A 131,082-nucleotide genomic window follows, 5' to 3' on the forward strand; every position below is an offset into this window, starting at 1 on the left:
ACTTTGGGATGGAGTCTGCATACATATATCACATGACTGTATCGTGACTTGGAAACGAACGACATGCTGCCTTCCATGGATGATTTGGAATTGCTTGAGTTCGTGAGATCGCTTGACCTAGCTCAAACTTTGATGGCTGACGTATACAGCGGTATTGAACCAGGAGAAGTACTGTCGTTGTTGATGTATAAGCAGGAGCGCTGCGAATTGGCGGTTCCACCCGGAGTCGCGTTGAACTCAGTGTCGGTGTCCGGATATCTGTGGCAACCCCTGGACTGGCAAGAAATGGCCAAATCATACGATGTATGAGAACAGGAACGGGTCGAGTCAGCGCTGGTGACAGGTACGCTGTCGTATGTACCTCGCACAAGCCATCACACCATAGTTGGCTGGTCGGTGAGGAAGACAGTACTGTAGCACCAAGTACCGGACTGTTACGTACAGCTGCGGCTCACATTGATGAGAGGATGCAGAACGTGGAGTGGAGGTGAGTCCTGGTTGTTTGCACCCCGTAATCTTGATCTTGATCTGCCCTTGCAAAGATCAGATGAGATGTGCTGCGATCCGAAAAGGCGGAATCTCCAAAAGAAAAGCAGAAAGTTAAAATGCCGAAGTATCCATAGTTCCTGTCATTCTGTCATCGATCCTCGTGGGTGAGGGCGGAACCGACGGGAACCTGGAAGTGAACTGGCGCCAGAAGGCTGGTGGAAGACTCCAAGAAGGATTCGCTTGTGGGGACAGGGCAGGTCCTTGCGGGGCGTCAGACCTACAGATCGACTATGCCGGAGTCGGATCTAGCGTGAAAAATCGAAAGGCGTCTCCGGTTGGCTGGAGGAGGAGGAGCAGTAGGAACTCTCACGAATCGTGTTCGTTGCAGAAGTGAGTAGTGGGAACGAGAGCAGGATCGTGAGGTGATGCGAAGATGACAGAGGTCAAGCCATTCTCACCGTCTCTCCTTGCAAGTGCCGAGCGCAGGTGTTTCCATACTGGATTGTGCTATGCTGCGCTGCAGGCCGACCATCGTGAGCTGTTGTGCAATGGAGAAGCAGAAGAGCGGAGTGGAGAGGAATTGGTGGCGCGTTTTGTTATGCTTACAATTTGAATGAGGATGGCAATTATCGAGTGATTAAGTGATTGATTTGTCGAGAGGCAAAGGCAAATACAAATGCCGAATGAGGAGAATCCAGATTTCGGGATATCCTGGCATGGAAACAAACAGCCCTCCACGACCGTGTTGCGAAACTTCTCACCAGTGTCTTGAGGATTTTAAGGGGGTGGGCACCCTCTCACTTATGGACAAGGAACGATCTCATGGCTGAAATACATCATCAATGCGAAGTAACAAGCTGGAATGGGAAGTCGAGAGAGGTACAGCAGCCCGCCCAGCAGGCAAGCTTTCAGCCTACTCGATTCAATGGGGCTGCTGACACAACGAGGCAAGGCGAAGCAGGCAAGCAAGGTACGGTGCAGTTGGTCTGCTACGTTACGTTTACAGGCTGACTCGATTTCCCAGATCAGACAATAACGAGATACCTATCGTGTGAGGTAGTCGTGATGCTGTTGGCCACATATGATGCCAAATTGTTCAGTCCACTTTTACAGGATTAATAAACCACGTACCGTACGTACGAAATTTGACTGCCGGATATTAATACCGGGGCAGTTACTCGTAAATTACAGTGCTTGTTTTCTGGGGCAGACAGAAATATTTTTCAGCGGGTTCTTCCAGTTTACAGGCCTGTCCTCGGGGGTCGGCACTCTGAGGACACACTGTCACTGAAATTTGGTGGTGGTTGAATCAGCGCATCGGCTGTCTTACAAGCCGTTGAGTCGTTAGTGTTCGTCGATTGTTCTATGATCGACTGGTTCCATGGTTCGACACTTGATGGTGCTCCCGCCAGTAGTCACCGTCTGACCACTGCCTCGGTGCCCTAGGAGGAAAGGAAAGGAAAGATTCTTGTACAAAACAGTAAATTACATATATGCATTGTCAGATCAGGGATATCCAGGAATATGGTAACGGAATATGGAATATGAAGGATAGGTAAATTATATTTGAAGTGCCAACGGTACTATTCGGACATGTCCTCAGTTTTGATTTGCTGCTATTGTCATGATTAATTACTATCGATGGCTGTAATGACCGGTGGCTCAGCGCTCACTGTCAGTGGTCAGCCCAGTGCAGGTGCAAAATGCTCTAACCTTGAATCACCTCGTCCGCTGGCCTCACTGGCCTGGTCGGTGGTCACTGGTCAGGCACGCCGCACGCGTGCTTCTCAGTGGTGCAGGTCTTGGCGATTCTTCATAGTCAGTCCCGACTCCCGTCTCTTGTCTCTGCCCTTCCCTTCCTCTTCCCTCGAGCGATCCATCCCTCCCTTCCCTTCTCTCCCAGCGTCCCGTTCCCTCCAACAGTCGATCCACATTTTGTTTTCAACCTCTTCCCTCCAGCCCTTCATCAACTCTCCTTAAACACCACTAACCAACAATATATCCTCTCTTTTCCACGCTGCTCGCATCACAGCTTACCTTACCCCGAAACATCTCTGCGCCCGTCCCTGGTAGCAGTGGCCCAATAACACAGCCCTGCTCGCTCCTATTTCTTAACCCCCGCACTTCTGGAAATGAGCGTCCCGTCTCCGCCATTTCTTCATATACGGACCGAATAACTCCAGACTCCACGCAGAACAGCCTTCGCCCACTCCACTACTACCCCATACTCAGAACTGTACTGGACGTCGAAGCAGATCAACCTTTAATCGTTCCAGTGCCACTGGTCCGTCGTCGGTATCATCTCGCCTTGCTGCTAGACAACGTTCCGTTGCGTTGAGTCGAGTTGAGTCGAGTCAAGTCCATCGTTCAGGCCGAAGGGTTCACCCGCGACGATTCTCGACCCTGCCTATCCATCGCCCGCCATGTCTACCTCGGTCAAGCGGGCTTGCGACGCTTGCCATCGTCGAAAGGTCAAATGTGATGGCATCAATCCGTGTCGCAACTGTTCCTCAGCCCAACTATCGTGTACCTACCACGCCATCCCGCAGAAGAAAGGACCCAAAGGATCGCGAGCCAAGGTCATCAGCGAACTACGAGAAACACAACGACAGAGCACCCTCTCCTCGAAAGTAGCAAACCGAATGAATGGAATCAACAGTCCGCCATGTAGTCCGACACTCACTCCTACACCAGGTCTTCTCACCAACGACATGATCAAGGAATGCATCGAATTTTTCTTCGCCAATATGTATCCTACCCTCCCCATACTACACCGCGGTCGACTAGAACAACAAGCAATGTACGCGGACCAGAACGTCGATACATACTGTCTTTTGACATCGCTATGTGCCTTCATGATGATACAACCAGGAATGGGAATACCAGGCGATCCACTCGGACTCGACAGCCTCCCTGGCGCCAACCTCGTATCAGGCAACCTGTTGATGGAGGAAACATTGAGAGTTAGGAAATCTTATGATCATCTCGAGACTCCGACATTAAATAGTCTAGTCACCAGTTTCTTCCTGTTCGGATGCTATTTTGGTCTGGATTTGCACAATAAGGCTTGGTTCCATCTCAGAGAGGCGACGACTCTGTCACATATTTTGAACATGCAGAAGGAAGATACCTATGTTCAATTCGATGTTGTCGAGTCGTCAAGAAGACGAAGGCTTTATTGGCTACTCTTCGTCACGGAAAGGTAGGATCATTGGTCTGGAACATTAACAAAATGCTAACCTTGAACAGAGCTTATGCACTTCAAAGACATCGCCCTCTTTCATTACAAGCAACTATCACCCTTCCGACACAAAGCGATGATCCAACTGACGCTCAGGCTCATCACTTGAATGGATTTATTCATCTCGTCAATCTGTTCCGACCTTTCGACGAAGGATTTGTTGCTCTGTGGAACAAGACCCGAACGGACTGCTCTCCAGCTTATCTGTCTGCTCTTCAGAAGCAATTGAACGATGCACTCCCTACGTATCTCAACTCTACAGAGAACCAGACGGCCGACTTGAGAACTAGTCAGCAATGGCTACGAACAATGGTTTGGCAATTGAGCATCCAGAATGGATGTTTGAGCTCCGGCAATGGTGACCCAAGCATGACCTTCCAATATCCTGTTGATATTGCTCGGGATCTTGTCGGAATGACATCTCAATTCTCCCAACAGAGCATGGAAGTTCACGGCATCGGACTTGTAAGTTCTAAGGCTAAATATCCTTGTATCTCTACTGACAGGCACAGATCGAGAAGCTTTTTGATGTCGCTTGCTCTCTTACCGACGTTCTTTCCCTTCTTCCACCAAATCCAGATCCATTCCAACTTGGACCTCGTGATTATCTTCACGATTTCATGACTCTCCTCTCCGTTCTTCGCAATGGCGATCACCGTTTCCTTCCTCTTCTCCTCGCCAAGGTCAACGATGTTCTGCCAAAGCTCGTTAATCCAATGCTTCAGACTGTACCCGATACTCCAGCGAATATCTGTGCCGATGTCGATATCTTTGATGGCTTCGGCAACGCTGGCATCGGTGTTGCATCCAACTTCCCAGGATACAATGGCAATGGCACCAGTGGAGGCGAATTCAAGATGGAGCCTGATACCGATTTCAATGGTAACGCAATCTCAGGCATGCCACAATATGACAGGAGGGTCGAAGAGCTTGGTTCGCCTATCAACGATAGCAGCGATAACAGTACCTCCTTCACAAGTCCTTCCGTCATGCAAAGTCCTATGGAATATGCCGGCCTGGGAGACTATGGAGGATTTCCAGACATGAATGCCCCTAGGATGACGAATAACGTAGGCGTCCACAATCACACAAGAAATTTCGGGGAAGGCGTTGGTGGCGGCGGTAGAGCTCTTGACTTCAAAAGGGAGTTTGAGGGGACTATGGGATTGCTCAGTCAACATCGACAGCCTATGATGGCAAATGGTATGGAGGCGGTCAGACGACCACCTTTACGACAAAACAGTGGTAGCAATTTCGGTATGCAGATACCGCGAAGTGTGCCGGACCAGTTTCGGCATTTGCAGAGGGCGAATAGTGGCGGAAGTGTAGACATGGTTGGAGGTGGTGGTGAAATGCCCTTTCGATGAAACTGTTGAGTACGGAATGGTTACCAACCATTGCTGAAGGTGGGCCAAGTTCAAATGTCTCGAGTTAACTCACTCGGTGAATACTACTTCGGGCCGTCCACTATCGACAGCTCCCCAACCATAGAACGATCAATCTCTTCTGGAACGCTCACAACCATGTGTTTAATGTCACACAGCAGACACAAATGCCCGGCCACGGGAACAACAAACAGTATTACGTTTCAGCGTACCACTTTCGGCGTAAAATTCGGGCATCCAAGGACACGGATCGGAGGGAAATCAATGGAAAGGATTGGGAAAGAGAATCTAATCGGCGTTCGGAGTGGCTCAAGTAGCATATGACGGTTTCTTTGTCGTCAGCTTTTCGATCTGATCGATCATCTGCGCTAATGTTGTGCATCATGTCAGCTTGCATGTTTGACAGGTAGAGGAATGGAAAGTGCAGAAGTATATATGTTGGACTGGATCATATAACCTTACTTATCTATTATTTGTCTCAGCTGTGTAGGCTTACTTTCTACCTCTCTAAAGGAGTTGATCGTGGCAGGTTGGTGTTCCTCAATAGCTTCAAGTGAAGTTGGCCGTGGCAATTTTCTTTCTTCTAGCTTACGCACTCCAATCTTGCTCAACATGTGTATTATTTCAGACAGCGTCTGTGCGGAATACATCTACCTACTTTCACTCATTGTACCGGCCATTCCTCGCCTCTTCCTATTCCTCGCTGGCCAACTCAACGTGCATACAGTATCTCCACTCCTCTCCTCAATCTCCCAACCTCCCTCCCCTTCCATCTGTTTGCCAACATACTGATACTGGGAGAACAGGGCAACCCATCCCATCTCCCACTCATCTTAACCTTCAACTATTGCCAACACACAAACGAACACCCTACCGCGAACATACCTACTGCCAACACAAAAAAAAGAATGAAGTAAGCGCTGCGCTAGTCGCGCATATTCTCTCTTTTATAGCTGCTTAACTTATCTCGCCAAAATAATTTTTTTTCTTTCACTCATTCTTTTCACGTCCCCACTACAGTATATATATCTCCGTCCTGCTATACCCAATGTCCCTAGTCATCTCGCCTCTCGCCTTGCCCGTTAACACACGCTATAGTTGTTGTTGTTATTGTCGCAGCTACAAGGTGTATCCTTTTCTTGGAACGGGCGTGCGATGGTGGTTAAGCGAAGTTCGGAGGAGGCGAAGGGAAGTTTAGAATTTTCAGGGGGTGAGTGGAAGAGTGGAAAGGGGTTTATGCTTGCTTGGTTTGGAGCAGCTGCGATGTGTGTGTGTGCATGTGGGTGTCTGTATCGCGTCCCAGCTTCCAGTGATCGGAAGTGACGGGATGTTTTGAATGCATGAATTGGAATAATTGCACGGAAGCGAAGCGAGAGTGGCTTATTAAGTGGTTATGGGATTGCGTTTCGACTTTCAACGGTATTGCGTTTCTCCGAGTATTTCGGATCTTCTGCTTCAAGAGGACTGAGTGTTTCTCTCACCGCAATTTACTGATGATTGAGATTTGGCGAGGTTGGTAGATGGAGATGGAGACGGAAACTTAATGGTGTTGTTATAGATGGGGAACGCCACGTCAATAATTCCCGGGAGCTCAAGAATGGGAGGGATCGAATTAATGATCGAGGACTTCGGATTGCGCCATCGCTCGGTCTCACAGCGCTCAGATGGGGAAGGAAGGGGACTGATCTTGAGCTTGTGTCTGTCGATGGTTGGGGCGTTATTGTTAGTGTTGTGTGGATCTTATGAAGTGACGAACGACACTTGGGAGAAGATGAAAACACCTACGCTACGCACACGACGATCGATGGTCCAAATCGTCTACTTCCTCTCCCCTTCCATGACTCTCGAGTTTGAAAGTACGGACATTCCCCAAGTCCATCACGCCCGCCGGCCATCTGATACTCCGGTTTCCCTCACCTACCTACCTACCTACCCGCCAGTGCCGTGTGCAGAGGCAAAGCGTTCGGTTTCCAATGCTGCCATCTGATCTTCTTTGAACTTTGCGACATCATGCAGAGCCTCAACTGGGACCTTCCCGTCACTTGAGAACGCGGTGAGTATGGGCTTGAGAGATCTGAAGCCGGGTGCTCTTGTCGGGCCGGTCGTTTCCTTCAACGCCCGCAAGACAGCTTATCCCGTCCATGCAATATCAAACAGAAGCCGAAAATCACCCTTTCTTCCATCATGGATGGATGGATAGTTTCATGAAGCCTAAGTACAGTAGTATTCGAGAAGGCGGCTGGCGCGATCTACAAAAATTTCAAGCGGTGTATCATCATAGCTCCACTCTCCACAACAAAGGTACAAGGCGTTTGCATGGAGAAGCATCAAAAATAAGACTAAAAGAGAAGGGATGAGGCGCAAGGAAAGAAGACTTTGGAAGTCTGTATTGTGGGTATAGCCCGTCTTGATGCAGGGACTGGCATGGTGAGACAGGACCCCGGATCTGCGCGTGAAACCAAACTTAGAGACTAGTGATGTCATTCGTCTCTTCTTTTCCCTTTTGATAGATAGAGGCTGTGTAGGTATTCCGCGGTAGGTAGTGATCGATTGCGCCAAAAGTGGAGAGGAGAAACGGTCTGAAGCCCTTGTTCTGTTCTATTTTTTCGGATGGTTCGCTTCGCTTATTGAGGGGTGCTCCTTGTTGTTGTTGTTGTTGGAGAGAGGAGGGGGGTGGCTGTGGTGGGTTGGTCATGGAGGGATGGGGGGGGAGGCGAATGACATCGGTGGAGGGGTAGATGCTGGTGAGGTGTTCGAGGAGGGGTCGGTGTGCGGTGTGGTGATTGTGTTTAAGTATAAGACGCTCCTGTCAGTCGTTCGTGGCGTGGGAAGGCTTGAATTTCCCGACCTTTGATATTTGGTGTTTGAACATTTGATCAGACGACTTTGACCCAAGAAGTCAAAAGCGGAAGCAACGAAAGATAGGAGACGTTAAACGAATACATATCTACGAGTCTTGTTGCATTGGAGAAGAAGATTGGACAGAGGCTTGGGAGGAAGAGAATATCCGCAATTTATTGCCACCTCAACTGGAATATCCTATCCACTGCCCCAATCGTATCAAGTCATTTCTGAGAACACAATCAACATATAGCCAAAAATGGCAGCCGTCGTAGCAGCTCCTTTTCAACCACCAACAGTCAACACCGCACCAACCTCCCCAGCATCATCAACATCCACCAACGAACCCGCTCCACGGCCCGTCCAGCTCTCACCATCCGGAATCTGGAAGCCAAATCCAACACTCAAAAGCACAAAAAGTGCTCAGAACTTCTCACTTCCAACGGCTTTACCCACACCTCCTACTTCAGCTCCTATAACGCCATCAACAACTACAACTGTAGTCGCTACACCAAAGTCGACAGTGACTCCTACCTCAGCTAGACTCTCCAGTCTGACAAAACCAGCAGTAACACTCACTCCAGCCACACCGCGCTCAATCCTCAAGCCAGGCGATGTTCATCCTGCCAACAGATTACCTGCCCACTCGCCCACCTCATCCACATCCTCTAGCTCCCTCAACTACACTTCAAAATACAAATTCAAATCCAAAGCCCAACTCCAATCCCCACCAAACGCAAGCAACAACAAACGGCGTTCACGCGGTAAATCTATCAAAGAAGGCGCTTTCTTCGCATTCGTCCTACTCCCGCTCAGCTGTTGGTATACCCGGGGCGGGAAACGGCTAGGTGGTGGTGCCAGCGGGCCACCTCCTCCGCAAGAGGTAGAATATGGATATGGGAATGGGGGAAAGAGAGGCGTGATTGAGTGGGATGCTGATGAGGAGTATGATGACGAGGAGGTTCTCGCCGCGGAGTATGAAAGAAGGGGCAGGCCAGCTACAAATACATTTGCTCCATCAGCGTTGCCGGAACTGAGAAAGCCGGGTTCTAGGCTGGGGAGGAAATATAGTTTTGGGCAGATTGGTGGTGGTGGTGGTGCTGCTGCTGCTGCTGGTGGGATGAAAAGCCAGGTTATTACAAGGAGGGAGAGTTTTAGCACGCCGGTGCCACAGGGTGTTAGTGTTGGACGGGGGAATGGAAATGGGAGGAGTAATAGTTTTACGAGTGCTGGGATGCGTGGAAGGTGGGATGGAATGGGAGCGGGTATAGGCGTACCGAGGAGAGAATTTGCGGATTATGGTGTTGATAAAGGACCTGCTGCCGCGGAAGGGAATGAGTGGGATTTGGAAAAGGAGAGGGAATCGGAAAGATTGAGGCTGAGCAGGGCGAAGAGTCGGACGGGAAGTCCGGTGCCATTGAGGAGGAGGAGAAGTGAGGTTTGAATTCTAGACTGAGTTTTGCTGAGCGCCACTTTGCGAGCTTGCAATGATTTTGGAGGGTGCAAATAAAATGGGTTAGAGGCGTAATGTTTGCCTGAGAGCAAGCCGTATACATAGACGATACTTGCAAGATTCTTGCCAAAAGGAAAAATTTGGAATCGCGGCGTAACCGTTGCAAGGTTTAGGTAAAAGAATTGATCGAAACATCATTGGCAGTCTACTTTTCAAAGTATCTGCTGTAATATCCAGCATATATGTCATGATCACCACCACTTTTCACTCAACACTCTTCTCTCATCCATACCCTCCGCTTTCCCAGCCAATTCCACAAACCGATCCGTCATCTCTGGTACTCCACAAACATAAACCACCGTGCCTTCTCTATTCCCTACATCACTTAATGCATCCTGCAAATCACCCTCATCAATCCTCCTCCTTTTTACCTCTAATCCCTCAGATCCATGCACTACGCCTCCTTCGTCGCCCGTAACAAACAACCTCAGCTCTCCCTCTTCGCCCAATGTCTTGAAAATCTCGCGTAATCGAGAAAGGAACAGAATCTCCTCATTCCGTCCCTCACTGTCAACAGAGTTTCTGACCGAATACAAAAACCGTACAGTGAAATCCAAATTTCCTCCCTCATTACCAGCTCTCTCTTTCTGCTCAGCAATAACGCTAAGCATACTGATCAAGGGATTGATTCCCACGCCACCAGCTATGAAAACAACTCTTTTCAAGCTTGGAAGCGGGAGAGGGGGAGGCCATGTGAATGAGCCCCCGATACGGATCTTAAGTTGTGCATTGAGAATTTGGGAAGGGGGCTGCCAGATCCAGTGAGCGGGTGTAGGCGGAGTAGCATTAGGAGGAGAACATTGTATGGCGAGTTCGAGATAGTTGGGCGAGAGCGAGGGTGGTGAGGTTAGGGTGAAGCCGCCTGGGGAGGGAAGGGAGGGTATGTGTAGGTCGACCCATTGACCTGGTTGGAACTGCAATGTACATTAACGGCTGTCCGTTGATCATAAGCTGTGAAAAGTATCGGACGAGGAAGTACAAAACATTTGGCTTAGAGATCAAACCCCGCCATCCGGAAATGGATGGGTTTACAGACCACGTACCTTTATGGGCTCTTTCTCAACAGGTGTCAAGCGCAGAAGTCGAATCGACGAGTTTATCTGAGATACTTGAGACAGTATTACGGGGTGGAGTTTCTGTATTCTTGTTATTTCAAGCTCACTCCGTTGGAGACCGTCATCAGTCATATACATTATCCCGTGGTTCCGTGGCAGTTCGTTCGATATGTGGAACTGATGACTTCTCTTGAGTGGCCATGGCTCGGAAGAAATAGCGGTATACAGAGCGGTACGTCGGAACGAGAGACTTTGTTGATAGAAACATGGGCGGTGGATGATGATGGCTGAAAGTCAAGGAGGTGAGGAGGTCCTTTCGATCTTAAGCGAAAAGGCTAATTCTTCTGCCGAAAGATCTAAGGAGCATCGAAATAGGGGTTCTATAATGAGATTCGTTTTGAAAAGGAATATTTAGTATGAGCGGGCAATATCAGCTCATTCAAACAAGTGGGAGTAGGTAGGTCGAAACAGAGAGCGCGGAGATGTCCAAATCACGTGATCAGGTACATCTTTCCATTCCATTGTTTTGTATCTGTCGATGTCGCACAAGTTCAAGCGAGGCATCATCTGCCTTGACTGCGAGATCTTGAATAATCCTAGGAATGTCTATGTTGTAATCGAACGCCTCCTTGGTGAAAGTATTCCTTCCCCGCTGCATGCCCACTCTGTCGATACCCAATTTTACTTTACTTTAACTTTCGCTTCCTTCTCCCATCCCAATTAGGGGACCAGCGAATGTGTCGGTTGATGCATGTTTATCAGGGTTTCTTTTAGATGTATGCATCTCTTTTCGTAGCCCATGACTCGCGCAAATGCTTTACCGACTGGATGTACAAACGAATGAAATCACATCTAAATACAGCACTGTTGCTCGGAGACCTTGCGTGTGACTTACTTTGCCTATACGACATATCTCTTCCATGATGTCTCCATAGAACTAAGTTGCTTTTGAATGTTCTCAGATGACACAATGAGAAAGTTTGTCTTAGAACTTCTTAGGATACGAAAGTCTTAGAAGAATTGAACACATCTTCTACCTTATGTTTACACCTGTAAGATACTAGGGCCCTTAAGCCTAGTTATATCACGTAGTTATTACCTCAGTTCATTTCCTCCTGTTCTACAATATTTTACTTTGTGAGGCTCTCGCTTTCATAAGGGCTTGCGCTTATCCACAGGACGGAGCGATAGGGCTTCGAGCCGAAGCCAACAAAGAGAAGGGGATGAAAAAGATTGTTCGCCCGCAGATGACAACAAGTGCACAAATAATTTTCTGCATACTTTTGAAGGAGGGAATATCTAGATTTCAACGTTCTATCCCGCTGCTTTTATCAATTTTGATGAATATTATCTTAGGAACAAGATTGTCAGGAAAGCGTTAAGACTCGTATTCTTAAGTTCATCTACCAAGTCTGAGTGCATAAAGGTATCTTTGACAGAGAGTTCAACATGATAGAGTATGCATACATAACTGGAATAGTTCTGCGTGACCAGCAATTATAACGTTAAATAACAGTCGCACCTCGGACTTCAGACGCGAGAATTCTCACAAAACTTTCACGTCATTCAGCGTTGGTGCAGCTTAGAACACTCTCCAACACTAGAACATCTCTAATCAGCCCATGTTATTGTAATAATCACTAGCACGCTTAGGTGACTTCAAGGCACAAGGGATCAACAAAGAATAGCTAAAGGCCAGCTAGTGATACTGAATTGAACAGAAGCTAATTGCTAAGGAGAGAAGAGCCTGTAACACTCAGGCTACCCTTTTGTAGGGCCCGATTACGTATACTACGCTAATCCACGTGCATTACAGTTACCTCCAAACCCAGGAGCAAGAGGCAGGATTAATCCAACTCTTCTTCTAACCTTTCAGCTTCCGCTCTCTGATTGGAACTTCAGACTTCCCAGAAGCCTGTTCAGCCTAGACACAGTTAAGCTCAATTTTCATTGATTTGGCACGAAAAGCATACCTCCAAGCTCTCGATGAGCTCCAAGACCTCGTCTGTGCCCTTTGGGTCGTCATCTCTGAAGGTATCTTCGATCACTGCTTTCAAAGAATGCCTCTCTTCGAATGACAGGCTCTCTTTGCCCGCGAACAGTTTTCGCTCGAGTCGATGCATATGGGAATCCCACTCTAGACGTCTCCATGCTTCGTCGGAGTGAATTACCAGTTTTCCTACCCAAATGTTTTCATACGACACGCGTGAAGTATAAAGCTCATCTCCCTTCTGCAACTCTTGATACAGGTCCAGCCAAACTGTTCTACCTCCCGCACATCCTATGTTGAGATCTGCCCCAGCCTTAATCATTTCAATCGTGACTTTCCTCCACGTCTCGAACATAGGGGAACGATGAGAGCCTTTTCTATATACTGTATGAAGAAAAGTCACCCAGTATTGCCAGATTGAATAACCATGGAAGACCTCGTTGGGATTTGCGGAAAAAGACAACACGACTTGCACAGTCTTGTCAAGTCCTTCCCTGTTGACGAACATGGGATTTATTGAGAGAAGAATATGAGCAAGTAATGGAACTTCCAACTTTGACACCAACGAAGGATCATTTTCTAATAGGTGTTTGACACAAAACCAGAGTTGACATTCCGCTGCTAAATGCACGAAGCCTTGCCGAGGTAGTGCTGGCTGCTGTATACATTCTGACCAGTGGCTGAGCTTCCTTTGAAACTTTTCGGTGTAACGTTGAGCCCAACACCCCAGAAGCGCGAAATCTGCAGCAGCTTTATCGAAATTGTTAAGTATGAGTGTGCCATCTTCATAAGATACCGGACCGTCGTCTAAGATATCATCTATGTGGTCCATGAGTTGACACCAGTGACGCTCAACATAGTTTACTGATTGCTCCATAGATTCAGGTCCAGGCCAAATGCTGTTTCTCAAGCACAGAATACTTGATTTTAGCAAACGTGTCTGGGGATCCCAGCTGGACTTTGATGTATGACTCAAAATCCCACTCCATATTTCAGGAGTGGCTAGATATTCTTCGACACTGCGGTGAATATAGGTGAGTTCTCCTGTTCTCCAAGAACGATCCGGGTCATCCAGGAATATCTCAATCAACCCACCGCAACAAGCTTGCAGATAGATACTCATTTCCTCAACTATTGAGTCAAACTGAACATGCTGCGCCTCGTCAACTGTCTGCCTTGAGACAACAGGCTTTGTGCTCAGCACTTCTGCCACTTCTCTGCTTGACGCAAAATATATCAATTCTAGGTCCTTGTTGACACCACATACCTCGAAAAGTTGAAATAGCTCTGATCCTTTCTTCATATCATGAGAGTCTATCATAGAAAGCATGTGACTGTACAACTTCTCGAGATCAGGTGGCATAGAACCCAATCTCTTCTCAAGTGTTTCCAGGTCATTCTTGTGGCTGAGTCCTTTTAACAATGATTTGACGACCGGTGTGACCCAAAGAAACACTCCTTCGGCTTTCCATACCAGGCTTTGGACAAACCATGCTGCTCTTTCTGGCTCTCTCTGCCTCAGTAACACCATCCTAGAATTGCCATTGATCTTGTCGTTGACAAATCGTCTGATATCATCACATGTCAAGTCCTGTAGTCTGAGTCCAGGGTGATTGCGGAAAGTATCTTGAAAAGCTGGCCATGGGCGACTCGACAAGCACAATTTGACATTTGGAGTGCAAGATAGCTGAGCAAAAAATGCTGCAAGTTCTTCGTGGTCGCCTTCATATTCGTCCAGACCATCAATGAAGAAGCATACGCGAATGGTCTTGCAAACTACTAGACGGGCAAAAGCCTTTTGCAATTTTGTCAAACTCCATGGGTCGAGTGTGGATGAGACGCTGTGTGACGCCAGTTCAGAATTTCTAGTCCACACATCGGGGAACACGATAGGAACGAGCGCTGGGTATTTTCGCAGAATGTCATAGAGAAGTGATCGTAGCAGGCCTCCTTGCGACCGTTGATCCTTGTGTCCATTTTTCCAAAAGAAAAATGTCGGGGTCTCTACGCTTTTACCTGGAGCCCAAGCACCAAGCAATTCGCTAGTCTTCTCATGATCCACGATGAATTTCATCAGGGTTGACTTGCCAGATCCAACCTTTCCATTGATCCAGTAAATTCCATCTCCAGTTTCCAGCCATTGTGCAAAATTGCTCCAGGGCTTTCCATCGTCAATAGGGTCCCGGAATATCCATTCGAAAGTTTGTTTGTGCGCTTCAGGTATGTTGTCGTGGCGTACAGTTCTTGTTGGGAAGTGCAAGCTCTCAATGATTGAGTGACAAACATGGTCATCGAGCTGAGTCCTTATATGATCCATGAAGGCCGCACGAGTTTTGCCGTGCTCAAGGTGTTCGATTCGTAGAAGATGCTGAAATTGATTGTCCATGTCCTGGCGGACAGTCCTTGGTAGATCCAGTAAAGCCTCCATTATTTGTTTTGTGGCAGTATCCAAGGAACTGAACCGAGTGTCTTGTTGGATAGAAACAGTCATTATGCTGTCTCTGAAGGTGACAAGATTAGTGATGGGCTTCAACATAAATCAATGAACTGTCTTTACCTTATGTTAAGGGTAACGTGTGTCATCAGCTCTCCCCTCAAGCTATCGAGCTTCTGTTTTGTCTCCTTGATTTCCTGCCTCGACCATACGCTTTTGAGCGCCTGCCGAAAACTCTTCCACCGCTTACGAGGTTGTGCAGCAGGCACCTGAAGACTTGCAAGGCGTGTAGTTACATCTCTAGAAATCCTCACACCTAGAGAAAGTTAGAACGTGAACACTTTCCTGAATACAGTGTTTGTCAATGTCTCAGTGCCTAGTGGGAGTCTAAATGTTTCTCACTTAACCTCCACTTTACGAAGCTCACAATCGTAGCGATATGATACGGGATTTCCCAAGTATTCCTTTCAAACCTAAGAATGAACATTACTCACAAGATTCACAAATGGCAACAAGTGCGGGATCTTCCTCCGAAGTCTGCAGCGTTTCCGTCAAACCCTGCAGTCTCCTCGAAGCTTCTTCCATCTCTGTATTCTCGATCAGAGCTCCATTCTTAGAATGATAGAGCTGCTGGCCCTTCGAGATAAGCTTGCTACTGAAGTCCAAAAACTGTACGACGGCAGCTGCAACGCCTAATGCTGCGAGTGCTTCCATGCTTGCCGGATGGGAACAGCCAAGGCGGCTGCCAGGTATTGTTCTGTACGACGAGTATCCCAAGATTTGAAGACGTGTGAAGTGTTGTTGATGCTGTCATCAGAAGGGAAATTCAGATTCTGGAGGTTGAGGGTTGAGGTGTCGACACTGAATTGGGCGAACGCGAGGCTGGATACTGATGTATGCGCCCTCATGCAGAGCAGGGCGTGCTGGGCCAATGGAAAGGTCGCGCCAGCCATGTCCGTGACAGGATCGTTCACTTCAATAAGCAGTGTCGGAACATTGATAACAATCTACAGGCCATCAATGAAAGAGGTCCAGAAGTTCGAGATCATATATCTCGATCTTTCCTCGCTTAGCATTATATCTAAAATGTCAAGTGAAAAGCGGTACCGTCATTGGCAATCACTGTACATAGAAATCAATCAATACATGAGCATCTGAGAACCTCAAAGAAAGGTCGTCGCATCATACCTATGCTATTCCAAGCTCACTCCAAACGCCTGCCAGTATTCCGTTTGCTTTCCATTCCCCCGCTTAGATATGCAGGCATTTTAAGCCCAAGTGTCCGATATGTCCCTTAGAATTTTCTATGCATCAAGCGCTCTGGCTCGGCCCCCTTCAACAATGATCTGCTCATCGATCCGCTTCCCAGTATCACCATACTCAACACGCTTCCAAGTCCGAATTCTAGCTTCATTTAGATCGACGTCGAACAGTCTGATTCGGCGATGATATCCGCCGTAGCCTCCGTAGCCGCCAAATCCAGCTCCTCCAGCATAGCACATCCACATAGCTGGGGTCTTTGCTTCGTTACTCGTCAATGCGCAGTATTCGTTTGCGTGGTCGTGACCACAAGATACCATTACAACGCCCTCTTCAACTAAAGCATCTCTGAAACCAGAGTTGAATGCTGGTGCTGTGACACCTTCTCTCCATTCTCCCTTCCGAGGAAGGGTGTCATCTCGGTACTCGGGAAGTGGGATATGGATGAATGCTAAATCCATGTGGATATGAGTATAGCCAGCATGCTCCTTCTTCAGCCCTTGAGCAGTGGCTTTGAACCAGTCTATCTGGTTCTTCTTGAGCCAATCATATCCTTTGAAGTTATGCTCATCGGGCGAATAGGCATGTGTATCCAATAGGTATATTGTAAGTGCGGAGTGTTTGGAACTTCCTCGTGCAAGAACCTCCACGTAGTAGTTTCCAACCCCGTCGATGTCTTCAGGGCCAGCGGCCGAAAGAGAGTATGGCAGAGACTCGATCAAGGCCATCTGACCAGCGCGAGGAAGTGAACCTTCATCGTCATGATTACCAAAGATGGTAGCATAAGGAATTTTGCGCTTGATAAAGAGCTCGGCGTATTTGAATATCGCCTAGTAAAGTTAGCCTTGGAGAAGTGATGTATATACGAATCACTTACGCTTTGAGCATCTGGAGCGGTCTCTCCGTTCACTTGGTCTCCGCTCAGCACCACTAAATCCGGCTTCTCTTCATCTAGAAGCCTCCCCACGAACTCCAACGTCCTGGGATCCGCTTCGCATTTCCCACCATTATGACCAACTGGCATCTCATCTCTGCAAGCTCCCGTACCAGTGCTCAAGTGCAAATCCGCAACCTGCATGATCTTGAACTTTCCATTCTCATTTATCCTGGGCACTGGCCTAGAGTGTGGTGCCTCCTTGCCTCTCCTCACACTCAACCTAGCCTCATGACCCTCTCCACTTGTATCCAGTAGCATGGGCGTCCCGACCATCTGCCATCCATCTCGCGGATCCACCGCATCTGCTCCAAACAAGACATCCACGGATGTGATAGCTTGGTGCGAATCGCTCGCATGACGTTGTGCTGACCGTTTCAACCATAATCCTGCAGGCCTTGACTCCCACCTCTCATCACCCTCCCCTTTCACCGTGGTACTGGGATCCAACCTCCCTACTTTTACATCCACAATCACTTTGTCCTCTGCTAAAAGTTCCTCCTCCTTCTTTCGCTTGATATGTACGAATGCGCTACTAACCCAGCCCTCCCCCAGGTATAAGTCCTTCTCTATTCGATGCCATACTTCAGAGTCGAGTTTACAGGACGAGAAAACATTTATGCGCGAGCAAGAGGTCACCGTTATGTCGGTGATCACCAGGCCAGGATGATGCGCAGGAAGTGCATTGTGGATCGCGGAGGGTAGGACTCGAAATTTGTTGTCCAAGAAGAAGATGACTACGATAGTCAGGACAGCTAGAGCCCCAAGCTGGCTTACTGTGCGAACCTATGCGCTCGAAAGTCAGTATTGTTAATTCACAGATTGTCCCAGAGAGGTTCCTACAATCCGTCTCGTCATGATGCAGTAGCTGATGATGATGAGCTAGCTGCCGCCACATTCAATAGCTGAGCTGAATGGAATCCGGGGGCAAGGGCGATCTTTTCCATCCGTAATTATGTCAAGCGCACATCGCGACTATTCCATTGTTGACAACGAAGTACTTACATTCGAGACTGGCCGGTCAAAGAAAGGGGAAGCTCGAGTTCGTGTCCATAATTTCAGGTCCTTTGAGACGAAATCTGGGGTCGCTAGCCTGGAAAGCTAATAATCCCTGTCACCAGACCATCATATTTGGTCGGAGTCTCGTGACACTATGAGCTTGTGAAAATGAATATTCTTGAGAAATTGGGAAATCTTAGATGCATTTCATACAGCATAGTTCCATATTATACATCTAAAGTCCAGACTATTGTGAGAAGGGAGTAATTCTACGCCATAAACCCACGAATCCTCCTCCCGAGACTCTGCCCCCAACCTTTGGTCTACAAACCATTTCTCCCCCATCGTTAGGTGTCTCTGATACCTTGAGGCCTTCTGCATCATCAACAACTGGGTTTTGCTTCTCTCCCAACTCGTTCTTTGCAGCTCTTGGGGTCACTAAGCGGACATCCCATTCTCTTCCACCAACGGCACCACCAATCTCAATGACTTTCTCCAAAAAGAAAGGCAAGTTCTTTTGCTTCGTAAGCAAAACACAAGCGTTGATCTGTGTAATACTTGGGCAGAAGCCTATCAAAGTCCCATTTGCCTTCATTGCTTTGCTCACGACTTCGAAGTACTTGTGCGTCGCTGGGAGATCTAGGATTGCATGGTCCAAAAAAGGGTCTTCAGATTCCGCTAATCTCCCAGAGAGATAATCTTCGATCGTACCAGTGTGGAAATCCACATTTAGGAAGTAGAGTCCGTTTCGGAAATTCTTTACAACCTGTGCAGCATGCTTTGAGTGGGTAGCATTGATGTCAAGAGTGTGTATCACTGCTCTTCGAGCTTCTCGCCATGCTTTGTCAACTGCCAAATTCCGATCAATCTGAACGGCGTTGTCTTCACCTGGTTCGATCGATTCTGGTACTGGAGCTGGGGAGTTTTCAGCATGGATTGCTCTCGCAAGATGTAGAGTCAAAGCTCCATGGCCCGTTCCAGCTTCGAAAATCTCCAATCGGTCTTCATTTGTGTCATTCGGCAGGGGTGGACTGGGATGTAAGTCGAGGAGAGAGACGATTAGATTCGCATCTTGAGAGTAGATCTACTATCGTGCGCTTAGAATTGTAGATCCAACGATCCGATGAAACAGAGGTCCTACCGGCGTAACTATTCGAGGCGAGCAATCTGTGTATTCTGCGAGAGTAGGTTCAAGGATTCGATAATGCACCCCCTTCCTGGAAGTGACTACCTCCCGCAGTTCCTTTCCAATGATTTGATCATTCTCAATCGCGTCTCGCCAGTTTGAAGTAGCAGATAGAGTAGTTTTCCGTCCGGAGCGTAGCTTGCCAGTGACTATTGGCGCACTCGGATTGTTTCGATGCTTGAGCAGGACGATATCATTTTCTGCGGACAGTTAGTGCTCTGAAGCAAGAGAAAAACGGTAGAGCTTCTTCCCTTTCACAATCTTTTTAGAATAGCACCGATAGCTGCTATAGAGAGGCGAGAAACCTCTTGTCCCAGACAAGATACGACTCGTTCCTGGAGAAAGGCGCTGCAGAGTTGTCATCTGGAAGTTGGATTTGTCGAAGATAAAGCTCCTGTAAAAATAAGGTCAACTCACGCGGCCGCCTCGGCACGAGACCCCTGCTGACGATCAGGGACCTCGTCGTTGGACCTTCTCAAGCTCTTTGCGAAGCTATCATAGAGATTCAGCTATACCTTTCAAGCTTCCGACTATTTGTTCTCAAATTCAGCTTTACATAGACTAAATACCCTTCTTCTGCCGATCTGACCGAAACGCACTTCTTGAGAACCTAACACGTTTCCCAAGCTGCCCCGCTTGAAACAGTCAAGATGCCTACCCAAGTTGAAGGAATTCATCAGGTTGGCAATGTTTCCCTCTATACCAAGACTTGGAAGGTATGTAACCTACGGATCTATGTCTCAAAACTCTATGTTTCGAAATTATAGAATTAATCAAAACTAATACTACTTTATAGCCAGATGGAGCTCCAAAAGCCAAGCTTGTCTTCATCCATGGGTTCAATGACCATTGTGATCGGTACTATGAGCTTTTCCCTACCCTCGCAAGCAAAGGAATCGAAACAGCTGCATTCGATCAACGTGGCTGGGGCCGGTCTGTAAAGAAGCCAGCTGAGCAAGGTCTGACCGGGCCTACACCTCAAGTCATTTCTGACATTGTGTCCTTCATCAAATCGCAAATGCCTTGCTCTGTTCCCTTGTTCGTTATGGGTCACTCCATGGGTGGTGGCGAGGCCTTAATCTTGGCTTCTGATCCCCAGTATTCAGAAATTACGAAGGAGATCAGGGGATGGCTGTTGGAGAGCCCGTTCATTGGCTTTCCCAAAGGTTTCGAACCGATGTGGATTACAGTCGCCGCTGGAAAACTGGCTGGCAGGCTGCTCCCCCACAAACAACGATACTCCGCCCTTCCTCCGGTGAACTTGACTCGGGACCCAGATGTGGTCAAGTCTCTCTCTGAGGACAAGCTCCTGTACGGAAATGGCACGTTGGAGGGATTGGCCGGCATGCTGGACAGAACCACATCACTAAACCAGGCCAAAGTCAAATTGAACCCAAATGTGAAGAGCGTCTGGCTTGCACATGGTACTGAAGATAAAGGCACTAGCTATGAGGAGAGTAAGAAGTGGTTTGAGAGACAGACTGGATTAGAAGACAAGGAATTCAAGACATACGAGGGCTGGTCCCATCAGTTACATGCAGACTTGCCAGACAACAGGAAGGTCTTCGCAAATGATGTTGCAGACTGGATTCTTGCTAGGCTTGGAGGCGAAGGAAGGGACTCAAAACTGTGAATGCATGGATTTCGTTAGCATTTGGACGCCATGCCTTGGTGTCTGTATGCAGTAACGACGGTATTGCCTTGTATGACTAGAACCAGATTGTTCAAGCATCGATTGATTCTATGTGTCGTTCTCTCCCTCTTTCTTCTTCTCTTCGCCCTCAACCCTCCTCTGCAGGATTTCATCCACAATACCCATTTCTAAAGCCTCTTCGGCACTCAAGAACCGGTCCCTCTCCATCAGTCGCTCCACTTCCTCCAGAGTATGTGGCTTGGTCAAATGCTTGATGAATATCTCGTTCAGCTTCCTCCGCACTCTCAATATCTCCTGTGCATGGATAGCAATATCACTTGCTTGTCCAAAGTATCCTCCGCTCGGCTGGTGCACCATAACACTGCTATGTGGCAGACAGAACCGCTTTCCCTTCTCGCCACCGCAGAGTAGTAAACTTCCCATTGATGCAGCTTGTCCGACGCAGACTGTCGAAACCGGCGAGCGAATGTATGTCATGGTATCGTAAATCGCAAGGCCAGCCGTAACGGATCCACCTGGTGAATTTATGTAGAGAGTAATAGCCTTTTCCGGCGCATCGGACTCGAGATATAAAAGCTGGGCAACGACAGCTGCAGAGAGAACATCATTCACTTCACCGTTGAGGCATATGATCCGTTCTTGCAGTAATTTCGAGAAGATGTCTGATTGCCGATAGCCACCTCCCTGTACTGTCAGCAAACATCTCGAGTCTGCAAGCAATTGACTTACAATTGTCTCTGTAATAAGCGGCATGGGAGTCCATGACTTGGGAGGCTCTGCTCGGGAAGGTATGGAGGAAAAGCTTCGCAGACTTTGTTGGAATACATTACGAGCTGGCGCCCGCAGTAATCTGGTTGCGAACATTGTGGATGAGGTTGAATTGGTCAGGTGCAGCCAGCTCATGAGTATGCCTGGCGACTGAAGCTGGGAGACGCGATGGATGCGGAAAAGAAGCGCGATCGCCTGACAGGGATGCCGAGCTTCAGCTCAATTTATTTCTCAATTCACATTTGATGTGCCAACATCATCAGCAATATTGAGCAACAGAGAATGTGGCATGAACAGATGTACGGTCTCCTCCGGTAGCAGCACTGCAAAGTTGCTTGCGACAGCAACTCGATCTCACTGTATACGAACATCATGCTCCCCTGAGCCTCCGACACGCTGGACGCTCGTCAGAGCTTTCCAAACCCGAGATTTGTCCAGCACAAGCAAACAAGCATCACATTTCCAAACTCTGGAAGGCAATGATGGACACATTGCCGGGTTTGCCACTGGGTCAGTGGAACCCATCGGAAAGACAGCTGCAGTACAAAATGGTGCGCCGGGAACAGGGACGTCTGAAGCTTTGGATTCATCGTCTGAAATCAATTTCCACTTGACGTCAATTTCCAATACCGCTCAAGCAGAAACGTCAATCAGTATCCCACATGAATCATCTAAGCCAGCTGTCAAACGGCGTCTCCTCCCCCTCTCGCCGCTCATGAATCCATCATTTCTTGAAGCAAGAGAGAAACACCGTGCTCCTAAGACTCTGCCGAGCAAGAACCCGACACCATTCCAACAGCAGCTATCAAAGAACCCATATGCTCTAGCTCTCGCCACACCTGTCCGCAGATGTGCAATCAGCGGTACGAAGTTACCCTCCTTCTTTCTTCAAGGGTTTCGAGTAATGTCGGATCCAACAAGTGGAGAGCCGTGGTATGTGCCAGCAAATCTAGCAAATAAACATCTCCCTATCAAAGAAAGAGAGGCTCTGAATGAGGCGGAAGAAGCCCAAGACTTGCAACAGCTAGGTGATTTAGACAATGGCAGAGAGAAAGATGTTTCCGACGAAATGCCAGATTTGAGAACGTCAAAAGGGCTTGAGAGCGGTATCAAATCAGACGACAAATCGAGATCGTCCAAGATGGGGTACCAGGCCTACACGCTCAATGGCAGAGTCTTACTTGGTGACATGGTTGACACATCGGCACCCTCACGAGCCAACAAAGGGAGAGCAGGACAAGCCAAGTTCATTCCTGGTGGTTGGCGACAGGTGAGGCCTGCGATGCAGTCTTATGGCAAAGCTGGTTGGAGGCCAGACATGGACAAATTTATCACTACATTAATGGGTCGGCGCATTGCGGAAGCATTTGTCCATCTATCTGGGATGAAGCGAGGATACATGGTGGGCTGTACTGACTGGAATGACGCCTTGAAAAAGCCTCAAGTCGCTGCAATTTTCTGGACGGGAAGTGTGAATGGTGACCGTGACGTATCAACAGGACCGGCGGATTTTGCAACCCTCGAGGTTGGAAGTCAGGAGTTCGGTGATGTCGCGTCGCAACCTGGAAAGAAGAAAAGGAAGGTTCCTGTTTATAACCTTCTGACGCTTCTGGGGAAAGATAAGATGGATGAAGTGCGAGGTTTGGTTCCGAACAGCGTCTTTGAGCGGGAGGTTGTGGTGCTGAAAAACAAGAATGCTACGGTTGAAGTACAATCTCTACTATGGAAACTTCAGGGATATGTGGCAGAGTATCACGACAAACAAGCAATCCAACCAGAAAGTCACTCTCGAGAGTTGTAGATAACGGATTTGTCTGAGGATTTGGGAACTGCCTCATTAGAACACCGAATCGAACCAGGATCTTCGTATTTCACCGGCATTGGATTTTCTATCATGCGAAGCAGTCGACCACACCAGTCAACGTCGTCGGCGTGAGTTTTGAATCAAGGAACCGACGTTGACGATGGTAATGCCAATATTTTCTCGGAACCACGTGCTCATGCCTATCCTAAGTATTACTTCCTGCAATCGCACTGCTTGACCTTTTCAAGCTTTTGAATATGGACCTGTCAGGTTCTTCGCCCAGTGATGAGAGATTCCGTGACTGCTCAAATAATCTGGGTCACTTTTCCTGTCTGTTAATGGACAATTACGAGTCGTTTCTGTTTATTTTTGTGTGATTCAAGTCATGTTTCTGATGCTTACCGTCTCTATTCTGGAAGAATCACAACTGAGGCGCGATGGGCAGGTGCTTCTAGGTAGTGCCTGCAAGTCCAAATTCGCGTGTAGAATGCCATGCAGAAAACATGCCATTGTAAGCATGATCCAGTTTCCTGCAGTAGCACATCAACATGCGCTGGGAGGCTGGCTCGATGGACGAACATTCGGGGAAGTCGGGGAGAGACAAACTCCAAGAAATGATCAGCACGGTCTGACCCAAAGGAACTCTATGCCACTTCTAAATCCCACCAGTCAAATTCCTGTTGAGGTAAATAACCTGCTTCGTGCACACGCAGAGTTGGAGGCCAAGCTGGGGAATCCGGGGGAAATATTCTGGAGCTAGCGGCTCACAGTGTCATTGCCAAGGTTATATCCACTTGCTCGATGCGCACCAATCAAGTGAATGGAGTTCGACCATTATATGGATCAGATAGAAGTAGGCGGGGTCTGGGGAAAAGGGTTCGGAGAGGCGATAGCTTCAGCTGAGAAGTGGGGGATGTTGGTACAGATGGACACGACGCTGGGTCAAGTTCTGGGAATAAGGCGCGGTTGTGGAGAACATGTTGGGGTTATATAAAGGGACTCTGTGTCAGGAAGATCTGGACCTGACATTCGAAAAGATCATCTTCATTCCTTCTTTCTTCACGACGCAAACGTCATGGCTGACTACAAGACTACAGTCCCTGCAGTGGACGAGAAGGAGAATGTCAGAGCTTACGGGCTCAAAATAAATCTCAACCCTATTGCTGTTGCAATCGAGATTGCCGAAGAAGTCGATAGCAGCAAGTACTCGCCATGGACATGGTCGATGTTGCGACTCTATGGGGTTCTATTCGTGGCATACTGCTGTGGTTGTTTGAACGGATATGATGGCTCGCTTATGGGCGGTCTCAATGGAATGACCTCGTATCAGAAGACTTTCGATATGTAAGTTAATGAAGCCAATGTCTGGATCTCTGCGACAATGAAACTGATCAGAGCAGGAAAACATCGGGATCATCCACGGGTATTGTCTTCATGATCTACAACGCTGGCAGTCTTGCAGCTGCCCCACTAGTGCCATTTGCAACTGACAGACTTGGTCGCCGTGTCGGTATGTTTATTGGTGCCGTTGTGATTATTATCGGAACCTGCGTGCAGTAAGTATACAAAGATCACTAGAATACTGATGTACCCTTCTCAAGTTCAACGCTAATCGAGATTGCAGAGCAACGAGCAAAGCCATCCCTCAATTCCTGGGTGGACGGTTTCTTCTTGGCTTTGGTGTCTCATACTGCTGCATTGCTGCACCGACCTACGTCAGCGAGATGGCTCATCCAAAGGTAAGCTGTGGCACTAGACTCACCTTTCTAGTTCTTCCAAGGGCTACAAGTTATACTGGGGCATGACTGACAGTGATAGTGGCGTGGGACTCTTACTGGCTTCTACAATTGCATGTGGCCGCTTGGGGCTATCATTGCAGGGTGGGTTGTCTACGGCAGCTCTTACATCAAAGGCAACGGTGGTTGGAGGCTGCCGGTGTGGATGCAATTGGGAACATCTGGCATCGTCGCTATCTTCGTATTCTTTCTACCTGAATCTGTAAGTACTTAATTTTCACATAAGCTCGCACTGTGCTAACCGACCTCGCAGCCCCGATGGCTCATGCAGCACGACAGACATGACGAAGCAGCTGCAATTCTTGCCCAGCTCCACGGCGAGGGCTCTGTTGATCACCCTATCGTCCAGCTCCAGTTAAAGGAAATGATGGCACAGCTTTCGACTGAGCCTGCTGACAAGAGATGGTGGGATTATCGTCAATTGTGGAATACGCACAGTGACCGTCGTCGACTCATCTGTGTGCTTGGTATGGCTTTTATGGGACAGGTAATCATTATCCGCACATTACTGAGATTACTTACTGACACATGATAGGCTTCTGGTAACTCTCTATCAAGCTATTATCTGGTTACCATGATGAACACTGCCGGAATTGTCGAACAGAAGAAAGTCCTGGCTCTGAATGCCGTAAACTCTATGCTTGGCTTCTTAGGTTCGCTTCTCGGTGCTCGTCTCACAGATCGTGTTGGCCGTCGCCCGCTCCTGATTTACAGCATTCTTTGCTGTTCAGTAATCTTCGCTGTCATTACCGGGACTTCGAAGATGGCCGTTGATGACCCATCTAATCATCATGCGGCAAACACAACCATCGCCTTTGTGTTCCTCTTTGGTGTTGTCTTCTCCATTGGATGGACCGCTCAGCAGTCTATGTACATTGCCGAGACTCTCACGACGTACAATCGAGCCAAAGGAACAGCGCTTGGGAACTTCATGTCTAGCGGTATATCTATCGTTCTGGCATATTCCTCTGGACCCGCATTCGAGAAGATCGGCTACTACTTCTACCTGGTGTTTGTGTTCTGGGATATCATCGAGGCAATATTCATCTGGAAATTCTTCCCTGAGACGAAGGATCGTACTCTTGAAGAGCTGGCGGAGGTGTTCGAGGCTCCAAATCCAGTCAAGAAGTCTCTAGAACCGAGAAATGCGGAGACTGTCATGGCTACGATGCATTTGCCTGTTGAGAAATTGGCTGATGTGTAGTGAGTTGTCTGGGGTGTAGGAAGTTAGCCGAGCGGGAATTGTAAAACTTTTTCAGTCGGCTCTAGAGAGATCAGTTCAGCTATACTTCGTGCTTCACTGGGTATCTCATGATCAAACACTCGTTATCTGATGCTTATGACAGGTTCAAGCCCGTGGCTCATCATGATGAGAAGTCTCTAGGAACTTTTGGGGAGTATGTGCAAGTATCAGATGAATATTGACGTCAGAGTACATATACCTACCAGTGTTCAGGATCGTCTTGCAAGCTGGATGAGTTCAGCAAGGCCATTCTCCTGTTCAGCTAGCCAGGTGTGTGCCCCGTGTGCTCCTAAATCCAATAATATGGCTTGAAGCTGGACAGCTCTAACTTCAGATGGCAGGCCCCGCGAGCTAGTGAGATCTTCCCGCGACCCCGCGGTTCCGTATCTTACTTGGTCCACGGGAAAGCTGAATTCATAGAGTCTGCATTTCAGAACCTGGAGTTTTGGTCTGGCGATGGCGGTGCTGAGTATTATGCATCTAAACATCGTGCTAGTCTTGGCTACATCGGGTGCTCCACATATGCGTGATCGTACTTGACGTATGTGATTGATAACTATGTAGTTATCATCCACATTTTTATCTTATGTGCTCCTTTCGCTTTCAACCTTTTTCAGCTTCTCAGTTGTCTTCGGCCTTTGAAGCAATCATGATGGTCAAACATAGCATGCTGTTAGGACTTTCCGTCGCAGCACTCTACACTCTTTCGGCAGCTCAAGCAGCTCTCCCTGTTGTCGACCTCGGGTATGCCGTGCATCGAGCAACTTTAAATGTAAGTTATGAAGCACGCCAGTTACCTCGAGATATTCACATGGATCAGTCATCCGGTTCAGGATACTTCAACTTCTCCAATATACGCTTTGGCCAACCTCCTGTCGGTCATCTTCGATTCTCGCCGCCACTTGCTCCTAGCGGTCGGAACACCACCGTAAACGATGGTCAAAATAGTGTTATATGCCCTCAGGCTGCACCAGGTATATTATCACTGCTCAGATCCGCATGAGTTGGTATTAAACTGAAGTTTGTCAGCATGGAGCTCTGAAGCCGCAGAATTCATCCCTGACCTCTTGACTGGTCAAAATATCAGCAACTATACACATCCTTCCAGTATGCAAGTGCCGACCAACACCAATATTTCTTCTCTCCTGACGCCCGGTCCTGGAGTCTCCGAGGACTGTCTGTTCCTCGATGTTATTGTACCGGAGAAAGTCTTCAATATCACGAAGACTAATGGGACAAGCGGTTATCACGAGGTACAATGCGAACCTGACCAACCGTGCAAAGTCCCATCCGGAGCTCCTGTCCTCGTTTGGATCTACGGAGGTGGATATACATTTGGTAGCAAGACGTCTTACGGGAACCCTACTAGCTTGATATCTCGCAGTCTAGAGAACAACGGCGAAGGCCTTGTGTATGTGGCTATGAATTACCGCCTTGGTCTTTTTGTGAGTTGCAATATCAACTCACGTAAGTGATTAAGTTACTGATATACGTAGGGCTGGTTATCTGGATCCGACGATGTTACTGCAAATGTTGGTCTACTTGACCAAAGACTTGCGCTCGATTGGGTCCAACAAAACATCCACCTTTTCGGAGGTGATCCATCACGTGTAACCGTTATGGGTGAATCTGCTGGTGGTGGATCGATCATGCATCATATCATGTCCTATGGTGGACTGGGATCAGTCCCTTTCCAACGAGCAATACCTCAAAGCCCGGCTTTCCAAATATTTGTTCCATCTCAATCGCAACAAATTTTCGCTAACGCTCTGAAAAACGCTTCGGCTGTCACAAACTTGACCATTAGCTCAGCTAGCGAGCTTCGTGCCCTACCATTCAAGGCATTATATGCAGTCAACATAATTATGACAGGTCTATCGAACTATGGATCCTTCACTTTCGGTCCAGTTGTCGATCCTTCGCCTAACTCCTATGTGCCTGACCTTCCTCTGCGCCTGGTCGCAAACGGGTCATACCACAATGTCAGCGTGCTGGTAAGCCATACATCGGATGAAGGCCTCCTATTCACGCCACCATTCGTCCAAACTCAAGACGACTATAAGGCGGCAATCTCTCAGCTTTTCTATTCAGCAAATGTAACTTCTGTGAATACCATCACAACGGAGCTTTACCCACCCGTCTTCAGCGGAAGATATGGCTACAAGACATCCATCCAGCGGAATGCTCTCTCAATTTCCAACTTTCTCGTGACTTGCAATGTCAAATACCTCGCTTCCAAGCTTTCGGGATATGCCTACGTGTTCTGGGTTCCGCCAGGGCTTCATGGCCAAGATAACGCTTACACATTTTTCAACGGCGATACTTCCTCGCTTAATGCAGGGGTTCGTGTTAATGCCACTGTCGCAGCTACACTTCAAAGATATTTGACGTCATTTGCAATGACAGGGAAACCGACCGCGCAAGGCTTTCAGAGTATGGTTCCGTATGGCAAAGCTTTTACCGTGTCGAGCATTAGTTCGAAGGGCTTGTTCCAACCAGCGTTGGGCATGCTGCTTCCGGATCCTGGCGCTGCGAAACAATGTAGTTTCTGGGCGGAGGCTCCTTACTACACGCCTAATTAAGCTTATGTAATTAGGAGGAGTGGTTGTACATGTATTTCAAGATTGAAATACCATGATAACTAAATTAGCTGAGAGAATCCTTGACAATGGAATATGAACTCTCTGGACAATCAGACGACAAAATGACACAGCGTTTATAAATTCGCCTCTCCCACCAAATAATCTTGCGGCTAGGAGTTCTCCATCATCCATTCGTAAACCCGGCGCTCTCACAATTCACATATATTTACCTCGTCATATTTTGATCTTTTGATTTCCCTCCACTTATCGCTCAACCACCCTGGCATCACTAACGCATCGCACTCATGACTCATTGCAATTGCAACCCGAGAACGAGGCAAATTTTCAATACCAATTTTGATGAAATATTGAAGGTATAGATAAGGCTTTGACTAAACTGAGCTCGGAAATAAATCGAGATGCTGTAGTGTAACCGCTTGTTTACTCTCGGCTACTGCGCCAAGCAAACAGGGGCACAAATTAATTCCATCACAGTGTCCAATGGCTTGATCTTCACCTGTTACTTTGTGCAACAACCCATGGAAAGCACTCACCTGACAGAATTTTCATTCTCCGTCGCTAAGTTCAAGTAACAAAACCACCCAAAAAATCATCAGTGACCAAAAAGCACAGATCGCCTGGGTTGTTCTCGATACCTGTGAACCAAGGGTTTGGGAGGGACCCTGGCCCGTATTCCAACATACCCATCAGATTATAATCAGGCACAAATTCTTGTTGTGGATCGCTGCCGTCTGTAGGGCTCATAGTTTCCAAGATCCCTTCCTTGATCTCTGTGATGCAAGGCCAAACAATCTCAACAACAGTCATGGCCTCTAAGATCTGTCCAAGAGGTTTCGATATGTCCTTGTCCGCCCACGACGACTTCTCCAAGTATCTCTTCATCAATAACACACCTGCAGCAGCTGATAGCGTGTGTACAAAGTCCAACGGTAAGGTTTCAAAGCGGTAGTGTTTGCTGTAAACTCGCATGAGACGTAAGACTGCACCCAAAGACTCATAACAAACTTCGACATCATCTCCTCTGACCACCGCTTCGTCGTCAAGATGTTGACGGGAAGGTCTATGCAGTATAATCATTCCAGTGTGGAAGACCATGTGAAGGTGTAGGACATAAGGAGGGACCTGCTCAACTGTCCATTGGTTCCAATGCAATTTCTGTGGCAGCATAGCAAGCCACTTGGTGAGAGAAGTGTGAACCCTCTATTCCACTGGTTAGCAATGCTCTCGAATCTCCATAGTACGTTGAATTCTCCTCTGGATACCCGCTTCATAGGGATATGGGCAAAAAAATGAAATATTTGCGCACCTGTGCTGTTGCTGCAGCGATTGTGATGTCTATTTGACGATGTCGGTTCTCGAAGATATCGACAATCATGGTATGAAAGATTTTGGATAGCTCGACTCGATGCGTGAAGCACGCAACAAGTGACAAGCCGTCCTCGAAATTATCTGCGGAATTTCCCTGAGACACGTACGTATTAAGAAGGCTTTCCCACTCAGGTGGATATGGAATTCTGATTGTGTTGCGAACATCAGCTCCATGGGGATAAAGAGCCGGGGGCCGGCCGAAGTAGAGGCTTAGCTGCTTGTCCACGATGAATGCAGCCCAATATACTCGACGTAATACTTCTCGATCAATTGATGAGTCAGCTGCAATATTCCAGTTGTTTGGATCGAGGTGTAACCCCATTTCGTGCGTCAGACGACAGGCCATGCCACAGAAGAGCCAGCCTTTTGATCCTTTTCCCTGACCAATCTCCAGTTGCCCTAAGATAAGAAGCGATTGGAGTGTAGTGAGTTCTGGGAGCTCTAATGATTCATAGAGTAATTTGGTAGCTTGTTTTGCGAACATAGGAGTTAGTGCTTTGAGGGAAGTATCTGGTGAGACAAGAGCTGCAGTTGCGCAGATAGAATACAGCAGCATGTCAGAGTAATAAGGTCCTGAGCCCGCGGCGTAATCTCTCAAGAAGTATTCGCGGTAGATACACATGTTGTACTGGTAGACATTTTGGAAGAATATTGGCAGCGATTGCCGACAGATGTGGCCATGAGGCTCGAACATGCTACTATCATATTCAAAGATAGGAGGAGAATGATGGACAACCTGACCAGGAGAAATGGATGGAGCAGCATTGCTACGCGAGAAAGCTTTGTTCGAGGTTCCCGACAGCTGGATCTCGAACAGACTTGTACCTCCGAAGAACTGTGTGGCCTTTCTGGAGCTGAGTTTCCTCATCCTGCCCTCACGAGCTCGGCCAAGGAACAATTCACCAGTCGATGATGCTGATGGTGAAGGAGACACAAGATTTGATTGCGGATGGATACTGTCGTCCTGATTTTCGGAAGAGACTGCCGTGGCAAGAATCTCATTTCGTGAGGACTCATCTGCAGCAGCGAGCTTCTGGACTAAAGTTTCCAAAGATGCGATTTGATTCTGCAGAGCTTGGACATGTTTCTTCGATGCTGGCCTGTGCAACGTCGTGAGACTGGCCGTTCAAACATAGCAGAATTCATACGGTCCACATACCGTTGTCTTTCTCCGCCGCCAGGAAAGGAGCATTCGACTTCAGCTTTCGTGCATTTCGAACATGGAATACGCCGGTCGCATTTGATCTGGAGTTGCCGTGAGCAATATTCTTGCTATATCTACCAGCAAAAATCACTGACTTTGCGTCTACGGCATCTCTCGCACCTGCGAATGGTAAGCAGAGGCAAGTGGATTCGCAACTCCGTGTCCGGATGTCTTACGATATGCTACAACTGTTTGCATCTGGGGCCGGGTTTCCAGTTCCACGCTGCATGTTCAGATCTCGAGATGAAGTGGGGAAAGGGATGGACAGCCACGCTCGACGGGAATCAACTCCCAGGCTCCACAATGACTTCTGGTTGACTAGCGAGGTCAGATATGCTCTTTAAACCCAGGCAAGATTGAGGACCAGAGGTAGTTTTTCTTCTCTTTTCCCTAAAACAGTTTCTATGCAGGATCTTCTGGTCAAGCAAAACAGGATCGTCTGCCTTGTCAGACCTTGCACATGATGGTGAGGGCCAATTGCTAAGAAGTCCTCGACAGACTGATCTTGATGACCCAAACCTCGAAATTTATGTATAAAATATGGAGAAAATCAACTCACTGTTTTCAGTCACTACCTGCTGCCCTAATTTGGCAATACTAAGTTGAATGCATGTAAATGCAGAACCTCTTGTGGTCAGAATTGTACGAGATGGAACCGCGTCCAAGAGTGGGGATATCTGGTATTTGGACAAGGATGGGCTTCAGAACCATTTTAAACCGTAAATACGGACTTGATGCTGCAATTCAATGTCGCTCAATACAAAACAAGAATGCTCCGACTTCTCCTCAACAACACCTGTTAGGTGTGCCGACGTCTTGAATCTGTATCTCGGCGGCGGACTTCCACCTCCGCATTCCTACGCTAACCGAAGCCACCACGATAGGGGCATGACTCCCTGATCACTGGCTCCCCTGAAAAAGGTTTGCTAAGCACAATCTGGTCAGGTTAACTATGATGATATCTGATTGTACCCCAGATTGTCGGCATTTACAACAGACGGGCTTGAATGTCCGGTCGTGTTTCCCGGCGTGTCCAAGGAACGCCTCTTTCTGGTATCAATGCTCAGCTGAGATACCATGTCCTGATCTATGGCACCATCCTTCTATAAAGATGGCAGAGAAGACAGCAGCTGATAGGCAGTCCGCGTCGAGGCACGTTTGTTCTATCACATAAATCTACCAGTTGTATCAATCTCAATGTCTTCAAATGCCGCCGAGACATATATTGCTCCAATCGAGCCAACCAAGACCGAGCCTAAGGAGAAGGTCTCTGGCAAAGATGATGAGACAAGCGAGGAATTGGTAGAAGTCTACATCGACCCTGTTCTACAAACTAGGATCTTGAGAAAGCTCGATACACGCCTAGCACCCCTTTTCTGTGCCCTCTATTTCCTCTCATACTTGGATCGCAGCAACATTGGCAATGCCGCCGTTGCTGGAATGACAGAGCAGTAAGTACAGGTTTCCACTCCGGACACATGCCTACCATATTTCCCGTACTTCTCTCGATGCAAAGCTGATCATTTTTTCCTCCTCAGGCTCAACCTGAGTGGTGCTCAGTATAGCACAGCAGTGAGCGTTTTCTTTGCGACATATGTCACCTTCATCTTCCCCCTGGTCCTCGCCCTGAAGAAAATCAAGACTCACCGCGGAATCACCTTCATGGCGGCTGCTTGGGCTATCGTCACTATTGGCACAGCATTTGTGAAGTCCTATGGCTCCCTCGTTGCTTGCCGACTGGTTCTGGGACTTTGTGAAGCGGGTTTCTTTCCCTGCATCAGTCTGTACATCACCATGGTTTACAACCGCAAGGAACAGGGCCTCCGATTTGCCTATCTATTTGCAGCCACCTCCTTCTCCGGCATGTTCGGCGGACTTATCGCAACTGGAATCACCAAGATCGGTGAAGCTGGTGGACTTCGGGCTTGGAGCTGGCTGTATATCGTGGAGGGGCTCGTTTCTCTGCTCATCGTGCCATTCGTGTGGTATGGACTACCTGAAAAGCCAGCTGATGCCAAGTGGTGGACACCAGAGGAGCGTGAAGCGATGCTTATCCGAGAGCAACTTCGTCTTGAATACATGGGCCGCGAGAAGTTTGACTGGAAGCAGGTCAGGTCGGCGCTCAAGGAGTGGAGAGTTTACACAGGGTATGTACCTCTTCTCATGATTTCTAGGACTACTGCTAACGATTTAAGTGCTCTGATTCAGTTCTTCCAGGACATTATTCTGTATGGCTTCAGTACGTTCCTCCCCTCAATCCTTCGCAACGGTCTCGGATACAGCCGAATGGAAGCGCAATACCTGAGCGTCCCCGTTTACCTACTCGGTGGAATCTCCTTCTTCGTAGCTGCCACTATCGGCGACAAGTACGGACTCCGAGGCTCCGTTCTGCTATTCCTCGATGTGTTTGCTGTCATCGGATATGCACTTTTGGTTGCTTTAGAGAACAATGCTGTCAAATATGCAGCTTGCTACCTCATTGCCATACCGCTATACTGCGGTCCAGGACTGAATGAAACTTGGATTGTCAATAATACGGCGCCACACTATCGACGTGCAACAGCACTTGGTCTTTCACAAGCTATTGGCAACATTGCCGGTGTTGTTGCACCTCAAGTCTATCGCAAGTCGCCATATATGCTAGGACACTGGAGCTCGCTTGGATCGGCACTGATCTGTATGGCTCTGATCTCGATTCAGCTCGTTTACTACAAGATACAGAACATGAAGAAAGATAAGATCGTACGAGGCGAGAGAGAAGATGACAGGAAGGGGACTACTGGCGAAGACAATTTGGACTTCAAATATTTGTACTGAAGTTGTTGGTGTAAGCTGGAGGTCGAGACAGTGGGCTTATTGTGTTACGAGGTTTGATGTCAATCGGGGTGGTTCGGAGATGAGGCAAGAGCTGAAAAGTTCTATATCAAAATGTCCATCTGCATCTGAGAATTGTTAATTCGGTGCATGTAGCAGTCATTATTTCTTTTCCGCACCCAGATGAATATGTAGACATCATAACAGGGCTGAGATCCTTTGTTTCAATCTATCGCCTTTCGTCCCTCTGAACGATATTATGCGATTGCAAGTGTATTGCAACACATAAATAATCAAGTAAGAGTCAATCATTAATCGCCTTACAATATTTCAACATAGTGCGATATACACTAAACGAGCAATCTGAGTAGAGCATTTCGGACCTGGAAGTCTGAGATACAAATGGTTTTTGCAGCTCATACTTGAGAGAGCGGAAAATCTAAATTGGCATAAAAATCTATATTCACAACGAACCTGAAGCCTCGATCACTTCAAGACCTCTTCTTCCAAGCAGTCCAATACTAGCATGTGTCCCGGCGCATGTGCCATCACAACTCCCTCTAACGAAGCCCTCATAACCGCCTCCTGAGGAGTGACACCACACCCCCAAAACAGTGGTACATTGTCCTCATCCCCATACATATCGCTTAGCGGCCGTCCATCCATGGTCAAAGGCGCATGACCCCACTGCGGCAGATCAATATTCTTGATCCCGAGTTTCTCAACTGCTTCCCAGCCCCACGCAACACATTCACCGTGAGTGGGAAGGTAGCGCCTGGTAATCGCACGGATGACTTCGATATCTTTTTTCTTGTATGGTCGCATTGATACTACGTAAGTACCGCCCGTGAAAGCGCCAGCTGGGTTCAGAGGAATGTTCGTCCGGTACATGGGAACATTCCGGTCCAACAGGGTATGTCTGGATGGGAAACCAGCTCGCGCCAGTGCTGACTCGAAACTGTAGCTGCATCCGATGAGAAAGGCTACATGATCAGATGTCCATTGTGAAATGATATCTGGTACGCCTTCTTTTACGAGCTGCGAGTCTCGGTAGACATTGAATCGGGGACAATCCGTGCGGAGATCAAGCGAAGATGCGATCTTGGAGTCCGGTATGCTTGGTAGGTAAGACTTAAGGATTGAGAAGTCTCCTGGGACACTTGATTCAGCGATCAAAGGACATGGTACTGGATTTCGTGCGCAGAGATCCCGGAAGTCGGCTGCGTATTTGGAGGGGAGAATGATGAGGTTCGCTTGGACATGAGAAGGTGCGAGTCCAGAGGTTGATTTTGTGTGTTGGTTATTCCTGGAAGCCAGACGTGCTGAAATCCCAGTTGAGAGTGTTGACAGAGACAAAACCTCGTTTGTCCGAGTGATAGTGGTGGTTGTAGACATGATCCGAGCCCAAGGTACAGTAAAAAAAAGATTGGGAATCGCGAGAGCAGATGCTTAAAGCCTCATATGACACAGCTCGAAAACTTGAACCGCCTGACACTTGACCCTCCCAACATCTTATCTATTGAGTTCGGTAAGAGCAAAGAGTAGTTGTGTTGGGCCGAGTGACGATTCTTGTGGACACTGGATGAGGAGGCGCGGGGTGGAGGCGGACTTCCAGCACCGTCTTGTGGATCAGCTTGTGGATCGGCTTGACGGACAAGCACCTCCGCTTCTCGGTTTCACCACCACCACCAAATTACAACACCAACAACGCTTGACAGATTATACATTAAATAGACAGGGCGCATGTGTCTCAAAATGATATGAAATATCTCATAACTTCGACAAAATGGGAGACTACCAGACAGAAACCTCCGGTTCCGCTGGATCCGGCATCAAGATTTCGATAGACAGAGGTGGGACATTTACAGATGTGCATGCCTCAGTGCCAGGCAAAGACGACATTATTCTCAAAGTTCTTTCTGTTGACCCTGCGAACTACAGCGATGCACCTACAGAGGGTGTTCGACGGATTCTGGAACTAGTCACGGGGAAGCCGCACCCACGCGGTGAACCTCTTGATACCAATCTAATCGAGAGAATTCGCATGGGCACTACTGTCGGAACGAATGCTTTACTTGAGAGAAAGGGGGCTCGCTCGGCTCTGTTGATTACCAAGGGTTTCAAGTAAGTCCATACGTTTTGAAGTGCCCTGCATCTATCATCGAGCAGCCGGTTCTTACAGAGTCCTAAAACCATTATGTCCTTCACAAACACTATCCAGCCCGTCAATTGTACCAAAACTTAAACTAACCATATTCTTTCCGGCATAGGGATCTCTTGAAGATTAGCAACCAGTCTCGGCCAAAGATCTTTGATCTGACCGTCGCCCGACCAGAGCTCCTCTACCAATCTGTCATCGAAGTAGATGAGCGAATTACTTTAGAGGGCTATGCTGAAGACCCCTCGCCAGTGGTAATCGACACATCTAACGACGAGACTCTTCATGTTGGTCTCACCGGCGAGATCATTCGGGTGCTGAAATCACCTGATCTGAGTGTTGTGAAAGAATCTTTGAAGAAGCTCTGGGATGAAGGGTACAGGTCTTTATCTGTGGTTCTAATACATTCATATGTGTACCCTGAACATGAACGTCAAATTGGGGCTCTTGCTCGAGAAATGGGATTCTCCGTCGTCGAATCTGCCGCCCTGCAGCCCATGATCAAGGCTGTTCCGCGAGGAATGTCTGCGACAGCAGATGCCTACCTCACGCCAATCATTAAATCCTACATTCAGTCCATATCCGACAGCTTCAAAGGTGGCCTCGCTTCGTCAGACCTTCGTTGCGAATTTATGCAGTCTGATGGAGGACTGGTGGACTTCCGAGGATTCGGCGGCTTGAGAAGTATTTTGTCTGGACCTGCAGGAGGCGTTGTTGGCTACGCTCAGACATCTTGGGATGCCGAGCAGCGGAAACCAGTTATCGGCTTCGATATGGGTGGAACATCGACAGATTGTTCGCGATTTGCTGGCATCTATGAGCATGTTTTTGAGACTGTCACAGCTGGTATTACCATCCAGTCGCCGCAGCTGGATATCATAACGTAAGTTCTGAACTGGCTATGATTACGCTGTGAATATTATAATGACTCCACAGTGTTGCTGCGGGTGGTGGATCTATGCTCTTCTGGCGTAATGGCCTGTTTGCAGTCGGCCCCGAATCAGCCGGTGCTCATCCAGGACCAGCTTGTTATCGAAAGGGTGGTCCTTTGACTATCACAGACGCAAATCTGTTCCTCGGAAGAATCGTGCCAGAGTATTTCCCCAAGATCTTCGGACCCAATGAGGATCAACCACTAGGAACAGAGATTGTTATGAAATTGTTCAATGAGCTGACCGAGGAAATCAACAATGACAACCGCGCAGCAGGGCGAGCCGAGTTTTCACCTGAAGAGGTTGCACTAGGGTTCCTGCGTGTTGCGTCAGAAGTTATGGCACGCCCAATACGTGCTTTGACTGAGGCCCGTGGCCATGATACTTCAGACCATATACTATCTTGTTTCGGGGGTGCTGGAGGTCAGCATGCTTGTGATGTTGCTGCCGCCTTGTCTATCTCTCAAGTCGTCATCCACAAGTACTCATCAATTCTCAGTGCCTATGGCCTCTCCTTGGCGGATGTTGTGCATGAATTGCAGAGACCAGCTGCAATGGCCTTTGCACCATCAAAATTTACAGAGATTGCAGCAACACTCAACGAGTTATCTGAGACGGCCACAGAACATCTGAGAAACCAGAAGCTCGGTGACGATTTCATTCGCCTCGAACTATACCTCAATATGCGATACGAAGGTTCCAACTCTTCTTTCATGATCATGCAGGAGCCACACCAGAAGATCCAGAACTTCCAAAAGACATTTGAAGAGAGGCATTCCCGGGAATTTGGGTTCGTATTTCCCGAGAAGAAAATCCTTATCGACGATTTCCGTGTCCGTGCAATCGGATCATCAGCTAAGATTGCTGGGGAGAGCCCATACCAACAGCTGAAGAGAGTTTCAGAAAAGGTTTTAGCTGTTCCAGAGCCAGAGACGCAGACGCTCATATGTTTTGACGCCAAGTCGGGACATATCAGCACTGGTGTCCATCTACTTGGACATCTAGAGCCAGGGACAAGACTTTCAGGTCCTGCGTTAATTCTTGACAAGACTCAGACGATATTGGTATCTCCCGGATGTCTTGCAACAGTACTGGATAGCACGGTCATGATCGATCTTGCTGAGCCAGAAAGGAAAGCCACCGATGCAGTCGCTACTGCTGATAATGTCAACCCCATCAAATTATCCATCTTTGGCCACAGGTAAGAGCTTACCAATGTCACTATTATTATACAGTGCTGTCAACTGACTTTACAGATTCATGTCCATTGCCGAACAGATGGGGCGAACTCTCCAGAAGACTTCTGTATCGACCAATATCAAAGAAAGGCTGGACTTCTCGTGTGCCCTGTTCTCGCCTGATGGTGGTCTTGTGGCTAACGCTCCTCATGTCCCGGTCCATCTGGGTAGCATGCAGTTTTGTGTCAGGCATCTCCACCATATGTGGATGGGCAAGCTTGAAGAGGGGGACGTGTTACTCTCAAACCACCCAGCAAGTGGTGGTACCCATTTACCGGATCTTACTGTTGTGACGCCGATATTCGACAATGGCGAAATCGTTTTCTACGTTGCGTCCCGGGGCCATCATGCCGATATTGGGGGAAGTAGACCAGGATCAATGCCACCGGACTCTAAATGGCTGTATGAGGAAGGCGCTGCTATCTTTGGCGACAAGATTGTAAGCCATGGACGTTTCAATGAAGAGAGAGTTGTTGAGATGCTGCTGCACGAGCCTGCGAAGTACTCAGGGATTTCTGGAACACGAGCACTGAGTGACAACCTGTCAGATCTCAAAGCCCAAATAGCGGCAAACAAACAGGGCATCAATCTTATTCAAGCCTTGATCGAGGAACACACTTTGAAACAGGTCCACAAATACATGTTCGCTATCCAAGATAACGCCGAGGAGGCAGTTCGAAATCTTCTCAAGAAAATGAACACGTCCGGAGCGGCACTGCAGGCGGTGGATTTTATGGATGACGGGACCCCAATCGCTCTCAAGATAACCATAGATGAGAATACCGGCTCGGCAACTTTCGATTTCAGCGGCACTGGTTCACAAGTCTATGGAAACACGAATGCCCCGATTGCCATAACCCACTCCGCAATCATATACTGCCTGCGGGCACTTATCGCTTCCGACATCCCTCTCAATCAAGGTTGTCTCAAGCCAATCGACATTCGGATCCCCGAGCAATCGATCCTGACGCCCGCAGCGGGTGCTTCAGTAGTCGGTGGAAACGTTCTCACATCCCAACGCATCACAGACGTAATTTTAACGGCCTTCAGCGCATGTGCTGATAGCCAGGGCTGTATGAACAATTTGACCTTCGGAATTGGAGGCAAAGCCACCAACGCCGATGGCGAGGAGATAGTAGAAAAGGGATTCGGATACTACGAGACCATCGGTGGTGGAGCTGGTGCTGGCCCAACATGGGACGGAACCAGTGGTGTCCACACCCACATGACCAACACACGCATTACTGACCCTGAGGTGTTCGAGAAGCGATATCCAGTTCTCCTGAGGGAATTCAGCATACGTGAGGGTTCCGGTGGTGAGGGACTTCATCCTGGTGGAGATGGTATCGTGAGAGATATCGAGTTCCTGGTGCCCAAGGTTCAGGTATCGATTCTCTCGGAGAGGAGGTCGAGAGCGCCAAAAGGAAGTCATGGTGGAGGTGATGGCTCCATGGGAAGGAATCTATGGGTCAGGAAGGAGGATGGTATGGTGATTAATCTTGGAGGTAAGGCCACGGCGAGCTTTGACAAGGGAGACAGGATCATTATCAACACTCCTGGTGGAGGTGGCTGGGGACGAAAAGAAGCTGTGTAATGTGTACCTCCGATTGGATCTTCTAGCTTTGTGACAAAAGTCTTGCTATTTTAGAGATTGGCAAGACTCGTTTTTGTATCAAATCAATTTGAGGAACCAGACCCGGTCACCACGTTTTTGATTCGCCGTTTAATGTAGCGTAGAGATCTCGAAACATGGAAGCAGGAGTGTCTTTCAAATATACTAGACAGACAGATCTTGGACGAGGCTCTAGGGGGTTGATAGGGCTTGGCCATGTTTTCCTAGTAATTTGTTGCTGTTTCGGTCATAGCTCCTCCCTTTCGGGACCTGAAATCTGCCTACCATGGACCAGGTACTACTGGCAACCCAACTTGTGAGAATGACCATGTCTCATCTTCAAAGATGAATGGTATCTCTCTACCACGCGTGTCATATTCAACGGCCCTTTGTGTCGGGTTTAAAACTCGGCTCGGATCTCGCTTGATCGGATTATCTCCCTTCCCACAGATATAAGCCTGGATTCTCCATTTCAAAGACTCCTCTAGAGCTACTTCGCTGACTCTCCAGGCTTCGTTCCTTCCATTAGAAAGGAGGCCAGAAAATCGCATGCTGGTAAGGGAAATGTCGTGCCGCAAGTATTCGATTATGTCCAGCCAGGATGTGGTCTGTTCTTCGCCTTTGGCGTTGACTTCTGGTTCGAGTCTGATAGAATGTAGCTCAAGAGAGCGCAAAGAAGTTGCGTGTCTCGAAAGGAGACCTCGCAGTTCCAGACCCGTCATCCTGAGATGATCTAGTGATAGACTGCGCAATCCTGCCCAATGCTGTGTGGCGAGGAGAATGCACGAAAGCTGAAGGTTGCGTCGATCACGCTGTAGGAACAGATGTCCTCGATACACAAGTCTAAGTTCCAGCAAACCTGGACAGCTGGACAACAGAGTCATGAAGTTTGAAGCTCGACACCGGTCTTTGTGGACGACGATCAGGCCTAGCTTCCTCAAAGCTGGAAGCTCCGACGGAAGGAGACTGTCCTGAGACTCAGAGTTGTGGAGATGTAAATCTACCCCGTCGAAGGCAGACAGGGAACTTAACTTTTCGGCATGGTGTAGAGCTTCCAGGGCACTCCATGGCTCTGGTTGTGAGATAGAATTGGAAACAATTGACTTCCCTGATAATGTCTCCTGAGCGAATCTGGAGTCGGATAAGAAGGAGCTGAGATCCGAATATTCGACACCAGGAAGTAAATCTCGGCTTCTGCGCAGCATTGCTGGCTGGATTACGCATGTGAGGTTTGGACATTTGCTGATCATGGAGGGCAGGATGCTTTGAGGGTATGTTGTTGAAGTGAACCGTTTTTCGTCCTCAAGATATTCAAGCCATCTCGCGTAATATTCCTTCAACTTTGACTCAGGATAGTGCTCGAGCAACTTCATCCGGTTCATTTTGTCAATCGGCTCGAAATCCCCTGCATGGTCTTCCCACCAGTCTTCATAAGAGTCGATGGTAGGTGGCTCATACTCGCAACTGCAGATTGTCCGGGGGTCATAATCGAGTGCTCTGACGTATTTTCTAAGGACAGCGCTGTCGGAAATATGTTGGAAGCTTTGCAGGCTCTTGAGACTGGTGGTGAGATACAGGGTGGAGTAAAGATATTGAGCTGCGATGGATGACAAGACGGAGGATGTAAGGCGAAGGCTTTTGAGATCAGGGCGTGGAAGTTCCTGGCATATCTTGATCAGGAGCTCTGAAGGGAGGCTGATGAGATTGATTGACATCTTGAGTACGTACTCAGATCTGACCAAAACAAAGCGCGGGAGAGTGGATTCGCAAAGTAATACGGAGCTCGAATTGCGGTGTCAGATCAATCCAACACGATCCGCCCCACATCGGTTCCAAGCAAGAAAGATCCCGCAGGAACAAGATACTGTATTCTACTTGGTCTTGACTCACTGGCAACTCAACCATGGAGCGGATCCCTCAAAGGTTCATATCGCCCACCACAGGTAGAAGGGTTGAAATCCAACACCAATATGAAGTGGCCATGTGCACTTCGGCCATGTGATCTACCGGCTTTGACGGCGCTCCGTGGACAGTGCGAACTTTGCCGCCAACATTTCTGCACAGAACATGTGGTATCAGCGCTGCATACTTGTCCTACAAACGAGGTTTGAATGGGCGAAAACCTTCTTGAACAAGGGCAGAATGTCTGACATAATTACAGGATATCCATGAGGTATACGTATCTGGTGACCCAGCTAAGCTCAAACACCTGAACTTGATCCGACGAACGGCGGGCGAAAATGTTATCTCCAGATTGTTAGAAACTATCAATTACGATGCCCTCTGCGTGCGTGCAGAGACTTTACGTGATGGGATCAAATGTACCGTCAATCTCCCGTCAGCCGATCAATCATACTTCAACTTTGACGTCCTTGGTGGGTGTAACTACCATGGCTCGATCGTGTTTGAAGACGGCATCACTTGGTTGGCGAGGTTCAGACTCCCAAATCACAGCGAACCTCCATTGCAGGAGAGGAACTTCGACAGACGCAGTGAGTTTGCAACATATTGCTTCCTTGCTAGAACTGCCGTTCCAGTCCCTGAGGTGTACGACTGTGCGGATGACGACGATCCTATGAATTCTGTTGGCGCTGGGTACATTCTGCTCGAAAAGCTAGCTGGGAAGCCATTGGCCTGGCATGAAGCAAGCGAGGTGCAGAAAGAAAAGTTCTCTCGTAATTTAGCAGAGATCTATGTCAACTTGCAACAGCATCCTCTCAATGGGATAGGACGTCTACAGCTCTCGTCTATTGGGCAACCAGAAGTCGGACCAGCCTTTTTCGACTACGGCTTGAGCGGAAATTTGATCTCATTCGGCCCATTCAGTAATTCAAATGACTACTACACAGCTCTGGTTCAGCAAAAAATCCAGCTCATCAAAACCGGGGAGATCGCATCTTCTGCACCTCTTGATCAATACCTTGTCTATATGAGTCTCCTTGACTCTCTCCCACCAAATGATTCAGGTCCCTTTTACCTCCGTCATGTGGATTCTAGAGACGCGAATTTCTTAGTCGATGATGACTACAACATTACTGGCATCATCGACTGGGAATTGGCCATTTGTACTTCAAAAGGCTCGGCATTCCAATCGCCTCTCCTGTTGTACAATTTGGGCGAACTGTACCATAAGGGTCTCTCAACCCCAAGCGAAGATGAAAAGCGCCTTTCTAAGATCTTGCGGGAGGAGAAAGGGGCAGTGGAGCTTTCTGCATTGGCTGAGCAAAAGCTGCATTTTAGAATTGATCAAGTCATTGAGACGGATCCTTGGGATCGGCAAAATTTTGTGAGGCTTCTCAGTGGATGGTGGAAAGTCACTCATGGGGTGGAAACATTCGACTGGGATACATGGTACAAGCAGGCACGTCACAAGTATGGCGATGGAGGCCTATGAGAATCGGCGGTTCTTTCTTGTTTGCATGCTTTGGATCACAATCAGACAGCTTTTCACTTTTTCAATCAAATAAAAGATGCGGTGCATCACTTGAAGCTCCTGCAAAAACCCGAGGTCAAGCACAGGGGCTTTATGGCACCTGTGATGACTGTCGAGAAGCAGACCTTCAACCGCAACGATGCTATGCCATCCACACCACGCGCATTAGTTATCAGATCAGGTACACCGGTGTCAGACCTGATGTCATGGGCACAATTGAGAGTAATTGAAGTGAATAGAAGCTAAACTGATTGACTGAAGAGCGGCCAGAAGGGAGTCGCTTGAGACCTACGAGTATCCCCTTCACTGCCGTAAACACAACTTTTACGGGGCACAGCGCTGAAGCGAAGCGCTAAGATTCTGGTGGTTGCCCGTACTACAGTACACGTGCACCAACTTTGGAGCCCGAAAAAAAAAGCGTGTTCTGAACGGCAAATAAGGGGATAAGAGGTAAGAAAAAGCGATTGTATGAGTTGTTCCTAGTCGCACCTCAGAGGATAGCCAACGATAGGTAGGTAGAGCAGAAGAAACGCGTGTTTTTACTTATCACGTGTATCTACCGTTGTGAACAGGGGCTGATTATCCCACTTCTCTTCGTGACATTCGCGACGACAGCAACAACATCAACATCCGTCATTCTATTCCAGCGTTCAGTTGTGGATCGTCTTTCAAGAATGCCACCAGCCGTTGCACTTCGATCTTGGAAATAAACATGATTTCTTTCGATATTCCTGCCGTCATCCTTGAGTCACGCACCCTCTTTGGCTGTCCATGCCAGACATGATTGGGATACGGGTTGTAACAGAAACAGCGTCGTCGCGATGGTTTTGGCCACGAGATACATCATCGGCATGAGTCGGCTTGATGGCATGAATGTTTTACAAATCGGCCCTGATTGTGGAGGCCCTTATCCGTTCCCCTTGTCGCCGTGGATGTCCTTCTCGTCAAAAACTGTACTTAGGGGACGTCGCTGCGTCGACCTGCACTTAGAGGGATGGTGCTTCGCGTAATATGTCACTTAGGAGTCAAGATGAGAAGAAACAAATCTCGACTTACCTAAGAGCCCACAGAAGCCCAGCGGCGGTGCTTTTTCGCACTTTTTAACATAAAAGGCGCACCCTCCGTCCTGCAAAGAGTACTTTCTTTTCGCTCCTTCCATTCATCACAAGCTAAATTCCAGTCGAGTTCACCCCGCCAAACTGCCCCGCTATTGACTTACCCATTTCTCATTGTCTTCCATTCCAAGCAGAGTACTTACCTTTTATACCACTTTGGCTCCGCCAACAATTCTTCTACAATGACGACCACTTCAATGATTCAACCAAACTTCCTGTCGAAAGGCGACCAGCTGGGTGTGGTCGCTGTTGGGTTCTCGGGCGGACAGGTAAGCAGCTTCGTACCCTCGGCGCAATCACATCTAACAAAACCCAGTGCAAACCCGGAGTTGATGCTGCGCCTTCTGCTCTAATCGAAAGCGGCCTTCTAACGCAGCTGAAGGAGGAGCTGGGCTACAAGCTATTTCACGATGATACCGTCCATTCCTACAAAGAACTCCTCCCTGCTTCCGATCCAGACTACCGCGGCATGAAGAACCCTCTTGCAGTATCTGCAGTAACGCGCAAGCTCTCGGAACAAGTCTACTCACACGCGAAAGAAGGCCGAATGGTCTTGACACTTGGTGGCGATCACAGTATTGCGATTGGAACAATTGCGGGAACTGCAAAGGCGATTCGGGAGCGGTTGGATCGCGAGATGGCTGTTATTTGGGTCGATGCGCACACGGATATCAATACACCAGAGACAAGCGACAGTGGAAATGTACACGGAATGCCCGTTGCGTTCTTGACTGGTTTGGCAAAGGATGATCGAGAAGATATCTTTGGCTGGTTGAAGAAGGAAAATTTGATCAGCTTGAAAAAGCTGGTGTACATCGGTCTCCGGGATGTTGACCGGGGCGAGAAGCTCATTCTGAGAGAACATGGGGTTAAGGCTTTCAGCATGCATGATATTGATAGGTAAGTTGGTCTGAAATTATGTGAAATGCACTTGCTGATCGGCTGTAGACATGGTATTGGAAGAGTCATGGAGATGGCATTGGGACACATTGGCACCGACACACCTATCCACTTGTCTTTTGATGTCGATGCATTAGATCCAATGTGGGCTCCTAGCACAGGCACTCCGGTTCGAGGCGGTCTTACATTGAGAGAGGGCGACTTCATTGCTGAGTGTGTTCATGAAACTGGTAACCTTGTCGCGATGGATTTGGTCGAGGTCAATCCTACGCTGGAGCCAGGAGTCGATGATATTGGAGCTCATATGACAGTGAGATCGGGCTGTTCCTTAGTCAGATGTGCACTGGGAGAGTCGTTGCTTTAGGCGCAGGATAGGATAACAATGGGACGTATTTGTTATGGGACTGGGAGGGTGGAGGAGTACCGGCTCTGATATATCATAATCTGGATAGAATCAGCATTAATTTCAAACTGCCTCATATGCAGCTTATGTATTATTAACATGCTTGACTTTCACACATAACATGGACAGCGAGCCCGGAAGTTGTAAGTCTAAACCTTGGTGTCGTCGTTTATATAATCCTTGGGAAGGAGTAAGCCTCTCCAGCCAGAGACAATATACCTCAGTCCTTTAATGCGAGACAACTCCTTTTTATATTAGATCTATGAACCAAATTGTTAAAAGTAACAAGATCAGGCTGGACATTAAACTGTATAGTCCGGGTATCGGAGTTAGCCGAGCCACTAGCCAAGGCTGAGCTTCCAGAAGCCTCGAGCGATCTGTCAGCTAACTAAACAACACTCTCAGCCTCGCCTTCATTACGACTTCGCCGCTACCTACAACGACATCACTGTATATACTCTATACTCCAGTACTCTATAATCATGGCCTCCTCATCACGTTCGGAATCAGAAGAAGCCAGCTTCACAACAATGGACGAAAAGGACCCAACACTCATTGGCGCACATTGCCAATACGCCTACTGCAACCAACTCGATTTCCTACCCTTCCGGTGCGAATCATGCCGTGGCACATTCTGTCTCGATCACCGGTCAGAAAGCGGACATCATTGCCCCAAAGCAGGAGAATGGGCAGCGAAGAGGCGGCGAGCGAACATATCCACACCATCACTCGGGGCAGGCAAATCCATGGCAGAAGTTGAGAAGCCTTGCGCCTCACCAACTTGCAAAACAATAATCGGCACAAGTCTGTCGACCTCGGTACATTGTTCCACATGTAATCGCGACTACTGTCTCAAGCATCGATTAAAAGAAGACCACGACTGCAAGAACCTCATCCCAATTGGCGCACGAGTCGGCAGATTCGATTCCCAAGCCGACACAGCAAAGAATGCCCTCGGGAGACTGAAAGCCTGGGGCTCCGCACAGAAAGCTAAAGCGACCAGTGGAGCGACTCGAGTCCTTCCAAAGCCGAAACCTACATCTGCAGCTGCACGAGTGATAGCTGTCAATAATCTCAAGAAAACTGCGAAAGGCGACGACAAACTGCCGCCCGAGAAACGGATATATCTTTATGTTGAAGCGGAGGCTGCTACGATTACTTCGAAGTTTCCAAGTGGTGCATTCTATTACTCCAAGGATTGGGTTATGGGACGGGTCCTGGATGCGGCGGCGAAGAGTCTGCAGGTCCAGAATGTCAATAACCAGGGGACAGACGAGAAGGATAAGCTGAGGATATTTCATGTGGAGGGGGGACGATTGCTAGAATTCAACGAGAAAGTCGGGTCGGCTCTGGTCAGTGGAAACAAGATTGTTCTGCTGAGGGGAGTTGGGCCAGCGGTCCCGGATCTTATAGATTTGACGAATGCTTGAGTCGTAGTCTACTGTTGCATTTGCTGGGCGTTGGATACTTGGGAGCGTAGCATGGGAGATACATATGGCGTTGGCGATATGATACCTGGTCTTGGAAATGAGCAGATTTGCGGATTCAAAGGTCTATCTCTCGAGTTGTTTCCTTATTTTGTGACACCGAATTGCTCTCAAATCCTAGCAGGCAGACAGTCTTGTGGTGCCAGGTATTGGCCTCAGCTCCTGTTTACCAGGCTAGCTGTACCGGTGGCCAAAGAACTCGTCAGTTCTTTGCCACTGTAAAGTCAGACAACGACTGGTTGTTCTGTTCCTTGATTGTCACTAATCACATAGGCAACGTTAAAATCGGCAGGTTGTTACTACTCCGTTGACATGTGGATGTCTTGTCGACAGCCTCAAAAATACCACCTGCAGCATGCTCAGATTAGATTCATGTCTCGTTCCAAATGGGACGATATCCCGCTTAACCCGCTACACAAGTAAGCATGGTAACAAATGCGTACATGTGAGCATTCGAATATGCATGCATCGCGTGTGCTGCTTGGCGACATACGCTTGAATAAGGTTAAAGAAGACGATCACCAACAAATCTTCCACCTCCAACGGCCCATCACAGAAGCGCCCGCCGTCCGATTCGCCTTCTATTCCTATCACCCTTGGCATGCTCTGATTCCTGCACAGCCACGGCGTAGCTACACGCCTGCTGGCAGCTGCCAACCCCACGTCATTGGCTCAAGATGGGCTCCAGCAGCAGGATAACCGCTGAGGTGGGAAAGTGGGAGTACCCCGTGTGCCACCCCTCATTCCAGTCGTAACAAAGTCCCACACGCCAGCAAGGAACTTGTTTGAAGTAGGTTTCTCTTCTACAGACGAGTCTTTTTATTCCCTTTTCCATCATTCTCACATTCCACTCCTTCTTTGTGGTGGTCTCTTAATTTACCTCTTCCTCTTTTCGCCTCTGTTTCTCTTCCTTCAACCCCGCGTCTACCATTGGCAACACTCTTGCCAACCAAGACTTGATCGCAAGTATGTCGTCAGGACATAATGTACGTACCCGATACCCCAAAGATAGTATTTAGATACTAATTGTTAACAGGATCCGAAGCTTCTCTATGCTATCAACGGCATCAACGCATACCATCTCGAGAATGGCAACGAAGAGTGCCTTACGCCCGCTGGCGGCCAGACACTGTCTTTATTGATGGTACCAACTTCATCGCCATTCTCAGGACTTTCTTCTGCAGATCCTCAGTCTGCCGCGCCAGAGGAAGACTTCTATCTACATCTCCATCTCCCTCCCGAGCTCGACCTTCCTTTACCTGCAACTACACAGATATACCATCAGCCACCGAGCAGCTATCTCATTCCACGTTGGGACCTGGGTCCTGAAAGTGGCGCTTTCACAAGAATAGAGTTCCCAGGTGTCGGAAAAGGCAAAGGAACCCAGGAAGATGTCGATACTTTTGAAACGATTCTTGCGCAATGTACAGCTTTCCTGGAGCGAGCCTCGCCACCCAAGGCCGCGCGACCTAAGGTCTCGAGAACCAAGAGTGGTAAGGAGCTACCAATTCCTCCATACGACCCATCGGCATTCAAGCCAGGAGAGGCATATGTGCCAGGTAGCTCTAGCTCTCATACTGGTGGTCAAATTGTTCTCATAGACGAGGAGAATGGAAGCGTTGTGGGTGAACTGGGAGAGGGCTTCCAGGTGGTAGAGGATAGTAAGATGAAGCCTGGATCTAAAGGTATGTACTTTCCTGGATGCTCAAATCATGACTAACAGTTCGTAGATCCTGTCATGATCTCCCTGCCTCAAGACGGATCTCAGAATATTGGCGTCGCACCTGCATCCCAAGAATATCTCGAGATGGCCATGCACCCTGCATACAAGAACTCCACCTTGGTTTCAAAGGCAGCTATGGCCTCTCGCCTGATTGTCACAACATCCACCTACGTTTCCAAGACCCTGCAAACCCAAGCCGATAACTTCACCCAAAAGACCAAGCCTAATGCGAAACCCATGACTTTTGATGCTACGACCCAGACACGCGTCCGCAAGGTACACACTTTTACCGAAGGAGCAGCCGGTTTGAGTGCTAAGACTGTGGGACAAGTCAGCAAGTATGCGCAGAATATTGGCGCAACACTTGCAAAGCGCGGGGAGAAAAGTCACAATAAAGGTATTGGTCCAGATGGCCAGCCAGTCAGCGATTACAAGCCTGGTCTTTTGAACAAGAGCTTGATGGCCTTCTCTACTATTGCAGACGGAATCGACCAAGCTGGCCGGACCCTATTGGCCTCCACCTCTTCTGCCGCAACAACTGTTGTTACCCACAAGTACGGTGCAGAAGCAGGTGAGATCTCCAAGAGCATTGGTGGAGGTGTCAAGAATGTTGGTTTGGTTTACATTGATGCTACGGGCGTATCGAGAAGGGCTATTGTCAAATCTGTAGCCAAAGGCATGGTAGTCGGGAAGATGAAGGGAGGTGGAGATTTGGTTGTCGGTGGAGGTGACGGCGGCGTTGTTCCAGCACCACAAAACTCAGCTGCCAACTGGAAAGAGAAAGAGGCTGCACAGGGCCGTTACACAGACGATTTGAGCATGAGTGGTGGAAGTAGCACGCCCGACTTGGTTGGCTATGGAAGAGCGGCTCCTCCAGCTTATGCTACAGGACCTGGCGAGACCCTAGAGGGACAGAAAGCTTACCTGCCTGATCAGAAGCGATGAGATCTGAGAATTGGGCTACAGAACATGCAAGGATTTAACAGGAAATGATGCCATGAGTGATGAAAGGAGGATGACAATCGGCGTTTATTAATGGTAGAAAAGCAGTAATATGTCTGCGTGACGTTTGCTATACAGATTAAAGATTTTATTACTTACTCGTCACCACTATGCCTATTTCCTCTGGCGAGTCTTCTCCAACATCAGAGCCTGTTCTCCAACGTTTGCCATTCGCTCCGAACCGAATTGTCGGAGCGAATGGCCAGATATCGATAGGCATTGCATTTAACTCCAAAGCTCCATCCGGCACTCGAGATCAACTCCGATAAGAGCTTCACGGTGAGGCCTTACTACTTTTGTACTGTTCTCATTGTCAATCGAAAACTTTAGTAAAGTATTCGGCTTGTAAAGATTTGTGACAGGTAGGATTTTCTTTGTTACAGGGGTAGCTGTGGTGTACAAGATGCCTGAGTCCCCCAATGACGTCCCAAGCTCAGGGAGCTTCATCACCCCACTTCTTCTCCAACCATCAGCTACCACCCTTCTCCAAAATTTGGAATTCCTCCCCTTCCTCCCCATTCCAATTCCAAGCCTCGAACCAATTGAAGTCCCCTCCCCATCATCGATGTCATTACGAATACCCAAACCAATCCCAACGACCTAGCAGCCAACCAAAACGAGGTTGCAACCTCGGCATCTCCTTCCAATACCGTCCCATCCATAAATACCCACTACTACCACCAGCTCTCCCGTCCCTCTCCTCGAAATGAATACCTTCCGCAGAACATACACAGCTCCTGCAGCACGCACATTCCTCGTACGGTCACAGTTTCAGAAAAATAGTCTACCGATTGCTTGTAGGAGGAAGGCATCATCAGCTATGTCGCATAATGTGCCGAAGCTCAGTGATCCGTCGCTGTTGAAGACGGATGTGGCGTATGTGAACGGAGAGTGGGTGAAGGCGAAGTCGGGGAAGACATTTGAGGTTTTCGGTACGTTGGGAGAAGCCCTCATCTTTCTTCTTCGTTTCGTCTGGACGTGGTCATTGAGCTTGTGGTTGGGATGAAAGCTAATTGTTCCCTACAATAGACCCCTCATCTGGCAAGTTCATAGGCACAGCGCCCGAATTCGATGCCGCAGATACACAGAAAGCTATCGATGCTGCAGCGGCGGCATTTCCTTCTTTTAAAACGAAAACTGGTAGAGAGAGATCGAAGCTGTTGCGGAAATGGTATGATTTGATGGTACGTTACACCTGAGCTTTTCTGGAAAATGTATCAGGACAGAGTGTTGATTGGGAACAGGTCGAGAACTCGGAGGATATTGCGAAACTTATAACATGGGAGAACGGCAAGCCTTTTGCAGATGCGAAGGGAGAGGCTGCTTATGCAGCGAGCTTCTTTGAGTGGTTCAGTGAGGAGGCTCCGAGAGTTTATGGTGATACTATTCCGGCTTCGGTGGCGGGGAACAGAGTGGTTACGATTAAGGAGCCGGTTGGTGTTTGTGGATTGATCACACCATGGAATTTCCCCGCTGCTATGATCACCCGGAAAATTGGGCCAGCTCTTGCTGCAGGTTGTACGGTTGTGGCAAAGTCTCCTGGCGAGACACCTTTCACAGCTCTTGCTCTTGCGGAGCTTGCTCACCGAGCAGGCATCCCAAAGGGAGTAGTCAATGTTATCAGCGCGCTTCAGAACACAGCCGAGGTTGGTGAGCTCCTCACTACTTCTCCAACGATTAAGAAAGTCTCCTTCACTGGATCTACAGGTGTTGGAAAGCTGCTTATGAAGCAATCTTCCTCAACACTCAAGAAGCTCTCTTTTGAACTTGGAGGAAATGCACCTTTTATCGTCTTCGACGACGCTGATCTCGATGTTGCGGTCGCCGGAGCAATTACATCCAAATTCCGCTCATCAGGACAAACTTGTGTTTGCGCGAACAGAATCTTCGTTCAATCCAAGATCTACGATTCCTTTGCCGAGAAGTTTGCTGCGAAAGTCAAGGATTTCAAGGTTGGCGGTGGGTACACAGAGGGTGTTACACACGGTCCTCTCATCCACGACAGAGCCATCAGCAAAGTTGATGCACATGTCCGAGATGCAGAGAAGAAGGGTGGAAAGGTCATCCAAGGTGGCCAGAAGATGCCTGAACTTGGACCGAATTTCTTCCAGCCTACTATCATCACGGGCATGACCACCGATATGGCGCTTGCAACCGAAGAGACATTCGGACCTGTGGCAGGGCTTTTCAAATTTGAGACTGAAGAGGAGGTCGTCAAAATCGCTAACTCGGCTGAGGTTGGACTCGCAGGGTATTTCTTCTCGAGGGATATCCAACGCGTGACGAGAGTGGCGGAGGCGTTGGAGGTGGGTATGGTGGGTGTCAACACGGGATTGATCAGTGACCCTGCCGCGCCGTTTGGTGGTGTCAAGGAGAGTGGATTCGGGAGGGAGGGGAGCAAGTATGGGATTGGGGAGTATCAGGTTACCAAGATGATTACGTATGGTGGGATGGGACAGCCGCTGCAGAAGTGATGAGGATATGGATGGGATGCTTGGGTATATCTTCATGGGCAAATGAACAAAATAAAAAGTAAAATCAAGTATGAAAAAACTTCGGCTTTCTTTTCTATAAATCGTTCATGTCCTCACCTCGCTTCAAGCTTGATAAAGAGTAATGCTTGGCTGAGCCTGCCACTTTGTCCCAGCTCCAAATAAGCGAACTTCCCCTGCCTTCGGCAAATTGTCAACAACAACAAAAACGTCAAAAGGCCTCAAAATTTATCCCTTATCAAAAACCTGTCAACTCATATCTATACGCAATAGATACGACATTTTCTCTTCCAACCTTAAAGGTTGAGCAAGTGTGAATTCCAAAAAAAAAAAAAAAAAAAAAAAAAAAAAAAAAAAAAAAAAATATTAGACCGCTGGAATCGAACCAACTTCTCGCAGCCCCTGGTTCCTACCCACCTGTGGACTTTTCCGACCTCTCTGCGGGACCCGCGACGAAGTGGTAGAGTAGGGAGGAAGCGCGCTCGCCCAGTGGAGCTGTGTCTTGGGGAGAAAAAGTCGTATTTTGGTTGATATACTCGGTGTTTAATGAAATGGAGAAGTAGCAGCTGGGGAAGGACAGTTTAGCGAGGGGCGGGAGGGGAGGTTTGTAAATTGAAGTAGGGAGGTAAGAAGGGGTAAGAAAGGGTAAGAAGAAGGCAGAAAAGAGGATAAAAGGCAAGGTGAATTAGAAAAAAAAGGGGAATTGATTTTGGACAGCTGGATTCGAACCAACTTCTCGCAACTACTAAATCCGTTCCAGACGCAATCTGATCTAATCTTTAAAGATTGATATAAACGGGAATGGAGCGCGCTCGCCCAGCGGAGCAATGTCCAAGTGTAGAAAGTGTTAAATTGGGTGATAGAGAAGTGAATAGGTCTGATTCTGGGGGAGGTCTGGGTTATGATTTTGGGCCAAAGGTGAACTTGTTGAGACGAGCTTGATATAACTCAAGAACAGAGAGGATGTAGGAATAGATGGTCCTGCGCTAAAAGTCAACTGAACAACTAAGTATTCAAAAGAAGATGACAGATGAAGATGTACATAAGCAAAGTTTTATAGCAGAGCCAGAAATCGAAGTGCTTCAAACAGTTGGACACGGATCACCTTGCTAGGAGGGGTCAACAAACAAACGAAACATACCTATAAAACCAAAACTACATAGCACAGTTCCACTGATACTAGTGACGGCAGTCAAAATATATGCTGGGGATTATGATTTTCTCACTTGCTACACTTTCAAGCAGTCAACTCCCTGAGTTGATAGGAGACCTCATCCACCTCAACTTGCCCTAAGAAATAGCGATCCGAAGACCTCGTCTGTTTTAGCATTTATGATTTGGTATCCTATGCACTTGACTCTACCTCTGGACTTTGCCAACAGTTGAGCTTACGACTGATCACACCGAACCTCTCGTTCTGATGTTTGGTTTTGCGTCAATGGAGCTGCTTGCGTCAATGGAGCTGCTTGCGTCAATGGAGCTGCTGAGACCGTGAAAAGAGCCGTGGCATAATGCCAAATCTTGGAAAATCTTTGTCATATTTTTGAAGTGGAGGAACCACGTCCAAGACTTTCCGTTGCTACGATGCATCCGGAAAGGTTGGGGCGGGCCCTCTTGGACTGATGGCTGTGCAGTTGTGCTATGATGCCACGACAAAGGGTGGATAGCTGAGATGTGAAGAGTTCGCGGGAGAGAGGTGGGATTTATGGCATGCTTTCCGCACTAAGGACTGTCAAGAAGTGACTCTTGTTGAGATGACTGTCCAAGATCGCTTGACTGCATGCTCGAAGGAGTAAATGCGGCGACATGTCCGTTGACTGCGTAGACGACCGGGAGACGTGGGCGGGGGATCGACTAGATCCCGTTTCTTGGGTCCATGGCTCGGCCCAGACTGCTGGATATCGAGGTACAGCTCATGTTCAGTCTAGGCAAAACTCCGGCTTGCAAGGGGGCTGTCCAATCTTGCTCATGGAAGAAGTGGAGGAGGAAAAATAAGTGTAGTGACACTGGAGGAGCGGACAGTGGTACCTATCTGTGGAAACTGTACGGAAGGGAAGTGGAGTCGGCAAGCGTAATGTGGAGGTACCCTCCACAATCCGGGAGAAGTTGGGGGATGGACTATGGGGTTGTGGGGTATTGAGATTTTTGGTCTCTTGGGGTGCATGGCACCAAGAACCTATCAGATCTCTGTAAAGTTGGAGATCTGAGTTAGTATTATATCTGTATGGATGGAAAAAAGTCCACCGACCCGGTTATAGCTGACGGCGAGGAAATGAGCTTTTTTGGAAAACATGCTGGTAATTGTTGCCGGCATTCTCATGAATCGTAAGTGGGTTGGTGGCATGTAGATATAAGTATTCCTGGCGAGTCCCGACATGAAAAGAGTAAGCTTCGAAGTGATCCTTGAAAGGTCTCATCATTCGACATCTTCGCGAGAATCTGAAACTTTGCTTGCATAGCATTTTCTGACAATGTCTCGTATCATTTTGGCTACGTCTTGTGCACTTGCAGCTTTTCAAGCATGTGTCTATGCTACCCCTGTTGAGCTCTCAGAGCGCGCTGAGCAAGTGATAATAAGCACTTCAAATGCTTCAGTGTCATTCGATGTATCCGCCGGTGCAAGAGAGGCCATTCCATTTGGACACCCAGCTGATATCCATGTCAATTGAGTAAGTCCTCAACCCGTCATATGAACTCCAGTCCTTTCGCTAACCTACCAGGTTCTGCTATGCAGTCGACTACCTCGGGACACCAGGCGCTCCAAATACGTACTCGAGACAGTTACTTCAGAATGTCCAAGACAGATCCGGTGCCCCTCCTATCCTTCGTATTGGCGGAAATACACAGGGCATAGCCAAATACTGCGAGAATTGCCCAGAGACTATGAACAATACATTCAGGCCTGGAAGCACCGAAGCCATCAACGTCACGTACAGCAAAAAACTGTACCAGGCAATGAACGACAATGGGCCATCGAACCAGAAGTACATCTTTGGGCTAAATCTGGGACAAGGTAAGCCTACATAATCCTAGGCTATACATTTCTCATGTGACACATCTAACTTGGTACTCTCATCATAGACAATGTCGAGATTCTAAAGGCAGAACTTGCCGGAGCCTTGAAATACCTCGATCAGTCCAAGCTTGTTGCTTACGAGCTTGGGAATGAACCCGACCACTATACTTGGCCACAGGTCAATTACCGGTCCCCAGCAACCTGGAGCATGGCTGCATATGTCAAGCAGACACTTGAGTGGCTACCACAGCTGGCCTCTGGAAAGAGATTTCAGTACGGTTCTAGTGCCGCAAATCCAACTACTACATCGGACTTCACAATGGTGCAAGCTGTGAAGTGGGGAATTTCAAAGATTAAGCAGATCAAAATCATATCCTCGCATTCGTACCCTGGAAATCGATGCACACGTAAGTTATCTGAATGTCCTGCATGTCTTGTGTCAAGAGAAAGTCTAAAATTCTTCATAGCGGCATTTGAAGCACTTTTGAACCTCGAGAACTACGTCAATCATATGAAAACCGTACAGTACTACTCGTCCTACATCGGTGAGATTGCTGCGGCAAAGGCCATCGGAGCAGTCTACCACATGGGCGAGACGAACACTGCGGCCTGCCACGGCAAAGATGGCATATCTAACACCATGGGTGCACTACTCTGGACAATCGACTATTCGTTCTACCTTGCAACTCTTGGAGCAGACAGACTGTTCTTCCACAACGGAAAGGGCGACTTCTTCCATTCGTTCTGGGAGCCTGTCGCGTTGAACGACTCGTACCCTGCGCATATCAATCTCAGTAAGCCTATACTCTCTCATTTAAATCTCTTGATACATGCTAATGAGACTATCTAGATATTACAGCATGCTCTTCGCAGCCGATGTAGTCGCCGATATCAAGAACCCCAGCATTCACCGCGTCGCCTCACTCGACACCTATGAGCTCGCCCACTACGCCATTTACAGCGGTTCTCGACTCCAAAAGATGGTCATCCTCAACACACATTACTACAATGGCACGACGGAGACCCGTCCAGCGAAATACGTGGATCTGTCGCCAGTCCTTGGCAGGAATCTTCAGGTTAAGCGTCTGACGAGCGCGAATACCATTGCTAAGACTGGTACCACTTGGGAAGGACAGTCTATTGATGGAAAGGGAAAGTTGGTTGGTCGGGAGACGTGGGAGGGGAGTGATGGTGGTGTCGTGACGATGTTTGCTTCAGAGGCTGTAATTGTACAACGGAAGTAAATGACGATAGGCAACATAGTTTGGTGTAGAAATAGATTTAATTTAGACAAGATGCGTTTTTTTAGTAGCCGTGTGAAGAATTTGATATTTGTCAGTGATTTCAATTCTGCATTTAGGAGCGTTGAAAGGAGAGTCTCGGATTGTGGAGGTTGGGTATCGCTGTGCCGCCTCGCTTAACAGTAAAATCAACAAAAACATCAACACGATAAAAACTATCTCACCAACACAATAACAAAGCTTTGAGGATGCGCCACCAAAAGAGGAAAGGAATTCAGAACTCAATTGGAAGCTCAGCACTCGGATGTGTGTGAGGTTCCAATCTACAAACTTAACTTAATAGGTTATTTCGTTGCGATCCGCCGTTTTGGTGTTCGATGGAGAAGAGGGGTGGGGTGGCCGAAACTCATGTATAGACCAGGTGTGCTGCTAAGTCCTACCAGGCGGCGACAGAGATTTGGTCATTTCGTTAACTATATGGGCAAGAACTTGGTTTCGGATGCGCAAGTTGCTATCTCGCCTCGTATCTGATATCAAGACGAAGGAGCGTGCAGGTGTGGTCGCAACCACATGCGGAGTGAGTGCAGGTCACACCTCATAAGTTGAATTTATCTAGAAATCTATGTGAATCTTCAAACTTGAGGATGACAGAATTTCCACAGCTCTATTTTGGTATAATTCGATACTCTTCTTTACCACGCTTCCGTATCAGAAGAAGGATTGTCTACACCGTTATTGGTTCGCACACATTCTAGCAAGGGGAGAAGAATGGCAGATATGTGATTGAGTAACATTTTTCATGTATATTACATAGTAATAGTGTAAAATAACTTCGCCAGTATCCATCGAGACTGCCATGTCATTCTCGAGCTTGTAAACGGAGAACGAACAGCAGCCACAAGCGACTAAGAAATGAGAAAAATAAAAAGGGAAAACATCACGATATCCAGATTTAAAGGTAGCAAAATGACATAGCGTATATACGCTGACAGCTAAGAGACTATGACTTCATCATTCTTATTCCACTTCTAAGCTAACTGCTTGACTTGGACAGATCGCGCCGCCCAGATACACACCGATCATTCCTACCAAAAGCCCAAACACATCTCAAGCTCTCCACTTTGACGTGACGGTAAGCTCGAGCTCAAGCTCCACCCCAAGTAAACAAAAAGCAAAGTAAAGAAGGCTAGCTATCGCAGACAAAAGATGATCGACACTAGGATTCCCCAGTCGATCACACCAGACTAGAGACTTTAATCGCATGAAATAACCCGAGAAGGAGGAGCTCTCTCTTTCATCAAGGATGACTGGCTGCCTTGATTAGATGATATGCGTTGTACTTCTCCACTTTGCTGGACTGTATTCCACGCCGAGCCATGATCGCCCACTTCTTGCTCACCTACACCTCGATGTAGCGACACATGGGAGAGATCGAGAGAAGCGGAGAGGGTTAGGGATGAATGAAAGGAAAGGGAAGGAAGGAATGTCCGGTTGACCAAGAGGAGTGAAAGGCTGGCCACGTGGGCGAGGTTGTAAGTCAAGAGCCATCTTAAGAGAATGACAGTCATGATGGAGTACGTCCGCCTCACTCTGCCTCACCGTTAGATCTCATCATCTTGTCAGCTGTCAGGTCAGTCCACAGCGCTCCACCGTTATTTTTGCGACGCTGTACCTTGATGTACAGAAGAAGATCTACCACGAAGTGCCGACCCAACAGACCGGTCAGTCGCTGAATGCCAGCGTTAATATTATTGTTTCTCGCCCAACGCGCTCGATGACAGGTGCCAAACCGACATTAACTTACCCCTCCAGTTTGTCCCTCATTCTCAGCTGGCTGTATCATCCACGTGCTCTAGCAAGAGTCAGTGTAGGATTCATCCGATGAAGCTCACCGTCTCGACCCACTCTCGAGGAAACAGTCGAGTAAGACTACAATTAATCGAGAAGTGCTTCTGGCCAACACATTAGCACCACAGGTTCAAGCCAGTATAGGAGAGTACACTTCACCGCCAAGTCTCTTCTCGCTCTACTTCTGTTGCTCAAAGGAAGCAATGCAGTAGTACACTTGTAGAATAATCAATATCTTGACAATCTATCCAATCTAACTAACCAAATCAGATAAACACAGTCCAAATCACAAGGTCCTACACCCAAACACCCAAACATCAAACTCCAACCATCCAACCATCCAAACACAAAATACAAAACCCCAATGCCATACAATACAAGAAAAACTCAAACCCTGACAGCTAACGGCAAAGCCAAGCCCCCACACCACCCACCCACTCACCCACTCACCTCGTCCCTACTGAGCCTACCACACACTCAAACGCTCACACTCAAACCATCACACTCAAAACCCCCCAAGTAAAAGTCCAGACCACTCACTCTGTAACAAACAACGTCCATCCCTGTTCCAAGCGGTGAAGCTCCCTCCCACTCCCACTCCCACTCCTCCACCCACTAAAACTTCAAGCTCCTTCGCTTAACGATTCGTGATTCATGATTCAAGCGAAGTCAATTCATTCCCCATTCCCCTCCCATTTCCGTCGATCATACCATCCATACCATCCAATCTTGATAAGTTACTGACTGTAAGCGAGAAGTGCCGGACCGAAGAAGAAGCTGAAGCTGAAGGTTGCCGGCAGACGGAATATAGAAGGAAATATAGAGGTAGCTAGTGAGTGGAGCAAGTGAGTGAGTGGGTGAGTGAGTGGATGAGTGGATGATGGAATAACGCAATCTACTCGTAGATCTAATTTTGATTGATTATTGGATCGACGGGTCTGGCAGGTCTAGAAGATCAGCTGTGTGCAGGAGAGATGGGCCTAGGTGTCGATCTCCCGACAGAAGGAAGGAAAGAAAGAAAGAAAGAAAGAAAGAAGGAAAGCGAAGAAGAGGGGTAGGGAGAGGGAGGTGAGGGAGAGGGAGGTGGTTTGCTAGTTGAGGAAAGAGGTCAGAGTGACTGAAGGGGAGTGGCTACTGTTGCTGCTGCTGCTGGTGCTGTTGCTCTGAGGAGAATACTTTCAAATCTTTGGTGGTCATCAGAGAGGTAGGTCCCAGACAATCCAGGCACGATTCACTCTCAGAAGCTCTTACCTCAAGTCAGTCAGCAAAAGAGTCACTTCTCCCAAGTCCCCTCATGCTCGCTCGCATCCTAATCCTCCATCCAAAATATTTGAAGAAGTGAAAAGAAACTCCATTGAAATGCTCAAGTTTGGCTCGCTCACGCAGGCTTAGCTTGTGCTAGCACAGCAGTAAGGTTATAGACAGGCAAGAAGCAAGTTAAATAGACTGCTCATCATGATCAATCGTTCATCTCGTCATCACATCGTATCAATCCACCCTGTAACTTCATCCTCTATCCACATCTCTCCTCTCCTCCCCCTCGCCCCCTTGATCAGGAATCCGAGATTTGATGTCTCGAGATGTTCCCATTTGAAAAAAAGACAAACTCCATATATCCATCCAATCCCATCCCATCCCATCCCATCCATTCATCCTAGGACTGGCTCCTCGCTCTCTCTCACTCGCTCGCAAAAGACGAGAAAGGAGCGTGTTTGTAGGTGTAAAATACAACAGCGAACGAAATCGATCGATCAAACCCAAACGCGGAAAACACTTCAAATAAACGACTGTGACCGATCCACGCAATCCAGCATGCATGACGAGGTATATTCCGCGCACTGCCGTGGCAAAATGTGTAACGAGTGTGGCGAAAATGGAAAGAATCAATCAAAAGGGGTTATGCCCCAAGGCTATGCTGCGCTGCGCCTGTCGTGTTCATCGTGTCGTATATGCATTTGTGGTTTTCTTTCGTTCTTTGGTTGTTCGTTCGTTCGTGAGTGAAAATTGGGGAACACCTTCTCAATTGAGATGTGTAGTGGAAAAGCGCGTCGTTACTGTATCATGGTTTTCGTGTTGTAAGCGTGTACAAGAATTGAATATCTCGTCGAAGGAGGAATTTCCCCGGCGGAAAATCTCAATTAAAATTGAGGGGTGTAATATGTGCACTTCAAAAGTGGAAAAATTGGAGGGGAGGGCATGTTCGCAACTTGAAGTGCTTATTTCAAGTGTAGAGAGGTGTTCCTCGAGAGTAGTAGTCTCTGTCTCGTCCGTCGCTACCTCGGCGTGCATAGTCTTGGAGTCCGGCGGCGTGGTTCGAATAGATAACATGCTCAGGCTGATATTTGGTTCCATATTGAACGTTGTCAAAATACGCTCCTCCAGCTGGGCCTCGCGAGCTTCCTCTCTGACCACTTCCTTCAAACTTCGGTCGTGCAGTGAGCACAATCGGTTCAGGTTCGGATTGGTAGTAAGTCGTTGATTGAGTGCGATTTGCTCGAGGTCGCTCACTGCTGGGTGGATTCCGAGCAAGAGGAGGTCTCGCAGGTGTACCACGTGGAGACTCGCTACGGTCTTGAGGGTATTCTTCCCGCATCTCGGAGCGGTGAGGACGAGATGTTTGAACAGGGACGGTCTTACCATTCTCGACGATATAGCGAGTTGGTTCGCTTCGACGAGTTGGTGGAGGACTGCGAGGTCGGGAAGACTGTTGATATACAGGAGAGTCGGGCTCTGAGTCTGAGGTGTACTGCTGTCTGAGCTTGCTGCTACCACTGGCTCTGGAACGATCCCCAGATTGGAAGGTTGCAGCTCTTGGGAGAGGGGGCATTGCAGCTTCTTTCCGAGGATAATCTTGAGTCTTTGATCGACTGGGCTGTTCTCGTGTGAAGACTGGAGGCGCCGAGGTGTAAGTCTGGAGAGGTGGCTTTCTCGGAGCAGTTGTGGGCGAGGGCGGCTCAACGATATAAGGATCGCTGGTTGGTGCTGGTGGTGATCTTCTTCTCGATGATTTCTCCGTTCGTGCAGCTGGTGTTTCCGAGGATCTTCTACTTGACTCTTTTCGTCCCGCGGATGATCGCTTGGGCATGTCTTCGTCACTATATTGTGGCTGTTGAGTTGTTGTGTATCGTACATAAGCAGGCGTCGAAGAAGCGGAGAACGTCTCAGCTCTTCGCGGCATTCCTGGATGTCCTGAAAGGTCGGTATCCACTGGTGCAACCTTTCGGCGGGCAGCCAGCATATATGCACCTGCAAACTGCTTGTGTTCGTTCCATTTCTCGTTCATGGGAGCCTCCTTGGGTCGTTGATGTTCTTGCGCATGGCGAGCAGCGGCGGCTTCGGCAGCACGAGCACTCTCCTCGCGAATTCTGATCTCTTCTTCAATCCTTTGTCTCTGCTTCCTCTCTCGTTCTGCACTACGTAGAGTCTCGGCTCTAGTTGAAAGTCGACGGATTTCTTCGTCTGAAGAATCGTCCTCGACATAGGTGGCATGTCGAGATCGTACCTTCTCCTCAGTGCCTTTCCTCCTGTCCTTGTCACTGGACTTCTTCTTCTCCCTATGGGCTCTCTTCGCTGTTTCTCGTTCTCTCTCCTTTTGCCTCAGTCTCTCATCTTCCATCTTCCGGGCGGCTGCTTCACGGTATCGCAGTTCTTCTTCCTTCATCGCAGCACGTTTGCGATCCGACGCGGACTCATTGCTCGCAGATTTCCTGGGCATATGTCTGTCCTCGTACACCTCCTCATTCGATCTCGGTACAGATGTAGGATGTGAATAAACCTTGGGGCGTCCGTAGGAATTCGCTCGAGGCTCCGCAGTCTTGACTTCATACTCGAACGGATTGCTCCTGGGCGTCGGGTTGCCACGTCCCATCTCTTTCCGCAACTCAAACAGCTTGACCTGTTCATCGTATTGTAGCCTCCTCGCATTGTCGCTGAGCAGTTCGTATGCTTGTTGCACCTTCTGGAACTCATCTTGTTTGATAGCCTTAAGAGCGGCGTCCTGCACCTTATCTGGATGGCATTTGAGGACCAGTTTCCGGTGAGCGCTCCGGATCTCTGGTAGTTTGGCGTCCTTCGTCACTCCGAGCAGCTTGTACGGATCCGGGGGAAGAGTCGAATTCATGATTATAAAGAGGAGCTGACCTCAGCGTTCGAGTGGCAACGAATGGTGAGGGTGAGAGGAGTTCGTATGAGGGTGTTGAGGGTGTGGTGGTTGCTCGAAGGGGCGAGCAGAAGAGTCTATTGCATGGTAACTGGAGAATGTCGTAGGTGGAATGGTCGGTGTATGGAGTATGTAATGAGGCGACCAACAAAACAAGTGGTCTCGTATTAAAAAGGAGAGAGTGGAAGTAGTTATCGGATGATAGGAAGCGGACAAGACCTCGGGCCGGTTGGAATGGAATCGATATATGGTTAACGGGTTGGTTGTAGAATCGAGGTCTGGCTGTGCAGAGCAAACAAGGCCTGATCAGAGGACGGCAGCCAGAGCAGACTGGACTGGCAGAGCAGAGTAGGCAATGGCGGGAGCGGGATGGAGCGAGCGAGCGATGATAGCGAGGCGAGGGTTCCTGGTTGAGGAGATGGTCAGGTCGCTTCCAATCGACGGCGTCGGCGGCGGCGGAGTTGGTCCTTAAAAATGCCCGTAGCTGTCAAAAAGACGGGATGGGGCAGAAGCCAGATGGATGAGGTCACGGGCGTCGCTTGGTTGAGACTGAGGACGGTGCAGGTACGGTTGCCGCCTAAGACCGACCAGACTAACGGCGAGAAGGCGAAAGGGCTTGCGAGTCAGGTTGACTCAGCACGACCGCAGCAGCGTTCTTCGTCAGCAAGAAGGGAACCTAGATCCAGAGCGGAAGTAGAATAGGAATAGGCACAAAAGAATCTGCGGTGGCAATGACAAATTCGCCTTCAAGAATGCTGTAAGAGATGAACGAGCAGGGCAATACAAAGCAATGCGCAGAGTGGTAGGTAGGTAGTGACTTCCAGGGAATGGTCAAAGGAAAGGGGCCGCCGAAGAAGATAGGTGAACACTGCAGCAATGTTGACATCCTTCCAGTGGTCAAGATGGGGCCAGGGCCAGCAGGTGGTCTGCGAATAGTGACCAGACAACCAGAACAGGCGGTGTATGACCTGGCCTGGCAGACAGACCTGTGCGGGGTGTAAAGGTGCGGCGGTGCAATTCGCTGCCAATGCTTGTCGTTGACATGCAAATACCTGCAGCTTCAAGCCGGGCGACGATGAGGCAGCCTGAGTATCAAAAGTATTAATTGGACCTCTCCCCGTCTCAAAGGCTCGGGCAAAGATGAGCACTTTACAGCAAGAGATTGCGTCTCGAGCCTTACGAGTCGGGCAATGGCAGTGCCAGGACAGGGACTACGGTCAGTGAAGACCATGGATACAATACGACGTTGACGTTCTCTTTCACGGTCAAGATACGTAGGAGGTCTCTATTTTGGTGGCAGCCTGGTCTGATATGACCAGACCAGACCAAAGCAATGGCCCGACTATTGATTGCCCTGACGTGAAGTGAAGCTGTACCTACAGACCTGCAGCCGAGCGGAGTAGGATCTCTCCCAGCAACGCCCGTCTCACTCATTGCTGTTGATGGAATTAAAGGATCCGAGCAGGGCAATATGAGGGCACAGCTGGCATGGTCAAAACCCCGGGATCGCAAACTGAAAAGTGGAGAGTCCAGCTCGACGAGGTTCGGATTTGAACTACCAATAGACCAGACGTCGGACTTTCAGTCTCAGCGATGGTGTATGATACCAGTCATGGAATTGTGGAGAGTTCAGTATCAGCTAGACAAAGTCTGAGCCTCCGGAGCTCAGCTGGAAAGAGGTGCTTTGTACAGCTGATTGAGGTAGACTCTTACTGATAGAGATATTCATTACCAGTCCTGATCAGGCCGACGACTTATGGCAGTCCGAACATCGAAATCTCAAGCAAAGATCGATTTACTGGATTAATTAGAATACCGACCATCCACTCTCCAAACCTGGTGTAATAAAACCAAGACAAGCACCCCAAAACTGCTGTGCTGTTCAGCAACTACTGGACCACAGTCCACTTTTACAATATCACCAGCCAAGGGAACATCACCAGCAGATCACATCACACTACAATCAACAACATGGCACGAGTAAAGACTTAGATCGATAATCGATCAATTCTATTGGTGATAATTGACCAGTAGGAACAGACACAGGCCAAGAAAAAGGTCCTGAGGTGCATGAGACCTCCACGTAGGAAGGTCGAGCTCCTGCAGGCTCTCGATAGGCTAGAGGTCTGTGAAATGGCCTCACATCCCCTTTCCAACCAAGCACCAGAACCAAACAAATTGTCAAATAGAAAGTGACATCGTAACATCCTGAATCGGAACCCAGATCCAGATCTGCCGGCCCGTTGCCATTCAAACTTCACGTCCGAGACGACGTCGTCCTTGTCCTACGGTAGTATTTGCATTTCTGCACTGCCATCAAAGGTCTTACTAGCCACCGTATTCTTCCCTCTCAGCTCTAGCCTCGCCTGTCACTCACATTCCATCCCCTCACCGTCATCATCGCTCACCTATCATCCCTAAAAATACCCCTCCCATCTTCTTGGCTGTCTAGCCGCCCGTGAAACAGCCCCCTCGATTAAACTTCGCAGCCTCATCCATTCTCACAAAGAGGGGTACTGCTAAGTAACCACGAAAGATGTGTGATATCGATGTGATATGATGGGGGCTCTACTCATCACACCCTCTTGTTCCCCTTCCCCTCCATGTCAAACCTAACGCAGGCCCGCGGACCTGGCCCTCACCAGCATATCCAAATCACCATTCAGAGCAGCAGACTTCCCCCAAAAGAGGCTTTTCAGGCCCGCATGCATGGCCTCCTCGTCCTATCCGCTCTGCCCCCCTTCAGCTATCGCTTGTCCTGTCTTGGTTCCATCCTATCCAGTCCTGTTCCTGAACCAATCGGCACGGCTGATCTACGCGTTGCTCTGTTTCAGCGGTGAACCCGCTGTGCATCCCCGAATCGTCTGACATACCATCTGCCATTCTGGAGCCAGGCTGGGCAGCGGGCAACCTCTCAAGGCTCATCCCATCCTCAGACTTGCGTCGACTTGCATCTTGCATAGAGCTTCACCATACAGAGATCAGGATCTAAAGAATGGATACTACAGAACTAGGGGACCCTTCATTCCAATCATTAACCTTACTTGTCATCAACTCCACACTTCTTCACCAATGAACAACACATCCCAGAACCCACAATCCAAGCGCTTTCTCCCCTATGCTGGTGAAGTTGGATCTGCGCTGCTACGGCGGGAAACTCACTCCTCCTAAACTCTTCTGTAAGCTTCTACTTCTTCCCACTGTTTAGCCTCTCCGATCGCTTCCATAAAACCCTTGGTGCAGGACATCAGCCCTTCTGTTTAGGATCACTTGCATGGCACTACGTTTTCGTTTCGTGGGTACTGCCGAACTTCGCTCCTCCAATGCCTTTTTCATGTCACGCTATTTGACGCTACTGCAATTGAGAGGGGATGTCGCTGAAGTCGAGTCGGGATAACTGCTACGGCTTATTTGGTTACGGCGAGGCTCACTGCTACTTGGTGAGAGGTGTACGAGTCTTACTGTAAGAGTATTTGGAAATCGAATGTACTGGTAAGAAGTAAGAAAGTTGATGCTTATGAATGAGTCGATATCACTCATATACCGACCTAGTAGTATCTCCCTTTCTGTCATCACATTCAGAAGACCATCGTCATAATCAATCACAGCATACACAGCACAGCACAGCACTTCTTCACCCACAACCGCCAACCAGCCAACGAACCCGTCATCACCCCCTGCCCAACTTTATCTGTCGCCATACGCGGGAATCTGCACCTCTAGGGAGCCTCGCGCTACATCCTTCCGATACCATCCTCCTAATTCCACTCCCACTCCTCACCTGTCGCAGCATCTAAATGTCCATACCTTACCTACCCTACCCCGCTAACCCCACCACGCTCCTCCTCCGACACAGATATCATACGCCACGCATCATATTTATCTGCAAGTGGATCATTCAGTTTCACAATCCATCATTCATCCAGATACGTAACTACTCTTTACTCTGTATGCATGTAGCTCTAAATATCGTCATATGCGTGGGTACGGTAGGGTGGGTAACTGCTGAGACGACGGACGGGAGTTGAGCTTCCAAGGTTGGAAGTGGGGGTCCAGAAAAGGCGGGGTACAGATCCATTCTGTGCTGGCAGTCTGCCCTGGCGGGAGGAGGAGGAGGCCAGATTCACGACCTCCTCCCCCCTTCCTCTCATGCAAAATCCAAATCCAAACCCAGAAACTGAAGCTCCCAGTATCCTACCTAGAGCTTGACAATACTCCTTCTCAAACCCAAACTCAAAATCCCAATTTAAACACTAAATACCTACCTACCCCATATCCATACCAAAACCCCCCAAAGATAGATACAGACTACAGTAGAAAAAAAAGAGAAAAATGTGATCCAACCCGCATTCCCGCTTAACCAGTCACCAGCCAGCAGCTAGCATCCTACCTAAAATCCCAAAGTATCTATTATTGGTTGAGAAGCCAGCGCTTGCTTGCATCTGAGATACCTTACCCTCCCTGCCGAGCCTCCCTGGTAAAGTAAGTAGGTAGGTAACTTAATCACTTCACTGCAGAGTGAGTGAACCCTTGAACCCTTGTTTTATCTGCAGTAGTAGGTTCGCACGAGGGATGCATGCATATTCGTACATAGATAGATAGATACATGCAGATACAGACGCCAGAAAAGCCAAATTTGCATATACATATGTAAGGTATCGAGGGTATCTATCTTGCAGGTAGATAGGCGGACTAGCTGATGCGGGGTTGCGGTACGGTGCGGTGCGGGGATGGGTGCTGGTTCTGGTAGCGTGTTGGTATTGGTATTGATGCTAGTAGTGTATTGGTATTGATGCTAGCAGTATTGGTATTGGTACTGGTACTGGTACTTTATTTGGAGTTAGAGATCTTGATTCTAATCTAGGACAGAAAGCATCACTTCTTAAACTCAAATTCATCTGTGTATTACCCGTCCGTAACTCTGTACCTAGGCAGGTATGTAACTGAAGGCGAAGGCCAAGTCCAACGTGCATTATCCACTACAGTACGGCATAAAGATATGAGGCTCAAAATACAGATAGATGTCTAGAGTACGGATGTGTACTTTTGATATGTTTTTTCATTATATTATGATTAATCATATTCAACTGTTATACTATGTATACAGTGAACGGCAACGTTTCTGTCTAAAATGGAATGAGAGACAAGTCTAAAAACCACTAACTTCAACTCCAAATCTAAACCCCATCGCAACTGTCACAGTCCTTTTCGAATTTATAAGTTCTTTAAAAGCCCTGATAAACGCCATACCCCATGGAGAGTTCCCAGAATCGAAGATCAAGAAGGCTGGTGCCGAGGCTCAGAAGCCGCGATACTGCCAGCCGACACATCAAGAGCCACCAAGCAATAGACAAAAAGATCATCCCCATCTACGCCTTATTATCCTTCAAAAACCTCCTACAAGCCTCCTTATAGCTCACCACAAACCCCCCCCTCAAATTCTCCGCATGCGCCCTCCCCTCCTTAATAACCTCCGCCATCTCCCTCGTCTTCTTCCTACAGAACGCCATATTGCCCGCCTTCTCATCCATGTCATTGACCTGCTCGGCGATGACCTCGCAGTGGCGGTGGGCTCCGCGCCCGGTCTTGATCTGGTGCATGTTGTGCACCCAGTGGTCGGGGTGCGAGGAGGGGTACTTGGCTGGCCCGCCGCCCGTGGATTTGTCGGGGAATTGGATCCCTAGGTTGCAGTAGGCGAGGTAGCGGGTTAGGGGTGCGTGTTTCTTGAGGTTCTGAGAAGGGGGGGAGGTGGTTAGTTGTTTGTCTGGTGTTATTGTTGCTGGAAGTGAGGGGGGTGTGAAATTTGTGTTGACTTACGTGTGGACAGATCTGAGTGAATAGCTCTTTGGCAGCGCCAGTTTGGAAATCGGACTGGTTTGCAGCCAGTCCCAGCCTTGCCAGGAAGGGCTGTGTCTCGTTTGATCTCCAATCGCCGCAAGAGCATGGGAATTGCTGGTTCTGGGTGTACTTCAGTCCGTAGTGGATCTTGTCGTCGAATTCAGTGAGCTTGACATTGGCCGAGTGGCAGACAGGTAGTGCGAGACCGCTGACTTCGGTGTTAAGGGTTCGTTCTAAGGCCAAAATGTCACTGGATCCATTCCCTGCGAGCTGTCCAAGGGCGGGTGGTGCGTTTCCAGTCTCGTGGTAGTGGTGTAGAGAGTCCTTGAGCAGTTGCTTTACCGAGAGCGCGTATTGTGGCAAAGCCATCTTGCCGATGAGCGTTCTCTCACGATTGCCAACGGTTTGTGTTGTGAAGCATTGCACCTGACAAGCAGTGAACTCGTCGTCCTCTGGACAGTATCGACTATCAACATTGGCCCATTTGGACTTGCAGGCATCCTGTGCTTTTATATCACCAGGTCTGTTGGCACACTTCTGGTAGCATTTGCTGTTCGCCAAGGCAGATGTGATGAGCGATTCTTTGAAGCGCTGGGTCATGGTGCTAGAAGCAGTTAGCAAGAAATTTTTATGCTGGACAATGTTGTCAAAATACCTCTCGTAGACAGAGTGGCCTTGCTTCAGACGTTGTACGGCCTTGAACATCTCGTCATGCTCAAGGTATAAGGAGAGGTACGATATACCGTTCTTCAAACCATTACCTTTGGAGAGAGTTTTCATCAATCTCTCTAGGATGGCTCTCATGTCCATGAAGCCTTTGGACGCATAGGACGCCATTTTGGTCGCTCGTTCCCAGTTCTGATTTGGCATATCTCCACCAACTTCAGCACACAAACCACCAACATAGGCTTGCGCCATTACGAGATGATAGTTCTTCTTCTCCATTTCCGCATTTGCACCGTACCAATCATCAGTCCACTTCATCCCTTCGAAAGCCATTTCCATCTGCGCAACTTTGTGAACGAGATCTAAGCCGGTCCAAATCCAGTGACTGTTAGCGGCAAACTCCTGTTGCTTTTTATTCTGTCCTGCTTTCACAATCTTGTCACCAGCAAGAACATACTCTCCAGCTCCGCTAGGGATGGAACCAAGACCGAATGATAGGGCCGTCTGGGCGATCTGGAAACCCATCTCGTAACCAAATTTGATCAGTGCGCAAGCGATCTCGCTATCTGTACTTGATTGTGTGGTGAAATCAGTAATCAGTGACATGATGAAACCATTGATGTTAGACTGAGTAGTACCGAGAAGCTCCTATCTTGGATTAGATAATTTATCCGTGAGACTTCTCAGCTTCTACTTACGTGCATTGTCGAGATATACTTGGCAATGGAATCCAATTGCGTGAACGTGAAGTATATCTTTCTCGTTTGGTCCAAAAGCTCAGCAGTAGAGAGGCCCAAGTTCCGCCTCTCAAGGTGGTCGGTGACATCTCTGCAAGAAGGCACGCGATTGCAACCCTTGGATTGAAGGTTACATTCGAAGCCAGAAGTCTGCATGATCTCTCGAGCGTAAAGGGATATTTCGCCAAATTGGTCATATGCCTGAGGATTTGCTCTCTGCTTTGAGACAAGGAAGTCATTGAACCAGAGCGATAAGTTTGCTTGTTGGAGGTTGTCCTCGGTGATGTCAAAGAAAGCAGGGTAGCAGTCGCCATGTTTCTCGTAGGCTTCAATAGCTTCCTGGGTAACATACGTTATGGACTCGCGCAGGGGCCGTTTACTAGCAGCAGGGCTAGTTGCTGGGATAGAAGCAGATGCAGCTTTGTCGACTGTTAGATCAACGTTATCTGGACCACCGGGTGTGTCGACATTGTCGACGAAGGTCAAGTTTCCGTCAATTTCAGCTTTCCCGCGGCCTGGCTCATCATTATTCGCAATTGGTGAGCAGGACGTGATTTGGAACAAGAACAAGATTGCAATGAGGCTGAAAAGCACAGATGGAGCTGACTTTGCCATCTTAAAGAAACGAAATTCCTCTGGTCTGGTTAAGCAGCATGGGTTATTAGTCTCGGAGGCAGGTAGAGAGGCGAACATTACTTACGAGGATTGCCGCAGCGTGATCGACAGAGTATTTGGCAAGAAAAGGGGGAGACAGAAGACAAAAACGAAAGATCTGGGGACGTTATGTGCGATATTGAACATACGCGACCTAGTTTAGGCTTGAGGAGCTTGCCTGGACACCGAGAACCACGTCAACAGGAATCTGTATCAGGTGTATCACAGATCGGAGCCGGTCTCAACCCGCCTGGTTTAAAGGTATTGCAGCTTGCAGCGAAAGTAGAAAAGGGGTAGCTATCCAAACACTAAGACATAGCTCCAAGTCCAAGAGAGGAACCTCCACTGCGGTAACAGGACCATGGCACGCAGAAGGCTTGTAGAAGATTGAGATGGGGGCCATCCCAGTAGAAAGTGTATGATGCTTGAGGTAAGGTATGAAAGGATGGGCCGCTATTGTAGCTCAACGCGGAGGGGCAAAAAAAACTCCACCTCTCGCGCGGCCAATCTTAAGTCCAACCTGGGAGAGGTGTACGGAGAGCTCAGTCTGATATCTTGAAGCAAAATTTCCATTGCGATCTCAAATGTGGTGCCACTAGCACAACGAACTTCTGGAGGCGAGGTATTAGTGCTGAACCGGATGTCAAACAGCCTCCGCACACCAGCACTACAACGATCTGAAAGCGTACCTAAGTACTGCTAGGCTGAAGAATTTTGATTAAACAGGTATGAAAAATAATCTTCGTTTAAGGTTCTAACTCAAAAGTCTGCTCGTATGTCCTCCAGCTGTGATAGCAGGACGTCTTGCAAAGCCAGCAGTGCTGGATGTGTCAACGAAATGAAACGAATTACGCCAACAGAACACCAGGCAGTCAGAAAAAGTTGGAGACAGGTTCATCGTACCTTCGAGCATATCGAATGGTAGTCCATGGTAGTCTGGCCTTCTCTTGGTGAAGACCCGCAAAGACGTAATTTTAGTATAACTGCCTCTGGGCCCCCAAAGCACAAAGTCCAGAACGCCGTATGGGGAAGGAGTAAGTGAAATGATCGGCCCTTTCTGTCGACGTCACAGTTGCCGGGGCCAACTCTTGGTCACTCCACTCGGCGCAGCGACGAGCTCTTGGACTTCTATCTTGTGTTTGATTGTCTAAAAATGTTGCCGATACACTTGGCAGGGCTCGATAAATCAAAGCAGGAATGTCCTCAGAAGCTTGAATAACAATGAAACGGAGAGGTAATCATATTGCAAGTGATGCTGATTTGAAGGTAAAGTTAGAACCTCAGCCTTAGAGGTTCACTCCTCCTCCCACACTGGCAAATCAAGGTCGACCACAATTGGTTTGTTGAACTTTCTTCCGCCAGTGTGAGGATAGCTTGAAGCTACGATTGCTGCATTGACAATGCACGTTTCTTTTCGTTCTAACTTACCGTCATTCTCGAGCGGATTTCGCCTTTTAGCTGTCAGATCAACTAGTGAGATCTTCTTGTTGTTTCGGCCCGGGTCTTCCCATCGTTCGACTTTGTCTTCGTCTATAGGCCCCCAGTGAACACGCTCAGCACCTCGCCCTTCATGGACATGACCACATATTGCCAGTCTTGGCCGAACTTTCCATAAAGCTTCGCGTAAGGTGTCACATCCCACTGCCTTCGCGTGTGTCCTCTGATCGCAATGGTACTTTGGCGGAGTATGCGTAAGAATTATATCCGTATCGAGAGGTATCGGATCCCAAATGTACTTTGCTTCATCGGCGTTGTATCCAAAAGCCCACATGCCGTCTACAGGAGAGTATGGAGAACCAAATATCTTGAATGTCGTATGTGGACCGGTAGTGAGCTTGACCACAGCGGCTGCGTGCTTTAGCCATGTAATTGATGGAGACTGCTCCAGAAGCCTTTGACATTGTCTCGGGTCCTGTGGATTTTGATTGTGAAAGTGTGAACCATACTGGGCATAGAATTTGGAATCTAGAGTTATGTCGTGGTTGCCTATGTATGTATGTTAATGATTTGCAATATGCTGGAATTATTTACTGCAATCAAGTCGGAAGGCGGCGAACAAGAGATCCACCTTCCAGAAGAATTGGTAAAGCATGGGTATGCATACCAGCAACAATGATTTTCTCCTCAAAGTCTGCTTCTTCCAGCCAGTCAACTGTCTTTTTCAGTTCCGACAAGGAACCTTGGTTGGTCATATCGCCAGCACATATAAGAACATCTCCCTTGGGTAGGTTAAAGGCTCCACCAGGACAGGCATTATGAGTATCCGAGATGCAAACAAATCGGGTTCTGCGTGTTGTTGGTTGCGTGTCGGACATTTTGAGGAATAGTGGGGATGGAAAGCTGGGGTATAGCGAGGAACGCCTGGAATATGTGCTCTACTCGACTTGAGGAGCTTCAAGCAAATCTGGTTGAAAGTATCGGACTCGGTGGCTAGGTGATTGAGAGTCAACGTCCCAGCTTTCTATGCTAGCCAGGCAGCTATTCGTAGCTAAGGAAAATTATGTTCAGTCATCCCTTGGGCATCCAGCGCAGCGACAGATTCGCAGACTAAAAGTTTGATGGTCGAAGATCGGAGGACTGATCCATCGGGGTATCAAAGGCCGGCTGTATGTGTTTGGGGTGTCCCGGCTGGAACTCCAGAGCGATGTGTTGAGGATATATCAAATTTCGCGTATGCGATCTGGGTGATTGTCGGGAGGGGACGGACAGGATGCCCTGGATCGCATTGTTGTGGTTCGGGCATCCAATGTCACTGGCAAGCTTATATACGTATAATAAGACGTGTTATCGTATCGTTGAGCTTTGCCGTGGACAGTCTCTTGTTCTCCTTTCTTTGTGTTGTTGCTGCGAATCGCCAGAGCCAGCTTGCGGCGTCAGCCTCGGCCCTGCCCCCCCATCTTAATTAGCCCCCGATCGCTAAGCTTCCAATGCGGCAAGACAACATTTGAGCTTCCCTCCTTGGTCGTCTCCTTTCGCAAAACGCAGTAGTAGGGGAATACAAAGAAACCTCACTTCCCGCTCTCATCCCCCGCGCCCTACCCTCTGCAAACGTCGCGAATCCCCTCAGAAGTCACTCCTTGGCGCAATCACTTCTCCGATTCCAGTCTTTCCAGGCAATTGTTCTTGTTTCGCGCCACAGCCGGAACTCCAACGCACGTCCTCCGCCCTAGGACACCAACCCTTCCTCCTATCAGTTGTCCGGTTTGGATCTTTGGTGACGGTCCTGTGCTTTGTCTGGATCCTCATAAAAACACATCTGCTGGCGGTTTCTTTCCGTCTCTCGTTCGAGTCTAATTCTGTATCTTCAGAGACATTCTTCTATCCTCATTCCGCCTAGTCAAAGCCACACTGATCCTCGTTTGCGGACGACGCATATCCTACAAGACACAACAACAACCGTCAAGATTGATTCCTTCAACTTTGGCTTAGAGAAGCCTGAAGTCAAGATGGCTGCGGTCTCCGCGCCGCAAGCCCCCAGTTCTCTCACACCTCCGAGTAGTTCCCATGGAGGCCAGCAATCCTGGAACTACGCTGTGCCATCACAATTAGAAGTCAGTGTTGGAGACCCTTAACGACTCTCCTTTTTGTGGTTGGAGCATATACTGACCCATCTTCTCTACAGAATTCCCAAAAACTATCGGAATACAGCAAACCACCTCTGTCTAACACGAATGGTCACGCCCTGGGCCACCAAACATCTCGTACAGATCTGACACAGCGAAGACCCGAATACAACTCAGCTCGTTCCGCAGAAAGTGGATATTTAGCACCCGCACGAGTAAATGCGTTGAATCGCAAGGATAGCAGTATCAGCGAGACTGGAAGTGCTCCGGATAGTCTACTCGATCTCTACGGGCCGAACAGAAGCGGGATTAATAGCATTGATTACAGTGATGTGAAGCAGGCCAATACGGAGCAATTCGAAGATGATGATCCGGAACGCTCGCGTTGGATACATAGAGACAAACTTGCGCGCATCGAAAGCCAGGAACTTCAAGCTGCAGGCATAATTCTTCCTCGAGCTCGCGCACCCAGTAAATCCAGTCGGCGAGAGCACAGTAGGGACCAGCAAGGAAACGGATTGAGAAGCGAGCAGGCCCAAAAGCGGCAGCGTGTTGGCTCATTTCCTACTGAGGAAGAAGAGGCCCCAGAAAATAATGTGTGGGATTTACGACTTCCAGGAGAAGCTGCTGAGGATCAAGGGGATATTTACCAGGACGTTAGTGGGGGAGTGAAAGGTGTTTCACGCATACCGGTTATGAAGACCAGCCCTCTTCCTATACCACTTCAACATCTGGAGCGTGATACCCCGATCCGCAGATCAGGCCTAGTGGAGGAAGACTCGATATCATATTCAAAATCCCGCGGACGGAGCCAGAGTATTAAGGGCGTTGAAGATCCAGTAGCAACACCAACTCCTGCTAAACGGCTACTCTCCGAAAACTCTCCAACAAAGAAGACCCCCTTGAGGAAAGGCTCCGTACCTGCAAATCGTGCTGCCTCGGCTTCTCAGCGGCCAAAAACGAGATCTGGTTCGAACCAAGTTAATGCAGCAGGGCAGAGACCGCCAACTCGATCTGGCGAGCTTGGCCCAAGCAACAGCATCAGCAAGCGGCCTGAGGGAGATCCTCCGTGGCTGGCAACGATGTTCAAACCAGACCCCCGATTACCACCCGATCAACAACTTCTCCCAACGGTTGCCAGACGTCTACAGCAGGAACAGTGGGAGAAAGAGGGCAAATTCGGAAATACATATGACACAGCTTTTAGGCCTCTGAACGACGAAAGTCCTCGTACACCAGAGCCCCCAGCGGCTCCAGCGGCTCCAGCAGCAGAGGTAGAAGCAGAGAAGAAACCCGAGCAGTCATTAGATCCAGAGTGGCCATTACGAGGAGGTCCAAAGAGCCCTGCATTAAGCACAGGACGGCCAGGTACAGCCGGAACCGGGAGCTATTCAACGATGCCAAAAATCCATACTGGTATACCTATGGGCGTGGGTCCATTACCAAGTCCGAAACCGCCTGTCAGAGTGCAAGACCTACCCGAAGATTCGAAAAAGGGAGGCTGTGGATGTTGTGCTGTGATGTGATTTAATCGGCTCTTGAGCAAGCAAACTCATTCATTTCTTTGTGTAAATTGGCGAAGCGGGCGGCCTAGCGATGTGTTTTTTGTTCTCCGCGCCTTGAAGGCTGTGCCAGATTCTGGATGAGCGAGTTGCTGGGCAAAGCACAAGCATACATACAAATTTGTCCGACACGGACTTGAACATTTCCTTTTACTTCTTTCTAACCTGTCATGACGTTACGACTCTCCTTAGTCTGATTGTTTCCTTGCTGTGTTTACTGAATGCGGGTTGAGTTGCTTGATTGGTCGATTGATTCCCTGGTTGCCATGGATGCTACCAAATTCTTTTCACCTATTGCGATAGAGAAATGGAGTGATGGATGTGGCCATCAGAGAAGAATACATTAAGAGGGCGGAACGAGAGACGCTAGGAGCATGAGAGGAAGGATTGCATGAAGGGATTGGATGAGATTCATAGCCTGCTTGCTTCTTGCTTGTTTGATAACACTTCCAGACTTGGGGATGTGCGTTCTGCGAGACGCTGTGCCCGCAGCGATTCCCTTCCTCCCACTCTAGAGCGTGCGGGGGAAGGAGAAGAGCGAAAGAAGAGTCATTGTATAGATATTAGTCCTTTCTTTTTTGATTTCGTTGATTTTCCTGGCGCTTTTTCCACGATGCGTAGATTTCGCACTGGAGCCAGGTAGCGAGCGAGCAAGATGGATATGAGTGAAGGTGTGATTTTGTGATACATATGGAGTAGAAAGTTGGTTTGCGCAAGTAGATGCATTGCAGTGTGAGAGGAGAGAAATTAAACATTCGAAAACGAAGTTCCGTTACATCTTTCCGTTTTGCCCTTTACTTACGGTACTGTTCATATCTCCATGCCGCATGTACAAGCTCGGAGACAAGCACGGATCAGCACTTCCTCTCAATCAATGCACTCCGGAAGGAAGGTCTGAGACTCCACACATGCATAGTCTGGTTACACGTAACCTTGAGCATTCTCAATCCGACAATGCCCCTACTATCCCAGTTCCTGGCCTTCCCAAAAACGACTACCAAGACTCGCTTAACCTTCAACGGCAGACAAAGTCAACCTTCCCAAATCTGATATCTCTTCTCATAAGCACCATGCATACCAACCAATCGACATCCCGAACAAAGAAAAATTCGCTCACCTCATAGACTGTCAGCTCTCAGTCACGCACATACAGACAGCACGCCGTCCCATCACCCACCAAAACCCTCTGTGACACGACACGACATGCTCTCCATCCGGCCCGGCCTTCCCGTTTCATCCATTCAACCAATCTGTTATATACCCTCATCTGCATAGAAACATGCACCACTCTTTCGCCGTCCTTCCGTGCATGTTCTCTGCATATTCTAGCGTTCTACAGAAGCGCACTTAGATGAATCAGGTTTTCTTCTTCAGGGGACCATAATCAGCCAGTCAGTCAGTCCCTTGCATGTCTTACACACCTGCTGCATTGCATTGCAAGACCTGCATTCTTTTTCAGGACAGGAAGACCTTCCATGATCGTTCTAGAAGCAGGATGTGATTCGAGGATCGGGGAATGCGGCTGCGGCTGCGGCGGACATGCATGCATATCCACGTGGAGGTGAAAAGTCTCCCTTGCGTTGTCTTAGATGTGAGATTCTTGTCTTGTCAGCATGCAGGTTTGCTGTGGCTTCTGTACTACAGCTGAGATAGGAGGAATGGAGGAATTGGTTCCGTTGTTTTTCGTGTCTGGTTTGGTGTGGCTGGTTCAGATGCAAGTACTGTAGGGGTACATACATATTGGAGGTGGAAGTGCTTGACTGCTGCTTTAACTGCTTGTGCTAAACATTTGTTCGATTGGGGTCCTTTCGGTTTTGTTGTTCGGTCTCTGAGAGGTCGTATCGAGATGGGAATCTCTACCAAGTTTTTAGTCATTATTTGGGAGAGAGTGGTGTTAAATTGCAAAGTCAATAGAACAAGGAACGTAACACCGGATATGGCGCGAAGACGTTCATAGTAACTTGAATATAATAGCAACAAAAATCTCATCAATCACTCATCAACCAATCATCTTTGAGAGTTATACTAAGAACAATCGCGTGTGGTTTAAGAAGTACCCATGTTGTGGCTTTGTTGTTGAAGCTATATTTGAGCCCGCTTGTGGGACTATCATCTGCGGCTCGGCCTTGCGAGTTGGTGAACTATGATGTTGCTATGAAACTTCCAACTACACAGGTGCCTACTAATCTGTCGAAGTTTCATCTGGTTACCCCTTTTTTATTGAAACTGGGAAATGTATCATGTGTTCAGAGGGTTACTTTTCCATCAACATATGACAATAACCGTAACAAACATCACGGATTCAAGCAAACATTTCTGATCTGGCCTAACTCACAAAGATAAATCACAAGTAAAGGGGTCAATACTCTGCATGAAAGCTAGACTCGTTGATATGGTAATGCTACCGCTGAGATATCGGCAAATACATCAACCGCTGTCTTCACTGTTCAAGCCATGGTCGGAAGAGTACAAGACCTTCCTCTCCGAAGTACTTCTTTCCTCGGAGCCCTCAAAGGGGAAGGCAATAATGCGGCTCAGGAAGAACCTGATTGAAATTCTGAACGTCAAAGATGATGCCAGAGAATCAAGATGTATGTATCATGGCATCAGGATACAGAGGCATCTGAAAGTCCAACCTCATCTAGACTCGAAAATATCAAAACTCTCCCATTTAGTACAAACAGCTAGAAAATCGGAGCAAAATTGAGAGCAGCTATTCCAAAGCCCCGAAATACTCAGAAAGAGGTAGAAACTCGAGAAATACGAAAACACGACAGTGTCTATCCGCCTATAACTTACGACAAAAGGGGCAATCCCAGCCAGCAGTAGTAGACTTACCAAACAAGACTCACCAGCAAGGCTCGACCCGCCCATCCCATCCTATCTCTTCATCCCTAAATCAAACCTATCCAAGTCATCAACCATCAAAATCTAAACTCTTCAACCAGCATACCAACGAAGCGCATCCAGACTTGCTGGACCTTCCAGAATCTCGTCCAGAAGCGCGAATGACAAAACAAGAAGTCGAGAGCCTCATGAAGGCGGAGAAATCGAGGTGCAATGACGTTCTTTTGGGGCTTCTAGAATGGAGATGGATGGTTATCTAGTCTCTAGTGTAGTGTGAGCGGCGGGATGGAGCGAGAACATGACGATCAGAGATGCTAGCGTAGGTAGTGTACCGAATGGCTGGATCGGATAGTTGGAGGGAAGTGGAATGGAATTGAGTGGATTGGGTTGGGTAGAGGACTGGCTAAGTGTTGAGCCGCTTGAGGTTCTATTTTTCTTTCCTACTTTTCTACTTGCTACTAGCAGGTACAAGTAGAGGAGGGCGGGTTTGAGAAGGGAATGTTTTGTCGAAGTGGAGGCTCAAAGTCGTGGAGGGATGGAAGGGAAGGGAAAGAAGGTCTGGATTTTCACTTAGTGGGAAGGAGTTTCTAGAATCAGATTCGAAGTCCAGAACTGATTGTCGGTACCTCTCACATCTAGAGAAGACGCACCATCACACCAGAGGGTTTTTCTTCTCTGAAGACTAGGAATATTCTTAACCTTTCTGTCGGGGAGGAGTACTTCACAGTGAGTTTCGTCTCGGTGCTATTCTCAGCCTCATCGTCAGACTGCACTCCTTCGTCAATATATTTCCTCAGCTTCTAGAACCACGTCAAACAACCTAAGCGAGCTTCCTCCCTCGTTCCCGCCACTTTCCATTTTCAACCTCCTTCCGCCACTCCTCTTAAATTCCCTCCAATCAACTTGAAAATATTCCAAGTACCATCAAGCCATCTCCAGCACCCGAATCCAGAAACATCTAGACTCTCCAAAATTCCTACAGATCTACCTACACCACAGAACATTCCAGCAATAATACCTTACCAAGTGTGCATTTGACTAACTAATAGCCTAAAAGACTCCCTACCTAGGTAATTGTGGCTTGAACTAACCTACATATCACCGTTGCGAATATAGGTAATTTACCTTAGGTGGGCTTGCATCCCGTCACACCCGACCTACTCTTTCATGCAAGCCCCTCAAGCCCGCAAGCGGGTGGCTGCTTGCTTTCTTGCGCGGCCGGAATACATGGATGGAACGGAACGGATGAGAAGAATCATGATACCTAATTTCACCAGGCTAGGTATGAGTACTGTAGAAGCCATCGTACTCGTATGTCTGCATGCATCGATTGCAGAATGCGGCTCGGCCTACACATGCCGAGAAGCGATGGGGGCACGAGGCGTCCTGTGACTCCCAGCTGCATATTTTACCTATGACTGACTACAGAGTAATGCAATGTGATGTAGGTAGCCGGATGTGATGGAGAAAGAAGTTGGATGCGAGGTGGGTTGGTAGGTATGGGAGGAAGGGATGGGGGACGGACCGGAACGGAATGAGGACGAGAGAGCATATGAATGGAAGGGAGGGAAGGGTTGGGAAAATACCTCACTGGTATTGGTATGGCATTGGTATGCAGCAGATGACCTGAAATCGAGAAAGAATGAAAGTAAAGTGAGAAAGTAGAGTACGCGTGCTGAAGGCATACGCGGCAGGTTGGCTGAGTGACTGAGTGAGGGATATGATTTCAATTTCGATTCCGACACTCCGATTTCTTACTTTGATAACTGCCCCTGTGAGTAGTTCGTGGCCCAGCCGAGCACGTCGAACTCGTTTCCTCCCGACTCTGCTCCCACCGACTAGCTTTTTAGGACTTGAGTAAGTGAGGTGGTGACCGAACGAGTGATGCCGGCTGCTACATTTTTGACTTTGACAGGACATAATTTACCTAGGTATGTCAGGGCACCGCGTGGCACCGGATACTTGTCACTTTCAGTTTACGGTGTTCGGGTTCGGAAGTGAAACGCAAACCCAGTGTCATTACTACTGTCACCGTCAAGCGTGCATGGGACTTCGATGGGGGGTATTTAAGAAGGCTTAAAATAACACATGTGATGTGACTCTGTGAGGAAGTCAAAAACATACCTTAAGGATGCACACAAATCGGCGAGACGTCCACTCGCATTCCAGTTAGCGAGGTCCATGAGTCGGCAACAGCGAGGTTGAGGTCGGACTTTTGTAGACTAGGAATGCAATTCAAGTCCACAATAACTTGTTGATCGTCTGGAAAAAAGTATACAGAGAGTTCGGTTGTCAAGATCTCACGGAGAGTCAAAAGCAGTTCACTACGGATCCATGACACGTACACACGGATCAAAAGGCTCTCTGTGCTTGCGCCTCGGGATTCGCAACACTACTCGATACTTTTGTGAAATCCTCTGTCCTCTGCAGATATATTAATGCCCGACTGTGGAGTCGCGAAATAAGGCCTTTTTTAGCCATTTTAATCTATCACAGCACTTTAAACCCTCACGGGCTTCGTCTGCTTATCTGACTGTGCGCAATACAGCACAGCATAGCACGACACGACATGACAGCTGAGGCAGCGCCATGATACGATTTTCCATTTTGTTGCTGCGGAAATCATACGAGCGAGCAAGCAAGCAGGCAACATGCCGTACCCATACAGAAGTGTACCTTCGTTTCAAGATGTTTATTTTCAAAGTGCGGGGAAGCGAAGAGACCAAGAAACGTGGGCTTTTCTTGTCTGATGTTGATACTTGGGTAGTTTGTTTCGTTTCGGTTTGGTGGGATGTCGCAGATGAGGGGTTGACGATCGAGGAGAGGAACAGAGGGACGGGGATGAGGAGCACATGGGATTTTCTTGATTGCCCTTGGCCCCCCTTTCCCATACACTATTTTCATCTGTCCTCGATCCAAGCTGTTCATTTGTCGCCGCGATCTTGAAACTTGACACACCCGTCACATCCGATCTTGCCATGCCGCCCAACCGGACCTCTGGATTCAGTAGGCATTGAAGCCATGGTTGCGAGAGTATTTGCCTTCTGTTAAACATTAACCAAAAGGAACCTCCTCCTCTTCCTCGTGGTCAGGTCATTTAAGTTACAGTAGTGCATCGCAGGAACGGCAGTGGTCAGTCAGTGGCCTCTGAATCGGCGCTTGAGGGCTTCTTCGAATAGGCTTCGCTGGGTATTCGGCAGCGCTGAGCATGTGCGCGCATAGGGTTCTCAGCATTCGCACTACTACCTTAGGGGGCACCGTAAGTAGTGGCCGTTACTACTATTGTTTGTAGGGCAGGACTTCGCGCAAGGAGTTGACTGTTGCCGAGGATCGAGACTTTGCAGCAGAATCGGTCCAGGCTGTAGCTAGGGGGTGCTGGGCCTTGGCGTCTTGACTTCTTAACTTGTCTTCAGGGCTTGGTGTCGAGGACTCGGAGGAGTCGTCTGGGTATTTTGCAGCCTTTGATGAGAAACTTGATACCCAAGCGTGGAGAACAGGCACTTGTTGACTGGGAACCCCCTCAGAGCATGCCTGCCAAGGACAAAGAAAGTGAGGTTGATGTGGGTAACAAGAAAGAAAATATCTCCAAGGTGCGCCAAGAGCCACCCAATAGTATCAGACTGTCTTTGGCTTTCCTTTACCTAAGGAAGGGGGCTCCGTTGGGCAGGACTGCTCAATTGAAGCCTGATTCATCTGTCCATTTCTCACTATTTACCTTTGACTGCTCCAATCCGAGTACGACGGCCCGCTTCAGTCTGCTGAGAATGTGCTCTACTCAGCTCAGGGCGGCGTGGCTGTTCTACAGTATTCGTAAGTCTACCGGGGCGCGGTGCAGGAATCGTGCAGTAATAATTATTTACGTGGTGTGGTGGAGCTGCAGAAATGGAAAAGGGAAGCACGGAAGCAGGCAGCAGCCAGCAAAGGAACGAAAAGAGAAACCCAGGGACTCGGCTGGGCTGGGAACGGGATGCCCACGACGGGGGGACAGGCTGCAGGCTACGGGGCCATGGGCATCAAATTTAGTGACTCTAGGGTCGACGGATGGATGCTCGGCATGGCCTGAGTAATCCTTACTGTGTACTGTAGAGCTATGCCATGCCATGCCATGCCCGACCTCTGACTACTAGAGTCCGTTCGTACGGTCTCTTTTTGAATTAGGCTTCACCGGGTGCCGACTTCAGTAGTTCATATAATCCGGCCCTTCCCTCTTCGCATTACTCTTACTTGATTGTCCTCTTACTGTAGTAGTTCGAACAATAATCAACAGGTTCCTGGTCATCGCAACTAGCACCTCGTCTCTAGTTCGCTTATCCTCTCCTTCTGAACAATAAGACAAGAGACCTCCCTCCTCCTGCCTTCTACACACTCACCCCACCTGACCTCTCTCACATTTCGAAGTCATCCAAGACTTCTCGACGTGTCGTCTGAAGTCATTCGAACGACATCATCCATCTTCGGCCCTCGGACGAAACCTCCAATCACACAATATCATCATCTGTACTCCTTCTGTACACCCCGCCGGCATCTACATACAATCTTCCGTTTGACCTAAGTCTCTACCTCATCTGTCCACTGTCCAGTAAACAAACCTGGAACGATATCATCCTCAAGGCTTGTTGTACCTGTCTCGACCGTTCCATGCCCCAGAACCAAGACTTGAAATCATCCCGGGCGTCTCCTGTCAAGCCTGTCATCCAGTCACGTCCCACCATTGGCATCCTGCCGCTGCCCCTCACTACCTCATCCTACATAGCCGAATCCTGATACTGGGAAAAAGATCTGCTCTTGGACTTCCTTCTCTGGACTCTTCCAGCCCTGAAGATCGATTTTCAGAAAGCACATCGGACTTCAGCTCCCGAACCTTTATCGAGCGTGTTTATCAAAACCCTTGCTCGCGACTTTTCGACTCTCCTGTAAGCCAGCCTTGGATCTGCAGACCAACTTGCAGTCGCATCTACCGCTGAAACAACGCGCAGCAAATAACCTGCATCGAGGGATTATTTAGGACACGGAGGCTTACGACACCAGACCCTAGATTCGACCCTGAAGATATAATCTCAGGGTCTTCTCTGCTTTCCAAATCAAGCATCATCACAAAAAAAATTCAGGGTCCAAATTTCCTCACACCACTCCCTCTCAACACCGCCATCATGAGCTCCAGATACTACGAACTCCAGAACGAGGCAGCCAACTCCCGTACATCCTCACCCCACCGACCATCAAACCGAACATCTACCTCGTCCGAATCCTCTTCCTCGTCCTCGTCATCCTCATCAGGATCCTCATCCTACTCTTCATCATATACCGACTCAGCAGCCGCCCGCTACTCAATGGACGCCTCGCAACCACGCGTCGAAGTCATGCGCTGTTCGCGATGTGCAAAGTGTGTCGAGACCGTTATCAGCGCCAGGGCAGGAGGTGATGTAAGGAGAGTCAGTACAGACGATGCTCAGGCATCGGGAATGGTCAGATTCGGTCACAATCTATACTACTGCGATCGTTGTGCCAGAATGGTTGGCTACAAGTGAAGGAAGATCGGAGACAGAATCCAGGCTCAATCACTGGACTATTCAAAACGACAAAAAAGAAAGGAAAGGAGGACCGAGATGCGTCAAGCCAGAGTCAACCTCCAAGCTCCAGGGCTCACAATACCCGGAAGTCGATACGACACCATTCTGGTATGCGACTCTTCTCACCCACTCTCATCATCAGCATTCTTGAATCCCATCTCGACTCCAACAATCAGCATGCACGCATCCAGAATGGCATGATTCTCCCTTCGGCAGCTTTTCCACCCCACCAAAGACAAGACAGCCATTCCCCCACCCATCACCGACACTTCTCCGTGGGCACGACAGCTGCCCAGCCAAAATCCAGCACACTCGGCACGGCGGAGCGTAGCTGCAGGTGTCACTCGCACAAACTCGCATCTTTCGCCTATGCTCGGATACCCTTATGCACGCATGGCATGCAAGCAAGCCACCCACCTGCGTGCAACCAGTCACAAGGCGCCACACTCTCCACTCCAGCTCACTTCATTGGAGGGAATTGAGGAAGTCGAGTTCAAATCCCGCGATGCATGCATGCATACAGGTCTGGGCTTCAATGATGTCATATGATTGAGCGCTTCAGAGGGCGAGAGTTTGGAGAGTAGACTGGATGAGGTTTCAGGTGCATGCATTTCATGTATCGGTATTGCTGCTGTATTGCAGTTTGCAGATGTGGTTGGTGAGGAGTTTCTATTTATCGAATGGAGATGCTTGTGTGCTTTTCTTTTCGCCTTGGAGGAGGCTGTGCTTGCATTGCAGCATACAGTAACGCATCACAATACAATACAACATATCCGCAAGAACATTCCACTTTTGTCGACATACGTTCAGGTGGCGACACTTCTATTTCCATCTCATCTCAGTTTCCTGTACCAATAACGAGTGCCATGATAGCGTTGTGGCTTCTTGCTTTTTATTCACATTGTTTCTTTATTTAGCAAGCGTTGCATAGCATAGCACAGCACAGCATAGCATTGCGTTGCAGCATTTTCAGCCCAAGGTGGAGTTTTCTTTGATTTTTTTTAAGGGGGATGGGGAAAAAATTACTTGAAGGAGAGTGTTTGGCGATATGATTTGATGAGATACCTGGTGCGCTTTATGACTTGGAGTGGCTGGAGAGGCTTGACAGAAGGAGAGTGGAAGAGAGATTCAGCTGGCTGTAATCTACAGTACATCATCTTATTTAGATTCCAGAAAGTTCAGTACGAGATACAAAATGAATAAGATCAGATCAGAACAAACCAAATTCAAGGCCTGCATACAAATCAATCATCTACCTACTGCTTCTTCTCTGCGTGGTGTGAGCTTATCAATACTTCCTTCCTCTTACTGGATACCGCACCCCAAGTATTCACGTACTACTGCTACCTTCTTCAGATAACTTAAATCTTTCCTCACCTTACCAGAAAGCCACCAACTCACACCCATTGCATGACATGACATACATACATCCATCTATCACATCCATCACTCAATTCCCTACCCCACTTCTTCCCGACACCAACAGAATAGATTCCAAACAGATCAGAACAGAAGTCTACCCGTCATGGCATTTCTCACTTTCCCATCCACTTTCCGACCCACACACCCACAAAAATTCAAATGCAAATGCAAAGATCAATCCGCGCTGTAGTCTATGTAGTCCATATATGATGGCCCCTTGATATCCATGAGTAAGTAAGTAAGTACCGGCATATAAAAGAATTACCTACAGCAAAGGGGGGGGAAGGCGGGGGTGGCTGCATCCACTGTTTATTTATCTGTCCATGACGCTGCTCTAAGAATATCAAGGTATGTCATTGGGTGCTTTTTTTTTTTTGGTCTTTCACATGCGAAGTTTTGGATTTGGTACTTGGATGTATTTGCATTTATTTGTATTTTGTATTCTGTATTTGAGTCAAGTGTGGGAATAGATGAGTGGTGGTGATGACATCCAATACCTTACCTGCCTTGATAATTTTTTGGAACAACTCTCAACTCTCAACTCAACTCAAGTCTTCCCTTTCCAGATGGGCGGCGCCGGACGAATCAATATTTTCTCCTATCTTTCCTTTGAAAGAAAAAAAGAAACCAACCTGGAAGTAAGTATTCATTTTGTTTTGGCATTTTCAAAGACATGACCTGAATTGACTTAAGCTGATCTCCACGGTGCGGCGGCTTCAACCTTCATGAAGTGTCTCAAACTTTATTACCGTACTTCGGACTATCTCTCTTTCCTTCCACTTCTCTAGCATATTCAATTGCTTCAATTGCTTCAATCAGTCAGTCGATCAGTCAAGAATGGCACAAAAAATGAAGCTTATCTTCCCCTCAGCTACCAGATATCAGCACAGCACCCTACGACTATCCATCCACACACTTATCCACTCGTCATAACTAGAATGCTTCACCACCTTGCTTATTTTACCTATGTTTCCCCTCCCCACAGCTCTAGCTCCAGCTCTAGCTCTAGCCCCGATCACTAATCATCCATCCCAAACTCCCTCTCTCCTCTAACTAAAAAAAAAAAAAACCAACCAACCTTCTCCCCAATAATAATACCTCATCCACTACTACCGGGAATAAAAGCTCAAAGGCCCAGACCCAGGCCCATCCATCCAAAACCCAGCCACAAAGCCAGTCCAGCCACCGTCCACCCTGCACCCAGGGTCCGCCCTCACTAAAAATCAACTCTAACCTCTAACCTCCAAACTACTCTCTCTCTCATCACCGCGCATCCAGAACTGCTCCAAAACCGGACATGTTAGCATGGGGTTTGGAAGAATGCCATGTAACCATACGATGTGCAACAAAACCGGAGGATTTCTTTTTTTTGCTTCTTTTCTCTTTTGGTTTGAGACGCTGCTAGGTTGTGGTGGGAATTGATATGGGCTAAGAGGGATGGGGTGCGGCATTGAGTACCGAGGTGGGAAGGGGTGCCCGTTGGTGGGTTCTGGGAATTGGGAATTTATGGGTTTGGTTTGGTTTGGTTTGGGAAGTTACCGTGGTTTTTTGTCAGTTGGATGGATTACTTTCTCTCACGAAGCCAGAGAGCAAATCTATGGAAACTGTTCCCCCCCCCGCCCCCCCCAGGCGAACCAGACTTGAAGGTATCTTCTTCGTTCTAGATACTTAAGTGGATGTGATGGAATGGATCTCCTTATGACCTCGGCAGAAAGTGCATATACCCTGAGGATCCATGTAGGTACTTCATTGGGGATCAAAAGGAGGTTAGTGACTGACCATTTCTTGTTGCATGCTTTTAGTATGGGTGGGTCGATGGTGAGACATTAGGAAAGGGGAGCAGGAATGTACGATACGCAACAAAGTCCCACTCTGTCCCCGAATGAGATGGCGAGAAGGTGAGATGGGGAGTAGTGACAATTGTAGGCGGCGGGGAAAACTGAGGGGAGCAAGAATGCGATGTGCAACAAACGAGAAGGTGTTTGATCTTCTAGAAATTCTGGAAGAGGAGAAGGAGGGGAAGATATGGAGACTTGTGGGGAGGAAGGGGACATGGTGAGTTGTAGTGTGAGGGGTAATGAGGGGAGAGGATTGTAGATGTGCAACAGAATGGTTATATCACTTCTTTCGATGGTTCAGTCGAGGAAGGAGATGGATGGTGTATCTTTCTGACATATCTTAAATATTAATTCAAAGTGAAAAGAAACACCTAGCTACGATATATCAAGGTTTCGAACTTATATGAACAGCCATGGACATATATAAATCCAATACTTTCTCTTCATCCATACAACCAATGCCCAACCCTCTCTCCTTCCAGGCATCGCAGACCCTCTTCAAAACCACCAAGCATCGTCATCATCCCCACGATTTCTATCCACACTTTTACTTCCCAGAATCTCCACCCCACATCCACATTCGTACACTAAGTCTAAGTCTAACTCCTAAATCCAAGACAACCGCTCCCCCACCAACTCCACACAAAATCCCTCCTTCCATCATCCTTCAGTCCTCCTTCTCAGCCAGGAAAACGCCACATTCCACATCACCGTCCAACATTCAGCGACGTCGGCTCGGCAATTGCCCAAACCCCACGCTACTCCCTACTGCCATCCACTAGTCACCACCGGACTAACTACTCGGAGCCTGGTGGCTTCGGTATGTGAATTGCCGGAAGCGGACGTACAGGAAGGTATCAGGTGTGTGTTCTAGAACAAGCTCCCCTTTGGCGCCTTTTTGAGTAGTGAGAGCGGGAATAAGCTGTATTTGTGTTATTTTCGCCTTTGTGGACGGGAGGCAGGAAGGTAGGTAGCTATTGTTGATCGAATGAGACAGAGGGGAAATCAGCCCCGTCGTCATTCAGCTTGGGGTATGTTTGTGGGGCAAGGAATCCGAGGCGATCGCAAGTAGTATCATGTCAAAACAGAATTGGAATAAGTGTCGAGTACCAAAATAAATGAATGTAGTAAAGACACAAGAGAAGGCAATCCTTCTCTACTCATTCAAAAAGAAAAGAGAAAATAGGAAGCTGTGCATGCTATGTGAGATATCAAAGATATTTAGTGTAGTATTCGAGCCGAGAGAGTGACTATGATTCGAAGATGAACGGCGATGATCAATTGCTTTATCGGTTTGAATTGGAATAAAACATCAAGGAAAGATATCACAGTCAAGGGGTGCAATAGTCAAAATCTCGAGAAAGAATCCATTCTATCAATCGAACGAATCTCCTCGTAAATGCAAGGCGGTAAACAACCGCGCAGTAAAACAACAAAAACAGAATGAAAACGCCACCTATCAAAACACCACACCACACTTGGCCACACATACACCCTTGCTAATACCTCAAGTTTCAAATCCGCCTATCCATTCGACTTCTCTCCATACTCTACTAGACCTCAAACCGGAGAGACAGGCGGAAGGCAGTAGCAGCAGGCAGAGATACGCAGTGAACAAACACAAAAGAAGACGAACGCTTCGCATTCAACCCAGAAGGATTTCCTAGTGAACCCCTTCTTTCCTTCCCAATGCATGTTGCCATCCATCCATTCCATCTCGCCTCGCCTGCCTACCCGAGAGACAGAGAGACAAACCAAACACCAGCCCTTCCCACCGCCGATGATACAACGAGAGCAAAGAGAGAGATCATTCACAATGCAGATACCAGATTTCAACCACTCCATTTCCCTTCCAGCTTCCATTTGTGCATTTCCAAGCAGAGCCCTTGATGAACCATGAAAAACTCCTTTTCTGTCTATTGATTATGGCCTAGTTCCGCCTACGATCATTATTCCGACTTGAGGGGCCAAAGTCCGGTTCCGTGAGTAGCTTCTGTTTCGGCTTACTGCCCTTGACGGCGAACTCCGCCATGAGCGACAAATGATCACTGGGGTAATGGTAGTTGGGGAAACCAGGAACCGTCTTCATGTATTCAGGATCGACTTGTCCAAGAAGGGATATGTTTTCCAGAGCGTTGGTCGCATACCAAATATGATCGATGATACCTTTGAAGGTTGGCACGTAATTAGTGAACGGTACCGCCTCGGGAGTCTTGTCGAGGTTGGTATATGCTGATCTCAGGGAGAATGGGTGTTCGATACCACCGCCCTCCTTGGTGAAGTTTCCGTAAGAACGCCCTCCAAGCTCGGGATGGTTCGGTCTGACAGCTCCCTTGGACAGCAGCTCGAACACGCTGGAATCCGGTGTTGAATTTTGATCAGCGCAAATTACCAGCGGTATAGCACTCTTATTTGCGTATTCTTTCGATGGTTGTGGGATTGGCACTGGACTCGCGTCTTGATCCGCATTCTCATCCGCTAAAACAAATGCCTTTTTATCTATGCAGGCTGGCCAAGTCGCATACTTCTCAGCGAGTCTGCTGACCTCACTGATTAAGATTGCCATCTGCACCAACTTGACATCCGCATAGGCAGGATCCCAGAACAAGTGGGTATTGACCAAGATCAAGCGTGATCCAGTTTGTCTGTTCTCGAAGAAAGTCACAACACCAATATGGTCTCTTGGCATAACTCTGTTGAAGATGTCATGTTGATTCTTCATATCCGGCCGATTGATCGCGACACTCTTGAAATCTATGAGCTGCTTGTCGAGGAGGATGTATTTGTTCGACTTGAAGAAGGTTGCACAACCATCGACCATTTTAGCATCCTTCTCTGACATGATTTTCGCGCGAGTTCGGGGCCAGTGGATGCCCTTGTATTCGTTGTAGGCTAGTTGCACGCTGAAAAATTCCCCAAAAGTTTCCGTATCCACTTCTTGCAAGCACACAAAATCCGCGTCGTTGCTTCGAATGTCTGCGAGGATTTGGTCCTTTCGATATTCCCAGTCCAGAGCCTGTATTGCGCTGTATCCATACATCTTTCGAGTGCATGCTTGATCGGATAGGATGTTGAAAGAGTAGACTTTGAATCTCTCTTGGTTGGGGTTGGCTTCACCTTCTTGCAGCTCAACAATTTCACGGGAGTTAGGAGGCATGGGAACTGGTTATGGTTAGCGTTTTGCCGTTTTTCTAACGGTGATCTCCTTACTTGGTGTCTGGTTTTGAAGAAGCTCTATTAGTGATTGTGTACCACGTTCCATTACTTCTTGCTTCAGGTCTGCTGCCAGCGGATTTCCTTCAATGCCCAACATCTCCAAATGAAACAAAGACCCAAGTTCGTTTGGAAGTGTCTGTATCGAGTTATCGAACACCAGTAGATTTTTCAAAAACACACACATGCCCAACTCCGGAGGTAGTTCAGTCAACTGGTTGTTTGAGGCATCAAGATGTTGGAGGGACCGTAAATGACGAATCGAAGGAGGTAACCTCGTAAGCTTGTTTGATGCAACGTATAGCTGTTTCAAGAAGTCGTATCTGAAGACTGGTTCAGCGAGCACTTTGATTCCCTGACCACTAAGATCTAAATTGAACCATTCTTGTCGTTGTTTCGTGGCTTGGTTGGACATGCGGCCGAGGTTGGTTTCAGCGCTTTCTTGCGCGTCTGGATCTGGTGCAGCTGTTGGCGCTATACCTTTGTTTTCCCCGGCCTTGAGTCTTGCAAAGTGATTTGGAGCTCCGTCTTGCATATGTGCATGTGCCTTTTCGGATTCCTTATGTAATTCCAATTGCTTCGCCCAATGCTCGTTGATCTGTACTGCCTGGCCTCCACGTGTTGTTGCCGAGTGTCCATTCTGCAAAGCATTTGGTGTAAAGCTTGGAGTGGCTGAGGATATCACACCCGAGAAGTTACTGTGATGGCCACCCAGAATCGCACCATTGGTCGTATGTGTGGCATGATCTTGCTGAAGATTGCTATGATGTTGATAATGCTGTTGATTATTCTGATGTTGGTGGTTGTACATCATTGGCATCCCTCGCCCTGGCCCTCCGTTGACTCGGCCATGCTGACCTTGCTGATGGCCTTGATTGAACATCCCGTATAGATTTGGTGCCGGTGAGTGGGGGTCTGGAGACCTCGAAGGAGATGGAGTATCGGCGTTGAAGGCGGATCTAATGTTATTGGGTGGGGTATTGTTGCGAATGATCTGCTGTCTTTGATGATGCTGTTGCGCGTGTTGTGGGAAATAGAAACTCCCAGCACTCTGCTGTGGGAATCTATAAGCATCTGCCATCTAAATCCACCGCGGACAGAGGGAGCAGCGGCGTTGGCTCCAAATACCGAGCGCAAGCCGTAGAAGAGTGTAGAAACCTAGGACGGTTTATGTAGGGGGTTTCGAGAGCGGGGATCGGATCTTTCTTCGTTGGCACATAGGTTTGCTGGGGACTTCCGAGCATCTACCAAGATTGAGACCTAAAAGGATGAGACCGTAGCCAGATCTATGGCGCTTTCAGGAGTAATGTGTTCTGGGGGTGTTGACGTCCACGAGCCACGGGGAGTTTGTCAGGACGTGCTCGGAGACAAGAGTCGATAGAAAGTTATGCTAAGGCGGCAGATAGGTACTCGAGATGTGAGGATTTAGGTAGTGAATATCGACAATCGTGGTAGCTAACTGTATGTTGAGCAAGTAAGCAAAGGTCGAAGCGCAATAGCGGATTTGGTTGATTGAGGGGTGGTCTTGCTAGGTCATGAAGCAGTCCCGTACCTTGAGAATCGCGGGTTTGCCAGTACAGTCCCGGGTCCGATTGCTTGCAGAGCAGATTGCTTGTCGTGATGCTGCTTTCTCTTGACTCTTCAAGGGAGGTTGACAGCAACAGCTTCAAGGTTCCAAATCCGAGGAGCGCACGAGCCATATATGATCACGTGCCAGTCTACTAAGCTGCATCGAGGAGTTGTGGCTGGGAACCCAAGCCTTAACGAGATCTGGATTGAAATGTTCCAAACGTTCTGAGATGCCTATCTTTATGAATTGTGAAGAGTTCTTAGACAATCTAGGACTTCTACCTTGTTGAAGGAAAAGTACGTTAACTTGTTTTATGCCTCTGCAAGTAGCCAAAGAAATCGACCATCCACAAAAAAGTCGCCATTTGCATCGACGACAAGCTTAAAGTTAGATGTGTTTCGACATGGATCAGTGGCGCCCTGGTCTGCGTTGCTGTAACCTCTGAGTCGCTTAGCTTTGCATCTAACAATACTCATCTCACCTCCCCGATATGGAGACTCCAATAGCAACCAAATCTTAGCAGCTATGACTTGATCTAGGTCTGACTTAGAGTGGCCAACAACATGTCTTTCTCCTGTTGTTGCATTCTTGTGACGACCTGAGAAAAGGCGGCCATGAAGGCTCTAACACCTCTACAACCATGTGTATCCATACCAGACCACGACTTGGCTCGCAGACCTCCCATAACAGCTGAGACACTTCTATGGAGAATATCCTTCTCAAACTAGAGGTACATAGAGTTGCACTTCTTCTCCACAGCAGCTTTCCCATGGCACTGATATCCATCCCCATGATCGGCTGATTTTAAGGCCAATTAGGGGAGTAGCCACCGTGCGTTTAAGGCAGTTTTATCGGCGAGATTATCCAAGTTGATTGTCCTGCCTGAGATGAGGCACTTTTGAGAACGGAAGACGCCGTATAGTTGTTGGCAACTTCACTGGAGAGCCATCTTCGGTCTTGGATTAATCCTTACCCTTTACGAGGGTCCAGAGTTGACTGATCGCTCGAACATCGGAGGCCTTGTTAGGGCTTGTTGTATCTTTGACGTAGCGCACGATACCTTTTCAGATAATACCTGACAGAATAAGTCAGCCCAGTCAAATAAAAGTTCGATGTGAGTAGTGTCGAGTCATAACCGGCATCTCAACCGTCAACATACAATGCTTCAATTTCTGTGAGAAGTCAGGTTTAGATCACAGGTCCAATCCTTTGAGAAAACTGGAATTCATACCTTTCTTGACAAACTCTGCCCTCTTGATCCCCTGCCGAATCTCTTCCTCGTTGGTCAAAGATGCATTACTGATGAACGCCTTGTGTAGCCTCGGGCGGAAGTAATCGAATCCCAAGGGATAGTCCCGACCAAGATTCAAAAGCTCTAGAGAAATTTAGTATTGTAAAGAACATTACAAGCGAACCATTGGATCTTCATGGAGTTTCATACCCGCTAGAGTGTGACTCTACTCACCTTTGTAAATAGTGATGACCTCCCTCCTCAAAGCTGGATTTTGAGGGGCCATTGATCTAAGCTTCAGTCAATATTCTCGCAATTGACTGCCGTTGAATAATCAATTTTGCTGGGCGATTGTAATGGGTGAAAAAATAAGGAGAGCTTTGCTTTTCGGTGGAAGCTCACAAAGAAGAGAAATCATGACGTCCAAATCTTCGAACCCAAGCTTTCCCCACGATTAATCCCTACCTCTCCAGTTCCATCGGCCGCTTCGGCCCGAGATAGGAGCGTTACCGAAGAGCTTCAGCTCCCCTCCAAACAACACTTGCTCTTTTAAAAAAGCCTAGCATGTATCAATAGTCTTTATTTAAGATTCAACAATGAAAGTCAGGCTCCAGCAACGGCCCCAGGCCCTACAATTCCTCCTGCCAGCTCTCAAAATACAACATGTTCGCGCACTTTCATTATCAGTCCCGCGATGCTCGAATCCTGCTTCCACACCTTCTGCCCCCGCACCTACTACAAATAATGCACGATGGCTGTCCGATATCAAGGCTAGGATAGGGAAATGCATAATGTTCGGCATGTCCAGTGACCAAACACAGGAAGCAGCTACAGTGATGAAAGCCATAGGAGAAGAATGGCGTGCTCTAGTTGCGGGACGAGAGGGTTTCCTTGTAGGGCGGAAGAGGGCAGGGCTATTAAGACAAGCTGTTGTATGGGGAGAGATGGATAGAATGGTTTGTTCATCTTCTTCTTGGGGTGCTAAGGGATCTCTGAGGCACAGGTTGGCAGACAATGGCTAATTGGTAGGATCCCAGGAACATGTTAACAATGTAATGTATATACGATACGCGGAATCTGCGCGGGTGAATTGGGCATACAACTATGCGGTACATATCGATCCGGAACATGGGAAAGAGTGGATGGACTCAGTGACGCCGAATGGGTATGGCATGATCTTGAAGTCTATGAGAACCGATTACAAATTCGTAAAGTCCCCTATGCACTGCTCTTACCGAACATTTGCTAATAAACATAGCCTATGACATGGCCAGATCATATTTCGGTCTTCCATAAATTATCATATCTACCATCAGCCTCGGAGTCATCTTTCGTTCTAGATGTTATGATATTATCTGAGCTACATCAAAGACCGGCTGCTAGATGTGTTGAGGATATTGCAGTTTATGATTATATAAAGAAGCGGAAAGCTATAGTCAGACCATTCATGCTTAAGGCGTTTGAGCAAACTTGGGCGGAACAAGAAGTAGGTTTATGTTACACTTTCTGCCAGTTCCATATAAACATGGCCAGAGTCTCATGTGGTAGGGACCAATAAGTTGAATGCTGACTTTGGATAGGCTGAGAAAGCGAGGGTTGAGAATAGAATACAAGAACTAGAAAGAACGGTAAGAAACATCGAGCGAGCAACTTGGGATCGGGAAGATGCTGTAGAGGACATGGGCGGGAGTAGGTAACGAAATCTACGATTAAAAACGAATAACTATGCCCACATATGAGTACAACTTGTGGTTCCAAGAAAGCTTTCGCCCAAGTTTCAAGTCTATCTGTGCGAATCATGATTGGCCATTCGTTTTCATCTCAACATTTTTGTGTTTGTACATTACGGTTGAGCTCTTCATTTACTACTCAGTCTATCCATTTCAATACTGCCGGCGGCTGAGGTGGAGTCGGCCGAGGAGCTGGCTATTTGTTATACGTCGTCTGCTCGGTAGCCTCAGTCCCAAAAACATACCCCTTGAATTTGAAGTGCCCACCACTAGATCACCAATACGGCCACGCACTCTGGTCGAAACTCAGGAAGAGGAATTCAAGTGTGCGTGTGTATGTACTTGTCTTGTCGACAGCGGTGGGTGGGATGATAAGGTTGAAGATGGTGCAGAAGTCGTTGCGGGTTATGAGTGGGATCTGGTGGATCCGAACACGACGATTGGGGCGTGTTTGGATACAGGAAACATGAGTTGTGTGTTCAGGTGATTGCCTGAGAGGGTGCCGTACGCTGGGCATTTTGGGAGTTAAAGCCTGGGGTGCGGAAGGAGAGGTCGACTATTCATCAGGGTAAAGGAGTCAAGTAAATTTTGAGATGGTTAAGGGAAAAGTTGCCTCATATTTAATAGAATTCAAGCTATGTACTGTTACCCGAAAGCGGCTTTGTTGACTTGCAGCACTCCAAGTCAACAAGCGAGATGCTGACTTGGTTGACGGTGCACGCCTCTTGATCTCTCTTTGGCATTTAGGACTAGCACTGGTATATTCAAAAGTACTATATTACTCCGTGACATTCACCTATGCTCATAAGACCAATACTCATTCCATCACTCCCACCCTGAACGCCGTATCATGCCATCCGTTCCAGCCCAACCAAAATACTAATACCATCACAATCCGTGCTTAATCTACCCCTCCATCTGTACATCTGGCTTCTCCTCTTCCGCTGGGTTCTTGCCCATATTCTTCAACAGGTAACTCCTCTTGAAGTACTCGTTTGGATGTACCAGCGTCTCAAGTTGATTTGCAGTCCAGGTACCCTCGTCCTTGACTTTCTTGATTTCCTGCTTGTGAACATAATCGAAGACCCTATTCATTGTTAGAATTACTTTCCGAGACTGATCATGAAAGTGGACTGGTACTTACCGATTACAAGCCAAATGATACTTCATCTTCTCCTTATCCTCCTTGACTCCTCTTAAAACTTCATTGTCCTTGACCCCAACTGCTTGTAACAATAACGTCAAATTATCCACGCTGAAATGCCTATAAGGACAACCATGTGCTTCGCCCGGTCCAGGTGGGTGTTCCGTAAGGATTTTCTGACACGAGAATGGACTATAGCCACCGCCTCTTCTATTCGAGTCACCTCCGACATCACCGTATGTGTGTCGAACATTGTATCTATACTCCTTGTTGAAAACATCGTCTGTGATCTTGCTGAACGAGGAGCGCCAGAAGACTAAACACTCTTCGAGGTTAAGACCGATGCCCTTCAGGAAAAGTGTATATTGCAAGCGACCAAAGTGCTTGAGATGTGCGTCTCGACGAAGTGATCTGTGGAGGTTCTGCATACAGAGTGGGAAGGAAGAGGAGAGCGTGTCGACATTTCGGGCTGAGATGTCGGCTCCTGGGAGTGAAGTGGCCGAGCTGGAGTAGTGTGCATCTGGTGTAGTGAAGTTCTGAGAGAGATGGGTCAGGATCGGCGTCAGTCTGTCGTCTTCATCAAGACGAGGCAAGGCGCGAGAGGTCATCTTCTCAGGTCAGTAAACAGGCAATAAAGTTCACCGGGAGATCTTACCTCGAGAGCTTTATCCAGCCGAGTAGTGAACTCTGCCACAACCATAGACAACTGTTCTCGTCCAGGCACGTATGCCTTTCCAGCTTTCAGAAACACTCGTCTATTCTCAACCAACTCCGGAACGCGCTCCCAGTCAACCTTGAAATAATTCTCCTCCTCGATTCTGAGAGGGTATCCGCCTCCCGCCGCCCTCAACTCGTCGGAGAACTCTCTCCTCTCATCATCACTCACGGTTTCCCAATCTAGATTCAAACTCTCCACGAATGACTGCCTCTCCTTCAAATTATCAGCCTGAAACCGTATCCTAAAGAGCGTCGACTCGACGCGTGAGAAACGCCTTCGGAGGTCCTCAGTCGAAGCAAACGCAAGCCGAAGGATGAAATGACTGTAATGATCTTTCTGCCTTTCCGCTTGCAGAGTCGTAGATCCGGATGTAGAGGAGCCAAGTGGGAGGTACTTGTCGAGGAGGGGCTTCATATGCGCAGCTGTTTCGGTGATCGTTTTGTTCCTGAACGAACATGCTTCAATCTCGGCCAGAACTAATTTTGTCAGTTGTATCCCGGTTCGCTTTTCTTAAAGTCATACCTCTTAGACGATCGATAGCCCATTGTTCGAATTGCTCGAGTGTGATATCCGCGGTCGGGGGTGTGACATAGAAATTTAATCTGTGCTGGTAATCAAGGTTTTGGTATGTTGGAGTTGCGAACTGCTTCTTCCTGTGATCCAAACCCGTCCTCCTCTTAGAATCAATTCGGTTGAGATCTTGTCGAATCATGGCTACGGTGTTGTGGCAGAATCGTAGAGTTGGCTGAGGACATTCAACAGAGGACTTAAAGTGGTGTTGGGTTTTCCCAGGAGACGCGATTTGACGCGGTCTCGCGACGCGCCCTGTCCCACTCGGCCAGCACTTTCAGGGGGTCCAGACTTTAGCGAGATCCTGCCACAATCTGGACTTGAGTTCATGAAGTGTTCCTTTCTTGATCATATTGGCCTGAAACAACCCCGGACTCTTTGTAGGTGGATTCCCAAGATTCAAAGTTTCGGCCTTTCGCATCATGATATACAAGAATATCTAGAAAGCAGCAAGTGTGTTAAAGACGTATGTGAACGACCGATCGTGCATCTTGCACAAGATCCTCCGCCGAACGAAGTTTACATCTTCGACAAACCAAACCGGAAATCATAGTATCGCCTCAGCATCATCCTCTCCATATGAGAGGCAGATACACAACATTCAGAGATAGAGGCCGCTCATCAAGCAGGACGGGCTGTCAAGCAACAGACTCCCCGTTGCACTTTATCTCCTTGAGCTAATATCTGCACTATTCTCAACCGAACCTCCAAAATCACAAGAACATTCAAACCAAGTGAGACAGTAACTTCTTAAAACTACCATGACTGATCCGGACCCTACCTAGAGATGAGAAAGCAGGGCAAAACAAAAAACATTGCACTCTGGTTGTCCCTCGCTAAAACCGGCAACTCACTCCCCGTCCCGACTTCATCTCCCGTCCCCATACATTCCCACTGACTGCCTTCCCATTTCCTATCCTATCCTCATTTTGGGGGCTGAAAGCCCTCGACATGCAACAAAAAGCCCCATCCGTATCAAAGCAGCCATCCACGCCAATTAATCTAAATCCCAGATGTAGATCTTCTCTCCTCTCCTCTCCTCTCGCTACTTCCCAGGATTTTTTCTTCTTATCGATACGATACGACACTGTACTGTAAGTTAGTGCATTGCATCGGTATCCGATGCGGTATCCAAAAAAAAAGCGCGTTAGTAGGGATGATGTGCTGTGCTGTGCTGTGCGTTGTTGGTTTCGGTTTCGGTTGTGTAAGTCTCGTTTATCGATCGAGTTACTTTGAGTGAGGCAAGGGGGCGCAGGTAATATGGATAATAATGATGGGAAGCGCCGGAGTCAGACCCGAGGCTGTTGGTATGGTATGGTTGCATCTGGACGGCTGTACCTGCAGGTTGGATAGTGCGCCAAATACAGATGCAATATAATGCCTATCTATTCACCTGTCTGGATGGAGTCTAGGGAGGAGATGGTTTCTAGTTGGTTGATGAATTGCTTCTCTCCCGGCATTTGGGTTCCAATCTCGACTTGTAAACCTTTACTCAAGTCACAAAGATATCCCACAGATTCAAGCAGCTGAAGAATGAGGTAAATGCACGTCAGTACCAATGTTTCAATTTACGAATTGAAAATCAACATTAAGCACGTCACAAAGTCAAAGTCAAAGTCAAATTGACAGAAGTGGGACCAGGGATAAACAAAACAGCATTTCGTCATTTTTGGTACGCGAAACACAAAATCAACAAACAAGGCAGACAGGCAGGTTACGCTACCATTTCGTCGCTCTGAGACTGCTCACAGTCGGGCTTTTCGGATCAGACAGACTGCCAGATCCACTGCCACTACCGCTGGCGCTACTTCCCTTCCGCTCCTCCCTCGCATCAGACCACATCGTGTGCTTGCCCATTCCATGATAGAAGGCACTGGATCCGCCCGGACCCTCGCTGCTTGACTGTGTGAATCCGGATACGTTGCTAAGCATGCTGGAGCTACGACCTCGAGTCCTGTTCCCGTGCGGAGAATAGGAGGGTCCTGCTGTGGCTGGGATGGTTTGGTGGATAGCTGAAGAGAAGAGAGCAGGGGCTGGTGGGTTCCAAGGATAGGCACCAGCGTTCATGCCACCGCTTTCAGGTACGAAGTCCGGAGGAAAACCGGTGGCGAGAAGATTCTGAGAGCTGGCATCGGGACTCTGATTTGGCTGATACATGGCCTGATGCTGGACTTGCGAGAGAGTCTCAATAGCGCCACCAACTGCGTGGAGAGCGGCGGTTCCATCTTGAATCTGGAGATTGAGGTCTTGATCACGGCTGGTGTAGAACTCGTGGATCTTCTGTCGGTTCAGCCTCTTCGATTCACGCTCGCGTTCCTTCCTCTGAGCTTCGTCAAGACCCTTTGCATTGGCATCTGTCAGATTTTCATGTCTGCCATTGAGGAATGTGAGGCGTAGCTGCTTCGTCTCGCTTTTGTGCTGAAGACTGCTCAAATCGTTCTTACGCTCTTCGATCTCGCGCTCTGCGGCTTGCTTAGCAGCGTGAAATTCAGAACGGGCCAGCTTGTGCTTTTCACGCTGAGATTGGATCTCGGCCTTTGCAGAAGAATAGCGAGCGGTGTCGTCAGTCGGGACTGCTTGGAAGCTTTCGATCTCTTTCTCGAGTTCCTGGGTCCTTTCCTCTGCCTGAGCCCGATTTACAGTGCTCTGTTGAATCTTCTGTCTCTGCTTGTCCTCGTTCGGAGTAGATTGTACGCTGGCACTAAGCTTGTCGATTTCCCTGCGTAGTAGAGCGATGTTCTTTCTTTGGACGGCCCGGTTTGACTTGAGAGCTCTCTTTTCTTCGGCCAGCTTGTGTTCTTGTGTGATAACAGAAGCTTTTAATGTTGACGTAGGCGAGCCAGGACGACCGGTGATGTGGGGACCAGGCGAGAGGCTGACCGAGAGGTCGGGAGTGGAAGACTGCAAAGTCCGCACGCTGGTAGAAAATATGAGCGAGTCATCAAGGGTGCTGTAAAAGTCACATTGGTAGCGGGAAGTGGGCGCGAGTCCTACAATCACTCCTGACCAACGAGTCTGCTGTCCTGGAGTTTGCTCGATCTCGGCCGTGGAGTTGATGCGAGTCGGCTGCCATGTGGCGTGGTTGATTTTGACGTAGAACGGTTTTGAGGTGTCTATTCCGGAAGAATTCAACCCCTTGTTGTCCTCCCTACACTCCCGGGTCTTGTGAATTGGAAAGAAGCTGGTGCTGAAAGAAACCTCATCAGACCCTATTGACGTTATCCATATCCGATCCGCTTCGGAGTTGAAGGGCGCATTTCCTAGATCATTCGCCCCAGTCGTGTTGGCGCCTGCGGACTCAGATGCTGTGTGCGATGTTTCGTACTCTTTCACCATGACGATTTTGGTGCTTGCCAAAGCTGCCCATAAAGGTTGTCGAATGCGGACTTGTGCGCTTTGCTTCTTCTTCTTCTTGAATGTAGCGGCTGGAATTCCAACCGCCACCGAAGCTGAAGAATCATTCTCCTGTGTCTGCGTTGCTGTGGAATCGCTACAGGCGTCCAGGACTTTCCCAGCCTCTGGATCGCCTATTGACGCTGAATTGTCTCTTTTCTCCCTCCTCACGTACCAATCTCGTATATACCGTACCACCCCCTGCGTAAGAATATGTATCGCTAAAATGCTTCGAATCAAACCATGCCTTTTGCTACTACTATTGCCCGAACGCGGCTCCAGCGGATCGTCAGGATCTGGCGATGCAAGAAACCCGCTCGAGCCAATAATAGCTCGTAGACCGGAGTGTTGAATCGTATTCCCACGAAAGTAGTGCGATATCCCAATTACACTAAAACACCATAACACATTTTTCATACCCGCTCCTTTCCCACTAGTTCCACCCCCAAGCGTTAGAGCAATGACAGTTTGGGCCAAGTCCAACGCAATATCCTGAAGTGGACTCCATAAAAATAACCACACCATTAAGACAATCACATCTATCAGGAAGATCGTGCCCACAGAGGGTGTACCCAATGTTCCTTGGAGGATATCCGTGAAGCTTAATCCAGAAGTGGCCGTGGTCGAGGGAGGGACGAAGGTCAAGGTAGCGAAAAGGAGGTGGATGATTGAGAGGAATGTGGGTGGGATTTGGAGGAGAACGATGAGAATGGCGAGGGTATCCCAAAGCGGGCAGGACCACAAAACAGTGAGGGCGAACGACAAGGTATCGTGATGAACGGCAGGATTTTTGGCAGCATTGACGTTTATCTGGCGGTGGTGCTCGAGAGAGGCGGGGGTCCCGGATGCGTTTTGGAACACATCAGAGGCCGAGTCAGAAGAGCCATCAACAGACGGCCTCCTCGAGATCTCCGCTAGCATCTTGTTTTCTGCCATGTTGTCGCCAGGTACTGGGCGCCGCGCATGTCCATTCGACGGAGGAGGGGTTCCAGGCAAGGGCGGTGTCGAGGAGTTGCTCTCAATAGACTTTGCATGGCCATTAAGTTGACCATTGCTCTTCTGCTTCTGCACTCTCTTCCCCGGCCCTACAAGACCGTTCTCATGCCGTGTATCCCGTTGATTCGCAGCACCTGGCTGTCGCTTGCTTGTGGCCGCTCCACGAGGCATGCGACTATGCTGACCCAGAGGGACGTCCGAGTCAGCGGAAGGATGCTGCTGATGGGGACCTCAGCGTCTCGAACAGTTGACCCTTTCCCCTATTGTTGGCTCCGATTGAGGGCAAAATTTCGATTCGTAACGGTGGTCGTGAGATGTCGTGACGGCCTCATTCGCGTAATTGCTGTCGAGCCGTGGAGGGGAGGGGAGGGGAGGTGCGTTGGTGGTGCGGTGTGGTGTGGTGTGGTGTGGTGTTTGGAATTGGAAGGTTGGAAGAGAGGCTTGGAAGTTGAGGTTGAAGGACTCTCAGTGTGAAGGTGCAGTGCAGCGCAGTGCAGCGCAGTGCTTGTTTTGGCGACTAGCCGTAGTTGTTCCGCAGATACAGTACTACGGGAGCCGCGGCTTACTTAACGCTGGACGACCACAGGAACAGCACCAAACCACACCAGGACCGAAGGATGATAGACTGCACCAGCACCAGCACCTAGGTTCGCGACTGGGGAAGAGCCACTTTTTGCATCGGTACTTTTACTTTCTAGGACAAAGGCAGGGCAACACGGCGGGACCACGAAAAAAGTAAAGTAGGTTAGAAGCAGAGGCAAGAGGGAGAGGCAAATCCGATCTCTGGTATGAATTCCCAGTTCCAATTTTCTCCGGGGCTCTGAAAATGTCGGATTGGCTCACACGGCCGTGTCGCCCCATCTTTGCTCCACGCCGAAGCCGACTACTACTGAGAGATCCTGCCCTGTCCTGCGGCCTGCCCTACTGCTTCTCCACCCAAGCCTCCCGCCCCGATCAAGGCTTTTCTCTCTGAGATTGCAGAGATTGGATGCGACCTTGCCCCTTGCCCATGCCACTTCCCTTCCATCGAGCATGCACATGTTCACCGTACAGCGCACGTCCTATCCTGTGCAGCTGAAGAGGGCAAAATCATGCACGGTAGACTAGCTACCAGTACCGCAGCCCTGTCCTGCTCCCCGGCGAGTAAGAACCCTGACCAAGCGAGATCATACGAGTAAGCTGCTGCTGAGAGTAAAATACAGGCAACCAGGGCAAGCTGAAGCCATATGCCCTAGCAGCCGATTCATCAATTAGTCACAGATAATGACTTCAGATGATTCGTGGGATCATTCACACCGGCGATTTTCGTAGCAGACCGTTTCTTGACCGGCTCTCCAAGTGGGAACTACTCGAGCTACTTGTACTCAATTCTTACCGTCACTGTGGCTGCAGGCCAAGCTGTTTGAGACTAGACTTTCCTAAACAAGATGCACCAGTTTCTGCAAACACGCTGCACGGTTGATGGATTTTCACCTCCTTCAGCTCCAATATCAGACGCTGCCGTGCACGAGTCAGTATGTAAAAACTTACGAGAGAAGACCACTATGCAGAAGAGCTTGACAAGGCTTCGACGTGAAGAATGCTGTCCCCAAACAACCAGGATCTGCTCGAAAAGCGGAGTCATCCGCAAAATAAAAATCTTAACAAAGGCAAAATAAAAGCGAAAGCGGCTACGGGACTTGGTGGGGTCATTTTCTTCTGCTCATCATTTCCGATATCAAACCTTATATCGTTCAAGCTGGGTGCCAGCCAGCCTCAAAAACAAGTGAGTCAGCTTTCCCTTCTGGCTGAATATGCTGTCTTGAGAGCAGGAGCCTATGTTACGGCATACATCACTTATCTCTCGTCCAGTCATGGACGTACGAGATGAGATATCTGAAGGCTTTTCCCCGTCATCACAGTAGCAGGGAAAATGTTCGTCGAAATCACACAATTCTAGCGATCAGTTCCTCTATCTCTCCCCTCCCAATAGCACACAATGAGCTCAATGAAGCGAGGAAGGATGCATCGTCGATCCCATTCTCATCCATGAAAAAGATAAGCACTCTGATTGCTGCAGTACAGCAGAGTTGCATTCGCTATTCGCAGCCTGCATTTGCATCTGCAGAATTCCCACTCTTGCCTTACTGTACTCCTCTCCTCCGACAGCAGAGAGAGCAGCAAAGGTGCGGAGGGGAGGCTGGAGAGACGCTTCGGAAAACTGCAAGCGACAGCCCTGACCTTGACCTTGACCATGACCGGCACTTGAAAAGCCTTCATGAAAACTCCCGGTCGTGAGGGTGTGTGGGCAGCGCTCTCAGTGGACGGGCCCCACGTCCACTCTGATGATATCTGTATGGAATGTTTACTTTCCCTTTTCCGTCATCTTGCATTTGCACTTTCCTAGATGATGAGTTTACGGAAAGAGGAAGAGGTCTCGAGGAGAGGGGAAGGGATGCGACGATCCTTGCCATAAATATATTTGATAACGGGTGTGATAACGGCCACAAAAGGCGTCAAGCAGCGGAACGTTTTCCTCTCCTCTCCTCTCCTCTCCCCGCATCAGCACAAGCCGAAGATACCGGCGGATTTCTCCTCCCATTCCTAATGGAAGCAATTTCATCCTATCCCAACAACAGAGCTCAGCTGCATGTACGAGTACGACCACGGCGAAAGCAGATGAAACAAATAAGTAGCTAAGAACAGCTGATTCATCAGCTCACCGCAGAAGAAGAAGAGTCAAGCTTCCAATTGGCCATGACGGTTACGGTTGGAGGGGAACGGAAGGTCGTGGGGAGGGGCTAAAGTAGGTATGGCGATCCTCCCCATTTGCTCGACGCACATGCTCGATAAAGTTTCTGACGTGTAGCTTGTGCTTGCCTGTTGGAGTAATCCAGCGTGGACTTGCCGAGTTGGCGGGTGATTGGGAAATTCCTCGGTTCTGCAAGACATCATTACTGCGTTACTGCTTTCATGTGTTGAGCTTCATTTTTGGAAAGCTGTCACGTGGCTGGTGATGTATTTTATGTTCATACTATGTCGTAATTTATACGCCGAGTTCTTTGCCCCCTAGAACGACGTATGAGTTCAGAGTCGACATTCCTTTCTGCACACGCCAATGCTGTCTAATAGTTGAGACTGCTACGGTGCGTGTCAGCTTTTGATCTCCTCAGCTCCTCGCCATCTCACGGCAAGACAATATGGCTTCAGTACTACTATGACAGTAAGTACTAAAAGTAATAGCATAAAGAGGTGCTCTGATGCCAGCCGATATTTGGTTACTACCGTCGGAGAAAAAGAAGCGTCCTTTCGAAGATAGCAAAGCGCGAGAAACTGTCAGACTGTGGCTTTGGGACACGTCACGAACACATATCTATCACCCGTATCCAATAAATACGATGATCGATCCTGTTGATTGGAGAGTTTGTATTCTAATTCTATTTTTGATTAGCAACGATTTTATGGAAAAGGGCAGATAGAAATCTCAACTCACAATGTCTATGACTTCGAAGTTAACAAGCACAGCGATCACCCCAGCGCAACGCCTTGCTTCGAGGATCTCATAAACGCCATCAGCAATGAAAGTAACGCCCCTTCCCGCCCCGGAAATGCAACCTCCCCACCACCACTCAAGCAATCTGCTCCGGAATCTCCCAGACAGCTCTTCAAGTACCCTTCTGTAGAAGCTCCTTTCCCACCACATTCTCACACAACACCACCAGCTCAATCCCCTTCGCCTTGCATCTCTCTGCTCTACTAACAATCATATCCTTGAATGACGAAGCTGGACCCTTTATTCCGCCCGCCTCAAGCTCCTCGCGTGCACGAGCAAAAGTCTTAGCCTCTTCAGCAACAGCTCGCAACTTTATCGCCTCCTCCTCATCTACGTAGTACTCATGTAAGATGATACGTCTCAAGCGAGGGACAACCTCTTCTCCATTTTCAAGGATCTCGTCGACGATTTCCATGCCTTGGGGTGAAAAGAGGACGCTGGTGATCTTCAGGACCTCAAGTTTTGGTGAGAGGAGCTCTTCGAGTGCCAGGTCCTCGAATGTATCGGTGGCAGTAGCGGCGTTGAAGTTGGCGATTCCGGCGATGAGTGGTGATATCCATGCGAGGAGGTGGTAGTGAATTTGCATGTAGCCGAGGTTTCTCAGTTTGTGCAGACCGGGAGCTGGACCCATTAGGTCATCGTTAGGTTCGAATCTGAGCCCTCGAAGCGACGCTTCTACGTCGTTGTAAATCTCAGTGAAGGTGGGTTCCCATCGTACGTATCTTTAAAGTCCCCCTTCGTTGTCGGGCTTGGTCGCGTACACTGATAGGTATTCGAGTGCCTTGGGGAAGCAGAGCATCTGGTGGAAGTCGTCCAGAACGAGATCGCAGTCGACAAGTGTGAGTGACACGAGCGATGTTGACTTGGGAGACTCGCACTCAAGACCTTCGTAATCGTCCTCGTCATCGAATTCGACGTCTTTGGACAATGGATCAGAGGCTGCAGCATGCATCTCAAGACAAAGAAGATTGGGATGCTGCAATAAAGGGACGATACCTGTAATATCCCAATCCCCAGCCGTGAAGTTAAGAATACCTGCTTTCAGTGTCAGTCCTGGTACACACTGCTTCATCAAGATCTTCGTACTTACAAGTTTGGAGGTTGGCAAGTACGGGTGATGGTAGATACATAGTCCGTCTGTTTTGCCAGTGTGGTAGGTCGTCACCTTCACGAAACTCGATGGTCATTTGTCGTAAGTTGGGCATATCCCCAATGTAGTTGAGGCTTGCAGATTGAGAGTCTCCGCCGTCGGACATGCAGTGCCATGGCATGGAGACATCAAGCCTTTCGATGAGGGGAAGGTTGCGGGGGCCATACCAGATATGACCATTTGTGAGTCTGGGGAAGTGGTCATAGTCAATGTAATCCGTGATGACTAGGAACTTGTAGAGGATTGGGGTGGCGTTGAGGTTGAGGAGCTTGCATGTGCGCGCGAACATGGCTATGTGGGAGGGCTTAAAGGGTCCGAGAGGTATCTGGAGATCATGTAGAGAATTTCGTTTGTGAGAGTGCAGAGATAGCAAGATTTTGGCGGGTTATCTTCTGAATATCTCTCAGGGGGAGGACGGACAAGAGGTGGGAGGTGCAACCAGCAATTCGGTGTGATCGTCACAGCCTCGCTTGTGGCGTTGTTGTTTGGATTTCTTCGAGTTGTAAGTGTTGCTGAAGAAGAACTCGAGTCGCCGTAGAAAGACTCATCTCGAAACTGCATATATCGCATCACAGCAGAGGAGATATCTGAGCCCTTGTTGTTCGAATGGCCTTCTGACGGAGGCATGGCTCCTGAGGAGGACATCGTCGACGTGGCAGCGCTCTATCTCTGACACAAGGGACGCATTTGGTTCTCGAGGACGTGGTTGATACTCGAAGACGCCATTGGAAAACTTCGAATGGGGATTTTGGAGTTAAAGATAAACAAACCGAGTGGCCAGCTAACACACGTGATGTCAAATTTACCAGCCGAGACATTAATCAGACTGACAGGAGAGCTTAGGTCCATTCTGGGCTGTTTGACGATACCTAAGATCTTTCTTGCCTGAGTCGGAGGCTTCTTTCGGTTAGATCTGGAGGTCGACTCACCAGATCAAGGAAGAAAGAGCTGGTTACAAACAGGGTGGCTCAGTGAGCTGCACAGTTGAGAGTTGAAGGATTGGGACATGATCTGAAAGCATCAGTGTAACTAGAATCTACTTTGATGCACTGATAGATGAATCCTGTCACTCAGAAGTACTCCGTAGTAATTGAAAGAAGAAAAGCGAGTTTTCTTTACAGCTCTGCCAACCACATCTTGGAAAGCAGGTTATTGTTCCCAGTAACACGGTTCAAGCAGCCTTGAATCCAGGGATTATACCAGCAAAGAGTTATGTTACGTGTCTCGATATGAGAAAGTGAGATCCTGTACTGTGGCGATTGGACATGATTTCGTTGTGATCGTGGTTCAAAGGGAATGAGAGCTGGAAAAGGTTCTGGACGGTTTGCGTGGAGTACGAACAGTACATTCGCTTCAAGTACTTTCAAGTAGTAAGCGAGGGCGTGTCATTATTGATTTCTGCAACACACTTCCCACTCAAACACCACAACAAATAAGACTGCCTGGTGATCACAGTGCAATCATCAGATTTGCCTCCTGCTTCCTCAATAATACATCGTGGGAGACCAATCATCGAAATCATGTGAAGCAACACCCCACTTGCTTGTGGAGCCATGGCTGTGGGGCGGAGAAATAGGTGGCCGATTGAGGCATGTCCCTACTTTTTGATAAATACTTGAAAACAATTACAACCACAAAAACAATAATATAATGTTAAGATACCTACTTGTTTATTAGCTATTTTTGAAGCATATACAAAGACAGAACTTCGTTGAGAGTTTTTTCAAAAAAGAACAAGTGCAGGGAAGAAGTTGGATTTCGTGTTCTATAGGTGCCGATGAAACATCTGAGCCGAGGGTGGCAAATGTTTTAGTACATAAGTATTTAAATAAGCACTTTTGCCGCATCGTCCAAGAGCAATTACAGTTGTTTCACACAACTGCGAGGTTGTATAGTGTAGCGGTTAGCACGTGGGATTTTGACTACATATCAGAATCATGTTCTGTAAAGAACTTTCCCGAATCCCCGGTTCGAGCCCGGGTACGACCTAAATGCATCGTTCTACGAATTCCTTCGGTGAATTTTTTTTGCTCTATGTCTGGTTGAGCATATGATTGCTATTCATTTTTGCAGATTTTAGCTGGTGTGGATGCCTAATAACTTTTGCCCTAGCCGAGGTCAAACCCCACCTAATTTTGGTTCTGATACTTCTCCAACTCAAAATCTCGAGGCTTCAACCGCTTCCTCTATTCATTGTGCCACTTGCAAAAGAAGAAGCAAACAGTACTAAGATGGGAATCTTATCAATTGAGACACATCAACTGGGCAAGTATCCTTTCGCATTTATTTCCTAGTGAGCAAATAATGCAGATTCAATGACTTGGGATCAAATATTAACGCCGATCTGTGTGTAACCTGATTCTCTGCCATCCACGTCATGTTTCCTTGCAACTATTAAATATCGAAACATTCCTGCATTCGCTGATTCTTGAATTTTTATTCGTCTTCATCTTCTCCGTCCTCTCCTTCATCCTCGTCTTCATTATTCTCCGTTTCATCATCTTCATCATCGTCGTCCTCGTCGGTATCAGCATCTTCAATCTCCAACGGCTGCTCAGCAGAATCTCCATCCATCTTCAACATACGCTTTCCTTCTTTCTGGCAGCGTCTCATCATGTTTGCAATGCTACCTGCTGTCCGAATAGGGGCTACTCTATGCTTTCTCAGGACCGATCCGGTTATGCTCTTCTCACCTCGTCGCTGAACAACGCCCTTCATCTTCTCATTGAAAGCCCTGGCAATCTTACCGCAAGGCAGTGCCGGCCCCTTTGAGTTTTTCTTCTCTCCGTTCATTAGTTTGATGAGGACCTGTTGTTCGGAGACCAACCATCGCTCAGATTTATCTCGGGCTCTCTTGCGAATGCCTGGTTTGAGTGCCGATTGTGCTGAAGCCGAAGCCTGCTTCTGCGTGACTTGTTTCTGATTCTGTGCTGGTCTGATATTGCTCCTCATTCGACGTGCTAATTCTACTCCACTCACTCGAGTAGTCGAAGCCTGCGACGGTGTCTGAGTGTGTGTACGTCCCTGTGTAGTCGGAGCTGGCAATGTATCCTTGGTGAAACTGCACTCCTTGAAGCCTTTGATGACATTGCCATCACGATTTGTATCGAGTCTAGCAGAACCTTCGATTCTTGCCTTCTTCGTGCGCTGCTCAGTGTTGGCATGCGATTCTCCGGCTCCAGTGACAGCACGCTTTCTCAGCTCTGAGCTTGCAGATGATTCTGATGTTGCTTGCTTCGGGATATGATCGATCTGGGAGGTTGTGGCATGGGCATTGTCCCGCGCTCCCGGTGATGAGGTTATAACAGACTCTTTGGTAAGTTGCTGTAGACGGAGGTCAGTCTGTGTAGCGTCGACCGTGGTGTTGGATAGTTTTGCGGTGACTGGGGCTGCAGAGCACTCTTTTCTTGCTTGGTTGATATGCGGCTCACGATCACATCCTAAGCCCTCCATATCATCATTGGGCAGCTCTCCCGGGCTTTGTGGTTTAGAAGCGACGGTTTCTGCTTCTGTGTTGTGGCGTTCGATTCTGTGCTGTAAAGCTTCAACTTGTTTGAGACGAGGTCTTTCTAATTCTGGGATTGAAGAAGATGCTGTTTCGCTTTGTTTGAGTTGCTGGTCATGGCCATTTTGAATTTTTCCAGCTCCGTCGCTGGGCAGGCCTTCTTCTGGTTCTGGGCTCGAAGGGCATCCATTTTCTTCTTTCTCCGGATGTTGCTCGTGGTGCTGCTGTGACCTTTCACTTTCGCTTTTGGATAGCTTCCCAACTTCATCAGTGAGTTTCGAAACAGCCTGCAGTATCATCTGTACTTCTTTCCTCAAAGATGCCAGCTCGTTTCTTATAGCTGCGGAACCATCTTGCATTTCCTAGACTTGGGTTAATGAGGGCACCAGATTACCACACTTGCACGTACATTTACTGAACTTGGGACCACAGTTGGCAAAGCACCACTCTGAGGTGACGAAAACGCGACTGTCGACGACACGAGTCCAGATTGTTCCCTCAACTTCCTCATTTCCGCCATCCTGGCACGTAAGATAGAGGTCGCATTGAGACCAGCGAGCTGGCTATGGAAGTCGTTGAGACTTGGTCCTGACATTGCGACAGATGGCTATGCTATGTTTGTTACCTGTTCCTTGATCGAGAGCCTCTGGGCATGGAGCAGAAACTTACCTGAAGTGGTTGACGGTGTTTATCACGGCGGGGTAGTCGTATCTTTTGCAATATCTTCTCCGACCTTCTTTGATGGTAGATCGAGGTATCCAAGAGCAGCTGTCGATATCTTCACCACTCTTCTTCGGTGGCAAGTTGAGGGAACAGATTATGGGGTAGAAGGTTAGGAAGGAGAGAAGGCAGATCGGGAGGAGGAGTGGTATTGGCTGTAAATGAGTATTAGAAGGACGAAGTTGGCGAAAATGAATCGTTGAGATACGGAACCGTCCTGCGCGTAATCTAGGCAGGCACCAAGCAGTGGTCAAATGAGGTGAGGCTCCACTGATACAAGAGTTCGAAGAGATAAGGTATTGAGGCTGGTTGTCGTATGTGGTTGAGAGGCAGCCTCACTAAACTGATAACGGTCTAAGGTTGAATGCAAGTGAGATTAGTCTGAGATTGTATTTCTTTAGATGTGTGTTAGACGTTTGTATTTGCTCTTCAGCGAAGATCATGTTAATTTCGCCTAGAAGTGCACGAAGATGAGGACGAGATAAGAAGGACGGAGCCACCGCCCTAGGAAGCTGCAGTGCTGGAAAGTTGGGTTCTAGAGACTCACTGCCCAAAGTTTATACCCTTAGATCAAATTCTAGAAATGAGAGACGACGTGTTCTGCAGAATCGAAGCTCTAATCAGGACCTGAGTTTCGGTTCAGCAATCTCGAAAACAAGTTGGTATCGCTTGTATCCGTGACTTAAGGGCAAGCTTCTCGCACAGTTCTAAGCCCTTCTCGCAGTTCATGCCCTTTCAGAGATTCAGAGAAAATGACAGACGATTTGATTTTATGATTCTCTTTAAAAGCATATTTGATTTTTTCTCAAAACGGATATTTCTTTTTCATTTGATACGAAAGATGAAGTTTGTTTACTTTGGCTCGGTAAGGAGCCCGAACTTGGTAAGCCTAAAGTTCGTACAAGACGGGTTTTCTTCCTCACGATCATTTTATTTTTAATCTTGTAAGTCAGACATTATTTGGAATTAAAACTAAGACTTTCAAATCTGTAGGCATCTCGGAAATTGGTAGGCAAAGCAGACACGAAGATTGAACAAGCACGAGTGAAGTTCGCTGGCTAAGACCACTGGAAAGGATTACAGGCCTGACAGCCCTCAAGCCCGCCCAGAAAACTGGCGATTCATGAACTTCCAACTCACCAGCCAAACAAAACACTCTCCTCAAGCAATTGTGGACAATCCTTCTTCAAAACAATTGCTCCGAATGGCTGCATCAAACCATCCCACTTTCGAGAGTCAGGCACAGCAAAGTCTTGGGGACCGAACAGTGGGGATGGCATGCACTAAAGGTCTGGGGCTGAGGGGTCCTGGCGGGGAAGGTTCCCTCATTCAGGATAGCCCCCTGATGAAAAGCTCGCTGGTTTCTGCCCGAAACAGCGAGTACAACAGCCATTTGCAAGAGTATCCTTGTAGCGATCAAATAATTGTTTTGAGATTTTGTTTCTTGGTGGGCAAGAAATGTCGCGAGGCTTTTAACCGCCTCGTCGTTCAGAAAACCGTGACTTTGAAATCGGAAATTACCTTTGTGCAACATGTTCGATGAGAAATTCGTAACTTTTTCCGCTGGAGAAGGACTTCTCAGTCTTGTTGGAGTACCCATCGTAGTCGACCAAGCAGACTATCCCGGAATCCACATCGCTGCACACAACCTCTCTGAAGACTTCTCACGCGTCACAAAAGAGGCTGCTTCACCTCTCATATCCTGGACTGGTCAAAACGATAGGCGCGATGCAAAATCTCAAACGGCTATCATCGTGGGTAGTGTGACGAAGAGTCCTCTGATTCAGAGTCTTGAAAACAGTGGGAAGATTAATGTGGATGGGATTAGAGGGAAGTGGGAGAGTTATATTACGGCTGTTGTTGAGGAGCCGTTTGAGGGGTGTAGGAGGGCGTTGGTCATTGCTGGGAGTGATAAGAGAGGGGCCATCTTTGGGACGTACGCGCTGAGTGAACAGATTGGTGTTTCGCCGTATGTTTCTCCTTTTACTTTTTCACCTGGTTGATGGAGGTTTTGTTTGAGTTATTGGGACTCGGATAGACTGACATTAAGGCAGATGGTATTGGTGGGCTGATGTTCCACCTAAACTCCACCCTGACATCTATGCACTACCTGTTACTACCACTCAAGGAGAGCCGAGTGTTCGGTTTAGAGGTATTTTCATTAATGACGAGGCACCTGCTCTTACTGGATGGGTGCGAGAGAACTTCGGGAAGTATGGTGTTGAATTCTACAAGAAAGTGTTTGAGCTGCTGTTGCGGCTGAAGGTAAGTACCAAACGCCTGATCACAATCTTCTGATCTTCCAAAAAGCTAACGACATCTAGGCCAACTTCCTCTGGCCAGCAATGTGGCCCGGCTACCCCAATCCTGGAGCCTCATTCTTCACCGACGACCCTGCCAACCAGCAAACCGCCGAAGACTACGGAATCTGCATCTCAACATCTCATCACGAGCCCATGCAACGCATGTCCAACGAGTGGTTTGCCGAAAATCCAGACGGCAGCTGGAACTGGCTTACTAACAAGAAGAAGATCAGTGCGTTCTTCGAAGAGGGGATTAAGAGGAGTAAAGGATGCGAATCGTATGTAACGCTGGGCATGAGGGGTGAATATGATAAGAAGATGGTGACGGATGATCCGGCGGCGGTTGTGAAGGATGTGATTAGGACGCAGAGGGAGATTATCAAGGGAGTTCATGGGAAGGAGGATGGTATTACTCGTAAGCACAGCATTATGCGGATGGAGCACTTGACAGCTAATCTCATCTGTAGAACTCCTCGCATTATACAAAGAGGTGCAAGATCAGTATGATACTGGAAGGCTCGAAGTCCCAGACGATGTCACACTTTTGTTTGCTGATGACAACTTTGGAACTATCCGACGGCTTCCTCAGGGCAAGGAGGCTGAGAGGAAAGGTGGTGCAGGTGTATGTTGTCTCCATAGCCCTTATATGACGGTACTGACATTCGCTAGGTCTACTACCACTTTGAATATGTTGGACATCCGCGAAGTTACAAATGGACTAACAGCAACTCACTTGTAAGTCTGTCTTCTAGTGATTGCTTTAGAGATATTGACTGCCGACAGGGAAAAACATGGCACCAACTGCAAGAAGCTCATAGGCGCAATGCAAAACAGATCTGGATATTCAACGTTGGCGACATCAAGGCAGTGGAAATACCACTAACATTTGCAATGTCCTTAGCTTGGGACATCAGCTCCATCAAACCAGACAACTTTTCACATTTCTTCAACACCATGGCAGAGCGAGACTTTGGCACCGGCTTGAGCGAAGTGATCGGCGCCGCGTCACTTGAATACGATCGCCTTGTATCAATGAGGAAACACGAGCACATCGAGCCATATACTTTCTCTCTTCTCCACTACAATGAAGCTGAGCATGTTGTCAACCGCTGGAAGATGCTCTTGGGCACGGCAGAAGCAATACACAACCAGTGCCCGAAAGACCAACGAGCCAGCATCTTCCAGCTCGTGCTGTTTCCTATCAAAGCTTCATACATCTTCATAGCGCTGCAAATAGCCCTGGGAAGAAATCAACTCTATGCTCGACAGCGGCGAAATTATGCGAACACATTGGCGAAAGAAGTGCTAGAGCTGTTCGACGCCGATTACAGTCTTACCGAGGAATATCACGCTTTATTGAACGGTAAGTGGAACCACATCATGATGCAGCCACATTACGGATTCGGAGACACATGGCACGCTCCATCGCGCGATATGATAAGTGGTCTTTGCTATGTTCAAAGCAGGCAGAACTCCAATCCCATTGCTGGACAGATGGGCGTTGTCGTAGAAGGACACGAGGGCGTGCGTCCTGGTCGGTGCAATGAAGAATCTGATAGGACGCATCCGAGTAGGCGAGATCTGGTGCCTGGGCTCACACTCGGTGCGATGACCCGGTACGGGCTGGAGAGTAGGTGGTTTGATGTGTTCTCGAGGGGAAACATGCCCATTCATTGGACTGCGGGTGCGCCATTCGGCTGGGTTAACTTGTCCACAGTGGAGGGTACTCTGGTCCCAGGGAAAGAGGACGCGCGTATTCTAATAAATATCGATTGGGAGCAAGTCCCAGCAGAATTTGATGAGGAGGTATTGGTTGACATTCGCTCAGCCGAGGGAGACTTCGAACAAGTTCACGTGCCGGTACTGGGACGAAGGTGTTCACAGGACTTTTCTGGATTTGTTGAAGGCGATGGCTACATCTCAATACCTGCCTCGTCTTGTGTTATCGAGCCTCCCTACCGAGCGCTAGTTGAGGTAGGGTTAAGTGCAAATGGATCAGTGGCGCTGGACCCAGCTTCAGATAAGGCAGAGTCGTATCTCATGTACGACACCTGGGTCTTCACTGAATCTGCCAATGCTGAATTACTTCTTTACTTCAACATGACACTCGACATCGACCCGAGCGATCCGATGAAGTACGACATGGTCGTTGATGGACATTCGCAGACTCACAAACTTGTGGACGATGCGAAGAGCGGTGGAGAACTTCCGGAAGGCTGGGTCAATGCCGTGCAGGACTGTGTGTGGGTTAAGAAGCACAGCTTAGGCGAGACCTTTGGGCCGGGAAAGCACACGATCCAGATAAGACTGCAGCACTGGAATCTCTTGCTCGAGAAATTGGTTGTTGATCTTGGAGGGTTGAAGGATAGCTACTTGGGGCCACCACCGAGCTTCCACTCTACTTGAACCAGGCCAGGCAAGCGAGGACGGGAATCTGAGAGTGCTCGAACAGAAATATAGCAGCAAAAGCCATCGACTGACTGACTGTGTAAGCTTTTGTCAGGCATCCAGCAGTAATGGGTCCTATCTCGGGTCAATACATTGGGACAAGTTGACCTTCGTATACTTCGCAATACCGACCCATCTCGTCTCACGACTTAAACAATGTGAGGTCGAATGGGGCTGAAACCTCCTCCAGATGTAGAAGTCTCCCTGCTTACGAGGTAAACGAGAAGCATACGGATGTACACTTTGAGCTTCATGCCGAGTGTAACTCGGGGTTGATTTCCTAAACGGGCTCGTCTAACCACCAGCAAATCTGCGGGCATTATCACGTGCGCTGGGTTATCCGAGCCAATGGAACCTGAAGGAGCATCCGGTGTCTCCAGTATCCGTTATCTGGCTCAACACCGGCTAAATGCATCTCACTACAGTACGGAAGGTACGAAAGTACAGTAGTACTCCATACAAACAGGCTGATCTCGTCTCGTTTTCGCCTTCCTTTCCTCCACATCCGCCATCCGATCTCCGCCTCACCAATCGCTGTACTGTATTAACATTTCCCCACGGGCACGCAAGGGCAGGCAGGACACAGCCCTGATCCATCTCATGCCCCCTCCCCCTCTTTCCCCATCCTCTCGTCTCCCCCGTCTCGCATCCCCCACCTCCCACTCCCACGTCCCGGTCCTTTTCCTAGTACTCCACAGCACTCTACGTACCACCCACGGTAATTTACCTCCTGTTGCAAGGTAAGCAAGAGATGCCCTGGACTGCGATAACACACGCGGCTGGAAGGCCGAGGCCACTTATCATGCACGTCGTCTGCAATTCGAACGAGCCCGACCAGGGCCCCTTCAGCAGTCGACCTCTCACGGCTTGGTCGGCCCTTTCCTTCGTAGGGAAACTTCACCTCTACCCCGGGGCCAAGGGAGGCTTTTCCGCAATCCGAGCACCAGCGGGTGTACGTATCCATCAAGTTGTCTCTATTGATGCTTCTCATTCCCTATTCCTAATTTCTACCTCTCTCTTCACTCTTCCTACAAATCCGGTATTGTTATCAGGACATACAACTTTCTTTTTTCTCTAGGGGCAGCGTCGTCGAAAAAGCAACCGACGTCGCACATCAGCTACCTCGAACCGCTCGAGAATCATGTCTGACCGACTTTGCTATTCATCCGACGCCCAGTTATAGTTATCGGCCACGTTGGCAATGGTTTTGGAAGTGAGAACTGGCAGTCATGGGACTGCCATAGATGGGAATGCGAGGATTGGAAATAATGCAAATGCCGCTCCTATTGTCCCGAGTTCAAATCGACATTCCATGGACGAGTATTACGAGCAAGAGGAGGAAGTAGGACCGTCCGACGATCCCCCGGCGTACGACAACCTGCTTGACTCTCCATCTCTTCGCCGCAAGTTCAATATCCAGCCGCGAGAAGACGAAGGCCGCGAGATCCTGCCACCGTACTCGAGTGCGATCAGTATACAGAATGTATTCTTGAAGAAGATGGAGTTGGAAGGCGCTGTGCATCGGGCTGTTGACAGGAACTGGTACCGAGTTGTTGTGACGCTCCAAGGAACGGCTTTGAAATTCCACAAGTTCAAGGGTTCAGCGCTGTTTGGTGGGAAGGATGATGGCGGAAAGCCCGATGATTCCATGGCATCGAAGAAAGGGGTGTTTTTGAGAAGTTATAACCTTCAGCATGCCGATGTGGGCATCGCTGCTGATTATTTGAAGTAAGTCATTATCGTAGCATATTTCCTATCACTTCCGGATCACCGCGGAATGTCTTTCAAATGCGATTTATGCTTTAGCGCTCCTCATGGACTTTGCTGATCACTCTCAGAAAACGCTTTGTTATTCGTGTTCGTGCTGAGGCAGACCAGTTTCTCCTCTCCTGTAACAAGATTGAGACTTTCGTTCTTTGGCTACAGTCACTCTTTGCAGCTATCGACCTTGCGCCGCCTCTCGACGACCGGGAAATTCCTAGAGATCTCAGTATCCCTCGGCGAACCCGGAGACGTGCCAGAGCAGGCTTTACCAACGTCCAGCTGAACGCCAATTTAGTCCGGGAGCAGGAGGAGATCATCTCAACCCAATTCCCGCAGTTGGCTGGTACTGATCAAACAGACGATGCTGGAGATGCAGCCGTGTCTACTACCCAAGGGGACATTGAGACGGTCGCTGAAGATACTGAATCCAGCTCAACGCCTCCATCCGTGGATTCACCATCTCCGGCTCAATCGACAGCCAGTCTCTCTCTCCCAGAGCCAGAGCCGGATCCAGCTTCTGTCTCAGTTGCAGCATCTGAATCACGACCAAATCTACTTTCCCGCGCACGCCACGCAATCCAATCAACCACGCACTTGAACCTCACATCTAACGCCCCAAATCCATCCATTACCCCAGATGGTAAATGGCGGCCTCAGCATCAGTGGACCCATTTCTATGATATGCTCTACGCTAAACGCTGTATGGCTATCTTGACTCACCGCAGTCCTAGGAAGAGCAATCTAGTGATCATGATGGGCAAGCAATGGGTAGTCGACTGGGCTACTGGGAAACTGGAGCGGTGTCAACCACCTGATTATGGTGAGTTGGAGGGGAAGGATACAGCGGGCGAGTTCAGGCTTGGACAGTCCGGAACCTTAGTCAGAGTTTAAGATGAGAGATATGTGTTTGTGTTTGTTTCCTTTGTGTTTTAGAAAGAGCGGAGGTGCATTTGGTGTTGGAGTTTTCAGATGGGCATTGGATTCTGATTTGGAGCGGTTGGAAATGGAAAGGGCAGGCATCAACGAAGGAAAACGAGTGTATTGATTGTACTTGTATCCTACCTGCATACGGAGGAGAATGAGAATTGCATTTAGATTATCTGCATTGCTCACCGGTACCTCTTTCGTATATATTTTTCGTACAATAAAAGACTTCTGACAACGTCTTCGACATCTCGATGTATTAACACTGCTCGACTTTAAATCCTCTTCATTTCAACACATCAGATCCAGTCTCCTGATATTCCCTCCCGTACAAACCCAACGTTGTATCTCGAAAGCCACAACCCCACACCATTGGCTGCACGAACGAGCATTTGTTGGTAACAGCACATGATAGCAGTGTTACATCCTATCTTCAGAGAACCTACTTGTGTAACACAGTGACACCAATACGTACCCAGATTCCCGAGTCCACGGATCCCTCCAAAAGCCACAATCGTTCGTCTCCCGCATTCGGCATCCTGGTATTGTTGGTTTAACGTGGTACGGATCCAAGCATCCTTACATTGTTGGTTTCTTGTGGTACGTACCACATGCGGACGTGCATGTCGAGTTGTTTTCCGCTTTGGGTGAATTGAGGTGGTTGGGTTCTGCGGGATAGTGGCTCGGTTTGGGGGCTCTTTCGTGATTGCCTTGTTCATTTTGAGAGGAATGATTTACTTCTATCTGCTGTCTGGCTTTGCAATAGTAGCAAAACCACATTTCACTAAGGACAGCTTGAGCGAATTTCTTGCATTATCCTTGAATTCGTACTATGCTGATGTCCTAGAAAGCATTCCTTGCCTGTCCTGGTATATGCTTCCCATCAGAGTCCAGCCTACCATATGACTGAGATCTCCAACCTCAAACGCCGTTTTCCAGCCCCCAACCAAACCAGACCAAACAATCCCTCACCCTATGCAGAATTCCAATAACCCAAACCAAGTATGTAAAGGAAAAGCCCCCAGTCTCTACTCCGTATCCCGGTCCTCACTCCAAACCAACCTCAATGCTCCTCCGCCAACACCCCCTCCGCCTCCCTCCCCTTACTCGCCAACTCCTCACCCCTCTCACCCAATCTCCTCCCAGCACCCTCCAAATCCTTAACCAGCATCTCACCCATACTAAGCAACTCCTCAATCTCCGCCCTCTGTCTCCTAATCTCCTCTATCAGTGTTGCGTTTTGCGATTCTGTGGTTTGCAGTTTGGCATTGAGGTGTGACTGCTGCGATTGATGCAGAGGCGTGGTGTGTGAGCGGAGGAGGGAGGGCGCAGAGAGAGTATGTGGTCTGTAGGAAAGGAGGGTGTTAGTAAAATTGTAATGAGTTCTTAATTCCGCAATACAAATACCACTCCCTTTGCCTTTGCCAGTGCCTTTCCCATCCTCGAGATATCCTGCCCAAGGACAGCGAAATAGAACACAAGAGAAGTAAAGCGGAAGAGAAACAACTCACGGCACAACTTCACCCTTCCCCCCATCCAACCCCCTCGCCCTCCTCCTCCTCGCCTCGGCAATCAAATCCTCGAGTCTATTCAGATTCTCCACCACATTCCGCTCCTTCAAAATCGTCTCGAACTCCGCCTTCGCAAAGCCCTCTAGTCTCCCTACCATATTCCCATGTAAGATCTTCAACGCCGACGGCGCGTGCTCTGCGATGGATGGGAAACATGTTGCGAAACTGGGGTAGGAGATTGCTTTCAATGTGTTTGCGAGGGCGTCGGAGTAGAGTTTTGTGAAGGCTGCTGCGCGGGGACCGGGTGTGAGGGCGACGGGAGCGGTGGGGGGAGGGGAGGGGGAGGGTGGTGTTTGGGAGGGCATTTTCTTCGAGGGTGGTGATTTTGTGAATGCGGTATGGAGATTCGGGCTGTAGGTTGAGGAGACTGTGGTGGGATGAGTTGGTGTTGAATTAGAAAGAAGTTTGTTTACGCGATGGACGCGATGAGCTCGCGAGGCTGAAGTGTGGGGCAGCCTCGTCGAAAGGCTACGAATTTCAGCTTTGGAAACGTTTGAAGTATCGTATTGCATTTGCAAGTGTGAGAAAGATTGATATTTTGGTGCCAGATGCAAGTTCAAGTCCTTTTTTTTTTATAGACATACAATTACTATTTCTGTCCTTATATGTATTTTGACCAAGACTTGAGAATGAATATCACAAATGCTTCTCATCTGTCATACAGAGACTAAATTGATAGGTACAAGTAAGTTCCATTCTTTCATTATAGGCATTATCAATCATCATCTTGACACCTAGCCTACTGCCTACCCAAATTATGTCCAAGTTAAAAGACATCCAAGTAATTTTTACAAATGCAACCCAAGCTCCGCTCTCATGAGAGATCCAATCACTTCCCAAATCATATCGCTCATATCCTTAGGTGAAATCCACCGTCCCCGTCTGATTCCTTTGATTCCGCTCTAACCTCCTCCTCCTCCGCCTCTCAGCAGCAGCCTCTGCTCCATCACCACCCTCCACACTGGGACTCATGGCACTCCATGTACCATGGCTCTCTGGACTTCCTATACTCCCAGCTGGTAGCCCAGCGGGACTTCCTCCTGGCTCGCTTGGTCTGCCGCTATAGTATGCCGAGTCCTTCGGTTTCCTACCACCTGCAAACGGTGGAGCAGGAGGATTTAACGGCGCCATTGCTGGAGGTGGTGTATTATCCCTTCTCACACTTCCTTCTCTTCTATATCTCCGCCGCGAGGGTCCAGTGTCTGTGCCACTCAAACTAGATAACGAGTCTGCACGCCTCCGTCGTCGATCTGACCTTCTCGCTTCTCTTTCTGCGGCAGCTTCCTGCTCTGTGAGACGCCGTAACGTGACATTCCGGTCTTTGTCTCCGTGGACTTTCACTTTCACGCTCACAGGTGGACTGACTATATCTCCACTCGTGTGCCCACCTCTACTTCTCGATCGCCTCCTACGGGCTTCTTCTTTTGCTGCTAGGCTTGCGGCTTCTGCTACTGCGGCGGCTGCAGCTATCTCTCCTTCTCTTCTCCTCCGTGAGGAATGTCTGCGATGCGGGTGACCGCCTGCTGACATGTAGGCTTCGCTTCCTGACTCTTCTTGATGCAAAATGCCTTGTGGATCATGAGGCAAGGGTGGCATTGACACAGGTTGTGTGACATCGTATCGCGACCTTCTCGCTTCCATATCTGTGGCTATTGGACCGGGTTGGAAAGGTGGTGGAACAAGAGGCGGTGGTATGGCTCCAGGGCGGATAGCGTGAGGGTCGTCAATGATGGACGAGAGTTCGGAAGAGTGTGCAATAGAAGGTCGTCGTTGATATCGGCGGCCTGAGTTTGGGAATCCGTCGCCTGTGAGTCGAGATGGCGTGGCGCCATGTCTGGCGAGGCGTTCATCTTCAATACGTTGTGCTTCAAGTCGATCAAGACGGTCCAGCTCCTTCCTATCTCGCCTGTCTTTCATCTTCTTTGCGAACCACCCCAATCCAAGGCCAGCTAGAACTCCATTGCGAGCCCCGTGGGTAGATTGTGGGCGTCTCGACGGAGAGAGCGTAGACTCGTAAGAATATGAACCAGAATCGAAGGAACTTTGCCTACGGACCGGCCTTGGTGTGGTAGGTCTAGGTGCTGCAGCACTGATAGCTGCTGCTGCCAGAACCGGGTCTCCTGGTCCAGGCAATACGCCCGAGTGTCCTGGTCTTCCTTCTTCCATTCTGTGCACAACAATGCTCTCGGATAGATCGCTATCGCTGTGTCGCCGAGCAGCATGTCGTCGAGATGGTGTATCATGAGCAACAGAAGAATAATCGTCGTCAGCTCTCTTGTCTCGCCTTCGATCGAAGAAGCTTTTGGCTAAGCCAGCCGCTCCGAAGACTGCTCCTGCTTTCAATAGCTTATCCATCATCCCGCCACTCTTCTTGGACCTCTCCGTGTACTTTTCCTCCTCGATATAACTCCCACTTCCTCTTCTGCTTGGAATGACTTCGGTTCTCCTGCTTCGACTATGGCTTCGACTCCTACTGCGGCTCCTATTGCGTCTGCCCAGTAATGTTGCGGCTCCAGCCCCCAGGGCCAATGGACCCAAAAGTCCTCCGAACCTGCTGGGCTTCTTGTCTGAAATAACCGTTCTGCTTTGACTACGGCTACGCCTGCCTCCCGTCCCATATCCGTCAAGTGGTGGAATTGCTCTATAGCACAAAACGAAGAATAAGACCAGCAAGAAGGACATCCAGACAGCATACAAGATGAACATCCACTTAGGACTTCCGTAGAGGGTCAATCCGAGGGGAACCTGAGCGAAGCCCAGTAACGCAATGGTTCTTCCGAGCCATTGGTGCAGAACCAACTTTACAGGCAGCTTGACTGGAATCCGTTTCTTCTCTCTCTTATGTATCCACCATCCACCAATTGCTTGTATCAAGATCAAAGTGTAAATGGCGACACCTATTCCGTGATGTGGGTTCGTAAGACTGCGATTGAGACCGACGGCATTGAATCCGATGATAAAAACGACTGTTGAAAGTCCAACAACTAGTATCTGAAGGTATATATGCATGCGTAGCGCCCAAAATGGGTTTCGAGAGTAGAATTGGGCCATGAGGATGGCGGCAGGAAGGAGGACAAGGAAAGCTATCACAGCTATGATCCCATGTGCTCTGATCAAGCTGTGGTATCCCGGCATCGTTTTAAACCGATTGCCCATTCCTAGCAAGTGTATCAGTATATTTTCCCCGCAAACAGAGGAGGAGGAAATGTACCATTATATCGCATCGTCTCGAAATTTAACCCCACCAAGTTCGGTAACAAAAAATCATTTCTTGAAGAGTCCCATGTGCCATCTCCAACATACATCGTATTCGAGGAATAGGAGCTGCTCCCAGGTGGAGAAAGCCCATCGGTAGCCATCACGACGGCTCAGGGCCGCCGAACGGCAGCTCGGAATCAACTCTGTTATCCTCTTGTCCAAAAGTTTCGTATAGATTTGTTCGTCCGTTCAATCGCCCTTATCGATAGATTCGAGGAATGCGGATAGATCCTCAATTGTCTTGTGTGTCTCTGGAATGCAGTGTTGATTCTTCAGCTGTCGTGAAGCACGCAAGTTGTCGAAATCCTCCGTCCCGTCAAGCTTATCGGCCAAGTAAACAGTGTTATCGCCAAATGCCGGTTGCTAGGCGATGCGCAGTTGACCTCTGCCCTTCGAATAAATACTTCGCACCGAAAGGAATCGTATCGCAAAATGATGAAGCCTTTGATGGAATCTTGCAGCAAGCAACCTTGCGGTCAGATCAGAACAGCTTCAAGGATGGGTCGCAGCAAGGATTTGGTTGTGCTCACCTGGTTCGCGGGGTGACGAGTTGACTCTTGATGCTGCAGCTTTTAGTGTGCAGTGTTGATCAGCCACTCATGATCCGTGGGCGGCCAGACAACCGTATGCGAGGTGGATTTCTTGCTTTTGCACGGACGCCACGATTGAACTCAAGAACTGGATTATTACCGGCGAGTGGTCTTGTTCTGATCTTGATGATTTTATTCTCTGGTCACATTTTCCCCCGAATGTCGGTGAGAGAACCTTGAATGGAATGATATCGCGGGCCGGTTGGGGTTCTATTTGCTGTCCTCTGTGCTGGCTGGACAGTGGGGCAGCGAATAGGTGAGTTGATGGGCACGAATGTTCAAATCTGTCTGTTACCATGCTATCTTGATTAGTCTGATTGTTCTGAGGCAACAGACCTGCAAAAGATCCACGCTAAGATATCTTGTTCCCCTTGGGCCGTCATGTTGTCCCGCATTCGCACTTCTTGTCTCTGCATAGCCTGAATCCATCCGCTTCGGCTGTGACATGAGCTGATTGGCCAGGCAAGTTGTGCATATTTTGTTTTCACGACAAGCGAATGTTCATGGGGTCGTTTATCCTGTATCGTAGGCTCTAGAAGGGTCATTTACAGAGGGGTGGGAAGGCAAGCCGGCGCCTCATGATGCCGTCCTCCTGGTCTTTCTCTTCTTTTATTCCCTACCACCAAAGCACAAAACGGAGAGCATGCTCAGGCTATGTATTCAGTTACTTTGATATGTAACTAGATAGTGTTCGTAATTTTCAACAATATTTACAAGAAAGATAGCCTGGATAAAGATATGTACAGAGTCCAGCAATGCCAAACGAATCGAAGAAGCAGAGGTAGCGCGAACTTTGACCAGCACAATGCGCAAGACAGTTACAAACACTGAGAGTACCATTGACTCTGGACTTTGCAAGTCCCGGATGAGCAACAAGTAGCACCAGCCCAGCCAGAACCTCCACATTGAGAGTACATGGCAACACACTATAGGCAATTCAGCACACGTGCGCACATAGAGAGGAGCGAGTAAACTTACGTTTCCACCGGATCCAGTTCCAGTTCCAGATGTAGGACTCGCGGCCTTACTTGTCGTGACAACTGGAGTACTTCCACCACCACCTGAAGCAGTACCTTCAGAGACAGTAATGGTAGACGAGCCACTGCTGAAGTAACCCTCTGTGGCAACAATCTGATAATTATGTGTTCCAAGCTTCATGCCAAGTGCAGCCCAGGCATCAAAGTGAGCCTTGGTGTTGACTGTACCGCTTGAGCGATGAGAAGTCCGAACGGACCAGTATTGCTGAAAGGTTGCGGTGCCGTCGATGGATGGCTGGTTGGTGCGTGTGGTCTGGTAGATGTCATATGTGGAGCCATCACTGGTGACAGATCCCTTTTTTGTTGCACCTGTAGATGGGTTGTAGGTTCCGAAGTTCTCGACGATGTAGTACTCGATCAGAGGGGAGCGAGTCCAGCCGTAAACGGAGAGATAGCTGTTGCCGTTTGGACTGTAGGTACCGGTGTATGAGATGGCTCTACAACAAGGTTGGCTCATGACTTCACTCGTTGGTTGATAGAGAATGGCTCACCTGGAGGTTCCTGGATTCCATCCTTTGCCTCCAACGAGGTTACCTCCGGTACCCCAAGTAATACTGTATTGACCTGCAGGGCCGTTGGTATAAGTAGCTTGAGCACCATTGTCTGTCCACCACGAATAGTAGAATCCATTGTTGGTGCCGGTAGAACTTTATGGAGGGTCAGTACTGACTTTTCCACACTCGAAGCGCAAAGATATTGAAGAGTCATATCACAGAAGATAGGCAATGACAACAAATGGTGCTGACCTTGGAGTTCCACCACGGGCCACGAGGTCACTCAGATCAGTGACATTGGCGGGGTAAGCAAGAACTGAAGAAGTGAAGGCGAAAGAAGTAGCAAGGAAGGTGATGAACGACAACATGATGGGCGAGATTGATGGGCAATTGTGATGCTACCCTCCCCAAGACGTCGAGCAACCCTTCTAATTATATATTTCACCATGAAGCAAACCTTAGATGAGCATGGATCGTGTGCAATCCGCACCTGGCTCAAATCCACCCCTTCCGATCTAATATCGATGCGCTAAAAAAAGCCCTTTAAGTGGAGACTTCGTGTTTTGCACATCATCATGGCCGGGAGAACGATCTGCTGCACTACCCCATCTTTTGCCGCCCCTTGCTCCGGATGAAGGGACATTATCAAGTGATGAGCGACTCGTCATCACTAATTCCAGTCCTGAGTTGAAGAAGAGCGCAAATTTTAGCCGATGTTATGCTTTGGAGAAGTATATCAACCACACGTAGGACGAAGATCTCGCTTGACCCGTCTTCGTTAAACAATTTACCCGGCACCTGGTAAGGGGTGTTTCGCAAGGCTACCTAAGCGAGGCTTTATTCGAAAGCCAAAGTCACCCCTTTCACTTCGTATCTTTCACACAGCCACAACGAAAGGCTGATAGCGGTGCGAGATACGGATCATGCATTAGATATAATTGTACTTAGTACTTGGGTACAAGCTCTTGTTTCAGCACAATTAGCATTTACCCGAATCTTGAAAGTCTAGAATGCTCGCAGATAAAATGCATAGGAAGTGTAATTGAGAAGTTTGAGCCGAGGCCCGCCAGTCTGGCACCCACTCCACAAGAAGAGTTCACGGTTACCAAGGTACAAGTCCTCCTTTCATTTCTCAGAGCCCCGGAACACACTCAACCTCACGCATCTGTGGCGCTCAAATAGGCACTCTCCAGCCCTAATCAGGATTCAGCCTGCCTATGCCGAACCCGATTCTTCCGTGTAACAAGAGGTGCTTACAACCTTAATACCACGTGGAACGGAGCCGTGGTCTGAGACGGGTCCTGGATAAAGAGCTCGCATGCAAGTTCAGATCATGAGATGCGGGGATCTACGACACTTTTTGAGAGTCTACTTGTGATGTTCGGCCTTGCTGCTGAGCTGTCCCCAGATTCGGATCATCTGATATACCTCCTCCGACCGGGAACGCTCTTTTGCCTAATATTCTTATGCCTGTATGGCGGGGAAACTATTAGTTTTAGCACTAGCCCTGTCATATTTTTAGTTCCGTTTCGAATGAGTGACTAGAAGGTCACTTTGTAGCTGAAGATTGAGAAAATCTTGGAGGTCAAGAGATCTCATAGTGTGTGTTATGTCTTAACTGAGAAGGAATAAGGACCAGTGGGAATATCTTCCTGCGGCTAAATTCTCTCGGAAAGATGGAGATGTTTGTCTCCACTGTTCGTCCCTGATCGAAAGCTTGAACCTTTTTGGTTCATGCGGAACTGAATCGTGCGAAATATGGGACGTCTACTAATGTAGCTCCGCTCGGCCCTGGTAACCTACTCCATGAGGTTGATCGTACCTGACTCTTGATATATGCTTCTCACCTCTGGTCTTGTCCTTCGTTCTGGCACCGCTTCTGTTTACTTCTGCTCTATTGTAATCAAAAATCCACTCGATCTTCAAAATGTATCTGACTGCTGCCGCAACACTTCTCCTCCTAGGTAAAGCTCTCGCTTCTCCTATTGAGGTCGAGGAACGTCAAACGAGCTGTCCCAATATTCACGTTTTTGGTGCCCGAGAGACAACTGCACCCGCTGGATATGGAACTGCTGGTGGTAGGTTCCCTTTAGGTCGAGCGTTTGTTGGATGCTGATTTCCTTCCAGTGGTCGTGAACTTGATCCTCAATGCCCACCCAGGAGCTACCTCCGAAGCCATCGTCTACCCAGCCTGCGGCGGACAAGCCTCGTGTGGAGGAGCCAGTTACGGGAACTCCGTCTTGGCTGGTGTGAAAGCCGTCGCAAGTGCCGTCAACTCGTTCAACACCAGGTGTCCAAATACTCTCTTGGTCATTGTGGGATACTCTCAGGTATACATGCCCATCCACTTCAAGCGAGCATTCAGCTGAAAATCCTCAGGGTGGTCAAATCTTCGATAACGGCTTCTGTGGAGGTGGTGACACCAATGTCGGCTTGACAGATACTTCTGTCCCCATTCAACCTTTCGCGGTAAACATGATAAAAGCAGCCATCTTCATGGGAGACCCAAGATATATCCCAGGCCTACCATACAACGTCGGTACCTGCAAAGCCTCAGGCGTAAGCTCCCACCTCTTCTACCACACCCTGTCATCGAGAAATGCTAACTCTCATTCAGTTTGCACCCCGCCCAGCTGGCTTCCAGTGTCCCTCAGCAGCCAAGATACAATCTTACTGTGACGCAGCGGATCCATACTGCTGTAACGGCAGCAGCCAAGCCACTCATCAGGGCTATGGCACTGAGTACGGACAAGCAGCTTTGACTTTCGTCAATGGGAAGCTTGCTTCGGCTGGAACTGGAGGTGGAAACACACCTACAACCACTGCGGCAACCACGCCGACTGGTACAACAGCTCCAGGTACGGGATCTGGCCCTGTTGCTCAGAAGTACGCCCAGTGTGGTGGTTCTGGATGGACTGGTGCGACGACTTGCGTAAGTGGCTCTACTTGTAAGGTTCAATCTCAATGGTACTCTCAGTGCTTGTAAGGGATGGAGTGAGGGCATACAAGTAGGCCGTGTGCTTTGAGGTTTGTAAATACTCTTGTGGTTCTCTGTATATAGTTGAGCTGGGAAGTAGAAGGTATATATCGAATGTGATCTAGAATACCCGTACAGAGAAACTTGCCGATTCGATGGCTGCCTGATGTCATGTAATGCTGTGAATTTTCCTGACTTGCAGAGAGGAGTGTTTCCCTCTCATTACTTTGTGATCCCCTCTAAAGCAACTAATGCAGCTGCAACGAGATGCGTAGATCTGAATGGAGGATAACCCTGTGTTGAGCCGTTCGTCCAGTTTCCTGCACAATTCCAGTCGGTATCGCATGTAGCTAGCGCTGCTTTTGCAGACCTCTGAAGTACGGTGGAGATACTGGATTTCATTGCCTTGTCCGGCGTGGTTGAGTGTAAGTACGCCAACTGACGGAGAAATATAGCCTATGAAGTGTTAGTGGGATCAAGCTGATGCATGTTACAGTATGATGGATCGGGTTTAAAGTACTTTGAAGCCTTGTTGATCTTGGTTGCAAGTACCTCTCGCTTCACAGAGCTCTTTCGCAACCCCAGTGGGCGCGAATTTCGCTATTCCTGTCTGGGCGATCTTTGCTGCATATGACAGGTAAGATGAGTTGCCAGTTGCTTGGTAAAGGTAAGAAAGACCTCCTACAAGATGCTGATTTCACAGTAAGCATGGTTCATGGCGTACGTGTAGAAACTTCGACCTACACCGTACGAATATGACCATTGCGCCTTGAAGACCGTGCAGCCAGCAGTGTCAACTCCGTCGTACACGGTTCCGGTCGCCAGATCCATCATACCTGAGTCTACAATCCAAGTGAGCAGCTTCTCTGTGATGTGTAGGAGCGTTGCATTTTTGGTCTGAAGGTAAGTTCTCATGGCGAGGGAAATGAACTCAAGCTGTGTGATACCGGACTTGTACGTAGCAGACTGAGCTGGATCGGTCGACTGATAAGGGTGCTGTGAGCTTCTGAGGCACATTCAATTCCGAGACATCATCACATACCCAGTAAATACCTCCGCCGCACTCTGGTGTCCAGTAGTCATAAACTTCATCGATTGTTCGCTGGGCAAGCGTTATCCATGTGCCATTTCCCCAAAGGCCTGGCATGTAAGAGTCTGGTCCGTAGAGCTCAGCTCCGGCCACGACTGATCTCTTACTTTTAGTCTCATAGCTTTTCTTGGAAAGAAGCTATCGTACCTGCCTGGGCGTACCTGTCACGTATTGGCGTTAGCCAAACTAGACAAACGAATAGAACGATTGAGCATTACCATTCAACATCATCATTCCATCGCCCAACTACAATAGAGACGTACTCATGATCGGTACCAAAGAAATCGTGAGCCTCGTCGTAAGAGTTCAGGACAAGAGCCTCTCCAATGAGCTGCTTATATGTCCAAGATCCAGTATATTTTGCGTAATCCATGTACGTCGAGATAGATGTTAGTCTTTAAGGTTCGGCACGGTCAGAGCTGACTTGCCTCGAAAATGCATCCACTCTCCCACCATGGTGAGGTGCTTTGGTCAAAGAGTCCTTCGGTTACATTAGGAGATGAGTGATAGTACCCAGTCAGCTTTGAGAAAACCGCAGCAAGTGCATGGGAGTGACTCGGTGGGTGTGCGCTGAATGAAGCCAGCTGCATTGCCCATCCAACTGCAACAAAGACTGAAAATAGATGCATCTTGGCTTGACGAAGAATGTCATCGAGAATGTTTGAGACTTGAGAGAAATGGAACGCAACGAAAAGTGACAGGAGCAAGCAAGTTGACGACACAGCTCGCCTCGAACGACTCAATATGCAGGTACTGTACGAGCGTCACGGTGATTCGAACATCAGTGGTTACCACCTTCCTCATCGAAATAGTTCAAACTCTGGCCAGCATGGCTGTCAATGAATTCACTCATTACCGCAACGATGCGGCCTCCTACTTATCGCCTTACCGGATATTCAATTCCTGCTCGAACCCGGACGAAATGAGGGGTTCGCCAAAAGTAGGACAGGGGAACGGGGATATCTGGAGAACTTAACAACGGAACTGCAGGAACGCTGTTATCGCAAAATTTACAGGGTTTTATCCTTAGATCTAAACATGTACAACCTATTATCCGCGAAGTCAAAAGCACGCCCAGAATCGGTCTGCCAACTCACCTGAATTCTAGGACCTTCGC

The 131,082-nt window shown here is 48.5% G+C and overlaps 46 protein-coding genes across 48 annotated transcripts; 22 read left to right on the plus strand and 24 right to left on the minus strand.

Moving 5' to 3' along the window:
* The first annotated feature begins 1,308 nt into the window (after positions 1-1,308).
* Positions 1,309-7,787, plus strand: ONS95_006555 (uncharacterized protein). The gene is made up of 5 exons (XM_058500020.1): positions 1,309-1,459; positions 1,514-3,691; positions 3,739-4,195; positions 4,243-5,841; positions 5,922-7,787. Exons 2-4 carry the CDS (start codon positions 2,913-2,915, stop codon positions 5,095-5,097), a joined length of 2,091 nt encoding a protein of 696 aa, XP_058349854.1. The 5' UTR covers positions 1,309-1,459; positions 1,514-2,912; the 3' UTR covers positions 5,098-5,841; positions 5,922-7,787.
* Positions 7,788-8,215: 428 nt separating this feature from the next.
* On the plus strand, positions 8,216-9,400 carry ONS95_006556 (uncharacterized protein; the record flags this gene model as incomplete). Its single annotated transcript, XM_058500021.1, has 1 exon — positions 8,216-9,400. The coding sequence occupies one exon, from the start codon at positions 8,216-8,218 to the stop codon at positions 9,398-9,400; it is 1,185 nt and encodes a 394-aa protein (XP_058349855.1).
* A 260-nt stretch (positions 9,401-9,660) lies between these two features.
* ONS95_006557 (uncharacterized protein) lies at positions 9,661-10,726 on the minus strand (the record flags this gene model as incomplete). The annotated part of the gene is made up of 3 exons (XM_058500022.1): positions 9,661-10,383; positions 10,513-10,605; positions 10,661-10,726. The coding sequence occupies 3 exons, from the start codon at positions 10,724-10,726 to the stop codon at positions 9,661-9,663; spliced, it is 882 nt and encodes a 293-aa protein (XP_058349856.1).
* A 1,662-nt stretch (positions 10,727-12,388) lies between these two features.
* Positions 12,389-15,662, minus strand: ONS95_006558 (uncharacterized protein; the record flags this gene model as incomplete). Its single annotated transcript, XM_058500023.1, has 4 exons — positions 12,389-12,448; positions 12,498-15,015; positions 15,072-15,264; positions 15,443-15,662. 4 exons carry the CDS (start codon positions 15,660-15,662, stop codon positions 12,389-12,391), a joined length of 2,991 nt encoding a protein of 996 aa, XP_058349857.1.
* Positions 15,663-16,252: 590 nt separating this feature from the next.
* On the minus strand, positions 16,253-18,359 carry ONS95_006559 (uncharacterized protein; the record flags this gene model as incomplete). Its single annotated transcript, XM_058500024.1, has 4 exons — positions 16,253-17,038; positions 17,086-17,928; positions 18,148-18,235; positions 18,355-18,359. 4 exons carry the CDS (start codon positions 18,357-18,359, stop codon positions 16,253-16,255), a joined length of 1,722 nt encoding a protein of 573 aa, XP_058349858.1.
* Positions 18,360-18,388: 29 nt separating this feature from the next.
* On the minus strand, positions 18,389-19,690 carry ONS95_006560 (uncharacterized protein; the record flags this gene model as incomplete). The annotated part of the gene is made up of 3 exons (XM_058500025.1): positions 18,389-19,225; positions 19,283-19,527; positions 19,654-19,690. The coding sequence occupies 3 exons, from the start codon at positions 19,688-19,690 to the stop codon at positions 18,389-18,391; spliced, it is 1,119 nt and encodes a 372-aa protein (XP_058349859.1).
* A 287-nt stretch (positions 19,691-19,977) lies between these two features.
* ONS95_006561 (uncharacterized protein) lies at positions 19,978-20,960 on the plus strand (the record flags this gene model as incomplete). Its single annotated transcript, XM_058500026.1, has 2 exons — positions 19,978-20,043; positions 20,124-20,960. 2 exons carry the CDS (start codon positions 19,978-19,980, stop codon positions 20,958-20,960), a joined length of 903 nt encoding a protein of 300 aa, XP_058349860.1.
* Positions 20,961-21,068: 108 nt separating this feature from the next.
* ONS95_006562 (uncharacterized protein) lies at positions 21,069-21,845 on the minus strand (the record flags this gene model as incomplete). The annotated part of the gene is made up of 2 exons (XM_058500027.1): positions 21,069-21,665; positions 21,711-21,845. 2 exons carry the CDS (start codon positions 21,843-21,845, stop codon positions 21,069-21,071), a joined length of 732 nt encoding a protein of 243 aa, XP_058349861.1.
* A 193-nt stretch (positions 21,846-22,038) lies between these two features.
* On the plus strand, positions 22,039-23,550 carry ONS95_006563 (uncharacterized protein; the record flags this gene model as incomplete). Its single annotated transcript, XM_058500028.1, has 1 exon — positions 22,039-23,550. The coding sequence occupies one exon, from the start codon at positions 22,039-22,041 to the stop codon at positions 23,548-23,550; it is 1,512 nt and encodes a 503-aa protein (XP_058349862.1).
* A 1,078-nt stretch (positions 23,551-24,628) lies between these two features.
* ONS95_006564 (uncharacterized protein) lies at positions 24,629-26,553 on the plus strand (the record flags this gene model as incomplete). Its single annotated transcript, XM_058500029.1, has 6 exons — positions 24,629-24,897; positions 24,954-25,109; positions 25,178-25,292; positions 25,372-25,551; positions 25,603-25,836; positions 25,885-26,553. The coding sequence occupies 6 exons, from the start codon at positions 24,629-24,631 to the stop codon at positions 26,551-26,553; spliced, it is 1,623 nt and encodes a 540-aa protein (XP_058349863.1).
* A 688-nt stretch (positions 26,554-27,241) lies between these two features.
* Positions 27,242-29,174, plus strand: ONS95_006565 (uncharacterized protein; the record flags this gene model as incomplete). The annotated part of the gene is made up of 3 exons (XM_058500030.1): positions 27,242-27,566; positions 27,622-28,037; positions 28,089-29,174. 3 exons carry the CDS (start codon positions 27,242-27,244, stop codon positions 29,172-29,174), a joined length of 1,827 nt encoding a protein of 608 aa, XP_058349864.1.
* A 386-nt stretch (positions 29,175-29,560) lies between these two features.
* ONS95_006566 (uncharacterized protein) lies at positions 29,561-32,485 on the minus strand. 2 transcript variants are annotated; one of them, XM_058500031.1, is made up of 7 exons: positions 32,327-32,485; positions 31,944-32,085; positions 31,863-31,887; positions 31,723-31,808; positions 30,502-31,663; positions 29,729-30,395; positions 29,561-29,685 (listed from the first exon to the last, which is right to left on the minus strand). In XM_058500031.1, exons 2-6 carry the CDS (start codon positions 31,994-31,996, stop codon positions 29,760-29,762), a joined length of 1,962 nt encoding a protein of 653 aa, XP_058349865.1. In that variant the 5' UTR covers positions 31,997-32,085; positions 32,327-32,485; the 3' UTR covers positions 29,561-29,685; positions 29,729-29,759. The 2 variants fall into 2 exon arrangements, with proteins under 2 accessions (XP_058349865.1, XP_058349866.1); XM_058500032.1 differs by lacking the exons at positions 29,561-29,685; positions 31,944-32,085; positions 32,327-32,485 and having other exon boundaries at positions 30,502-31,876.
* Positions 32,486-32,964: 479 nt separating this feature from the next.
* Positions 32,965-34,584, plus strand: ONS95_006567 (uncharacterized protein; the record flags this gene model as incomplete). Its single annotated transcript, XM_058500033.1, has 3 exons — positions 32,965-33,218; positions 33,306-33,914; positions 33,963-34,584. 3 exons carry the CDS (start codon positions 32,965-32,967, stop codon positions 34,582-34,584), a joined length of 1,485 nt encoding a protein of 494 aa, XP_058349867.1.
* Positions 34,585-35,067: 483 nt separating this feature from the next.
* ONS95_006568 (uncharacterized protein) lies at positions 35,068-35,976 on the minus strand (the record flags this gene model as incomplete). Its single annotated transcript, XM_058500034.1, has 1 exon — positions 35,068-35,976. One exon carries the CDS (start codon positions 35,974-35,976, stop codon positions 35,068-35,070), a length of 909 nt encoding a protein of 302 aa, XP_058349868.1.
* Positions 35,977-36,367: 391 nt separating this feature from the next.
* ONS95_006569 (uncharacterized protein) lies at positions 36,368-37,626 on the plus strand (the record flags this gene model as incomplete). The annotated part of the gene is made up of 2 exons (XM_058500035.1): positions 36,368-36,705; positions 36,852-37,626. The coding sequence occupies 2 exons, from the start codon at positions 36,368-36,370 to the stop codon at positions 37,624-37,626; spliced, it is 1,113 nt and encodes a 370-aa protein (XP_058349869.1).
* A 71-nt stretch (positions 37,627-37,697) lies between these two features.
* Positions 37,698-40,503, plus strand: ONS95_006570 (uncharacterized protein; the record flags this gene model as incomplete). The annotated part of the gene is made up of 2 exons (XM_058500036.1): positions 37,698-38,872; positions 38,928-40,503. The coding sequence occupies 2 exons, from the start codon at positions 37,698-37,700 to the stop codon at positions 40,501-40,503; spliced, it is 2,751 nt and encodes a 916-aa protein (XP_058349870.1).
* A 299-nt stretch (positions 40,504-40,802) lies between these two features.
* ONS95_006571 (uncharacterized protein) lies at positions 40,803-42,236 on the minus strand (the record flags this gene model as incomplete). Its single annotated transcript, XM_058500037.1, has 1 exon — positions 40,803-42,236. The coding sequence occupies one exon, from the start codon at positions 42,234-42,236 to the stop codon at positions 40,803-40,805; it is 1,434 nt and encodes a 477-aa protein (XP_058349871.1).
* Positions 42,237-42,491: 255 nt separating this feature from the next.
* Positions 42,492-43,915, plus strand: ONS95_006572 (uncharacterized protein; the record flags this gene model as incomplete). The annotated part of the gene is made up of 2 exons (XM_058500038.1): positions 42,492-42,626; positions 42,683-43,915. The coding sequence occupies 2 exons, from the start codon at positions 42,492-42,494 to the stop codon at positions 43,913-43,915; spliced, it is 1,368 nt and encodes a 455-aa protein (XP_058349872.1).
* A 1,623-nt stretch (positions 43,916-45,538) lies between these two features.
* CAR1 (Arginase, catabolizes arginine to ornithine and urea) lies at positions 45,539-46,333 on the plus strand (the record flags this gene model as incomplete). The annotated part of the gene is made up of 2 exons (XM_058500039.1): positions 45,539-45,969; positions 46,018-46,333. 2 exons carry the CDS (start codon positions 45,539-45,541, stop codon positions 46,331-46,333), a joined length of 747 nt encoding a protein of 248 aa, XP_058349873.1.
* Positions 46,334-46,639: 306 nt separating this feature from the next.
* On the plus strand, positions 46,640-47,928 carry ONS95_006574 (uncharacterized protein). The gene has a single exon (XM_058500040.1). It carries the CDS (start codon positions 46,855-46,857, stop codon positions 47,800-47,802), a length of 948 nt encoding a protein of 315 aa, XP_058349874.1. The 5' UTR covers positions 46,640-46,854; the 3' UTR covers positions 47,803-47,928.
* An 899-nt stretch (positions 47,929-48,827) lies between these two features.
* Positions 48,828-50,527, plus strand: ONS95_006575 (uncharacterized protein; the record flags this gene model as incomplete). The annotated part of the gene is made up of 3 exons (XM_058500041.1): positions 48,828-48,845; positions 48,896-49,544; positions 49,590-50,527. 3 exons carry the CDS (start codon positions 48,828-48,830, stop codon positions 50,525-50,527), a joined length of 1,605 nt encoding a protein of 534 aa, XP_058349875.1.
* Positions 50,528-50,922: 395 nt separating this feature from the next.
* UGA2 (succinate semialdehyde dehydrogenase NADP+ linked) lies at positions 50,923-53,356 on the plus strand. Its single transcript, XM_058500042.1, has 2 exons — positions 50,923-51,768; positions 51,829-53,356. The coding sequence occupies exons 1-2, from the start codon at positions 51,766-51,768 to the stop codon at positions 53,056-53,058; spliced, it is 1,233 nt and encodes a 410-aa protein (XP_058349876.1). The 5' UTR covers positions 50,923-51,765; the 3' UTR covers positions 53,059-53,356.
* A 2,324-nt stretch (positions 53,357-55,680) lies between these two features.
* Positions 55,681-57,336, plus strand: ONS95_006577 (uncharacterized protein; the record flags this gene model as incomplete). The annotated part of the gene is made up of 5 exons (XM_058500043.1): positions 55,681-55,745; positions 55,797-56,089; positions 56,158-56,499; positions 56,560-56,863; positions 56,943-57,336. 5 exons carry the CDS (start codon positions 55,681-55,683, stop codon positions 57,334-57,336), a joined length of 1,398 nt encoding a protein of 465 aa, XP_058349877.1.
* Positions 57,337-58,586: 1,250 nt separating this feature from the next.
* Positions 58,587-58,901, minus strand: ONS95_006578 (uncharacterized protein; the record flags this gene model as incomplete). The annotated part of the gene is made up of 1 exon (XM_058500044.1): positions 58,587-58,901. One exon carries the CDS (start codon positions 58,899-58,901, stop codon positions 58,587-58,589), a length of 315 nt encoding a protein of 104 aa, XP_058349878.1.
* A 2,501-nt stretch (positions 58,902-61,402) lies between these two features.
* Positions 61,403-63,301, minus strand: ONS95_006579 (uncharacterized protein; the record flags this gene model as incomplete). Its single annotated transcript, XM_058500045.1, has 1 exon — positions 61,403-63,301. One exon carries the CDS (start codon positions 63,299-63,301, stop codon positions 61,403-61,405), a length of 1,899 nt encoding a protein of 632 aa, XP_058349879.1.
* Positions 63,302-68,709: 5,408 nt separating this feature from the next.
* ONS95_006580 (uncharacterized protein) lies at positions 68,710-71,382 on the minus strand (the record flags this gene model as incomplete). Its single annotated transcript, XM_058500046.1, has 5 exons — positions 68,710-69,072; positions 69,158-69,782; positions 69,834-70,492; positions 70,543-71,221; positions 71,282-71,382. The coding sequence occupies 5 exons, from the start codon at positions 71,380-71,382 to the stop codon at positions 68,710-68,712; spliced, it is 2,427 nt and encodes an 808-aa protein (XP_058349880.1).
* Positions 71,383-72,529: 1,147 nt separating this feature from the next.
* ONS95_006581 (uncharacterized protein) lies at positions 72,530-73,550 on the minus strand (the record flags this gene model as incomplete). The annotated part of the gene is made up of 2 exons (XM_058500047.1): positions 72,530-73,221; positions 73,340-73,550. 2 exons carry the CDS (start codon positions 73,548-73,550, stop codon positions 72,530-72,532), a joined length of 903 nt encoding a protein of 300 aa, XP_058349881.1.
* Positions 73,551-74,187: 637 nt separating this feature from the next.
* Positions 74,188-77,127, plus strand: ONS95_015038 (uncharacterized protein). Its single transcript, XM_058508723.1, has 2 exons — positions 74,188-74,786; positions 74,858-77,127. Exons 1-2 carry the CDS (start codon positions 74,682-74,684, stop codon positions 76,322-76,324), a joined length of 1,572 nt encoding a protein of 523 aa, XP_058349882.1. The 5' UTR covers positions 74,188-74,681; the 3' UTR covers positions 76,325-77,127.
* Positions 77,128-77,998: 871 nt separating this feature from the next.
* Positions 77,999-78,349, minus strand: ONS95_006582 (uncharacterized protein; the record flags this gene model as incomplete). Its single annotated transcript, XM_058500048.1, has 1 exon — positions 77,999-78,349. One exon carries the CDS (start codon positions 78,347-78,349, stop codon positions 77,999-78,001), a length of 351 nt encoding a protein of 116 aa, XP_058349883.1.
* A 6,008-nt stretch (positions 78,350-84,357) lies between these two features.
* On the plus strand, positions 84,358-84,735 carry ONS95_006583 (uncharacterized protein; the record flags this gene model as incomplete). The annotated part of the gene is made up of 1 exon (XM_058500049.1): positions 84,358-84,735. The coding sequence occupies one exon, from the start codon at positions 84,358-84,360 to the stop codon at positions 84,733-84,735; it is 378 nt and encodes a 125-aa protein (XP_058349884.1).
* Positions 84,736-88,380: 3,645 nt separating this feature from the next.
* ONS95_006584 (uncharacterized protein) lies at positions 88,381-89,262 on the plus strand. Its single transcript, XM_058500050.1, has one exon. It carries the CDS (start codon positions 88,451-88,453, stop codon positions 88,817-88,819), a length of 369 nt encoding a protein of 122 aa, XP_058349885.1. The 5' UTR covers positions 88,381-88,450; the 3' UTR covers positions 88,820-89,262.
* A 1-nt stretch (position 89,263) lies between these two features.
* On the minus strand, positions 89,264-92,891 carry CCR4 (Glucose-repressible alcohol dehydrogenase transcriptional effector). The gene is made up of 2 exons (XM_058500051.1): positions 91,248-92,891; positions 89,264-91,199 (listed from the first exon to the last, which is right to left on the minus strand). The coding sequence occupies exons 1-2, from the start codon at positions 92,329-92,331 to the stop codon at positions 89,968-89,970; spliced, it is 2,316 nt and encodes a 771-aa protein (XP_058349886.1). The 5' UTR covers positions 92,332-92,891; the 3' UTR covers positions 89,264-89,967.
* Positions 92,892-93,050: 159 nt separating this feature from the next.
* ONS95_006586 (uncharacterized protein) lies at positions 93,051-94,450 on the minus strand. Its single transcript, XM_058500052.1, has 4 exons — positions 94,286-94,450; positions 94,052-94,195; positions 93,980-93,992; positions 93,051-93,895 (listed from the first exon to the last, which is right to left on the minus strand). Exons 1-4 carry the CDS (start codon positions 94,335-94,337, stop codon positions 93,844-93,846), a joined length of 261 nt encoding a protein of 86 aa, XP_058349887.1. The 5' UTR covers positions 94,338-94,450; the 3' UTR covers positions 93,051-93,843.
* Positions 94,451-94,593: 143 nt separating this feature from the next.
* On the plus strand, positions 94,594-96,377 carry ONS95_006587 (uncharacterized protein). Of its 2 annotated transcripts, XM_058500053.1 has the most exons (4): positions 94,594-95,007; positions 95,089-95,259; positions 95,310-95,537; positions 95,632-96,377. In XM_058500053.1, the coding sequence occupies exons 1-4, from the start codon at positions 94,648-94,650 to the stop codon at positions 95,746-95,748; spliced, it is 876 nt and encodes a 291-aa protein (XP_058349888.1). In that variant the 5' UTR covers positions 94,594-94,647; the 3' UTR covers positions 95,749-96,377. The 2 variants fall into 2 exon arrangements, with proteins under 2 accessions (XP_058349888.1, XP_058349889.1); XM_058500054.1 differs by having other exon boundaries at positions 95,310-96,377.
* ONS95_006588 (uncharacterized protein) lies at positions 96,372-98,426 on the minus strand. Its single transcript, XM_058500055.1, has 4 exons — positions 98,166-98,426; positions 97,581-98,119; positions 96,926-97,533; positions 96,372-96,868 (listed from the first exon to the last, which is right to left on the minus strand). The coding sequence occupies exons 1-4, from the start codon at positions 98,353-98,355 to the stop codon at positions 96,688-96,690; spliced, it is 1,518 nt and encodes a 505-aa protein (XP_058349890.1). The 5' UTR covers positions 98,356-98,426; the 3' UTR covers positions 96,372-96,687.
* A 154-nt stretch (positions 98,427-98,580) lies between these two features.
* Positions 98,581-104,327, minus strand: ONS95_006589 (uncharacterized protein). Its single transcript, XM_058500056.1, has 2 exons — positions 104,133-104,327; positions 98,581-104,078 (listed from the first exon to the last, which is right to left on the minus strand). Exon 2 carries the CDS (start codon positions 102,771-102,773, stop codon positions 99,933-99,935), a length of 2,841 nt encoding a protein of 946 aa, XP_058349891.1. The 5' UTR covers positions 102,774-104,078; positions 104,133-104,327; the 3' UTR covers positions 98,581-99,932.
* A 1,919-nt stretch (positions 104,328-106,246) lies between these two features.
* On the minus strand, positions 106,247-106,765 carry ONS95_006590 (uncharacterized protein; the record flags this gene model as incomplete). The annotated part of the gene is made up of 1 exon (XM_058500057.1): positions 106,247-106,765. One exon carries the CDS (start codon positions 106,763-106,765, stop codon positions 106,247-106,249), a length of 519 nt encoding a protein of 172 aa, XP_058349892.1.
* A 93-nt stretch (positions 106,766-106,858) lies between these two features.
* On the minus strand, positions 106,859-107,573 carry ONS95_006591 (uncharacterized protein; the record flags this gene model as incomplete). Its single annotated transcript, XM_058500058.1, has 2 exons — positions 106,859-107,169; positions 107,225-107,573. The coding sequence occupies 2 exons, from the start codon at positions 107,571-107,573 to the stop codon at positions 106,859-106,861; spliced, it is 660 nt and encodes a 219-aa protein (XP_058349893.1).
* A 1,559-nt stretch (positions 107,574-109,132) lies between these two features.
* On the minus strand, positions 109,133-111,384 carry ONS95_006593 (uncharacterized protein; the record flags this gene model as incomplete). The annotated part of the gene is made up of 2 exons (XM_058500059.1): positions 109,133-111,151; positions 111,199-111,384. 2 exons carry the CDS (start codon positions 111,382-111,384, stop codon positions 109,721-109,723), a joined length of 1,617 nt encoding a protein of 538 aa, XP_058349894.1. The 3' UTR covers positions 109,133-109,720.
* A 1,657-nt stretch (positions 111,385-113,041) lies between these two features.
* Positions 113,042-116,218, plus strand: ONS95_006594 (uncharacterized protein; the record flags this gene model as incomplete). Its single annotated transcript, XM_058500060.1, has 6 exons — positions 113,042-113,478; positions 113,564-113,774; positions 113,834-114,227; positions 114,280-114,434; positions 114,482-114,547; positions 114,596-116,218. The coding sequence occupies 6 exons, from the start codon at positions 113,042-113,044 to the stop codon at positions 116,216-116,218; spliced, it is 2,886 nt and encodes a 961-aa protein (XP_058349895.1).
* Positions 116,219-117,461: 1,243 nt separating this feature from the next.
* ONS95_006595 (uncharacterized protein) lies at positions 117,462-118,915 on the plus strand (the record flags this gene model as incomplete). The annotated part of the gene is made up of 2 exons (XM_058500061.1): positions 117,462-117,988; positions 118,099-118,915. The coding sequence occupies 2 exons, from the start codon at positions 117,462-117,464 to the stop codon at positions 118,913-118,915; spliced, it is 1,344 nt and encodes a 447-aa protein (XP_058349896.1).
* A 763-nt stretch (positions 118,916-119,678) lies between these two features.
* ONS95_006596 (uncharacterized protein) lies at positions 119,679-121,092 on the minus strand. The gene is made up of 2 exons (XM_058500062.1): positions 120,460-121,092; positions 119,679-120,294 (listed from the first exon to the last, which is right to left on the minus strand). The coding sequence occupies exons 1-2, from the start codon at positions 121,029-121,031 to the stop codon at positions 120,012-120,014; spliced, it is 855 nt and encodes a 284-aa protein (XP_058349897.1). The 5' UTR covers positions 121,032-121,092; the 3' UTR covers positions 119,679-120,011.
* A 285-nt stretch (positions 121,093-121,377) lies between these two features.
* Positions 121,378-123,675, minus strand: ONS95_006597 (uncharacterized protein; the record flags this gene model as incomplete). Its single annotated transcript, XM_058500063.1, has 1 exon — positions 121,378-123,675. The coding sequence occupies one exon, from the start codon at positions 123,673-123,675 to the stop codon at positions 121,378-121,380; it is 2,298 nt and encodes a 765-aa protein (XP_058349898.1).
* Positions 123,676-125,185: 1,510 nt separating this feature from the next.
* On the minus strand, positions 125,186-126,266 carry ONS95_006598 (uncharacterized protein; the record flags this gene model as incomplete). The annotated part of the gene is made up of 4 exons (XM_058500064.1): positions 125,186-125,293; positions 125,346-125,841; positions 125,896-126,051; positions 126,151-126,266. The coding sequence occupies 4 exons, from the start codon at positions 126,264-126,266 to the stop codon at positions 125,186-125,188; spliced, it is 876 nt and encodes a 291-aa protein (XP_058349899.1).
* A 628-nt stretch (positions 126,267-126,894) lies between these two features.
* AXE1 (1 carbohydrate esterase) lies at positions 126,895-128,884 on the plus strand (the record flags this gene model as incomplete). The annotated part of the gene is made up of 4 exons (XM_058500065.1): positions 126,895-127,976; positions 128,026-128,228; positions 128,278-128,457; positions 128,516-128,884. The coding sequence occupies exons 1-4, from the start codon at positions 127,826-127,828 to the stop codon at positions 128,882-128,884; spliced, it is 903 nt and encodes a 300-aa protein (XP_058349900.1). The 5' UTR covers positions 126,895-127,825.
* On the minus strand, positions 126,895-130,338 carry DCW1_7 (hydrolase 76 protein; the record flags this gene model as incomplete). The annotated part of the gene is made up of 6 exons (XM_058500066.1): positions 126,895-129,331; positions 129,396-129,566; positions 129,620-129,859; positions 129,918-130,060; positions 130,113-130,126; positions 130,184-130,338. The coding sequence occupies 6 exons, from the start codon at positions 130,336-130,338 to the stop codon at positions 129,098-129,100; spliced, it is 957 nt and encodes a 318-aa protein (XP_058349901.1). The 3' UTR covers positions 126,895-129,097.
* Positions 130,339-131,082: the final 744 nt, after the last annotated feature.

The sequence above is a fragment of the Cadophora gregata genome (genome assembly GCF_030347475.1).
Source record: "Cadophora gregata isolate MNR1 chromosome Unknown scaffold_18, whole genome shotgun sequence".
Lineage (NCBI taxonomy): Eukaryota > Fungi > Ascomycota > Leotiomycetes > Helotiales > Ploettnerulaceae > Cadophora > Cadophora gregata.

What these genes read in the sequence shown, in the direction of transcription:
- ONS95_006555 (XM_058500020.1), top strand. Translation starts at nt 2,913, where the DNA reads ATGTCTACCTCGGTCAAGCGGGCTTGCGACGCTTGCCATCGTCGAAAG. An exon ending in CTACTCTTCGTCACGGAAAG is followed by an intron (nt 3,692 to 3,738) that starts GTAGGATCATTG and finishes AACCTTGAACAG; the next exon opens with AGCTTATGCACTTCAAAGAC. An exon ending in AAGTTCACGGCATCGGACTT is followed by an intron (nt 4,196 to 4,242) that starts GTAAGTTCTAAG and finishes TGACAGGCACAG; the next exon opens with ATCGAGAAGCTTTTTGATGT.
- ONS95_006566 (XM_058500031.1), bottom strand. Translation starts at nt 31,996, where the DNA reads ATGCAGCGTGGAACTGGAAACCCGGCCCCAGATGCAAACAGTTGTAGC. An exon ending in AGAGATGCCGTAGACGCAAA is followed by an intron (nt 31,809 to 31,862) that starts GTCAGTGATTTT and finishes CGGCAACTCCAG; the next exon opens with ATCAAATGCGACCGGCGTAT. An exon ending in GGCGGCGGAGAAAGACAACG is followed by an intron (nt 31,664 to 31,722) that starts GTATGTGGACCG and finishes GACGTTGCACAG; the next exon opens with GCCAGCATCGAAGAAACATG.
- ONS95_006574 (XM_058500040.1), top strand. Translation starts at nt 46,855, where the DNA reads ATGGCCTCCTCATCACGTTCGGAATCAGAAGAAGCCAGCTTCACAACA.
- ONS95_015038 (XM_058508723.1), top strand. Translation starts at nt 74,682, where the DNA reads ATGGCTGCGGTCTCCGCGCCGCAAGCCCCCAGTTCTCTCACACCTCCG. An exon ending in CTGTGCCATCACAATTAGAA is followed by an intron (nt 74,787 to 74,857) that starts GTCAGTGTTGGA and finishes TCTTCTCTACAG; the next exon opens with AATTCCCAAAAACTATCGGA.
- ONS95_006584 (XM_058500050.1), top strand. Translation starts at nt 88,451, where the DNA reads ATGGACATATATAAATCCAATACTTTCTCTTCATCCATACAACCAATG.
- CCR4 (XM_058500051.1), bottom strand. Translation starts at nt 92,331, where the DNA reads ATGGCAGATGCTTATAGATTCCCACAGCAGAGTGCTGGGAGTTTCTAT. An exon ending in TCTTCAAAACCAGACACCAA is followed by an intron (nt 91,200 to 91,247) that starts GTAAGGAGATCA and finishes AACCATAACCAG; the next exon opens with TTCCCATGCCTCCTAACTCC.
- ONS95_006586 (XM_058500052.1), bottom strand. Translation starts at nt 94,337, where the DNA reads ATGGCCCCTCAAAATCCAGCTTTGAGGAGGGAGGTCATCACTATTTAC. An exon ending in GGTCATCACTATTTACAAAG is followed by an intron (nt 94,196 to 94,285) that starts GTGAGTAGAGTC and finishes AAATTTCTCTAG; the next exon opens with AGCTTTTGAATCTTGGTCGG.
- ONS95_006587 (XM_058500053.1), top strand. Translation starts at nt 94,648, where the DNA reads ATGAAAGTCAGGCTCCAGCAACGGCCCCAGGCCCTACAATTCCTCCTG. An exon ending in TGAGAACCGATTACAAATTC is followed by an intron (nt 95,260 to 95,309) that starts GTAAAGTCCCCT and finishes TAATAAACATAG; the next exon opens with CCTATGACATGGCCAGATCA. An exon ending in AAACTTGGGCGGAACAAGAA is followed by an intron (nt 95,538 to 95,631) that starts GTAGGTTTATGT and finishes GACTTTGGATAG; the next exon opens with GCTGAGAAAGCGAGGGTTGA.
- ONS95_006588 (XM_058500055.1), bottom strand. Translation starts at nt 98,355, where the DNA reads ATGATTCGACAAGATCTCAACCGAATTGATTCTAAGAGGAGGACGGGT. An exon ending in GGCTATCGATCGTCTAAGAG is followed by an intron (nt 98,120 to 98,165) that starts GTATGACTTTAA and finishes TGACAAAATTAG; the next exon opens with TTCTGGCCGAGATTGAAGCA. An exon ending in GGCTGGATAAAGCTCTCGAG is followed by an intron (nt 97,534 to 97,580) that starts GTAAGATCTCCC and finishes TGACCTGAGAAG; the next exon opens with ATGACCTCTCGCGCCTTGCC.
- ONS95_006589 (XM_058500056.1), bottom strand. Translation starts at nt 102,773, where the DNA reads ATGCCTCGTGGAGCGGCCACAAGCAAGCGACAGCCAGGTGCTGCGAAT.
- ONS95_006596 (XM_058500062.1), bottom strand. Translation starts at nt 121,031, where the DNA reads ATGCAATACGATACTTCAAACGTTTCCAAAGCTGAAATTCGTAGCCTT. An exon ending in GGGAAGGGTGAAGTTGTGCC is followed by an intron (nt 120,295 to 120,459) that starts GTGAGTTGTTTC and finishes CCTTTCCTACAG; the next exon opens with ACCACATACTCTCTCTGCGC.